This window comes from Peromyscus eremicus, chromosome 7 (genome assembly GCF_949786415.1).
Source record: "Peromyscus eremicus chromosome 7, PerEre_H2_v1, whole genome shotgun sequence".
Lineage (NCBI taxonomy): Eukaryota > Metazoa > Chordata > Mammalia > Rodentia > Cricetidae > Peromyscus > Peromyscus eremicus.
This window is the reverse complement of record NC_081422.1, coordinates 100217046-100361224: the sequence shown is the minus strand read 5'-3', so window position 1 is coordinate 100361224 and position 144179 is coordinate 100217046. Positions and strand designations below refer to the sequence as shown.

The following is a 144179-nucleotide window of genomic DNA, read 5'->3' as shown; positions in this document are numbered from 1 at the left end:
TTATAATTTCTAATTTTTCACTATACTCAATTTATGAATTAAACTTTACCACAGCTATGCATATAGGGGAACAAACATAGTATACATCAGTTGCAGGCCAGCAGTTAAGACTCCTGCAGGCAGGCCTTCCCATGAACACCCCCATCAGACCCTGTAATCTACAAGCCCCACTCCATCCCTCAACACCCCCCCCCAACCAGACCTCAGCGGCTCCCTGAGACACAGACACCATTTGCACCAATTAGAGGAAGAGATGGGTAGATGCCAGTGCAAGAATATGTTCAATAACATAAAGAACAATATGGCACCACCAGAACCTAGCAGTTCTACAACAGCAAGACCTGAACATCCCAATGTAGAAGAAGCAGAAGAAAATGACTTTATGAAGATGTTAGAGGCCTTTAAAAAGGAAATGAAAAATTCCCTTAAAGAAATGGAGGAAAAGACAAACAAAAAGTTGGAAGAAATCAATAAATTCCTTAAAGAAAGTCAAGAAAAACAAAGAAGCTCTACCCCAGTGGCTGGTCAGCAGGGAAGACTTCTGTGGGCAGGCTCCCCCACCAGACCCCCCCCCCATTGGAACCTGCAATCTACAAGACCCATACCCTCCTCCAAACCTACCCACCCCCCTGTGACCACAGTGGCTTCCTAAGACACAGAATCTGCCAGCGCTCATTGGACCAAGGGTGGCTTCCTGAGACATGGAATCTGCCAGCGCTCATTGGACCAAGAGCTCTCATTGGACCAAGAGAGGCTTCCTGAGACACAGAATCCATCAGCTCCAATTAGACCAAGAGCTGAGATTGGACCCAGAGTGGCCCCCTGAGACACAGACACAGCAAGCACAGATTGGACCAAGAGCAGCTCGCTTAGACACAAGCATCTCTTGTATCTATTAGCAGAAGAGATGTGTAGATGGCAGTGCAAAAATACAACAACATAGAGAGCAATATGGCACCACGAGAAGAAGCAGAAGAAAGTGTCATTAAAAAATAACTTTATGAAGATGATAGAGGACTTTAAAGAGGAAATGAAAAATTCCCTTAAAGAAATTGAGGAAAAGACAAACAAAAAATTGGAAGAAATGAATAAATTCCTTAAAGAAAGCCAAGAAAACCATGAAAAAGCAGTTAAGCATGTGAAGGAAACAGTTCAAGACCTGAAAACTGAAATAGAAACAATGAAGAAGACACAAACCGAGGGAATGTTGGAAACAGAAAATCCAAGTAAATGAACAGGAACTATAGATGCAAGCATAACCAATAGAATACAAGAGATGGAAGAGAAAATCTCTGGAGTAGAGGATATAATAGAGGAAACAGATTCGTCAGACAAAGAAAATACCAAAGCCAAAAAAAAGTCATAGTATAAAATGTCCAGGAAATCTAGGACACCATGAAAAGGCCAAACCTAAGAATAATAAGAATAGAAGAAGGAGAAGAATACCAAGTCAAAGGCACAGAAAATATATTCAACAAAAACATGGAAGAAAACTTTCCCAACTTAAAGAAGGAAATACTTATGAAGATACAAGAAGTCTATAAAACACCAAATAGACTAGACCCCCCTCAAAGCCCCCTTGCCACATAATAATTAAACCACTAAACACACAGAATAAAGAAAGAATATTAAGAACAGCAAAGGAAAAAGGCCAAGTGACCTATAAAGGCAGACCCATCAGAATAACACCTGACTTCTCAATGGAGACTTGGAAAGCCAGAAGGTCCTGGACAGATGTAATGCAGACACTAAGAGACCACAGATGCCAGCCTAGACTAATATACCCAGCAAAACTTTCAATCACCATAGACAGAGTGAACAAGACATTCCAAGACAAAACCAGATTTAAACAATACCTATCCACAAATCCAGCCCTACAGAAAGCACTAGAAGGAAAACCTCCAACCTAAGGAAGTCAGATGCACCCATGAAAACACAGGCAAAAGATAATCCCACAGTAGTAAATCCCAAAGAAAGGAAATACATACACACTATCACCAAAAGATAACAGAATGAACAGTCCCTGGTCATTAATATCCATCAATATCAATGGACTCAATTCACCTATAAAAAGACACAGGCTAACAGAATGGATACAAAATCAGGATCCATCCTTCTGCTGCATACAAGAAACACATCTCAACTTCAAAGACAGACACTACCTCAGAGTAAAAGGCTGGGAAATAGACTTAAGCTGGTGTAGCTATCCTAATATCTAACAAAATAGACTTCAAATTAAAATCAATCAAAAGAGAAGAATCCCAAATGGCTGAAAGACATTTAAGAAATTGCTCAACATCCTTAGTTATCAGGGAGATGCAAATCAAAATGGCTCTGAAATACCATCTTAAACTTGTCAGAATGTCTAAGATCAAAAACACTGGTGACAGCTTATGTTGGAGAGAATGTGGAGTAAGGGGAACACTCCTCCACTGTTGGTGGGAATGCAAACTTGTACAGCCACTTTGGAAATCAGTTTGGTGACTTCTCAGAAAATTGGGAATCAATCTAACCTAAGACCCAATGATACCACTCTTGGGTATATACCCAAGGCATTTTCAATTATACCACAAGGACACTTGCTCGACTATGTTCATAGCAGCATTATTTGTAATAGCCAGAACTGGAAACAACCTAGATGCCCCTCAACCAAAGAATGGATAAAGAAAATGTGGTACATATACACAATGGAGTATTTCTCAGCTGTAAAAAACAATGACATCATGAAATTTGCAGGCAAATGGATGGAACTAGAAAATATCATCCTGAGTGAGATAACCCAGACTCAAAAAAATAAACATAGTATGTACTCACTCATAAGTGGGTACTAGATGTAAAGCAAAGGATAACCAGACTACAACCCACAGCTCCAGAGAAGCTAGCTCACAAGGAGGACTCTAAGAAGGATGCATGGATTGCCCTGGGAAGGGGAAATAGATGAGATCTCTGCAGTAAACTGAGGGTGAGGAGGGACAATAGAGGGGAGGGGATGGGGAATGAGAACATGAGGGAACAGAATGGTCCAGCTTGGGGAGGCACAGATTGGGAGAGCAATGAAAGAGGTGTTTTGATAAAGGGACACATTATGGGATTAGGAAGAAACCTGGTGCTAGGGAAATTCCCAGGAATCCACAAGGATGACCACAGCTTAGACTATTAGCAATAGTGGAGAGGGTGCCTGAACTGGCCTAACCCAGTAATCAGATTGGTGAATACCATAACTGTCATCATAGAGCTTTCATCCAGATGCAGAGATCTACAGCCAAGCACCAGGTGAAGTTCCAGGAGTCCAGTTGAAGAGAGGGAAGAGGGATTATATGAGCAAGGGAGGTCAAGATGATGATGGAGAAATTTCATAGATAACTGAACCAAGCTTGTGGGAACTCACGAACTTTAGATCAACAGCTGTGGAGACTGCGTAGGACCAGACTTGGCCCTCTGCATACAGGGAGACAGTTATGTAGCTTTGTCTGTTTCAGGGGCCCCTGGCAGTGGGATCAGAATCTATTCCTGGTGCATGAGCTGGCTTTTTGGAGCCCATTACCTTGGTGGGACTCCTTGCACAACCTTGCTCAGCAGGGAGGGGCTTGATTCTGCCTCAACTGAACGTACCAGGCTTTGCTGACTCCCATGGGAGGACTTACCTTTTCAGAGGAGGGGTCATGGGTGGAGGGGAAGGCTATCGGGGAGTGGGAGGAGGGATGAGAGGAGGATCTGTGGTTGGTATGTAAAATGAATAAAAAATTCTGAAAAAAATAGTATACGTAAGATTTGGTTCTATATCTGGTTTCAGTCATCTATTGGAGGAGGGACTTGGAATGCATTCTTTATGGATAAAGGGAGGCTGATAGTTCAAAAACTTAAAATAGTTCCTGGAATTTGGTGATTACTCAATAGATATTTTGGAATAAATGAAGTTGCTTCTGCACACCCCACCAGCACACAGACCTCTCCATCAGTAGGTGTTAGTGAGGAGAACAAACAGTTGGTCTCTGGCCTTTGAACAGACAGCTCTCTGGGAAGTCCCTGAGCCCCATTTCATTACAAAATATAGTGCAAACTCAAAGAAAAGTAGACATATTGTCTCACAAGAAGCAAGTTGTTGAGCAGTGGGATAGAGGAGAAACTTGGAGGGGTAAGGTGACTTACAGAGAAATAAGTACACAACCCAAGAAGAATTCATGCTCTTAGCTTCATTGAGTGCCGTGTATAGTTCTTGATTGCTGAGACAAGAGCACCAAGAACAGGAACTTGCAGGGGGAGTGTTTCCAAGTGATAGATGTAGATCCTGCCTGCCAAGCAGCCCTGCACACCCAGACTGATATCTGCCACCACATAGTATTCTTTAGCAAGTAGCTGGCCACACAAGATTGGCTTTTATGAAAAAGATGAGTACCATTGACCAAGAAACCAGCAAGAAAACAAGAGAAATATTAAGAGAGAAAAAACGGAAAAGCTTTCTGTGGCAGGAACCTGAGAAAAACAGGGCATGATGGCACACACTTTTAATCCCAGCATGTAGGAGGCAGAGGCAGGCAGATCTCTGTGAGTTTAAGGCCATCCTGGTCTACAGAGTAACTTCCAGGCCAGCAGAGCTATGTAGTGAGGTCCCTGTTTCCAAAATGAAAATGAACAAACAAATAATCAAACATCAAAACAAAACAAACAAAAAACCACGAGAAAAATAATATTACCAAGAATAAGAAAATATGGAATGAATAAAGTAAATAGTAGGAAAGAAAAAAACAAAACAAAACACATGGGTTCTTTGTGACAAGCACTCGACGAATAGATGCTAAGGTACAAAGGAGACACCTTTTAAGAGTGCTAGGAAGAAATAAAAATGAGCTGGAAGAGCTCAGAGAGGGTGTGTGTGTGAAAGGGAAGATTTAAACCATTGTATATTAGAAGTAGAAAAAGAAAAAAAATGTCATCATGAAAATATAGTCAAAGCTACAAACGGGCTTAAAAGGACCAGAGAGGAAACAGTAGGAAGTTAAAACTGGCTTAATTTCTGTCACATGCAATTGGCATCTGTGGCTAAAATTAGAGAAAGTGATGCATAAAAGGAACAATGACATGGAATTAAGAAAATCTGAAACACAAATATTAAGCTCGATCTTGACAGCAACATGCTCTTCTTTTGTGTAGATTCTCACATGTGTTTTCTGGGCATACTATCAGGAATGTTAGACGCTGTGTGTGTGTGTGTGTGTTAGTCACTTATCATTGTCAAAACTATCACAGAGAACAACTTACAGGAGGGAAGAGGCCTGAAGCTTCCAGGGGGTTTACTCTGCGGTTACTTGGCTCTGTGCATTGGGCAGCTGGTCATGGCAGCAGGGGTGTGCTGCAGCAGAGCTCTGTGTACTTGATGAATGACCAGCAGAGACAGTCAGGAGTTAGCAAGGGGCCATAGAACCCAATGATCCCCCCCCCATTGATCTTCCTCCATCTGGGCCCTGCCTCCCAAAGCTTCCAGAACCTCCTCAAAGAGCACCTTTATCTGGGGACCAGCTGTTCATAGTCTTAATAGTTCAAATGTTGATCAAAAGTCCAAATTCAAGTTCCTTCTCAAGATTCAAGGCAAACCCTTAGCTGTGAGAGCCTTTAAAAATACTCCTAACATTCAACAGCACAGTGTAAACATACCCATTCCAAAAGGAGGGTGTGGGAGAATAGCAAGAGAGGATAGGACCAAAGCAAGACTGAAATTGGGCAAGGAAAACCATCTTCAGCTCTGTACCGGATAGGAGAACACATGGTGTCCTGATGTGAATCCCAACAGCCTTGGGTAGCCCTACAACTTTGGCCTTGCCATTTGCAGGCCACATGGCCACATGGCCACATGGCGCCTCTCTTCTGGCTGGCTCCACTCACTGCCTGCAGCCTTCCTCAGAAGTTGTTACACATTCCTAGCATCTTCAACTTCCTGGGGTCTCCTGTGGAGCTTTAACTCATCTTCACAGAGTGATATATTAGCCTTTTGGGGGGGGTCCTTGCTGGGAATCTGACCTTGTTCATGAGGACAGGAGGTAGACACTGGCTAGGTAGTTTAGGGACAAGGACCTGGGAAGAGTTCCATTAGTGTTCTTGGCCAGAGGCAGGGAGTTTCCTTGATTCTCATTGTGGAATGCCAGAAGGGAGAGGTTACATCTTACTTCTTAAGTGAGCAGCCCTGCCCTGAGGCTGCATGTGAGGGTCATGATAAAACTACTGTCCAGATTCTAACCCTTTCTGCTGAATGGACAACTTTTGAATTACATCTCTAGAGGTTCACGGTGAAAATGAGTTGTATCTGCTTCCCAATTCCAGCCCATCTCATAAATTATTTTTGGGGTACCTCCTCAGAAGGGTGAACATCATAATAGTCTTGATCAGGTCTCAGTAGAGGTTCATTAAGGGGGAAACTATTTCCTCCTGGTCAAAATAATGAAAACTATTCTGGTCCTGAGTGGAGACATGAATTTCTGATTTGCATTAAAGACTATATTATATACCACTGTTTGCTCACTTATGACAATCCAGCTGGGCCTATCAGTCACCTGGTCAAGAGACTACCCTTCAGTAAGGCTGATTTACCTTAAGCCATGCTAAGAAGATGGGAGGAATAATTAGTCCTTTAATGAGATAATGCACCTTTCCTACCCAGAAGTCCTGCCCTGGTGCAGTTGCTTGTAGAACTGCCACCATGCAGCTTAGCTGAGCCTGCCCACTTTTCTGAAATACTCATAAAAGTGTAACTTTCCTCATTTCTGTCTTTTTAAAAAAAATCTTTTTTCTTTTTTGTGGATACTGGACAGAGTCTGAACGTGATTTTTCTTGATGCTTTGGGCTTCCTCATTCTTTTTCTGAAGATTGATGATTCTGTGATATAGCTGCTTATTTGCCCCGTGGCTGCTTACAAATAGCATGGTTTCCCCTGTTAATCTTCTCCATCTCCTGCTAATTCCACTGGGGGAGAATAAGACCACTACCATAGTTTTTGAGGCAAATTTGAAGCTTTATTAAATATTGGGCAGAACAATGGGTACTGGCCAGGTCCATACCCAGAATTCCCAGAGAATGGCCGTGAATTATGCTGGTCAGGTGCTTATAAAAGCAAAACCCACAAGGCTATGTACTTCCTACCTTCGTCCAATCAGGGGTGAGCATACATCCTGATATACTTTCTGCCTATGTATCTCCAACTTATGGGTGATCAAGCACATCCTGTACAGCTGTGGCAACCAGCCTTGTTTACAGAAGTGAAAACGTGGTTTGTTATCTTACATGCATTTTTATCTTTGTTAGGACTTCTCTGGCTGTGAAGAGAAACCATGACCACAGCAACTCTTATAAAGGAAAACATTTAATTGGGGTTGGCTTACAGTTCAGAGGTTTGGCCTATTGTCATCATGGCAGGAAGCAGGGTGGCATGCAGGCAGACATGGTGCTATACAATTGGATTGGCAGGCAGCAGGAAGAGAGGATACCACTCTGGGCCTGGCTTGAGCATCTGAGATCTCAAAGGCCATGGCCAGTGACACATTTCCTTCAACAATGCTGCAGCTACTCCAATGATACCACACCTCCTAATAATGTCACTCTTTATGAGCCCATGGGGCCATTTTCTTTCAAACCACCACATTCCACTCCCTGGCCCCCATAGGCTTGTAGCCATATCATAATGCAGAAATGCATTAAGTCCAACTTTAAAAGTCCCTGTAGTCTGTAACAGTCTCAACCCTGTAAAAGTCCAAAGTCCAAAGTCTTTTCTGAGATTAATGGCAATCTCTAACTGTAATGCCCATTAAATCAAACCAAAAAGCAGATCACACACTTCCAACATATAATGGCACAGGATATACATTACCATTCTAAAAGGGAGGAAAGGGAGCATAGTAATGAAATACTGGACCAAACAAAGCAAGACTGAAAACCATCTGGGCTAACTCCAAATTCTGCATCTCTGTGTTTGATGTCAAAATGCTCTTCAGATCTCCAATTCCTTTCCTTTGTTGACTGAAACACACTTCTTTCTCTTGGGCTGGTTCTACTCCCTGTTAGCACCCTCCTCAGCAGGTATCCCACGGCTCTGGGTTCAGCCCACATACTTAGAAGCTCCTACAGCCATGGTCTAAAGAGTCCAGGATGTGCTTAAGCTGGTAGCAGGCCTTGGTGTCATTCACATGATACTGTTGGGCTGGTAGGCAGAAGACAAGTGCTGAGGGTCATGGAGGCTTTGATCTATATTTTTAAGGATGATTTAGGAAGTTGGATGAAGTATAGCAGTGTTACTAGGGAAACGGGGACCCTTCTTTGGGTTCTTAGTCTCATTATAAATGCCTATACAGTTTTCCTTAATTGTTTCTTGCCTCCATTAGTTGTATGAGTTTCCTTTTAGGGAACTAAGGCTGCAACAGCCCAGAAATGTCAGGTGTATGCAGCTGGGAAAGCCACAATGAGCACTGATGTAGACCATCCTGATAACGTATGACTTGCTCACCAAGTAGAACTAGTATGGAGAACTAGAAAGGCCTCTCTTTTACTATCCTTTAAGGACATCTTTACACAATTATGCTTCTGCCTGATGGATGTTTGTTGACTCAGGAATAAATAACGGCAAATTCAAATATGTAAACATAGACAGGGTTACTCAATCAGTCACATAGAGAAAAAGTTTCCCAAGAGAACCAAGAGAAAGAAGCAGGAAAGGATTCAGAGCTGTGGTATTTCTTTTAAATGTTTTCCTTGAATGTGTATGGGCCATTCAATGTGTATTCATTTCTTTAAAATTTCAACTTATATAACGTATACGATATTGGTAAATTGTCATGTGCTGTTTGAGCTCTGGAAGTGAGGCATCCTCCTTTTCCTATTTCGGACTCAAGCACACTTGTCTCAAAAAGTCTTCCGAGGCCTCTTGTCTGGATAAGAGCTCTCCCCTTAGCAGGGGTAGGAACAGCAAAACAGTTCCCAAGTAAAAACATCATGCCCTTAAAAACAGCAGAACACCATACCCAACCAAGGTCATGTTTATTCCATAAAAAAAGGAGGTGCTGGAAGGTTGGCTGTGGGAAGCTCCTTCATGGAGAGAAAGCTCAGTCAGGAGCTCTCACTGACTGCCTCAGTTTCCTCAGTTGATTTCTAAATACTGGGTTTGATGATATCTAATATCATCTATCTATCTATCTATCTGTCTGTCTGTCTGTCTGTCTATCTATCTATCTATCTATCATCTATCTACAATCTACCTATTTACCTATCTATATGTCACTTACTGTTTATTGTGTCACTTGAACTTAGTATATATTTAATAAACGAATTCATTTAGAACCAAAGATATAACTATCTTAGATCATTCTCTAAGCAGTACAAAAGCACACACAGATATTGTTAATTTCTAGAGTGTCACAATAATAAACATTAATGGTTCTTTATTTCATTTCTTTTTTTCTCTCTTTCTTTCCTTTCTTCTTCTTCTTCTTCCTTGTGGTGCTGGAGATAAAACCCATGGCATCCCACAAGCTAGGCAAGTGCTCTACTCCTGGGCCATATGCCTCTCCCAGGAGATTTCTATATAAAATATTAAAATGAGCTTAAATGTGCTCAGATTTTAGTATTGTTTTGTACAAAAGTCCTAGAAATGATATGACACTAAACAAATCAACCAAATTAAGGAATACATATGTTTACAAACAGAAATAGGAATTAGGAATTATTTTATTTTGTGATAGAGCCTCACTATGTAGCTCTTGCTGTTCTGGAACTCACTATGTAGACTGGATTAGCCTCAAACTCACAGAGATCAGCCTGCCTTTGCCTTGAGTGCTGGGATGAAAGGCATGCACCACCATGGCAGGCTCAGAAATAGAAATTCTTAAAGGACCAGGGTCTGTGGAAAGTTCCCTAGAGTGTGAAACCATAGCCCAGTCCTTTTGTGAGGAAATGTTATTTAGAAAGAAGAAGAAGAAGAAGAAGAAGAAGAAGAAGAAGAAGAAGAAGAAGAAGAAGAAGGAGAAGAAGAAGGAGAAGAAGAAGAAGAAGAAGAAGAAGAAGAAGAAGAAGAAGAAGAAGAGTCATGCATAATTCATGCTGATGAAGATGAAGAGCAGGAGGCTCAGGAGCAAGTGACAGGGTGAGACCTGGGATGGCTTAGAGGGAAACCTGGGAGAAACATGATGTAATCTCCCTCATAGAAGGTCAGGTGGCCACACAGGGGAGTCCCTCTGCTCTAGGTGGCAGATGTCTCAGAGACTGTCTTCAGTCTGAAAGACACTTGGGGGACATTTCATGCCTCCGCAACCTTCACTAAAACCAGTGTGGTGGACCAAAAAGGTACTGGCTCTTTTCCTCACCAAGGGGGCTGACAGCAGGGACTCTCAACTGCAAATATGACCTCACAATGGAAAACCATCCAATAGTTATATAAACTCAGTATCTCGTAGAAAGGATTCATTCATAAAGAAATGGATAATGTGCATTCAAGGAAGTCAATTAAGTAGAGAAATAAGGACTCAGAGAAGTGAACTCCATCGTTACCTAGCCCTACCCAATCTCAGTATCATCATACTGATTCCTAGCAGAGTAAAATAATTAGCCCATCTAATTTACCACAAGGTGGTACATCAGCTTCCAGATATGCCTGATTCTTGTTTTACCTGGTGAATTTCCACTTAGTTATCTTGTGTAACTGAAGGTTTTCTGTGTCCTGCCTGGTCTGCAGTGGCTCAGACCCAAGTAAACACACAGATGCTTATATTAATTAAAACTGCTCAGCCATTAGCTCAGGCCTACCACTGACTAGCTCTTACATTTAACATCATCCCATTTCTGTTAATCTGTATGTTACTATGTGTTCTGTGGCTTTACCTGTGTGCCATTACATGCTGCTTCCTGGACAGCGGGCTGGCATCTCCTTACTCAGCCTTCCTCTTCCCAGAATTCTCCTTGTCTGCTTATCCTACCTATACTTCCTGCCTGGCTACTGGCCAATCAGTGTTTTATTAAAACAGTGTATAAAAGCATTACTCCACAGCAATCTTGCCTTGTGTTCTCATGTTAATCTTCTTCAATATCCATCAGTGGCTTGAACGGCACCTTTCACTGTAGTCTTGTTAGAATTTTTGCTCCATCAGGCTGGCTCACAGTGTCTCATGACTACTTAGATAACGTACTCCTCATCCCTTACTTCACTAAATCATGTGCTTCCACATCCAGCATGGATTGGTCCTGGAGCCATGACTAGGGGCAGTGAGGGAATAAAGGAAGAACATATACACAGACATGTACATGTACAGAAATGCTAGGATTGGGTGGACTGTGTGTACTCTGATGGAGTCGTACAAACTCCACAACTCCCTGGAAACTCGGTGTATTTATTATGTCCATCACAGTAGGGAGGAGTTAGTTAGTCTCAGGAGGAGGTCTCTATAGCTGAGCTGCCTCAGGCTGTAAACACTGGAAGAAGAAGCTACAGTTGCTAGTTTTTGTGTACACGGATGAATTGTTCATAAACACTTGTGCACACTGTCAACATTAGAATTTAGACCAGAGGAAGGCATTGCCATCCCTCTGAGCCTTACTCCAGGGGAAGGCTTTGCCATTCCAGTGGGTTTGAGTCACTGGGTCCTTGACATGGCTGTTCCCATGTCAACAATGCACATTCACCCAGGACTTCATTTCCTCTTTGCACATTCACACAAGGCTTTCTCCACTCCCTACAGTGTGCTCCTGTGGCATTAGGTGCACAAGGATTTGATCTTATTGTAGAGCCCACAGGATATCTTCATTTGTTCTTGCTTTATTCTGCCAGCCACCACGTTTAGTCATTTAACTCCTTAAACCTGGTTGTTATAAAGAGCAGATGGAGGCTGTGTAAATTTAGGACAATGGAAAAGGCAAAATAAGTACATGGTGCTGTGTGGATGTGGCTTTGATGGAGGCTTTGAGGTCTCATGTGCTCAAGCCACACTCAGTGTCTCAGACCACTTCCTGTTGCCTTTGGGTCAAGATGTAAGAACTCTTGGCTCCTTCTCCAGCACAATGTCTGCCTGCATGCTGCCTTGCTTCCTGTCATGACGATAATGGACTAAACCTCTGAACTGTAAGCAAGCCACCCCAATTTAAAGGTTTTCTTTTATAAGAGTTGCTTTGGTCATGGTGTCTCTTCACAGCAATAGAAACCTTAACTAAGGCAGTGGGTCAGGATTCTGTGCATTTTCAAATGACTCAATTCTTTGGCCTAGTCATGCTCATCTTTGCCAATAAGGTTTCTATCTAAAGAGTCTTCCTTGGTGTCTTATCATAGCCAAGTTCCTGGCACCATTCCCTAAGAACTGATTGGGTCAGCCTCAGGTGGTATGTCATCCACTGAAGCATGAAAACCTACCATATTCCCAAAGGAAAGTGACTCTTCCCTCCCCTAGCAGCCATCAACTGCCAACAGCTCCTCAGCTAGGGGTGGGGACATCAGGAGCCCTGTCCTCTATCTTTGCTGGAATTTTGATTGGCTTGATCTTGTACGACCATAGCTGCTTTGAATTAATGTGTGCATCAGCCATGCTGTGTCCAGAGACAGCATTTCACAGCTCTCCTATGAGTCTTCTGACTCTTAGATTCTCTCTGCTCATTCTTCTGTAATGTTCTGACTCTTAGATGGGAGGATGTAGACAGACTTTTCTTTTTGGGCCGCAAGCTCACACAAAATGACACAGAGACTGATTATTAATTATGAAAGTTCAGCTGATAGCTTAGGCTTATTCCTAACTAGTTCTTATAACTTAAATTAGCCCATATCTTCTAATGCACATTCTTTTATGTGGCTTGGTTACCTTTACTCTATACTCCCTATCCTGCTTCCTCTCAGTCTGGCTGGCGACTCCTGGTGTCTCCACCCTTCTTCTTCCAGCATCCTCTGTGCCTTGAATCCTGCCTAGCTATTGGCTGTTCAGCTTTTTCTTAAACCAGCAACAGTGACACATCTTCACAGTGTATGAAAAGATTATTCCACAACAGGAGAATGGCCCATCTGTGGCTGAGCACTCACACTCACTGATTTTCAGCATTCTGAGCAGGTTGAGTCTCTGCGTTACCCACTGCCCACTGCACATGCCTTATCTTTCAATTTATTAGAAGGAAAGCAGGAAAAGTGAAGTTCAGAACCCAAGAACCCATCAAGGACAACAGCTCTTTGAGGCTTGGCTTGTATCAGTAAATTGCCTTAATCATTTAGCACAAGTTGTTAATGCCCAGCAGTGTGGGGTTGCGGCTACATGCTTTATTTGTCAGTTTGAGCTAACTCTAAATCCCACTTTGATGACAGGACCTTCTGAGAACTTCCCTTCTGCCTGGGGAAGGATGCTGAACCTCAGATCTGAGGGTGCCTAAGTATTTGGCTTCCTATGTTGAGTGGGATCCGAGATGAAGTTGTCTACACTTGATGAAGTTTTCTATACTTGGCTCTATATTTCAAACGCAGACAGAGAATGCCACTGTATATTCTTTTACTGTGGTCCTATGTGTAAGTTAATTTCGGACAGTTCTAAACTGCCAAAATGACTAAGACATGACTTCAGTAATCAAATATAACCAAGATTAAGAGGGAGAAATAGTCACTCTTTTAGCCAGACTTCTTTTATTGAGTGAAACACAGCTTAAGTAGGCCAAGACAGGCTATTTTCTGTCCAGTGTAGTTATGGGGAGGGTAAAGTCTCAAAGCTTACTGGAACACAGGGTTCTAATGCTCCCCAAAGTCTCCTTCTCTTCTTTGCATGTCAACACTAATATCTGAAAGACCCTTTCAGGGTGACTGGAATGTGGCTTCTATCACTTTAGACTCACACCAAAAAACAGCCTCCAGCCTCCTTGGACTCAGGATCCGAGGGTGAATGGAGCAAATTTGGGCAAGGGCTGTCCTTAAATCAAGAACTGTGGCTAACAATGTGGGTCCCCCACTACCCACCATCTCTTTTCGCAGTAAGACAGTTAGAAAAATGTTTCCTAAGATAGAGAAAGGAAGATCCAGGAATTCAAAACAAAATAGAGATTCAGTATAGACATGAGAGAAACCTGCTAAAATTCTACTTTATATACTTACAGGAAAATGTCTTTTTAAACAGTGTCATGTACAGTTAATATATACAATAAGATAAAATACAAATTATATTATGATGTAACTTGTTATGGTGTGGCATGCGTATGAGAGAAAGAGAAAGGAGAAGAGAGAAGGGAGAGGGAGAGGAAGAAGGAATGATGGACAGCAGGAGAGAGGGCACACAAACTACAGAGTTGGGAAGGATTGTTGCAGAATGGGCATGATGCTGTGGGATATTAGTTAAAGGTGTGTTACATTCTTTTTCGCTGTGGAATATTTGTTTAATGATGCAAAACTGTGTTACTTTTTTTTTTTTTCAAGACAAGGTTTCTCTGCATAGCTCTGGATGTCCTGGAACTCACTCTGTAGACCAGGCTTGACCTTGAACTCTAGGACCTTGAACTCTATGACCTTGAACTCACAGAGTTCTGCCTGCCTCTGCCTCCTGAGTGCTGGGATTAAAGGCGTGTGCCACTACGTCCTGGATTGTGTTTACATTGCATTTGTTTAACTCTGTGAAGCTGTGTTACTTTGACGGCCTAAAACACTTGATTGGTCTAATAAAGAGCTGAACTGCCAATAGCAAGGCAGTAGAAGGGATAGGCGGGGCTGGCAGACAGAGAGAATAAATAGAAGGGGAAAAAGAAAGAAGAGGAGAAACAAGAAAAGGAGGAGAGGGGGAGGCTAGGGGCCAACCATCGAGCAACACAGCCAACCATAGAATAAGAAGGAATGAAAGAGATATAGAATAGAGAAAGGAGTCCTCGCTGGGAGGTGGTGGCACACACTTTTAATCCCAGCACTCAGGAGGCAGAGCCAGGCGGATCTCTGTGAGTTCGAGGCCAGCCTGGTCTCCAAAGTGAGTTCCAGGAAAGGCACAAAGCTACACAGAGAAACCCTATCTCGAAAAACAAAACAAAACAAAAAAAATAGAGAAAGGTAAAAGCCCAGAGGAAAAAGGTAGATGGGATAAAACATGAAAAGGGGGCTAGAAATAAGCCAAGCTAAGTTTGGGCATTCATAAGTAAGACTAAGTCTCCGTGTATTAAGACAATTTAAAGATTTAAAATACTGGTTACAGAACATCAAAGAAAAATGGATGCTACATTAGGGAACAGTGTGAGTTCCCTAACCATTACCCGGAGTCCTTCAAGCTGTCTTTTCTTTCCTGGATTGTTTCCCTTTGAGGATGGCTTCTTTCATTCACATGCCAGCAAGTAGTATTCAGAGACAATGCAATATTTATGGCCCATGAGCTCTTCCTGTGGAAACGCAGACTTGCTGGGGTTTGTCCAGGCTGGCTAAGGAGGCCACTGTGGCAGTGGGGACCTGGCTTCCTTACCTCGGCAGGTCCGATTGTCAAATCAGATTGTCCATCTCTGTGGAGATGGGGTATACCTTATTAGCCTCTGAGTCTAATTAGTAAGGTGAGCAATACTGTTTTTTAATTGAGAACATGCCAATATTACAATTTAAAAAATGACTAGAATTTTGGCTGAATACGAAATTGGTTCTGTTTAATTTGAGGTCCAGTTTAGAGATAAAGGGAAAGACAGCCCTGGATGAAGATATGTAGAAGTCCAAATGTTCAGGGAGAACCACCTCTGGGCTAATTCAGAGGGTGAAGTTCATCCTGTAGCCCAGCGGCTTCCAGGAACCCGGGGATTCTGGAGAACACAGGGCTGTGAGTCTGATATTCCCAGAGGCAGGCATTCCTGTAAGGTGGGTGGATGGATATGGGGAAACCAGCCCAACTTGGCTGCATGGTGACATATTACATACTGCCAGCGACTCCTGCCACAAAAGACAGAGGGAAGCAAGGGTCAGCCCAAACCAGTGTCACTAAATCATGGTCCTGAGAGCATCCATCTGGCTACCATCATGTGTTGGAAACCTAATGATAACTGGTGTCATGACTCCACACTGTCCTCCTTCCCCACCCTAGTGTCCTGCAGCTCAAGTAAACTTCAAATTATCACCCACCAGGCTGTGCTCCCCGTTTCAATGCTTTCAACAAATTCTTTAATAGCTCCTCCACCGCAATTCTTATTAAACCCACCTTTTTATTATAATTGACAAAGCCCAGTCGGATGCGGCCTCATTACTTTTTTTTTTTTTTTTGCATGCCAATTTCTCGCCCACACTCTGTGTCAGCGATACTGGGCCCTATCAGTTCCTGGGAAATGCTGAGGTCTGTCCTGTTCGACAGCCTTTGTACCAGGAGTTCTAGAGCCTGGCCCTCGAAAAGCTGTGGCCAGTTTAGTCAAATTTCAAGTTCACTGCTTCAGAGAGACATTCTCATCCCCAAACCTCTCCTCACCCCTGACACCTGTGCCAGAGAATCCAATGCTTTTATCACTTCCTCGGGAAGCACAGGAATCCTTTTGTCTATCTTCTTGACTCTCTAAGAGCAGGGATCTTGTTTATCAGTCAGCCCTGTGTCTCCAGCACCTAAAACAGACTGGCACATAGCAGGTTTTAGTAAACGTTCGTTGAATGAATGAACCAACAGACAGAGGGCAAAGGGTTGGGGAGTTTATATAAAAGTACAAGGGTGTAGAGATATATCGGGCTGCTGATAGGTTTATTGAAAATCACATAAGTGTTAGGTGTGGTGGCACACAGCTTTAGTCCCCAGCAAACAGGAGGCAGAGGCAGGTGGATCTCTGTGAGTTCCAGGCCAGCCAGGGCTATACAGTGAGACCCTGACTCAAACAAAAACTAAATACCCCAAATCATATAAGAGACATTTGTAAAGTCCTTGAAAACTCACTGGAAGGTATTTGGCTGGATTGGTAATTAATATCAAGCCTGAGCTGCGTATGTTTAGCAGTGTCCGAGCTGCTCATTCCACTCATTTGCTTCTAGACGATCTCTGCCTTTTTTTTATGTCCTCGGCAATTTTCTTCTGAGGTGCTGGGTATCGAACCCAGAGCCTTGTGTATGCTATGGAAGCACCCTACCACTGAGCCACGTGCTCAGCCCCTGTCCACTGCATATTAAAATTACATGAATGTATTTTCTGGGGTCTGCCTTAGACCTTCCTTGATGAAACTAATTCCCTTCCTTAGAATATAGGGTCCGAGTTTCATCATCAAATCTGATAGACTGTGAAACTCATGGGACAAAACTCTTGTTGCTCAGATTGAGTCAGGAGCAGAAATCCCAAACTGTAAGTTGTCCTTATACTATCTGCATGTTAATTTTCCCTTTGCTTTTCATGTTCTTCATCTATTGTGATGCTGAGTAAGGTATATATATATATATATATATAAATGAAACCAACAGTCTGCTGCTGGGGGATGAAGATATGTGATCAGTGGTTCTAGGGAGTAACAGAGATTGGCTCCCAGCCCCTGTGCACAGTACAGGTGATGGGCCAGCTGCTACACTGGTGTGCCTTTCCTGTGTGGGGTCACCTGCAGACTTCTGGATCAGGAAGTGTGGGATGGTCTGTATGTCAAGTGTGTTGCTGATTGGTCAATAAATAAATCACTGATTGGCCAGTGGCCAGGCAGGAAGTATAGGCAGGACAAGGAGGAGAATAAAGCTGGGAAGTGGAAGGCTGAGTTAGAGACACTGCCAGCCGCCACCATGACAAGCAGCATGTGAAGATGCTGGTAAGCCACGAGCCACATGGCAAGGTATAGATTAATGGAAATGGATTAATTTAAGCTGTAAGAACAGTTAGCAAGAAGCCTGCCACGGCCATACAGTTTGTAACCAATATAAGTCTTTGTGTTTACTTGGTTGGGTCTGAGCGGCTGTGGGACTGGCAGGTGAGAGAGATTTGTCCTGACTGTGGGCCAGGTAGGAAAACTCTAGCTACAGTACTAGTATGTCCTTCCACTTCCTGCAGAGCCACCTTCTCAAGTCCTTGTAGTTTGTTTTAGAATAACCCCGTGTCCTGTAGGCTTTTGGCAAATATAAACACAAATTCATCCCAGGATTGTGCTGTCTAAAACATCCCCACATAAGGAATGCTTTTGCTGAAATAACAGAGTCTGGCTTTTGGTATGAAACAGTTAATTATTGCATCCTGTGCCTCATATGAAATGTACCATTCTACCAGACAGGGGGATGTATTGTGTAGCACGGCTTTTAGGACAAGGCGTCAGGAGAACAAATGAGAAGAAAGTAATATTTATCGAACATTAACTCCACGATGCACGCTGGGCTGTCAGAGGTGACAGATGTGTATAACAACAACATAAATATGTTGCATATGAAAAATATATTGCATACTTAACACTTAGTGGAACTGAAATTTTGAGGAAAAGTAAAATCAAATAACTTGTTCCAAATCAGACAACCAGAAAAGTAAAAAGCACAACACAAGTCACACTTTACAAGCACAGCATTTTGCCTTGTTCTGAGATATTGTTGTGTGGCAAACATAATTATGCCCAATCTTGCCTGCAAAACAGATTGATTTGCTCCAAATCATCACCTTAAATTGTCATCTTGCTACTTGTGACCTGAGAACTGCTGTGGAGATCGATCTGTATAAATAAAATGCTGATTGGCTAGTAGCCAGGCAGGAAGTATAGGCGGGACAAGCAGAGAAGAGAATTCTGGGAGCAGAAAGGCTGAGTCAGGAGAAGCTGCCAGGTGCCGCCATGAGTACCAACATGTAAGATACTGGTAAGCCACGAGCCATGTGGCAAGGTATAGATTTATAGAAATGGGTTAATTTAAGATGTAAGAACTAGATAGCTAGAAGCCTGAGCCATTAGGCCAAACAGTTTAAATAATATAAGCATCTGTGTGTTTATTTTATAAGTGGGCTGTCGGACTGCCTGGGCTTGGTGGACCCGGAGTGAAAAACTCAAGCAACACCCGGCAGATCAGGCTTGTTGTAGTAAAGGTGAGCTCCTCAGAGACAGAGCCTTCAGGTCCCTCAGAGAGGGAGTCGGGGGTGTGTGCAGGGTTAAGGTCCTGGCCTAACCCCCGGGTGTTGGGGTTTGCATTCAGATAAAGGGCTGCATTTGGGAAGAGTTCATGACATGTTGATTTTGGGTTGTTGGGAACGGAGGAGTTGAAGCAAGTCTTTTGGGTTAGCTGGTTAATACTGATAAGCTAGCTGTTTTGGCTAGCTATAGCCTTGACTTTTGGAAGCAGGGACTTCCTGGAGTAAGTCGCTAAGTCACTTTTACTTGCTCTCAGTGTGGCTTAAACATAGAGAGAGGAAAGCAAATTATATTCTAATATTATTTAACAATGAGAGGAAAGTGGGTTGACTTCAGTTATCAGTAAACATTTGTTATTAATTTTAAGAAGTGTGTGTGTGTGTGTGTGTGTGTATGTGTTGGGCAGAGAAAATCTCAAAGCTAATCAGTGGAACATACAGCTTGGACAATGCTAAACCTGTGTAGTTTATACTCAAATAAATACCTTCCAGTCCAAGTTTTTCAACTACTTTACAAATGCCTTTTATATGACTTTGGGATTTCTTGGTTTGGGGTGTTTCATTTTTGTTTGAGACAGGGTCTTACTGTATAGCCCTGGTTGGCTGGAACTCACAGAGATCCACCTGCCTCTGCCTCCCCATTGCCGGGGATTAAAGGTGTGAGCCACCACATTTAGCGCTTATATGATTTTTAATGTCAAAGGATAATCCTGGGATTGGTCTTTGCCTACTACCATGTTCGAGGCCGACTTCTCTTCTCATTCACTGGAGCCTTTGCCAGCCTAGCTGGCCTGCAAGCTTGTGGAGATTCTCCTGCCTCCACCTCCCATCCCCCAATAGGGTTGTTGAGATTAAAGACACATGCAGCCTGCTTTTGAGTGGGTTCTGGGGATCTGAACTCAGGTGGTCAGTGTTATATGGCAAGTGCTTTATGAGCAGAGTCATGCTCCCAGCCCGTTATTAATGTATCTAATTTATCACAGGTGTGACTAAGCGCCACGAGAAAACTGTTTTCTTTTAAGATCTCTGATTGCATCATAGAGAAAGTCATATTCCAGTCAAGCTATCTGCAACCAAAATCATCTTGCATATTTCTGATAAGATGGATTTCAAATTTCACTGGTGTTTCCCAGTGGGGACCAAGGAGGACAGAGCAGAGTTTGGTATCTTACTGTGATGCGGCTCTTAATTTAAAACATTCACAGAAGACCATGCCAGCTGTGTTAATGAGCAGCAAATCTAAGTAATGATAAAGTCTGGCGACTTTTCTACACTTGAAGATACAGGGTTTCTTTCCTTCTCCTCCATGCCTTTTCCAGAGAAAATACAAAGTGTAACCCGAGTTAGAAAAAGTAACTGAGGTTCATCAGAAGCAATACAATGTCGGGGAGCCTGGCGCTCTGGAGGTGCTGGCTCAGTGAGGGGGAGTCCCAGGTCTCTACACGGGCAGCCTGACGTTTGTGTGTGTTAAGGTGAAATCTCAACCAGAGTTCATGTCCATGAAAGACCGAAGCCGGATGTTAACAATATGTAAGGATACTCCATGCTCTCAGACCTGCTAACACCTAAGTACACAGATGTACAAATCACACCTTCACTCCCCCCTCACACCGCCCTCCTCCCTCCGTTCCAGAAATCCCAGGATAAAACCTGCCGGCTTCTGAGGTTAGCTTTTTGTTTTTATGCCTCCCTTAGGGTCTGCCCTCCTAGGAGATTTTCTCTGGTTCCCTGCTGGCTAGCTCTGAGGAACTGCAAACTGAGGAGTCACAAGGCCCCAGTAGCTGCAGTGACCTCAGCCAGCTGAAACGGTTGTGGATTTCTGAGAAACTCTGCCTTGCCAAGTTCATGCGGCTGCCCCAAGACCCACGCAGTGGACCACGCCAATGAACAGCTGGAGGCCTCTGCCCGCTGGAGTTGTGCAAAGCGTTAGTCCCTGGGGGAGCGGGCCAAGGGCGAGTCAGCAAAGACATAAAAGAGGCCCTGGTGCTCGTCAGCACCTGCTGCGGCTCAGCCTGAACCCGGAGGCTAGGCGCGCGCTCCCAGGGCACACACCGCTGCAGTGCGGGGCGCCCCAGGACCCTCGGGGACCCCAGGAAGCCTCGGTGAGTGTGGGGTGCAGGGCTCCCGGCCTGAGACCCAGGGTGTGAGGAGACTCTCCCTCTGCAGATTTTGCTTGGGTTCCAGGATCGAGGCTCAGAGGAAACTGAGGTCCCTAGAGGCTAGACTCTGAGAATGGAAGAGGATCTCAGCTTAGTGTGGTTCCCATGTTTTAGAAGCCTCTTAGAAATGCCTGCTGGCGGTGTGTGTGTGTGTGTGTGTGTGTGTGTGTGTGTGTGTGTGTGTGTGTGTGTGTGTGGTCTCAGACCTTCTGAATCTGAGGGTTTTTAACTGGTTTTCCAAGCTCTCAGCCATCTAGTCTAACTGTTGGGGTCTAATGCCCATGCAGAGAGCCCTCGGATACAGCAGTGGGTGCGCAGATCCTGAGACAGAAGGCGGCAGAGACTGTGGGTGGATTCCAGAATGTTCACACACACACACACACCACACACACACCACACACACACACACACACACACACACACACACACACACACACACACACACGGTGAGAACTGGCGTCTGGCCTCAGACTCTAAACTGCCCTGTGAGGTTTCCCCAGAGCAGCACCCAGAGCTTCCACAAACACCGCTGAGTTTCTCGTGTGTGTGGAACTCCGGGGCGATGGTCCTTCCCAGTGCTGCGGGAGTTACCTGCGCTCAGAGTCTCCACGTGGAGGCCTGAAACGCCTTCGCTTCAGTGTTTCATAGCCCACGTGGAGTTTGGTTTTCAGCACTCAGCAGCCCCTTCTGAAGTTAGTTTTCATTGTTGCTGCTGCTGTCAATCTACAGTGACTGGTTAGGAAGTTTGGAAGAGATTAGTTTATTTTATGAATTCCAATCAAAATCTGTAAGAAAAATCCACACTGGCAAGATACACTTCTTGGTCTGTGTACATTATTGTGCTACAGTTTATAAGTAGAATAAATAGGGATACTAATATTTCTCTCTCTCTGTGTGTGTGTGTGTGTGTGTGTGTGTGTGTGTGTGTGTGTTCACATGTGCCACTGGAGTACTTTCAGAGGTCAGAAGACAAGTTGGGGGAGTTAGTTCTCCTCTTTCACTTAGTGGACTCTGGGGATTGAACTCATAACTCCAGTCTTGGCCGCAAGCACTTTTACTGGCTGAGCCATCTTGTTGGCCCCTAGGGCATCCCAAGGCTTCTAAGGAATTGATGTGAAAAACACAATTCCCCAAGGTTCTGAATCATCCCTTCAGATGAGCTGGCCCTTCATTTTTTGCAGAGCGCTCAACTCCTTAAATATTTGATAATGAAGGCACAAATACAGTTTGTGGTCAGTTGTAGATTTTTGTACTTTTTCTTTTGGTGGTTAACTTAATTCAAATTAAGCCTAAATCTTTTTGGTACCAGTTTCTTTGTGGATCTTCCCCAGATTCCCCTCTCTTGGGTAGATGCAATAAGTGTGTGGTGTTCTGGATCAGCTGTGACACTGAATGACCATTCCCGTATCAGATAAAACAGAGAAGTACTCATCGCAATATACTGGTCACAATACTGATTAAAGTTGCTTGAAAACCATTTTAATGATGTCAGTAAAATCAGGAGGCTTTGCTAGGGGTTCTGTAAACCTGCAAAGACGGTTTGCAACTGTGGATTTTCGGAATCAAGGCTGCACAATCACAAGATTTCAATGAGCATGTGCTCAGCACCATTCTGTAATGCACGGTGAAGTTTGCTCTGTGTGTGTGTGTGTGTGTGTGTGTGTGTGTGTGTGTTGCACACACGTGTGGGGGCCAGAGGACAACCTCTGGTGGAGTTCTTTCCATCTGCCTTGTTTATGGAGATGAGGCTCTCTTACTAAATCTAGAATTCACTGATGAGGCTGAGCTGACTGGCCAGCAAACCTCGGCCTGCTCGCCAACTTGGTTTCCCAGACCCAGGAAGGGCCACACCTCGAAGAGATGCAGTCACAGCTGCCATCAGGGAAAGGAAAACCCATCCTTCAGCCACAATCATGTGGCTAGCGCTTTCGTTTTTATTTTAAAAACTAGGTCTATCTGTGTAGCCCATGGTGGTTTTGAACTCACTGAGATCCTCCTGCCTCAGCCTCCCCAGTGTTGGGGAATGACAGTTGTGGACCACTGTGCCTGTCTTGCCAGCTCATTTTGACAGAGGTAGTTTGGGTGGTTTGGGCTGTGGGCAGGCTGCCACCTGCCCTTGGCTCTGAGGTTCAGGAATTTTACTAGGACATCTACCCAGAGTCTCTCTTCAAAGAGAGTTCATTCCAGAGAAAGAAAATGTTTAGGGATTTTTTCCCCTTAGTCCAGGCTGTCCTTGAACTATGATGATGAAGATGACCTTAGGTATCCAATTCTCCTGTCTACTTCCTAAATTCTTAGGATGGCAGCTATGCACCACCATGCCTCGTTTATGTGGTGTTGGGAGCTGCAGTGTGAACCAGCAAGCTTGACTTTTTATGTAGGTTCTGGGGGTTGAACTCAGGTCCTCATGTTTAAGTGGCAAGCACTTTACAGATTGCGATGTCTCCCAGCCCTCAGCATATGCTTTGTTTTCATGGTATTTCTGATATTGGGTTTTCTCCCCTTCAACTTCAAATCACGTTCTAAAGGGAACGAGTTCTCAGGTTGGACCGTGTCCCCAGACCCTCTGCATCTCCCGTAGTGCAAGGCATATGCTCGCTAGGGAGGTATACTTTCTGGGTAGTGCTGTTGGCTATGACGAATCCCCTGTCACTCAGGATTTCAGATTCAGGTCTGTTCTGGGCAGGTACAAAGGCTGAGGAAGGTGCACTGGATAAAACTGGTCTCAAGCTACAAGAGCTGTGCCTGTCTGCTTCCTGAGGATGGGCTATGTGTCTGCTTCCTGAGGATGGGCTACGTGTCTACCACTTGCCAGTACTTTGTTACCTCTCTAAATCCCAGGTGCTCTGTGGTACCTACTTCCTCTGACCTGTATGAATTTTCAGCCTTCGAGCTACTCTTTGGGGGCCAAAATTGATCCAAGGTCTGGTCTCCGAAAGGCTACCTTTAAGTTTTCATTATTTGATGGTCCCAGGTGACACCTCAAGCCTGTTCTCTTAGCATGGGATAACTAATTTTTATCTCAGAAGGTACCAGGGACTTGAAGAGACCAGAATGGTAGAGTAAGAACATTAGGAAGATGAAGTACTGCATTTGAAAGATATCTTTGTAGTCAAGAGACTGCAGGCCTTTGGGAAAGCTATGATAACTGCTTGAGCCTCTGTCTTTTTGTAGGATGGGTATAATTGTAGTTACTTTACACAACCAAAGAGAGAACTGAATTGAAATAGACAGTATATAAAATGTTTTCCACATGGTGGGTATATTGAATGTATGCTAGCGTTTATTAACATTATAATTGTATGGGTAATTTTAAGCTAACTGTTTTTAACAACCAGGAAACTAAAACATCAATTTGGGTAAGTTGCTAATGTAATAATTTAATGAAATTTAAAAGTATTGTCAAAGATCTGGCCAGACTTCTTGATTAATAATAGGTAAGCATAATTTATAATTTGTGTGCCAATTATTTATATGAGTATTGCTAAAAGCTTAACTATGTATTCATGTGCACACTAACAATATTTTCTCACAGTGACCAGAGAGCTAACAGCTGAGGTAAGTTCCACTTTCTTACCGAGTTACAGACCTTCCTCATCTTTTTCTAAGATAACTTCAGCTACAAGGGAGGTTTGCCATGCGTTTTGATAGCCTAGCACATTGCCCTGTCTATCAAATATAAGGCTTTTTTTTCTTTTTCCTTTTGTGTTTTTCTAAAGATTTATTTATATTTTACGTGTGAGTGTTTTGCCTACATGCGTGTAAGCACACTGTGTGTGTGTGTGTAAGCACACTGTGTATGTGTGTGTGTGTGTATGTGTGTGTGTGTGTGTGTGTGTGTGTGTGTGCAGTGCCTATATGCCTATGTAGTGTGCAGGCTAGAAGAGAGTGTTGGATCCCTTGGGGCTGGAGTTACAGATGGTTGTGAGTAGCCACGTGGGTGTCTCTGAAAGAGGGACACACTCTTAACCACTCAATCATCACTCTGGCCTCTATAGATTTTCCTTAATAAAGAAGAAAACAGAGGATGTTGGAATATTGGACAGGAAACTACAAGTCTGCAATACTGATACAGAATAGAATAGTTCTTAATTCTTTGGAGAATATAGTGGTATCTGTGTGTGTGTGTGTGTGTGTGTGTGTGTGTGTGTGCACACCCACATGCACATGAGTATGCATATTAGTGAATAGGGGGTGTTGGAGAGAATGCATTCATGCCAGCCTTCTAGGGAACTGGGTGGCTTGAGGTAAAACAGATGGTCCTCCCCAAGTAGATGTACTTCAGGCATGAAATTGGAGTAATAGTGATTTTTTTTTAATCTAGGCCTTGAAGGAGGTTGTATAAATTGCTAGCTTTTAATCCCATAGTAATTCTGGGAGGTAAAAAGGACAGATGTGTATACTATCACGTCAGCAATCGAAAGTGAGGAAAAGAATTAGAGACACTTGCCTCAGATGATGTGCCCAGTCAGCTGACAGCGGCCCCAGCCTTCCGGTCCCTAGTCCATTTCTTAATGAGCAGGGTTGGTGGCGGAAGAAATGAGAGGACAAAGATGGCTTCACGTGTTCAGTTTTACAGTGTGATGAGATTTTAAAAAAAAGATATTTTCAGAGAGTGAGAGATCATCAGATTCAGCAGCTGTCAGTGCAGAGACTCATTGTCCGTTGTCTGCTTGGGTTCAGGTTAATATCACAGAGTGTGCTAGCTGTGGGCCACATGAGTAAGATACCCAACAGTGGTTCATCTTCTGTGATATTGGTAAACAGAAGCACATGCCCAGGGAGGTGAAGGGACAAAGGACGAAGAGCATTGATGACCACATGATAAGAGACACACAAGGGCTACTCTTCTCATCTTCCCCAACTAAGAGAATCAGAGGGAGAGAGGAAGCCCCAAACTAAGCCAATCAAGACAGCTGACTAGGAAAGAAACCTAGAAAAAAGGTATAGCCATCTAAGTAAAGTAGCAGCAAGCAGATAAAGGCACAGTGAGAGGAAAACTTCGATTCTTCGTAGTAGTAATGTAGCTAACAACTATGAACGTTGAGTATGCAGAACCAGCTTTTGTTGGACACTCCATTCTTGGAGGTACTCCCTACCACAAATGTATCCAAAAGCTTCACAGAAAACCCACGGCACCAGAATGAGCCTCATCCATAAACATTTCCAATTAAAACAAATTCTCAAAAAAAAAAATCCATAGGGTTCTGACTTTCTTCTGACATTACAACGCAGGCGCCTTAGTTTGTGGCCTAGCATTTGGGACTAGATTCTGTCTTTTATCTTTGCAAAATGGTTCTGGCTCCCTAAGTGGCTCATATGGTGTTGGAAGGAGCCTTTTTTGTACATTACTCTGTGTCTGAGAGCCTGTAATAGGTCCACGAGTTATCTATACATGGTGGGGCTGGCTGGCTAGCAGGAGGCAGTTGGCAGATTTATTAATTTACCTATAGCTCAGTTTTTCTTAAGCCTTATTCGTCTTGGTCTTAGACAGTAGCAGTACACACAGAGCTAATCCACTCTGTTCTGGTGAGTATGTCCTTAGCATGAAGAAGACGTGTCTCCTTCCCCTGCAAAGAGGGAATCTTGTGAGGCAGTTTCCTGTGCTAATGGAAAGTGTTGTCTAGTTCTAGGCTCCTCTCTATCTTCAATCCTTGAGCTCTTCCTCTTTGTGCATAAGATACCACAGTCTTGGAAAGTGAACTCAAAGACCCAGTCAGAGTCTATGTGATGCAGAAAACCATCCTTTTCACGCGTCCAAAGCATCTCAGTACCCCTCTTCTTCCAGCCAAAGCCAATCACTGGCTCACAGTTGCCAACAGGGTAAAGTCAAATTCCTGCAAAGCTCCCTAGACATCTAAAACTTCCACCACCATGTCCTTTCAACCGTGTCTTTCCTACATTGTCTTCCAAGCCCTCTCCATATCCTGGACACAGCCTACCCAGAAGTCTCCAGTCTCCAATACATATACATACACAGACACACACAGATATACAGACACACACAGACAGACACAGACACAGACAAACACACAGACAGATAGACACAGACACATAGACAGACAGATACACAGACAGACAGACATAGACACAAAAAGATACACAGACATATAGATAGATACACAGACACACAGACATACAGACAGACAGACACACCCCTTTACTGCTTATTTCTACCCATGGCATTTGCTGTTACTCATTCACCAGCCATCAGGACAGTTTGATCCTCATTGCTTTTGCCTTTTATGCTCCGGGAGTCTTTTAAATCCACTCCAGATGGCACCTCTTCCTTGAGGCCTTTCCCAAATTCGGTGCTGTTTTCCAAGTGTTTGCTGATGCTTCCATTTATCATGTTGCCTCATTCTTCCTCCCTCTTACATGAGTGCTTCCTGTCTACCTTTCTCATTTACTTCCTTCCTTTGTTACTTAGCACTTTGCATCAAGTACTTGAGAGAGAAAGAGATGAGAGAGAGAGAGAGAGAGAGAGAGAGAGAGAGAGAGAGAGAGAGAGAGAGAAGATAGTTTTGATCTCTGATCTGGAGAAATTTACCACTCAGAGGGGCAAACAGAGAGAACAGAAATCTTGTGCAAGCTGTTTGTTTATTTCCCCCTGCTAAATCTAAACCACCTTTGCTGGGAGGTGGTGGCACACACCTTTAATCCCAGCACTCGGGAGGCAGAGGTAGGTCGATCTCTGTGAGTTTGAGGCCAGCCTGGTCTATCGAGTGAGTTCCAGAACAGCCAGGGATTCGAAGAGAAACCCTGTCCTGAAAAACAAAACAAAACAAAAATTCTAAAACCACTTTTTACAAACAGTGCCAAAGAGTTTAGTTGGCACTCAAGTTGTTTGCTGAGTCGGTAATCTGTCAGAAGTGTGCGCGCGTGAGTGTGTGTGTGTGTGTGTGTGTGTGTGTGTGTGTGTGTGTGTGTAGGCTGGAGGAGAACCTCTGGTGTTATCTTCAGCAACCCTGCCCACTTCCTTTGAGACGGGATCTCTCATTGGCCTGGAGCTCACCGAAGAGTCTAGGCTGGCTGGCCAGTGAATCCCAGGGATCTTCCTGTCTCTGCCTCTCCACTGCTGGGATTCCAGGTGCATGCTTGGCTTTTTACATGGATGCTGGGACTTGAACCGGGGTCCTCATGCTTGCCAAGCCAGCACTTTAGCCACTGAGCTGTCCTCCAGCTCCTTAGTTTTTCCCTCTTATGTGACCTGGGGCCCCAGCCCACCATCTACATCCGGGTGGTCTTCCCACCTTATTTAAACCTCTCAGAAACACCCTCAAAGACAGGCTCAGAGATGTGCTCTTTAGTGATTCTAGTCCAGTCAAGTGGACAATTAAATACCACATTTGGGCTTGGTACAGGATGCTTGAACTGGAAAGTTTGCTTCTCATGCATAGAGCATCACATTGTCAATCTTACAACACTCAGAACAAGGCCTTTTGTTCTAGAAGTGCCTGGCATTGCTGCAGTGGGAGCTTTGATAGCCACTGAGTATCAACGGCTGGGTGGATGAAACCTCTTACTATTTTCTGAATAATTAGCCCAATTCAACACATTTTTCTTTTCTTTCTTTCTTTCTTTCTTTCTTTCTTTCTTTCTTTCTTTCTTTCTTTCTTTCTTTCTTTCTTTCTTTCTTTCTTTCTTTCTCAGGCACCGAACTAGAAATTGAGACTTTCAGTGGTGAGAGGGGAGGTACCCAGTCCTGCAGTCAGTGGTGAAAAGTGAGGTACCCAGTCCTGCTGTCAGTGGTGAGAGGGGAGGTACCCAGTCCTGCAGTCAGTGGTGAAAAGTGAGGTACCCAGTCGTGCCATCAGCAGCTGTTCAGGGTGGGCAGAAATGATGGGTTGAGAAAAGCCCGTCAAGAGTCACAGAATGTGGCAAAATGTGCTTGGTGTCTGGTAGGAGGATGGACTTGGCTATTCAAGAAGCTTGGATGAGCACTGAGTGTGTTGATGGAGTTGGGGGTTGGAGAAGATCACACATTCCCTGAGGAATGGAGCCAGGGAAGAAACAAGAAAACCATGAAAACCAAAGACAGCAGAGCCCTGTAGCACCCACAGGATGACAGGAAAACGAGTCTGGCCTGCTCACTATTTCTACTGATGGGAAAACAAAATATGTGTTCCAGATGCTCCCAGAGATACGCCAAAGGACCAGAGACAGTGTGACCTTGGATTTGCCATTCAACTTCAGTAGACCTCAGATCCCCAGCTGATAAGGCAACCATGTGTGGTCTGGGGCCGTCACCAGCTGGACTGTGGTTCCTAAAGCTGTGACCTTCCCCCTTATTCTGGTCCAGCCCTGGCCCTGGTCTGCATGTTGGGCCACGTGTCCTGAGTGAGGGATGTTGAACCAGGAGAGTAGGTACTGGAAGAAAGGAGACTCAGTGGCGGACAGAAGGGATGGCCTGACTTTCAGTCTCTACTCCTATTCATTTCTTCTTGTTTCTTTAGCTGCAGAAGAAGAGGAAGAAAAAAAAATTAAGTGTGGTGGTTCCAGAACATTATCTAATAAGCTGTTTTAGAGTTAGGATTTAGCTGTGTAAACTTCTAATAGACTGTTTACATAAGCAGTTGCAACTCAGAGGATTCAAGACACCAACGCCTTTGTTGTGTTATAACTTATTAACTAATTTCTGGTTTCCTTTAGTGTCTGACTCTGCCAGAATATTGTAAGCCTTACCATGAGCTTTTAAAAACTTTAAGATTCTCTTTTCCTGATTCAACAGGTCACCTCAAAGTACCAACTGCGTCTTATAAAACAGACCATTCCATAGTGACAAGAGAGTAGGGCTAGAGAAGGAACCGTCAGGATTAACGTGTGAGGGAAGCCAGCTGGCAGGGAGCTGGCTGGAGACCCTTCCCCACCTGGGCTCCATGCATTACACAGGGCATGCTCAGTGCCTATGAAGAGGAAGTCTGGACTCCTGTCCTCACCAGGGCTTCATCTAATGAACGGAGCATGCTTGAGCAAGCCTCGGTACAAAGCAGAGAGACAGGTACCGTGTAAAGGTCCTGTAAAGTCCTGCCCGCCTTGTGACCCCGGCCTTCTGGGCTCCGTCCTCAGCCCACTAGCCCACTCCTATTCTTGGGAGTGTTTTTCCTTTCTGAATAAGCCATCTCTGTTTTCAGTCTAGTTCCTAGACTCGGTGCCCTCTGAACTCAGACCTTCGGCCCGGCTCTAAGCATGTTTTTCTTTCTTCTTTCTTGAAATCTTTTTCAGATACTGGCTGAAATCCTAAGTGTGCTTTTCCCGGCACTCTGGCTTTTCTTGTTCTTTCTCTGGAGACTCGCCACTCCTGTGGCTGTCTGTTTTCTCTCTCCCTCCTTCATCTCTCTCCTCCAGGAAGCTTGTCAAAATTTGCAGTTTGTCCTGTTGTTTTCTTTTTTCCTGAACCCCAATAAAACTGTTCTCAAGCCTCCTTCTGAGTGGGTTTCTAAATTCCTTTATTAATGAGATGGGGAACCCCAAAAGGAAACACTGGTTTCCCTGGTAACTATAGGAAGCATAGCCACCAGTCAGAAAGAGTGATGCTGCCCAGTATCAAATGTGTGGACTCTTCTCTCTGGACGTGTGGTTTAACTATTCCTTCTCAAGTGACTTGGGGTTCCCCCCTCTCAGAGGTGCTGGCAGCTGAAATTCCCACCAGCCTCTCTGAGTTGGAAAGTGTGAGAATGATTGAGTCGGTTCTCTTGGAAGCTTTTTGAACTTGGCATGTCTTTGAGTTCCCAGTCTGGTTTGGGTTCTATCTACTCTAGGGCCTGAAATCTCTAAAAGATAATTTGTTTACACCACTGAATTCTTTCCAACATATCGTTAAAGAGTCACAGAATTGTAGAGTTGGGGAGTCTTAGAAGTGTAATTAACCCACCCCTAATTCCCGAGACCCTCTGCTGTGATGGTTTGTTGCCAATCAGCTGGCTCTATACAGACAGAAGGGCACCCTCTTACATTGCTGGCAAGGTTGGTTTGAGCGCTGAGGCTGGATTGGTGAATCAGAGGCTTCAATCTCCGAACTCTGAAAGCCAAGGGCCTATTGTTCCAGGCTTTAGACACCAGAGAGAAATGTGCCTAGACACTCAAGTGCTAGGCGTGTTGCTCTGGGGAGAGTGTGACGGGCAGCAGCTCTGGCTGGCCGCCATTGTCATTCTTGCTTACAGCAGCTGCAGATAGCAGCAAGCAGCCCCAAGGGGCGCCTTCTTAGAGCTCTGAAACAGGCACGGGTGTTGGGACCCTTAGCTCAACAATGACAAGCGTTCTTAGGCCCAAAGTATTGGGGTCCTTAACTCTAGATAGTGGCTAGTGACAGTGGCTAGGCCTTACAGCTCTCAGCCTCAGTATCTGACAACCCTTCCTCTGTAACATTTGGCAGCTCTCTGGGACTTTTCCAGCCACACCCCCACCTTATTCTTTTCAAGGTCTGTCTTCAGCCTAAGCCCCCCTCATCCACATTGCCTCTGGCATCTCTGCCCCTCCACTCCTGCCCCCTGCTCTGAGCACTCTCTGGAGCTCCACAGCTGCTCTTGCTGTTGCTAACTGCAGCTGCCGCCACCTCCCCTTCTGCTGCTGCCTTTGCTGCCCCTAAGGCTTGGCTGCCAATTCCACTGCCATCTCCCCTCTGTGTTTCCAGTTCAGCCTGCTTTACTACCAGCAAAGCCCCTTAGCTGCGTACACCTCCAGAAAACAGGGCAAGCTCAAGACCCCCAGAAAGAAGCCTTTTATGGGGCCTGATGTTGCAGCACCAAGAAGCAAAACTTCAATCTACTTAGAAGAAAGCATTCAGAATAATTCTTTGTCATGATGGAGTGGACAGTGATGTGTTAGATACTCTGCTAAATGCATATGCAATAGGGCTGGAGAAACGGCTTGGCAACTCTTCCAGAGGACCAGGGTTCAATTCCTTGTCCCCACATGACAAATCACAGCCATTTATAAACTCCAGTTTCACATCCCCTCAGCCCCTCTTCTAATCTCTAAGGGTATTGTCCACATGTGGTGCATATATAAGCAAAGCACCTTAACAAAGACTATTGGGGTCCAGCCCCTCTATAGTCTTTTCCAAGAGTTCCAGAAGAGATGCTACCAGTGGCTAATTAATTAATCTGAGAAATTCTCAAATCTATGTACACGAAACTCTTTAGTCCATTCACTTTATTCTTCTGAATCGGTTCTATATTCTGCTTTTTTTCTGCTCTCGTACTTAGTTCCTTGCCTGATTCTCTCTGCATTCTTCTGCTCTTAGTTCTTTTCCATCTAGTTCTTCCCCATCTAGTTCTTTCCATTATAGTTCCCCAATCTAGCCCTCCTTTACCTAATCCTCCCCAAGTCTCTAGGTTTACAGTTATATACCCATGCAATAGCAATGCTCTGGCTAAGGCAGGGTCACCAGGCTTGAATTCCCTCAGGGTCAAAAGGAGGGGCAATAAGATTCCCACAAAGAGCAGTAAATGTCAGCCATCATCTGCAACCCCAAAGGGAAGTGACTAATGGGGACTGAATCAACTGAGGGCTAAATTTGGTCAACAGATCTGAGAAAGGGATTTATGTGCTCAAACTACATTCTTAGAAGTGGTTAGTTAAGATGGTAGGAGTTTTATGTCACTAAGTCATGGGTGAACTAAAACTGCCTATTTTTTTCTATGGAGTCGTAACTGTCTCAACCTAACCTCGACTGTGCCATTTTCTGGCAGGGCCGGGGTGGTGGTGGTGGTGGTGTGTGAACTCAGTAGCTAGGTAGCCTGTGTCACAGCTTGATGCACCTGGTATGTAAAAGCCCTTTTGTTCTGAGTTAATTGTTAAAGGGGAAGTCTAGAGATACCACTTGGGCTATGGAAGAAAGGAGGGTCTAAGCTTAATTTGGACAAGAAACAAAGCTATGCATGTACCGTCAGTTGGTGATTATCTCCGTATGGATATTTACCTGAATTCAGGAGTCTAGCAGGTGGTCTGGATGCTTATCTTATCTGCAGTCTGTCCTTGGGTGTTTGAGAAGTATCTCAGATAAAATACTTTTGTCTGGAGATGGCCCAGGCTGGATACTTACTAATGATGAAAATTACAGAAAGGCAGACTTCTGAGTCTAATGCTAAAAATCTAAAGGAACAAAAGCCTGAAAAGAAGAGTCTTGATTGTGTGACTTGTTGTCAAGCACGATTGGAGGAAGTTATCCAAATACCTTAATTGTATAGGGAAAAACTGTGCCCAATGAATGATCAATCACACTGTTAGAAGTTCTTAAGTAAAAATAATTAATTGGGAAAGCTACCAATGCACACAATAAAATTATTGCAGGAACCAGCTAATACATTTAAAAGCTAATATCATCAAGATCCTTAAGTCTTGGCTTTATCCTCTGGAAAGGCCTTTGGCTTCTTCCAGGTATAGCTTGTCATAGTCAGCTGAATTCCCACTATGTATTTCTGTGGCCCACAGCACCAACCATATACATAAAATAAAAAATAAATCTTTTTTTTTTAAAAAATTATTTATTTTACATCTTGGCTACAGTTTCCCCTCCCTCTTCTTCTCCTAGCCTCTCCCCTTACCCCACTCTGTTCCCACCCCCCAATCCACTCCTCCTCCATCTCTGTTCAGGAAGGGCCAGGTCTCCCATGGATATCAATAAAACATGGCACATCAAGTTGCAGTAAGACTAAGCACCTCCCCATGTTGAGCAAGGTGATCCAGTATGAGGAGTATGGTCCCAAAGGCTTGTAAAAGTCAGAGACTGCACCTGCTCCCACTGTTGGGAGTCCCACAAGAGGACCAAACTACACAACTGCCACATATATGCAGAGTGCCTAGGTCAGTCCCATGCAGGCTCCCTGGTTGTTGGTTCAGTCTCTGTGAGCCCAGGTTAGTTGATTCTGTGGGTTTTCTTGTAGTGTCCTTGGCCACTCTGGCTTATAATCCTTTCCCCCCCTCTTCTGCAGGATTCCCTGAGCTCTTCCTAATGTTTGGCTGTGGATCTTCATCTGTTTCCATCAGTTGCTAGATAAAGTCTCTCTTGTGACAATTGGGCTAGGCACCAATCTATAAGTATAGCAGAATATTGTTAGGCATCATTACATTGACATTTTTTTTTCTCCAGTTGTGTTTGGTTCTATCCTAGGTCTCTGGGTCATTCAGCCTGTTGGTCTTGGTGCAGTGCCAGGGGTGGGCTTACTCTCCTGGCATGGGTTTTAGGCTAGATTGGTCATTGGTTGGCCACTCCCTCAATCTCTAGACCACCCTTACCTTACCCTAGCACATCCCATAGGCAGGGCAAACTGTAGGTCACAGGTTATATGGCTGAGTTGATGTCCCAGTTCCTCCACTTGAAGTCTTGCCTGGTCACAGGAGATGGCTAGTTCAGACTACGTATCTGCTATTGCTAGGACTTAGCTGGGGTCATCCTTGTACATTCCCTTGCACCAGGTTTTTACCTGATTCTGAAATGCCCCCTGTGGTAGTTTGAAACAAAATAGCCCCTAAAGGGACTGGCACTATTAGGAGGTGTGGCTTTGTTGGAGTAGGTGTGGCCTTGTTGGAGGAAGTGTGCTGTAGTCAGAAAGTTTCTCCAGTCCCGCCAAACCCCTGCAGTCCTGCAGCCTGCTTATAAAATAATCACTCAGAAGCTTATTTATAACTGCTCAGCAATTAGCTCAGGCTTATTACTGACTAGCTCTTACACTAAATTAACCCATAATTCTTATTTATGCTTAGCCACGTGGCTTGGTACCTTTTCTCAGTTCTGCCTTGTCATCTTGCTTTCTCTGTGTCTGGCTGGTGACTCCTGACCCAGCCTTTCTGTTCCCAGAATTCTCCTCATCTGCTCGCCCCACCTATACTTCCTGCCTGGCTATTGGCCAATCAGCGTTTTATTTATCAACCAATCAGAGCAACACATATTCACGGCATATAGAACAACATCCCACAGCAGTGTGTCACTGTAGGGATGGGTTTTGAGGTCTCCTATTTTCAAGATACTGCCCCTTGTATCAGTCTGCTTCCTGTTATCTGCATATCAATGTATAGCAGCTCTTTCTCCAGCACTGTGTCTGCTGCCATGCTCCCTGCCATGATGATAATGGACTAAACCTCTGAAACTGTAAGCTGCGGTCTCAATGAAATGCTTTCCTTTATAAGAGTTGCCGTGGTCATGGTGCTCTTCACAGCAATAGAACACTAACTAAGACACGTCCCCCTTTCCAGTAGTCTCTTTCAGTACTCCTCCCCCTCTACCCTCTAACCAGATCACTTATGTTCCTATCCCCACCCACATGCAGTCCACTCACACAGTCTCTTCTATTTCCCCTTCCTAGGGAGATCTGGGTGTTCCCCCCTACCCTTGAGGCCTCCTTGTGACCTAGTCTCACTGGGTCTATGGATTGTAGCATAGTTATCCTTTATTTTACAGCTAATGTCCACTTATGAGTAAGTATATACTATGTTTGTCTTTCTGGGTCTGGGTTACCTCACCTTAGATGATTTTTTTTTTTAGTTCCATCCAAAAAATAAATCTTTAAAGCCTAAGTAACAAAATAAAACCCAGACAAATTGGGCTTTATAATATTTGAAATCACTTCATCCTAAATTATTTCTTAAGAAGGTGAAAATATAATCCACAGAATGGGAGGAGTCTCTTTGCATGTCATTTATCATCTGCTACATGTCTAGTATCAGGATAGATATATAATCAATTATTTCTACACAGCAGTAAAAGCCTACTTAAAAGTGGGCACCATACAAAAGTTTCTGCAAGGAAGATATATAACTGCCCAATATGTATGTGAAAAGATATAATCAGGTTTCATAAGGAAATGCAAATCAACACCACAATGAAATACCATTTGTACTTACTAGAATGGAAATATGCATGGTCTCATGCAGCTGAGGCTGGCTTTGACATCATTATATAGTTGAGAATGAACTTGAACATTAGATTCCCATGCCCTCCCCTCCTAAATTATGGGATTACAGGCATGTGCCACCATACTCAGCAAGTTTTTGTTGTTTTATACTTTATGCATGTGGGTGTTTGTTTGCATGTATGTGTGTGCACCAGTTGCATTCAGTGGTTACAGAGGCCAGAAGAGGGCATCAGATCCCCTGGAACTGGAGTTACAGACTGTTGGGAGATGTCATGTGGGCACTAGGAATTAAACCCAGGTCCTGCAGGGCGGTGGTGGTGCACGCCTTTAATCCCAGCCCTCAGGAGGCAGAGCCAGGTGGATCTCTGTGAGTTCGAGGCCAACCTGGTCTACAGAGCAGAAATCCAGGACAGGCACCAAAACAACTCAGGGAAACCTTGTCTCAGAAAACAAAACAAAACAAACAAACAAACAAGCAAACAAAAAAGAGCAACCAGTGCTCTTAAATGCTAAGTCATCTCTTAAGTCCCCCAGCAAGTTTTTAAAAAAAGAATATGGAAAAATTGGAGTATTTACACCCATATAAAAATTTGTACATAAATGTTCATGACAGTCTTACTCATAATAGCCCAAGCCTAAAACCAATCCAAATGTACAGAACTGCCTGTAGATTTAAAAGCATACAGCTACATAACAGAATGTAAGTCAGCTAGTAAAAGAACGAAGTATTGAGACATGATACAGCATGGGTAAGCTTTGGAAACAAATGAAAGTAATTCAACCCAGAAGGTCACCCAGGGGCGGGAGAGGGGGTTGCCAGGATATGTTGGAATGGGGGAATGAGGAGTAATTGCTGATGGGTTGTATTTTTGTTCTGGAGTCTCAAAAATGTTCTGACATTAGGGTTGAGGGTTGCATGCCTGGTGTATACTCTAACATGCACTGAATTGTACACCTTTTCATTTTAAAACATTCTTGACAGTTTCATAATGCATATGAGGAATTTTAATTGTTTTTCACCCCATCCCCTCTCTCACTGAATCCCTTCTTTTTAACAATCCCCTCCTGCTTTCCTGTCTTTGTGTGTGACACTGAGTTTAATGAGACTTGCTTGCATTGGTGTGGTATTTTCTGGAGCATGAGCCACTAACATGTATCACACCACTGAAGAAAACGAAGCCTCGTCCTCCAGCAACCATGAACTGCCAAGAGCCTGTCGAGGATGGGTGGGACCTAACAGCTGTACATCCATGATGAGAGAGATGCTGACAGGCTCAGCCCTGTGCAGGTCCTGTGCAGATAACCACGACTGAAGTGAATTCACGAGTACACAGCTGTCATGTCCAGAAGGCACTGTTTTTTTTTCTGTACATCTCCCCATCCTTTTGGCATGTACACTTTAAAGGGGTAAAGAGTTCAGCACTTTACAGTGTGTGAACTGTATATCAATATATACACATATACAATGTGTGAACTGTATACCAAATAACAAAAAAGCTAATAAGTAAAATGTGTGGTGAATGTGTGGTGTGTTAGAGTACAATGAGTATCTTTTTTCTTTCTTTTTTTTTTTTGTTTTTTTGTTTTTCGAGACAGGGTTTCTCTGTGTAGCTTTGCGCCTTTCCTGGAACTCGCTTTGGAGACCAGGCTTCCCTCGAACTCATAGAGATTCACCTGCTTCTGCCTCCCGAGCGCTGGGATTAAAGGCATGCACCGCCACCACTGCCTGGCTACAATGAGTATCGTTTTCAAAATCACTGTTCACACAGGCGTCCAGTTACTACCTGGGGTTTCACTTTCCTTTTGGCTAAAGAGACAGGGTCTCTTCCTAAAGCAGATTCCAACTGTTCTATTCATCTTCCTACATGAGTCACCGATTCAAAAGAGTGCTGAGAAAGCGCTAGAATAAAAGCCATCTCTTCCACCTTTACCGTCTTCTTGAAGGCATGCCTGTTTGAAAGCATTGGCTGTTTCCATTTCTTCTTTTGTCTTTTTTTTTTAAATAAGGAACAACTCTTATTTGATGGGATTTCTGTGAGATTTTAATTCCCTATGAGGATTTCAGATTGAATGGGAACCATGTGGAGAGAAATGACGAACTTAATGTCGTGTTAACACTTGCGATGTTATGGTTTGGATGTGAAATGCCCACTGTTGTACAGCACTAGCCTTTGAGCTGAACTTCTGCCATCTTCCAGTTTTTTGTTTTTTGTTTTGTTTTCTTGCCGAAGATCATTACCACTGGGCTTGTTGACTGTTAATTTTCCTTCTTGGAAGGAGGAGTAGGAAGGGTCATTGGACCCTCACCTGAGTATCTAGCCACTCCCGCCAACCAGCTGCATACAATTCTGTCTTAATTGCAGGGAGCCCTGGGGTCTCTGGGAAGGGGCAAGAGAATATAGGTGTGGAAGGATGAAGAGAGGGAGCTCCTTTACATAGCCGTGGGGATCATCTCCGCCCATGCCGGGTGCAGCTGTTCCCATCTGTAAGCCCTCACCCACTGATCTGTAAGTAATCAATTCATTGGTTCCCCAGAGAGAACTTTGGTGGGACCCCACCTTGGTTTGTTGTTGGAACCATAGGAGGAGGAGTTAGTCACTGTTCATGTCTCCCCCAGTGAAGGAATTCCAATATTATCCCCCAAGGCTCACATTTGCACACTTGGTCCGCAGCCGGTAATGCTGTTCTAGAAGGTTGTGGAACCTTTGAGAAGTGGGGCTTAGCTAGAGGAAGTGTAATCTCTGTGGTCTGCCCTACTTCCTGTTCCCTCTCTTCCTCCGGGTTCACTGAGATGTGAGCACACAGTTTTATACGTGCCTGCCCTGCCGTGATACTTTCTATCACCACAGACCGTGAGTCCAAATACACTCTCCTTCTGCTAAGTTCTTATTTGGTCGCAGTGATAAAACATTTACCTAGAGAGGACAGCAGCAACAGCTCTGTGCCATGCCGTGTGGCTGGGCCAGCAAGACTTAATCGTGCGCTGCCTCGGGCTGCCAGAGAACTGCATCAACAGCCTCTGGTGTTGGGCACCATTATGTTGAGCGAGTACAAGGTGGAGAGGTGGAAGAGAGAGGAGTAGTTAGTTCACAGGCTGGGGAGAGGCAGATCTGAAGAGGTGAGTGTGCTAAGGAACAGGCCGACATGAATGGCCTGCTTGCCATGAGTCCAAGTTGATGTCCGAGCCTGGGTTATAGCCAAGAGCCATTTGGTTCAAGGTCCTAAAACAGCTGAGGGGGACTGTGTTGATGTCTGTGGCTCCTGTCGCCACTGAGGGCCATACAGAGGCTTGTAGTCTGGGCTGTTACCTGGGGCCGTGTTGGTGTCTGAGGGCCACACTGCCACGGGGGTGGGGGTGGGGGGTGAGGTGGCATGCTGATCTGAGTGGCCTGCACTCCTACATGGGGCCACGGTGACATCTGAGCCATGGCTGCTTCCTAGGACCATGTGTATTGATGTCTGTGGTCCATGTTGCCACCAAAGGTCACATGAATGCCAGGGGCCTAGGCTGCAACCTGTGGCCATGTGTGTGTCCGACGGTTGTGCCACCACAAAGGCCAAGCTGATTTGAATAGTCTGCACTGTCACCCGGGGCCATGGTGTCATCCTGGCCAGGGCTGCTGCTGAGAGCCATGTCTGGGTCTGTGGCCCTGCAGAGGTCAAGGTCTGAGGTGATATCATGGCTCCTATTACCACTGAGAGCTCTGTGGATGTCCAGAGTCTGGTCAGCCACCTGAGACCATGTCGGTGCCTGAGGGCCATGCTGCTGCCAGGCCATACTGATCTGGGTGGCTTGGGTTGCCACTGGGGCCATGGTGATGTCAGGCCTGAGCTGCTGCTGAGGGCTATGTCTGGGTGGGTGGTCCTGATGTAGCTTGGGTCTGTGTTGATGTCCATAGCCGATGTTACCACAAGGGGTCATAGGAACCATGTGTGTTGAAATCTGAGGCTGTCTACACCCCTCACTGGCCCTGGGATAGCTGGTCCTGCCTCTCACTGGATACCGCTGCAGGAGAGCTGGCCCCTGCACTCAGGGAAAGATGGCCCCACCTCTCACCATGGGCTTGTACCTCACTTGGGCAGCACACTAGAGCTGACCTTGTTGTCAAGGACCCAGGTGAGCTGGCCCTGAGGGCATGAGAGCAGCAGAGCTGACCCCGCCAGACCTCATCGGCGGTGTGGCGGCGGGAAAGATGTCCTCCTTACCCTGCCCCTTGGGAGAGCTGGCCCCGGCCAGGGTCATGAGAGTAAGAGGACTAGTCCTGCCCCTCACCACCTGCAGCACACAGGAGAGCGGACCCTGCACCCTGCCTGGGTATCACACTAGAGCTGATCCTGGTGTGTGTGTGTGTGTGTGTGTGTGTGTGTGTGTGTGTGTGTGTGTGCACGTGTGTGTACAGGTGAGCCAGTCCTGAGAGCGTGAGAGCAGGAGAGCTGACCTTGTTCCCCCTCGAATGCCCCCTACAGTAATTGGGGCAGAGGGCCCTGTACCTTGCCTGGGCAAGATGATGGAGTTCCGGTAGTGTGAATGTGAGTGGAGAACTGGCCCACTCCTTGCTGCAGGCTGCATTGGGTGGACTGGCCTAGGCAGTGTCACTCTGGTGGTGACAATGGGGGAAGCTGTCAGGCTGACCAGTCCAGCTGTCACCCAGGCCCAGGACCGGAGCTGTGAGTTGGCTCACCCCAATGTCTACCTCATCTATGAACTGTTAGAGCATGAAAGGGTAGGAGCCTACAGATCCAAAGCTGCAGGATCTCCACAACACAGGACAAAGGTGGGGTGTCGGGGGAGCCCAGGGAACCTGGGCCCTGGTGAGAGCCCTTTGTTGATGGTGTGACAGAGGTCAGGGGCCTCAGATCAGACCGATGACTCATGACAATGAACATTTGTAAGTGTTGCAAGTGAGGATGAAAGGATTAAAGGGTGAAAAGCACAGCTTCCAGGAGGAGATTCTTCTTTCTTCTTGTTCTTGTTCTTCTTGTTCTTTTTTTTTTTTTTTTTTTGGTTTTTTTTGAGACAGGGTTTCTCTGTATAGCTTTGTGCCTTTCCTGGAACTCGCTTTGGAGACCAGGCTGGCCTTGAACTCACAGAGATCTGCCTGCCTCTGCCTCCCGAGTGCTGGGATTAAAGGCGTGTACCCCCACCGCCGGCTTGTTCTTCTTGTTCTTGTTCTTTTTCTTCTTCTCCTCCTCCTCCTCCTCCTCCTCCTCCTCCTCCTCCTCCTTCTTTTGTTTTTGGGGGAGTTGCAAGGGCAGAGGGTGGATGTGAGGGGATGGAGAAATGAATGGGGTCTGGATGCATGACATGAAATCTTCAAAGAATTAATAGAAGTTAATTTTTCAGGTGATTCTCAGACCCATGAGAACAGTGTTTACAATCGTTTGATGGAGAAAACATGAGGAGTCATCATTAGCTTCTTGAAAAAAGTGATGAGCATAGACAGTTGTCATTGTCAGAATAAGAACAGAGGATGAAGCATAGTGAGTGCATAATTTGTGAAGAACAGGCTTTGTGTAAGAATGGTGGTACTGGTGTGAAGAGCCTGGGCATGGTGATCCCCAAGTCTGGGGAAACATTCTCGATCTGCCATGTATCAAGTCACTTTGTGCCTCAGTTTCCCTATCTGTCACATAGCTACAGTAATTCTGAGATGATACTTGAGAAGTGCTGAGGGAGGTTCTTGAGCCACATGCAGGGCTTAACACACATCAGCATCTGTTTTCAGCAAATATTCCACATGCTGGATGGATGCTGCATAAATAAACTTGCTTTTCATTGAAAATATTTCTTTTCAGCACACCATCTTGTGAGTAGTTCCTGGTATCCAATATTGCATATTGTGGTAGTTTGAATGTAATTGGCCCTCCTAATCTCATAGGGAGTGGTACTATTAAAAGTGTGGCTTTGTTGGAGTGGGCATAGCATTGTTGGGGGACAGCTTTTGCTTAAGCTTCGCTCAGTGTCACAGTCATTCAACTTCCTGTGGCCTGCAAGATGTAGGACTCTCAGCTACTCCAGCACTACATCTGCCTGGATTCTCCATGCTCCCTGTCATGCTAATGGATTGAACCGCTGATATTGTAAACAAGCCACCCAAATTAAATATTTTCTTTATAAGAGTTGCCATGGTCATGGTGTCTCTTCACAGACGTATATGCATATGCATATAATTCATACTGTAATTTTTCTTTCAGAATATAAGTTAAGCAACCCCCATTAACAGGATGAAGCTCCAGCTAATTGCATTTGTCCTAATCCTCCAGACTGAAACACTGGCAGATGAGAGCCCAGGTACTAGTATATTTTTTGTTCATTATCATTTGGGGAATATAAATATTTTTATGTTTTACTAAACTTTAATAAAAAGGAATACTTTATTTACTAACAAATCAAAGTACACACCACTTGGTATTAGCCACAGAACATAATATTCAACAGACTTCATCCCTTAAAGGTGGGGAAAGCTATGGGTTAAAAAAAAATCATGTTATGTAGCCCTGGCTAAAAAATCTTTATTCATTGATTTGCATAACTCTCAACATCTCATATATCTGTGAATACAGTGTGTATTGAGTAGTTTGAGCCTTATCTTTAGAAATGTTGCAGAAATGCTCACCAGTGGATAGGTAAGCAGGCTCTTGGAATAAAGCAGGAGAATGCAGCTTTGTTTGCATGGGCTTGGACCCAGGCTAATGCTTTCTGAAGTTGAGCCCCAACCCACAGTTTCTTACAGGCTTTATAGGCTGGATAACAGTGTTGAAATCCCTGATGATGTGAGCATCTGAGGGTGGTCTTTGAGGCCTAGCTCCACCAAGGACAATCTCCGTCATAGTTAGACATGATCACAGGAACAAACACTGTAGGTAGAAGTTCAAACATTCCTTCCTCTGCGAGCTGGATCTGTGGAGGGAGCAGATAGCTGTGGCAATCATTTCTTCCTGCTAATGTTTGCCTTCCTGAGAGGAAGCGGCTCCAACAAGCTTGCAGAACTCAGTATACTAAACTATTTCAGAAGTAAACTTCAATCCACTCTATTCCTTCTTTATTCTATAGTTTCTGGGTGTCTTCATTAGGGTTCTATTCCTGTGATAAAGCCCCATTGGCCGACATCACCTTGGGGAAGAAAGGTTTATTTAAGCTTATAGTTCCACAGCACCATGTGTCAACTGAGGGAAGTCAGGGGAGGGACACAGGGCTGGAACCTGGACACAGGAGCTCATGTAGAGGTCATGGAAGAGAGCTTCTTAAGGCTTTCTCATAGCCTGCCCAGCCTGCTTTCTTATAGCATCCAGGCCCACCAGCCTGAGAGTGACACTGTCCACAGTGAGCTGGGCCTTCCCACATCAATCGTTAATCAAGAGAATGTTCCACAGGCTTGCCCACGGGCCAATCTGGTGAGGCAGTTTTTGTTTCAATTGAGATTCCCTGTTCTCAGTTCACTCTGGGTTGTTCGGTGTGATGCTGACGCAAAACTAGCCAGCACACTAGGCAAGGATTATTATTAGGCTATCATAATAAAGAGTAGTAGTTTGATTTTGCTAGATACATATATATAGGTATAATCTATCCATCTATCTCTCTCATACACACACACACACACACACATACACACACACACACACACACACACACACACACACATTTTCATTCTTCCCCTTTAGTAGGTAGAAGACAAAGAATCCCATATAGAAAACATAATCTAAGTGTTTCTGTGACTAAGCCATTGCCTCTTTCCCCCTTTACAATATGAAATACTCACGCTGAGTATCTCCAATCTGAACATCCCCAGTCTGTGATGTTCAAGATCTCAAATTGAGCCACAGCCTACCAAAAGATGCAGCTGCATTACAGCCTCTGGCTTTCCCAGAGCTTCTTTGTCAAGAAGCCATACCTATAATTTTTTCCTCTATCCAGTTCTTGGGGATGGTCTATGGCCAATGGTGGACCCACAGGGGAGTTAAAAACTGTCCCCTTTGCCTGTACATGGAGTAGCTCAGCTGCCTTCAGACTAAGCCTGGTGATGCATTGGTGAACTCTCTTTGCTTCATGCCCATGTCTGATCCCAATTCTCTTGTTCTGTGATCCTCAGAAGATTCCATGCACCTAAAATCTTCCTTTACTCTGCTCTTAAATTCTCCAGCCCAAGGCAACTGCTTATTCTGTGCTGTTTCCAAAAATAGTTCTTAGTCCTCAAACCACACTGGGACCTTCTGGGGGTGCTACTATGTCATTAATTTTGTAGTACAATATCACAGTTTGGGGCTCCAGAAATAAAAAGAAAATCAATTGCCTTCAGAAATAGATTTGAGAAAGAAGAATCTGTTGGCTAACTTAACTAATGTCAGGCAAAACAAGTGTTTTCTTCTGTTTGACTTCCAGGGAAAAACCATCTTTGGAATTATGATAAAACCATAGGGACACAAGGATGTAGTCTCAAGTGAATAGTGAGGTCTAAAATGTGATGGTGGAAATAAAACTTTACTTGCTGTCTTTATTACGCAGGGCCAGGCCCCGAGTATGCAGATGTGGTGTTTCTGGTGGACAGCTCTGATGACCTGGGGATTAAGTCCTTCCCATTTGTGAGAACTTTCCTTAACAAGCTGATCAGCAGCCTCCCCATAGAGGCCGACAAGTACCGTGTGGCCCTGGCCCAGTACAGCGATGCTCTCCACAACGAGTTCCAGCTGGGCACCTTCAAGAACAGGAACCCCATGCTGAACCACCTGAAGAAGAACTTCGGGTTCATCGGTGGGTCCCTGAAGATAGGGAACGCCCTGCGAGAGGCCCACAGGACCTATTTCTCTGCATCCACAAATGGAAGAGACAGGAAACAGTTCCCCCCAATCCTGGTGGTGCTGGCTTCAGCCGAGTCTGAGGATGATGTGGAAGAGGCTTCGAAGGCCCTGCGGGAAGATGGGGTGAAAGTCATCTCGGTGGGGGTGAAGAAGGCTTCTGAGGAAAACCTGAAGGCCATGGCCACATCCCAGTTCCATTTCAACCTCAGGACTGTCAGAGACCTCAGTTTGTTTGCCCCAAACATGACGCAGATCATCAAGGACGTGACTAAGTACAGGGAAGGAACGGCTGTGGCCCTTATCACACCTGCAGCCCCAGCCACAGCTGCAGCCCCAGCCACAGCCACAGCTGCAGCCCCAGCCACAGCTGCAGCCCCAGCCACAGCTGCAGCCCCAGCCACAGCTGCAGCCCCAGCCACACCTGAAGCCCCAGCCACAGCTGAAGCCCCAGCCACACCTGAAGCCCCAGCCACAGCTGCAACCAATGCTGATAAGACAGGTAGGGAACCCTTGAAGAGGAGCCCGATCCCCACGGGCACAGTACATGGCCGCCCTTCCCCACGGCGGCAGCTCTCACCTGGTGCTCGTGACCGGCTGGACTGAGCTGTTGGGGATTTCCACACATCGGCCTTTTCTTTGCCTCTGTCTGTGCTGTTTCTCCGGCACCAACCCTTTTGCCTTCCTTTGCCTCCTTTTGGCAGAACAGCTGTCATTTCAATCTCAACTCTGCGTCCGTCCTCTCTTGGGAGGCTTTCATTTTAGGTCCCAGCACTCCTTGGGTACATCTTATGACAGCAACATTTCGCATCATTTTCCATCTCTGTTTGTCCCTGTCCTACAGCCATGAGTGTCACAAGGGCAGAATTGGCAGCTTGTGTTAATCTCTGTACTCTGTGAGCCTAAGACAGCGAGCTGGTGTTTGTTTGTTTTTTAATTTTTAATTCATTTCACATACCAACCACATATCCCTCTCTCATCCTTCCTCTCACTCCCCCCACCTCCCTCCCCCCATCCCTCATCTCCTCCTCCAACAGGGTAAGTTCTCCCATGGTAGGACAGCTAAACCTAGTACATTCAGTTGAGGCAGGACCAAGCACCTCTCCGCTTTATCAGGGGTGAGTAAGGTGTCCAACCATAGGGATAATGGGATCCAGAAAGCTGGCTCATGCACCAGGAATAGATCCTGATCCCACTGCCAGGGGCCCCTCAAACACCCAGCTACACAACTGTCTCCTGTATGCAGAGGGTCTAGTCTGGTCCTATGCAGATTCCACAGCAGTCGGTCTAAAGTTCATGAGTTCTTTTGAGCTTGGTTCAGTTGTCTCTGTATATCTCCCCATCATGATCTTGACCCTCCTTGCTCATCTAATTCCTCTTCCCTCTCTTCAACTGGACTCATGGAGCTCGGCCTGGGGCATGGTTGTGGATCTCTGCATCTGCTTCCTTCAGTTACTGGATGAAGGCTCTATGATGACAGTTAGAACACTCACCAATTTGATTACCAGGGTAGGCCAGTTCAGGCACCTTTACCACTGTTGCTAGTAGTCTAATCTGGGGCCTTTTTTTTTTTGTGGATTCCTGGGAATTTCCCTAGCACCAGGTTTCTTCCTTACCCCATAATGTCTCCCTCTATCAAGATATCTTGTTCATTGCTCTCCCACTCTGTCCTTCCCCCAAATTGACCATCCCGTTCCCTCATGTTCTTAACCCTCATTCCCTACCCTCTATTGCCCCCCCCCCCAGTTTACTCCTCTGTTTCCCCTTCCCAAGGTGATCCATGTGTCCCTCTTAGGGTCCTCCTTGTTTTCTAGCTTCTCTGGAGCTGTGGGTTGTAGTTTGGTTATCCTTTGCTTTACATCTAGTATCCTCTTATGAGTTAGTATATATCATGTTTGTCTTTCTGAGTCTGGGTTACCTCACTCAGGATGATGTTTTCTAGTTTCATCCATTTGCCTGCAAATTTCATGATGTCATTGTTTTTTTACAGCTGAGAAATACTCCATTGTGTATATGTACCACATTTTCTTTATCCATTCTTTGGTTGAGGGGCATCTAGGTTGTTTCCAGTTCTGGCTATTACAAATAATGCTGCTATGAACATAGTTGAGAAAGTGTCCTTGTGGTATGATTGAAAATGCCTTGGGTATATGCCCAAGAGTGGTATCATTGGGTCTTGAGGTAGATTGAGTCCCAATTTTCTGAGAAACCACCATACTGATTTCCAAAGTGGCTGTACAAGTTTGCATTCCCACCAACAGTGGAGGAGTATTCCCCTTGCTCCACATCCTCTCCAACAAAACCTGTCACCAGTGTTTTTGATCTTAGCCATTCTGACAGGTGTAAGATGATATCTCAGAGTCATTTTGGTTTGCATTTCCCTGATGAGTAAGGATGTTGAGCAATTCCTTAAATGTCTTTCAGCCATTTAGGAATCTTTTGTTGAGAATTCTCTGTTTAGATTTGTAGCCCATTTTTAAATTGGATTGTTTGGTATTTTGCGGTCTAGTTTCTCGAGTTCTTTATATATTTTGGAGATCAGCTCTCTGTCAGATGTGGGGTTGGTGAATATCTTTTCCCATTCTGTAGGCTGTTGGTTTCTTATTATGAATAAGTGAAAATCTGACTGTCATAGGCACCAGGAACCCATCTAGATAGTTCCTTTTCCTTCGTATTCCTGGGGATGTGAGGCTGATGAGCAGTAATTCAGTGAGTGCCAGTCAGCCAGCATATTGCAGCTACCATATCCCACCCAATAGGAGTGAGGACTGTGGAATGAGAGGCTTGTCAGCACATGCTCACACACACAGGCAGCACAGGGGTGACTCGGCTGGTCAGAGGTGTGGTGGGCTGTGATCTTGGGCTTGTGTATGCCTAGTGGCATAGCCTTTCCTGCACTATTTCTTTTGAGTATGTCTCTAATGAGCACCAGCGCCTGCTCCAGACAAAAGGCACTTGTTACCTCTCCAGCCATGTAGTCAGTCATTCTATGGTGATAGCTTTCACATTTATAATTAAGTATTTCACATTTTCATATATCTAACATTAGGATGTATTTCTGTGATGCATCAGTTGTGCTTTTAGGAGACTCTGAAATGCTGCTATTAAGTAATGATGTCTCTCCCAGAAGAATATATCTTTAAACTGGGGAAATACTGGAAATATTTACTGAAGGCTTATGGGTATGAATGAGAGTGAACTAAAAGTAGCTCAAATTGAATTGGCTCGGTATCTCCCTCACTTATGTAATTCAAGGCCTCAGCCCTTACCTTTCCTATGTGAAATTCTCCCATTTACTTTTCTGAGGACCCCAAACACATCTCATGGGATTGCTCCTTTCTGTAAGACCCCACCATCCATGCTGACCCCCAAGCACATCTCATGGGACTGCTCCTTTCTGTAAGACCCCACCATCCATGCTGACCCCCAAGCACATCTCATGGGACTGCTCCTTTCTGTAAGACCCCACCATCCATGCTGATGTCTACTGCATTGAGAGCTACTGGGGATCAGCATTTACCCCAGCTGTCACAGTGTGTCCTTAGGGAGGGGTGATGACCCCAGCCATTGCAGCATGTCCTTAGGTGAGTTCTGATTTCTATCCCAGAAGCCACCTCTGTTAGCTTCCAGCTTCCACCTGGCAGGTACCTGCTCTGCCTTTCCTTCAGCTCCCAGGAAGCCTGGGTATTTCATATAGAAACACACAGGGCCTTCTCTTCATTGACTTTGATTCTTGATTTCCTTGGCCGGAAGAGGAAATGCTAATGCCCCATTAGCTGACATCTTCTTATTGAAGGATGCTTTACTTGTGTCTTAGGTGAGTTTTCTATGATGATTTCAAAGCAGAATACCCTGAGTCCAGTAGTCACTGGGGAGGTGGTCCTAGAGAGCATCAGTTAAGAAACATAGGAGGCTGCATGTGCAGGTACAGAGCTGGTGATGAAGCAAACGGGCCAGTCAGCTCTAGGCAGGTGTGTAGCAAGAATGCTGCGCTGGCGAGAAGCCTGACGACATCTTTGGAGTACCATAGGAGAATCCTCAGCTGAGTGGACTTCCCTGGCTGCTCTCCGACTCTTAGTCTGGTCTCTCAGGGACAATGGAGCTCTGTCACCTTTTAGGGGTCCCATGCACTGATCACACTTCTCTTAATCCTTCTTATAGTACAAGACAGGGTATTGCTTAGAAGGACCCCATCCTTGGCTTCTGAAAGTTTAAGCAAGGGCTGTCATCAGTATGGTCTGAGTTTAAAGTATGGCTGGACTGCTTAGGACCTTGGGTAGTTTTCTTAACCTAGAAGTGTCTGTTCCCTTCCTTGTAAAGTCAGGAAAATGATGTCTGTCTTCTAACAATGGCGAAGTGACTTGTGTGACTTTTGTTTATTGCTATTGAAAATAACAGCTGTTGGCAAATAAATGCTGGCTTGAGTAGGTCATGCTTGAGTAGGTCTTGAGTTTGGCTTAGCCAGTGGTGTGGGATTCTGTGTGATGTTTATGAGACTAAGTTTTAATTAATTCTCTACAGATATTCTTGTTCTCACACCAGGTACCCAACACTAGAGGGCCAGAGATAAGTAAGACATGTTTTCTGTCTTCTGGGGTCAGAGAAGGTAATGGGTAGCTCTTGGCAAGATTAAGCTTGTCTCGTGACTCTGCTTTGCACAGGCATGATTCATCCACTCATGTTTGGAGTAGGTGTTTGTTGTGAATATGGTGACTTTGCCTTAGATCAGATTCTTCCAAACAACTGCTCGTGTGACATCTCCTCTTGGATGCTCAATGCTATGTGAAATCTAGCATGTCTGAGATGGAACTCTTGGATCTTACTTGTAACTCATTCCCACTGTCTCAGAAGGACACACTGCCACCATCCATTCAGATGTGCAAACCCTAAGCCCAGGAGTTTCCCCTTCTTCTCCTGCTGCTCTACCTTCCTGCTGTTATCCTGTTTAGAGTCAACATTTCCTTCCTGGACCAGGGCAGTTGTTTGTTGTAACCTGGAATTCATTATTTCCCTTCAGCACCTGGAGTGATGCTGAGAAATTTAAAACAGGTCATGTGACTTCCGGGTGCTCTGGACCTGCTTCCCTCTGACCTCATCATCATTGTTTCTCCTGCTGGCTCTAGCCACTGTGTAGTTCCCACCTTTTGTCCCCACCTTTTGCTATCCTTTCTACTAGAGTTTCTCTTTCTTCCGAATTTCCTATGATTGGATCCTACACTCACATTTCATCCAAATGTGATCCTTTCAGAGAGGCCTACCCTGACTTCACATCTCACGTAGGTTAAAGTCTCTCCCCCAACCACACCACCAGGAGAGTCAACCAGGCCACCTGCTTTGTTTTCTTTGTAGCAATTATCAGCACTTGGAAGAATAGAATTTGGCCACCATGGAGTGTGAGCTTGTTGAGGTCAGCAATATGTCTGCCAATTCATCCCCATATGTCACAGTGTGAGGATGGTAGTGATGAAGGTAGCAGCAGCCATGATGGTCACATTGCTGGTAAACGGTGGGTGTGGGGACCATGGCGGAGGTGGTCATAGTGGCGGTGGTAATGAGTTGAGCTTCATGTCCTGGTAGTGATGATAGTTGCGCCGGTGACTGTGGTCACACTACCGGTGGGAAGTATACTGTCCATGAAGACGGTTACTGTAGGCATGGTCACAGAGATGACAGTGGCAGTGGTGGCCGTAGCATGTGGCAGGAAAATTGCTAAGTAGAGAAGAAAGAGTTCACATGAAGCCTCTGAATTCAATGACCTTGCCAGACTTATTCAGGATTTTGATCTTTTGTTTACTAAGAGGAAGCAATTCTAACTGGGTCTGGTAACTCCATCCATTTTCATTAGTGCCTTAGCAATCCTTGAAGCACCCTCCACTCTAGGCCAGTGGTTTCTCCTAACCTCACAACTTTTCTCTCTCCACAGTTCCCTTTCCCATATCCTGTCAGAAAGACTCCCTGGCTGACATTATATTCTTGGTGGACGAGTCAGTGGGGACCACAGAAAATCTGAGGGACCTGCAGAACTTCCTGGAGAATGTCACAAGCTCTGTGGATGTGAAGGACAATTGCATGCGACTTGGACTGATGAGCTACAGTGACAAGGTTCAGACTATTTCCTCCCTGAAGTCGAGTACCAACCAGTCTGAATTCCAGCAGCAAATCCGAAAACTCTCCCTTCGGACTGGGGGGTCTAAAGTTGGGGCTGCCATTGAGCAGATGAGAAGAGAAGGCTTCTCAGAGTCTAGTGGCAGCAGAAAGGCACAGGGGGTCCCTCAGATTGCTGTGCTGGTCACCAACAGACCATCAGATGATGCCGTGAGGGATGCTGCACTAGACCTTCGCTTGGAGGGTGTAACTATGTTTGCTCTGGGCGTCCAAGGGGCCAACAGCACACAGTTAGAAGACATAGTATCCTACCCTTCTGAGCAGAGCATTTCCACACACAGCTCCTACAGACAGCTGGAATCGTACAGTAGGAACTTCCTGAAGAAGATCCACAATGAAGTCTGGACCCAAGTTTCTACCCATGCTGAACAAATGGAACTTGATAAAACTGGTATGTCTATAAGACTCCGGTATTACATGACTAACGATTGTCCAGGGTTGGGACTGGAGTGGGCAGCGGGCATTGATCAAAATTCAGTCAGGGGACATTTAAGGGTTGAGAGAATACTAAAACAAACAAAGAAACAAACAAACAAAACCCCAAGAAACAAAAAACCTGAATTTGCATAATGGCTGCATAGCTATAAATATGCCAGAATCTATTGAACAATATACTTACAATGGATTGATTTTATAATGTGCAAATTGTGCCTCAGTAAGATGTAATAAAGCCGGCTGGGCGGTGGTGGCGCACGCCTTTAATCCCAGCACTTGGGAGGCAGAGCCAGGCGGATCTCTGTGAGTTCGAGGCCAGCCTGGGCTACCAAGTGAGTTCCAGGAAAGGCGCAAAGCTACACAGAGAAACCCTGTCTCGAAAAACCAAAAAAAAAAAAGATGTAATAAAGCCATACACATGATGCATAAAACATTTTTTATAGTGTAGATGGACAAGAAGAAGAAAAAATAAGCTGTAATCCTACCTTCAGATAACACTTGACTTTGCCTGTTTTTCCGCACTTTAATGTAGGTGCAGAGGATCAAAGGCAGGTCTTCACACTTATGCAGCAAGCACTTTACTGTCTGGGCTCTAAGTTTGTGTGGTAAGAGCAGCAGTGACCAAGGACTAGTGTGTGAGAGGGCAGAGATGCAGGAGGACCAAGCCATCACTGTGGTCTGCTCTGATCCACATCCTCTCTTCACCATCCCTGGCCACTGCCTCCTTCCTTCTGGTGAATGCTTACATCTTTATTAGATCATAGATCAGTTCACTGTGCTCACATTCAAGGTGTACAGATCCACCTGTGCTTTGCAGATGATTGTGATCTCAGCCTCAGAGCTCTACGCATTGATTTCATAGTTTTAATTCTCTGGATTTGATGTATTTCCAGTATCATTTATTTGTTAAGGAATGGTTGCTCAAAGCCTACAACAGTGTCAGGGATCATTCATTGCCCCAACACTTCCAACGAAGGAAGAATTCTTAAACGGCTAAATTGCCCTGTATTTAAAAGATTGGCTTATTTACTTAACTAAATAACAGCATATGAAGCTTACAGTGTGAAGCTGGGCTACCCATTTCCTGTGAATGACTACAAAGAGAAAGGATCACCTGATGAAAAAGTTAAAATTAGCTGGGCATAGTGGGAAGAACCTGTAATCCCAGCAGTTGGGAAGTGGAGCAGGGGGATCAGGAGTTCAGGGCCATCCTCAGCTACATAGATAGTTCCTAGCTAGCCTGAACTACATGAGACAAAAAGAAAGAGAGACAGAAAACAACACCCTCTCCTTAGATTTTGTATAATACAGGAAGTGGCATTGTAGCAGACTTTCTCAGACCGCCAGCCCCAAATCATGACATGGAGACTTATTATTAGTTATGAATGCTTAGCCTTAGCTTAGCCTTGCCCCACTGGCTCTTTTAACTTGATTTAACCTGTTTCTATTCGTTTACCTTTTTCCTTGGGGCTTTTTACTTTTAATTCTGTATGTCCTACTTCCCTGCTTCCTCTATGGCTGGCTGACTGGCCCTCAGCTGACTGGCTGGCTCACCCTTTTTCTCTGTCCACCAGCCCCGCCTATCCCTCCTCTGCCTAGCTATTGGCCATTCAGCTTTTTATTAGACCAATCAGGTGCCTTAGACAGGCAAGGTGAAACAGCAACACATCTTTACATAGTTAAACAAATGCAGCATAAACAAAAACAATATACCTTTACATAGTTAAACAAATATTCTATTCCACAACAGGGCATTGAGAGGTATTTTGTTTAAAATAATTGTCGGATTTCTGTGATGTGCCAGGTCTACAAAGCAGAAGCATGGCTTAGGCAGATCTGTCGGAAAGTGATTTTCTGTGGTAAGAAACAGGTTATGCTTATGAAGAAATCAATTCTGAAAAATGCCACAATGAAAATAGGGTGATAGAGCCACATGTGGTGACACGCCTTTAATCCCAGCACTCAGAAAGCAGAAGCAGATGGATCTCTGAGTTTGAGGCTAGCCTGGCCTACATAGTGAGTTCCAGGATAGCCAGGGCTATGCAGATAAATCCTGTCTCAAAAAATCAAGATAGAGATAGAGATAGAGATGGAGGGAGATAGATAGATGATAGATAGATAGATAGATAGATAGATAGATAGATAGATAGATAGATAGAAGATAGATAGAAGGAAGATAGATAGATAGATAGATGGATAGATAGATGATAGATAGATAGATAGATAGGTAGATAGATAGAAGATAGATAGAAGATAGATAGAAGGAAGATAGATGATAGATAGAAGATAGATAGAAGGAAGATAGATAGATGGTAGAAGAAAATAGAGTGATAGGATAGAGAATGGCTAACATGTCTCAGCTAGAGGGGAAGTGAAGGCCTTTTTCTAAATTGACATGTGACCTGATGAGATAAGAAATATTTCAAGGGAGCAGGACTAGTGCAAAGGTCCTGGGACGCAGTTAAAGAATAGAAAGTCTGGGCCTTGAGAGATGGCTCAGCCATTACAATCACTAGAGGACCCAAGTTTGATTCCCAGAACCCACATGGGAGCTTGAACCACCTCTATTTCCAGCTCCAGGGAGTCTGAGGCCTTCCTCTGGTCTCCACAGGCATCACACACATGTAGTGCACAGACAAAACACCCATATACACATTAAAAAAATAGAAAGTCCAATGTGATCAAAACACAGTGAGTAGATGAAGAATTGCTAGAACTAGAGTTGGAGAGAAAAGCAGGAGTAAGGCCGATTTTTAATTTAAATTCTAAATGAATGGTAAAATCATTGATGTGATTTGGGCTTTCCTGTAGAAGCTGCTTAGGGAAGAAGAGGTCACAGGCAAGCATGGGGTGCACGCCTGTAATCTTGCACCTGGGAGGCAGAGGCAGGAGGATCATGAGCTTAAGGCCAGCCTGGGTTGCATAGAGATTCTGTGTAAAAACAAACCAAAAGAAAAGCACCCAGGACAGATGGTTTCTGATCCCACGCTGTTTTCCGGGAAGCCATTAGACCTGGACTCTAAAGAGGCAATTGTCAGAGCTGGTCAGATGGTTTTACCTACAGCCTGGGGGCCTGGGAAATCTGGTCCTCGGTTTTCATGTACTGGCTGTGTGATCCTAGATAAAGCACTCTGCTTTGCTGTATTTCAGTGTTTTCCCAAGATGGTGATACGTTTCAAAGGTTAAAAATGGACAGAAAGGTCCCAAGGAAGTGTCCATGCTCCACACAAACACAGAGGCCCTGTTCTTTAGATCCTGCACAGCCTCCTGCTCCCCACAAAGCCTGGGACAAAGTTCTCTCAGTATGTCTGTATGTATGAAGGACTGAGTGGACAGAGAACACACTTCCCACTCCTCTGTGCTTGTTTCCTTCTTAGGCTGTGTGGATACAAAGGAGGCTGACATCTATTTCCTCATTGATGGCTCGACAAGCATCCGCAAGAGAGAATTTGAGCAAATCCAGATATTTATGTCGTCTGTGGTAGACATGTTTCCCATCGGTCCCAACAAAGTCCGAGTTGGCGTCGTGCAGTACTCACATAAGAATGAAGTGGAATTTCCCATCTCTCTCTACATGGATGCCGCTGCCTTGAAGAAGGCTATTTTCAACATCAGGCAACTCAAAGGTCGTACACTCACCGGGAAAGCTTTGGATTTCATACTGCCGATAATCAAGACGGGGAAGTCGGAGAGGACCAATGAAATTCCCTGTTACCTCATTGTGCTGACTGATGGGAAGTCAGAAGACAGCGTTCTAGAACCTGCCAACAGACTCAGGGCTGAACACGTCACCATTCATGCAGTGGGGATTGGCGAGGCAAACAAAACCCAGCTGCAACAAATCGCCGGCAATGACGAAAGGGTTAATTTTGGGCAGAATTTTGATTCTCTAAAAAACATAAAAAATGAAATTGTTCACAGAATCTGCTCTGAAAAAGGTAAGAAGCTTGGGCCTGAGGGGCCAGAGAACAGTTACATGCTCAGAGCAGGCACTGATGGAATGAGGCAGTGTGTCTGTGTGGTGGACTAAAGCATTCTGATACAGACACTTCAAGCTCAGGGTTACAGAATGTTATTGCTCACTTCTCTCTTATGTACCTGTCAGGCTGAGGAGTTCAGGTCTAGTGGACAGGCAGGTGCTTCCACCTTTAGGTCAGAACTGTGCTCATCACCCTCCCATCTGTGGAAAGACTCCTGAAGGGAGCTTGCTGCACTCAATTGATGTGATGGTAGGACCGGGAGGAGGCTGGGCCACTGCGTCCAACTGCAGGTTCAAACTTAGTCAAGGGGTCTTGTCTGATTGCAAGGAAGGCTGAGACAAGCATTCTTCTGCCGGGAAACCATCTGCCTGGAAGAAACTTGATTGACAGGCAAGAACGGGAAGACATATTAGCATACTAGAAGCAGTCCCTATCACCTGTAGAAATAGAGGGACAGCTCTTGTGAATGTTAAATTTATATCTGTTCCTTTATATGGGTCACACAAAGAAGTGTCATCAACACTTCAGTTTACCTTGGGGCTTTGTTAAGGCTATATTCATATTTTTTATTTTAAAGGTTTTTATCTATTTTGATTTTACATGTATGAGTGTTTTATCTGCAAGTATGTGTGTACTATGTGGGTGCAGTGCCTGCCAAGGTCAGCAGAGGGCATCAGGACCACTGGGCCTGGAGTGTGAATGGTTTTGAGCTACTGTGTGGGTGCTGGGAATTGAACCTGGGTCCACTGCAAGAGCAACAAGTGCTCTAAACCACGGATCCATCTCTCCAACCCCAATAACACCTATTTTCAGTAGTTTCTTGAAGTTGGGTCTTACATGTATGTGTATATGCATCTATGTATATATATGTATACCCAATTTCAATAAGGGCTAGCTACAAGTTTTATGTATAAATGAAGGAATAGTCCATGGTGAATTATATGTGCTTACTAATGCATGTAATATCACTACTAAAAAAACTTTTCATTACAATTTCTATGTATTAAATGACTTATTTATCAAGCCATTTAAAATTATCCCAGAAAATAATGCTGCTTTAAGATTACTTAGAATTATGTTTTTCAAGATTGTGTTTAAATCCTGAAATATTAGTCCCATAAATGTTGAGAATTGGTTACTTTGGCTCAGATTAATTTTTTAAAATCATCATTACATCTTTAATGCTTAACTTGAGGCTTGGTATTTATATACACTTAAAAGTTATGAATGAAAGAGTGATGAATGGATGAATGATGAATGGAAAAATGATATATGAATGATAAATGAATGATGAATGAGTGATTGCATGTATGAGGGACTGAATGTAAATCTTGGAAGTGGCATTTCCTTTTTTAAATGTCTTGGATCATCCTCAGTGAATTTCTGATATTGGGTTCTTATCAGAAGGCTTCTTCTACCAAAGTTGCAAATAAAAATTTCACACATAACAGCAATTCCCTGAGTGGATTTTGAACATTTTCTCATAAATGCATTCCTGAATACTTACTGTTTCCATGTACTCTGAGAATCACACCAATTCCCGATCTGTTTCTACCACACAGGATGTGAAGACATGAAGGCTGACATTATGTTTTTAGTGGACAGTTCTGGAAGCATAGGGCCTACAAATTTTGAGACAATGAAAACCTTCATGAAAAACCTGGTGGAGAAGATTCAAATTGGTGCCAATAAAACCCAAGTGGGTGTTGTTCAGTTCAGTGATTATAACAGGGAAGAATTCCAGCTTAATACATTCTTCACACACAAAGAAATTTATGCTGCGATAGACAGAATGTCGCCCATCAACAGAAACACTTTGACTGGAAGTGCGCTTACCTTTGTAAAGGACTACTTTGACCTTTCCAAGGGGGGCCGTCCCCAGGTCAGAAAGTTTCTCATCCTCCTCACAGATGGAGAAGCCCAAGATAAAGTAGGGGGTCCCGCCATGGCTCTCAGGAGCAAAAGCGTGACCATCTTTTCTGTGGGTGTATACGGTGCCAATAGGGCTGAGCTGGAGGAAATCAGTGGGGATGGCAGCCTGGTTTTCCATGTGGAGAACTTTGATCATCTGGAGGCGATAGAGAGTAAACTCGTGTTCCGTGTGTGTGCTCTACATGGTAAGTGTCCCCATCTCCCTCAAGACCCCAGTGGTCCCCTAGTTTCTTATCTATGTTAGTTACATTAAAACCCTCATGACTTGATGAACAATTCTGTAGCAAGTTTGGTACAAACTAGTCTTGCTTTTGGTGAATTCAAATCTCTTTTGAAAAGGTCTCCAAATATAACACTAAACTTGCAGCTTTAATTCTTACAAACATGGATTTTTGCTTTTTTTAATACTAAATTATTATTATTTTTATCATTTAAAGCAGAAGTTTATGGAGGGAAGGTGAGGGGAGGAGGAAAAGAGAGAGGTAGGGAGATAGAGAGAGGGTGGTGGTGGGGATTGGTTTAGTCAAGTGGGCTGACCCAAAGTGGGAAGAGTAGCAGTCCTTCAAACGATTTATTAAAGGATTGTTTCATGGCTATGCATAGCCATTGTTGGGCAGAAAGTAATTAGAAGCATTTTAACAATATTAAATGGCTCCCTACACAGCCCTGATCTACCCAAATATTGCTCATATTTTAAATACATAGTGCATTTTTTATTGATTTGTATTCTTCTTAACTTCTGGCAACTAGGCATTTGTCTGCCCACATACTAACTTACGAAATTTTATGTGACATTACCCCTGATTCCTTGGGGTTACCACTTTTATCTCATAAATCATATTACTTTTTTAAAAAGTATTGAGCAATCTTCAGTTGGAGCCAGTATTTTTTTTTGCAGTGCTGGGAACTGAGCCTAGCGCCTCACAGATGCTGGGTGGGAGCTCTACCATTGAGCTGCCTGCATCCTGAGCCCTGATTCTGTCAAGTTCAACCTCTCTTGAGCTAGAACTTGCTAGCAATCTGCACAAGGACCGGAGACACACATTCTGAAATCTGTCATGTGCTGTTATCCATTTTAGAAAAAGCTAAAAGAGTAAATGAAAACATCAGTAAGTGGATTGTGTGTTCTCCTGGCAGAATAGAAACGGTTATTGGTTTCATTCTTCAAAATCACGTGTTTAGAATTTTTAGCAACTTGACAAATAACACCTCGCTGCAAATGGATTTTTGGTGCTATCTCAGGACTTTCCGATAGCAACCTGACTGGAGTCCGTCCTTCCTCTACGATGGCAGTGCTTCCCAGACTCACTAGTGCTGAGGTGTATGCTAAAGGGCTAGACCTTCAGCTGTAGAATCTCTCTTTGGATAGATACTAATGTTGGCAGAGCCCGTGTGGAGCATAAGGTGAAACTTCACCTGCCTCATATAGTAACCAACTCATAAATGTTTTTCAAATCATGCCCAGTCACCAAGTCTCAATGAAGCCTTGTCCCAGGCTTTCACCGGGATAGCCTGAGCTCATCCACGGTGTCTGGGACTTGAAAACTTGAGAATCTCATTGGCAGAAATAAAGACTGGAGGTGAAACAGGCTAGTGGGACATGAAGGAGAAAGGGAACTTTGGAAGGCAAATGCCTAGGTTAGCAAGGAAAAGAAAACGTAGATTTTGGATAGCACCTGAGAATGGTCTGTTGACTTTGAAAATGGAAGAGGACTTGGGGCCAGGAAGGTGAGATAAGAGCTTTCATTCCTCCCTACTCGTCTCCACTCTTTCACTGAGTTTGAATTCTGGAGGCCAGGTTGGAGTGCACCTAAGTGGGGAGTTCTATGATGCACGTGGGGAGGTTTGGGTCCTGGGGGCACAGAGGAGAGCTGAAGCCAGAGGGAGTGGGATGCAGCTCCCAAGTACACAATGAGCTCCTGAACTCTTCCAGACAGCAGTCCACTTTGGCAAGCACTAGCACGTCTTGCCATCACATTGTCCTTGAATTAGCTTCTGATGTTTCTTTTCTGCTGGAAGCTGATTAGCAAAGGGGCCTGATTAGCACCATGGGGCCTGAGACACGGCAGAACAGAGTGGTGTGGTGCAGGACCACCAGTCAGAAGGCCCCTTAGGTAAGGGTACATGTGCCCTTAGAATCCTGCTCTGGCAACTTGCCCTTGAATGTGCTTTGGTTTCTTTCTCTGTAAAATGACAACCATCTTGAAGAAACAAGTGAGACAGGGGCTGGCGAGAATGCTTAATTGGCAAAGTGCTCGCCACAAACATACGGAGATCAGAGTTTGATCCCCAGCACCATTTGAAAAAGCCGGATTTTGACATGTGCCTGTGGTCCCAGTGCAGAGGAGGTAGAGACAGGCAGAGCCTGGGGGCTTGCTGGCCTGACTGCCTAGCCTATTTGGTAGGTTCTAGGCCAGTGAGAGACCTTGTTTCAAAAACCAAGGTATATGGTGTTCTGAGAAATGAAACCATGATTGAATGTTGGCCTCCACATACACATACCTGTGCACATATATATGCACACATATGTACACACACATACACACACACACACACACACAAAATGAGAGGATATCTAATTGAGGCACAGGGATTGGGATGGGGGTGTCATTTACCTAGAACACTCATGGGAAAGGTTGACAACTTTCCCTCTTGTGTGTAAGATGCATAGTGTAGTTTTTGAGTGCCTGTTGTTTATTTTTTTCAGATTGCAAGAGGATCGAACTCTTAGACATTGTGTTCGTGCTGGACCATTCAGGCAGCATAGGATCACAAGAACAAGAAAGCATGATTAACCTCACCATCCACTTGGTGAAGAAGGCAGATGTTGGCAGGGACCGAGTCCAGTTTGGAGCTCTCAAATATTCCAACAATCCAGAGATCCTTTTCTATCTTAACACATACTCAAGCAAATCGGCCATCATTGAGCACCTGAGGAGGACCAGGGACACGGGAGGGGAGACCTACACGGCCAAGGCTCTTGAGCACTCCAACATCCTGTTCACAGAAGAGCATGGCAGCCGCCTGAAGCAAAACGTGAGACAGCTGATGATTGTCATCACGGATGGTGTGTCCCACGATCGACATAAACTCAATGACACAGCATGGGGACTAAGGGACAAAGGCATCACCATCTTCGCAGTAGGTGTAGGAAATGCCAACCAAGATGAACTGGAGACCATGGCAGGGAAGAAAGAAAATACTATCCATGTAGACAACTTTGACAAGCTGAGAGATATTTACCTGCCTCTGCAAGAAACTCTGTGCAATAATTCACAAGAGAGTAAGCTGCTATAACTAGTACTTAATATAATATTCTGCTCTTTGAGAATTGTATTATTATGTGTTTTGGTCATATTCACACCCACTAACTCTGCCCAGACACCCCTCTTCACATCTCCACCCCCCAGCTTCATGTCTCCTTTTCCAGTTTGGGTTGCCCATATACTTACAGATGTGGAGCCAACTACTGCAGCTACACCCTTAAAGGAAGCAGACTCCACCTCCCCCAGAAGCTATCTGCTGCTAATAGCTCCTCAGCTAGGGGTGGAGACTTGTGGTTCCCTCCCACCTCCACAATAGAATGCTGACTGATTGATCTTATGCAAGACTCGTGTCATCATAGCTCCTGAGTTCATGGGTGCAGCGGTCCTATCACGCCCTGAAGACACCGTTTTATACGGTCCTCTTTGACCTCCGGCTCTTACTGTCTTTCTACCCTCTGTTCCATGATGGTGTCTGAGCTTTCCGGTGTGCGATATATTCATGTGTACCTATTCATGTGTGTGTGCTCCGGGGTGTGTATCAACCCTCCACCCATCTGTCCTGTTGCCATGCAGGTCACTCTCAACATTCTTACACATACTGGACTATGTCACACCACTGTCTACAGTGTTTGGGAGCCTTTCTAGCTCAATCCAACCATATGCGCTTCTCCTGTCTCGTCTGCTTCCCCTGCCCTTTTCAGGTCTTTCTTATTATTCTGAAATTTTCTGCATCTTTGTGCACACCGTTCTACCCACTACAAATACTCAGCCTGTCACTCATTTGCCTGCATCTGATATACCTGACAAGTTCAAACTTTTGTTTGCTCCATGTTCTCTAACTCTGGCACCTTCTGTTTCTCTTGGTGTTAACTCATCTTATCAATCGAAAGACTGAGTTCCTTGGGCTCTTGTTTATAACTGGATTCCCGCCAAATCTAGTATATCACTAAGACTGGTCTTGTCTTAGGAGTCAGGATGCTACTTTGTTCTTGTCTTCCTTGTTACCTCTTGGCAGTGGATGCTGAGATGAAGTTTGTGATGCATGACGTTTATTAAGAAGCCACAGGTGTGAAATAGAAAGGAAGGCAGGGTAGGCAGAAGTCAGAGAGTGATGCACAGCCAATGAAGCTGTAAACCTAGAGGCTCCAGAGCAAGCACTTCCCAGGGCAGTGGCCCAGCATCAAGATGGCAAGGGTGGGGTGAGAAGCGAGTGTGGACTGCCCTGGGAAAGGTGTGTCACTTGCAAAGCATCTCTGTAAGGAGGCAGACCTTGATGAAGTTGCTGGCTGGAGGCTCCCCTAACCGCAGGGAGCTCTATGCTCCTTGAAGGCCTGTCTGGGCAGCTCGGCTCTGTGTCTGCCCTCTGCTTTTCAAGGAATTGTGTGACACTGGACCATCAGTGGTTACCTTTTGTGATTACCCTTCTGCTGTTCCTACCTGAGCCAGGGAGTCTGGCTGGAACTTGGAGAAAGTTATCCCTTGGTTTTAGAATATTTCACATTGAACTTCAGGGAGATGGCCCTGTGCTCTATTTATGGACAATGCACACTTGTCCCATACACTTCTAATATTGAGGTCATGACATAAAAAACACTGCAGTAGAAAAAAAGAGTGTATTTAAATTTCTGGAAGTCCAGATACACTCCTTCCTCCACAGTAATTATGTGTTCTTATGAATTTACCTGACTCTGAATTCCATTTCTACACATAGAAAATTAGAATAATGTGTCATAAGCTGGTTGGGGCTATTTACTTGTTATTGCATGCCCAAAGTGTTTTGGAAATGATAGTGTTCAATACATGTGTAATCTGGCAACACCAGTTAACAATAGGAGTTTCAGCAATATTCAGTGTGATTGCTACCTAGACTCTTCCAGTCTGCAGACATTGACGAGACTTCCAGGCTTGTAAAATATCTCTTCATGAGAATATTCAATCTATCCAAATTACCTACTTCCTTCCTGAATAGCCTGCAATATCTTTCTCAATAACTCATGCAAATATAATTACACTTAGAAAAAAATGTCTATTATCCTACTCTTTCCTGTGATTTTTTTCTTTCTCTTTGAGGTTCAATCAGTGAGTCTCTCTTCAGCTAATTTATCTCAATTTGCTGCTAATGGAAAACAATTTAAGTATTTAGCAAAGCAATTTAAGTATCTCAGTAAAAGAACAGTTTAAAATGATGCACGAGGAAAATAATTTATTCTTTTTTTTTCCTTCTTGTTCCAGCCTGTAACCTTCAGGAAGCAGATGTGATTTTCCTTTGTGATGGCTCTGACATGGTGTCTGATTCGGAGTTTGTTACCATGACAACTTTCTTGTCAGACTTAATTGATAATTTTGACATTCAGTCTCAGAGAATGAAAATTGGGATGGCTCAATATGGGAGCCGGTACCAGGAAATCATTGAGTTGGAAAGCTCTCTGAACAAGACTCAGTGGAAGTCTCGCATCCAAACTGTGGCCAAGAGCAAGGGGTTTCCACGAATTGACTTTGCTCTTAAGCATGTGAGCCACATGTTTCATCCCTCCGTCGGCGGGAGGAGGAATGCTGGTGTCCCTCAAATGTTAGTTGTTATCACCTCTGGTTCACCTCGCTATGATGTGGCAGATGCAGTCAAAGTCCTGAAAGACCTTGGCATCTGTGTCCTGGCTTTGGGCATAGGAGATGTTTATAAGGAACAACTTCTGCCCATCACAGGCAATCCAGAAAAAATCATTACTTTTCAAGACTTTAATAGATTGAAGAGTGTGGATGTGAAGAAAAGAATGGTCCGTGAAATCTGCCAGAGCTGCGGGAAAGCCAGTGAGTGTCTTGCTGTTGTTTGGTGTTATTTGATGGTGGTTTCCTGTGCCTCCATTTCCCGAAGATGTCTTATGAGCTAGCCCCCGTGGAGCCCACTTAGGACAGTGTATAGTGAGATGAGACACTGGTTGTTGCTTCTCCCTGGAAGCTTGTGATTAGTCAGCCTTTCTCAGTGACAGGATTGGGTATAGAGCATGAGAGGGCAGGGTAGGGCTGTGTCCTAGAGGCATCCCTGTTCCCTCACTGCTATCCAAGTTTCTGCTCTTCTCAGTACTGGAGCTCAGTCTCTTGTATTTGTAAGTCCTCTGGACAATGTCCTTCATCCAGTAGGATGTAAGGAAAATGAACATTCACTATTGAAACTTGCTTTCAACGTTGTTAAACTAGTAAAGGACTGAGTGTGTATGTGTATACATTTATGTGTATTTATACAGTGGATGTTTTCTTTAAAATTTTATTTTCATCTTTAAAAAAAAACATTTGTATATGGGTGTTTTCTTGCATGTATGTCGGTGGACATGCCTGCAGTGACTTTAGAGGCTAGAAAAGGGCACCAGCTCCTCTGGAACATGTCTGCATGTATGTGTGTGCACCACATGGGTGCAGTGCCCACAGATACCAGAAGAGGGTGTCAGATCCCCTGAAACTAGAATTAAAATGGTTGTGAGCCAGCATGTGGGTACTGGAAACTCTGCAAGAGCAACAAGTTCTCTAAATTACTGAGTCATCTATCCAGATCTATTTTGTTTTGAAGAGTAACATCTACATGATTGTAACATAGTAAAAATTTCAGTTGTCTTTACAGATTATTCAGTCCACAAGTATAATTGGCTACAAAAGCCTCTTGGATACTGTAGAGAAATCAGCTTGGCAGGGTGTTAGGTCAGCAAATTGGGAAACAGTGATCCACCCAACAGGGATGCCACTAATCAGCTGCAGCTGGCAGTAGCCACAGGGGACTCAGGTGCTGTGCATTTGGGGCTGGGAGCTGGGAAAGCGGCATGGCAGCAGGCATCCCTCGCTGTGTGGAATTTGCGCATGGGCACTAACTCCCTGCTACTTCTGTCTTCAGAGCTGTGATGCTGGAGGCTGCATGTGTCAGTCCCTCCAAGGGCTCCAGATCTCTTCTGTCCTTGTGTGGAGGCAAGTGACAGAGGAAGGAGGGGCCCTGGGTCTGCAATTAAAAAGCCAATTCTAACCCTGGAATAGTGCCACAGCATTCGTGAATCACTGTCCCTTAGTCTGCAAAAGAACAACCAGCGAGGCTCAGAGGGGATCCTGCCTGCAACTTGCTCATTCTGTCTAGCAGGGGTAACCTGTTAAATTAGTTGACAGGCTTACAAACTGGAGACTTTGTACTAAAAATACAGATTCCAGGCTTTACTTCAGAAAATGGAGTCAACACCGTTGGCCCTGTTTACTACTTGGCCGCTCTCAGCTGTTGCTGGCTGTGAACAGGCATGGGGTTCAGTCTGGTCTCCAGGCAACTGTCTTCGCCCCCTGGCCATTTGACTTCTGTGCATTATCCACCTGGCCTTTGCAAAACTTTGCATTTATGACTGTTAGAACTAGAATAATCTCCAGGACAGTTCAAATGTTTAGCATGTTATGATCGCATGAATCAGAATATGTCATCATTAAAAGCAGGGAAATTCACCCACTCATATAAAGTTGCTAGCAATGAGCCTAAACCATGATTTGAACCTCAAGTAACTACTGGAACTTGTTGCATATGAAAGGGGACAGAGGTAGGACCTGTGTTCTTTATTGGTAGAGTAGCCAGTCCCTTTGTTTTTTGAACACACTCTGGGTACTAGATGCCCCCTGGACTCCAGCTCTGGAGCACGACAGAACCTTTTCTCTGATCACCCCTTCCATCCTCATGCCTGTTTGCTGATTAACGTGGCCTTGTTTCTTTGTCACCAGATTGCTTGGTGGATGTAGTGATCGGGTTCGACATTTCCACCCACCATCAGGGCCAGCCTTTGTTCCAGGGCCATCCCCGCTTAGAATCATACCTCCCAAACATCTTAGAGGACGTCACCTCTATCAGAGGGGTGAGCTGTGGAGCAGGGGCAGAGACGCAGGTGAGCCTGGCCTTTAAGGTGAACAGTGACCAGGAGTTCCCAGCCAAGTTCCAAATCTACCAGAAAGCCGTGTTTGACAGCTTGCTGCAAGTCACAGTCCGTGGGCCAACTTATCTGAATGCACAGTTCCTGCAGTCACTGTGGGACATGTTTGAGGAGAAATCTGCATCCAGGGGCCAGGTATTCTCCCCTCAGTCTGCTTCCCATTCCACACCCCGCGTCGGTTCCTCCTTTCCCAGGTCTATCTCTGGTGTTGCCATCATCCTATTTTCTTCTCTCTTTCTGTAGGTGATGCTTATCTTCTCGGATGGTCTCCAGGGCGGGAGCGTCACCATGCTGGAGCAGCAGTCAGACAGGCTCAGAGAAGCAGGTATTGAGTTGAAAATGCAAACAGTGGAGACGGGGCGTGTGAACAGGTTTCTGCCACATGTGTTCTAGGTCTTGCGATCTGTGTAGCCATTTGCAGAAGATGTTGTTGGTGACTTGTGTGAAGTCCTTTGATTAGTCCCTGTTTTTCTTCCCTTAATGATTCAATGCTATAGCCAAGCACTTATACCTGCGACCTTCTACAGATACACCCTTGGCTAACACCTGAGGCGTGGACTGAGGGTAGTTTGCTGATATGAAGTAGTTAAGAAAGGAGAAATTTATTTTGGCTCGTGTTTGGGGGGTATACAGTCCATCATGATGGGGAAGGCATGGTGGAGGCAGCAGCATGGTGGCAGATGCTTGCTCATAGATCAATAGAATAGGAAGCAAAGAAAGGATTCTGGAGATCAACTGGCTTTCTATTTTTCTCCAGGACTCCAATCTATGGGGTAGAATGGCTTGTATTCAGGGTAGGTCTTCTCCCCAACTAGAACCATTCTCGTGGACATACTGGTATTTACTAATCTAGTCAGGCTGACACTGAGAGTAGCCATTGCAGGTGGGGTTAGGCCAAGTCCCTTCCCAGTGAATGTGGCTCTCAGTGATAAAGGCATGCACAAGTCCAGTGCTCTTGCCTCAAGTAGGTCAACTCTGGCACAATTAACACTTCAGAGTCTCTCCTGACTGAGGTCAAGCTGAGTCTTTGCTGAGATAAAACCCTGCTCACAGCTTCCCTTTCTCTTAGCTGATTTTCTTTCTCAGTAACACACACACACACACACACACACACACACACACACACACACACACATTTCCCCCTCTCTGATTCTGCTTCCAGGGTGTCTAACTGAAGACGTCTTGCACTGTTTCTGGCTATCCATGTGAAAGGTAGCAGTGTGGGTTAGCCCAGGCACTCCTCACCCTACATCTGTATCCGGTAGTTTTGGACTGAGCCTGAGGTGAGATGGAGAAGATGAGAGGAATCTTCAGAAAGAAAAAAGTCCATTAACTGTCAAATAGGACACATCTTCTAAGACTGCCATGAAGGAGCCCCAGACTGGCTTTTAAGATTCGATTTTCACAGACGACCTTCGTGGAGTCACAGAGTTTCCTGCTTCCTTGCTGGACGGTGCCATCCTCCTTGCTTCGACTCCTTCAGCTCCTTCTATGGTCCTTGGGTTGTGTATCAACTTCCCTGCTATGACAGCTGAGACTGTAGAATCCTGCCTCTGCCCTGGCTCCAGCCTGAGCTCACTCCTCATGCTTGGTGTTCTGACACACAGAACTTCCTTCTTCAATGTGTTGACACTCTTGTTCCTTCTGGTCTTCATTAGACCTCTGAACACCTCCCCCCCCCCCATTCTCAGTCCTCTGTTCTTCCACCTCTGGTTCTTTCCTATAATCAACTTCTATTCCTCTTCAGAGTCAGCTAAGCCACTACTTTCTCTAAGAATCTTCTGTATTCCCCCGAGACTGTCCTCCCCACAGTCCCTTGAGACTATCAGGAGCATTACCTCAAGCAAGGCTTTCATTGCTGCCAATGGTCTCTCCCATGAGACTCTGTCAATCTTCTTCATCAGACCATGAAGTATGACACAGGAAGGAATGTGCCTGACCCACTCATCTTGTCATCCTGGTACAACAATTGGTACACAACAAAGCTCCTAAGAAATAAACGCTTGCTTAATGACAAGATGGATGAGTCAACCAGCTAGTGGATGAATTAATGAATCAGTGAATGAGTGAATGAAATAATACATTCATCTGAGATAGGACTCACCCAGACTCTGGGTTCCTGCAGGATAACTGTTGTTAATATGTATTCCAAAGCCGAGTGGTGGTGGTGCATACCTTTAATCCCAGCACTCGGGAGGCAGAGCCAGGCGGATCTCTGTGAGTTTGAAGCTAGCCTGGTCTATAGAGTGAGATCCAGGACAGGCACCAAAACTACACAGAGAAACCCTGTCTCAAAAACAAAACAAAACAAAAACAAAAAAATATATTCCAGAAAATTCAAAACCCCACTCCAAAGATAAACAATGCATTTCTTAGAAATCACATTTGAATGCCCAAGAGTTGCATCAGAATGGGTGTGAGCTGTTGAGCACTTCTTTCTGTTGGTGTTTCCTATAGCTGGATTCTTTACTGTACAGGGAGACTTATTCTTACTTATGAATGCCTGGCCTTAGCTTGGCTTGTTTCTACCCAGTTTTTCTTAACTTAAATTATCCTGTTTCTCTTTAATTACATTTTGCCTCTGGGCTTTTTACCTTTCTTTATTCTATATATCTTTCTTTCCTTCTTACTCTGTGGCTGGCTGTGTGGTTGTGTGGTTGTGTGGTTGTGTGGTTGTGTGGCTGTATGGCTGTGTGGCTGGCCCCTGGCATCCTCCTCTCCTTCTCCTTTTCTTGCTCCTTTCTCTCACTTCAGATTTATCCTCCTATTTATTCTCTGCCCACCAGCCCCACCTACTCCTCTCTCCTGCCTCGCTATTGACTGTTCAGCTCTTTATTAGACTAATCAGGCCTTTAACCAGGAAAAGTAACACAGCTTTACAGAGTTAAACAAATGCAACATAAAAGAATGCAATACAAACTTTGCATCATTAAACACATATTCCACAGCATAAATGAACATAACACATCTTAAACTAATATTCCACAACATTTTCAGCTGATGTGTCAATAGTTTCTCTGAGATGTTTTTCTTTGGGGGAATTTCATGCTAAAGCCAGAGACCAGTGTCTAATGTGTTTTCAGAAATGCAGCTGAGTCTGCTGTTGTGTGTTTGTATGTTGAGGATCCTGCTTCCTCTGATGTTTACCTTTTCTGTTTTCTGGTTCTTTGAATGACGTTTACAGAGTGGAATTTCTTTTGTTGGATGAACCCTTTGGTTTCACCTGTGCTATTTTTATTAAATAGGACTTGATGCTCTGTTGGTGGTGTCCCTTAATGCATTAGCTCAGGATGAGTTTTCCAGCTTTGAATTTGGAAAAGGATTTGACTACAGGACTCACCTGACCATTGGAATGACAGACCTGGGCAAGAAGCTTTCACAGTATCTGGTGAGTTGTCAATTATCTCAAGTGCCACAAGAACCAAAGTGGAATGCTAGTGTTTCCAAAGACTGCTGCTGTTTATGTCATTAAGTTAAAGACATGGCATTTAGGATGTTAAAACATGCAGAAGACCATAACATCAATCATAGTTTCCCCAGTGTCGTCCAGCATTGTAACTGACATGTCTTTGGTTATTAGTAAAACTAAATTGTTGTTTTTTTTTAAAAACATTTGAGTTTTGTTATTGTGGTTAAAATGTAATATTTATCATTGCAACAATCTGAAGTATGTAGTATATGGTTGTATTAGTTACTTGTCTGACAAAAGTACCTTAAGGCCGGAAGGGTTTGCTTGGGCTTGCAGTTGGAAGATACAGCCCATCGTGGTGGAGAAATCAGGCAGCAGGAGCTTGAGGCAACTGGTCACACCACATCTATAGCCCGGAAGCAGAGGGTGGATGCTGCTCTAATTCAATTCCTCCTTTTTATCCAGCCTGTGGAATGGTGTGCAGAAGCCTATGTTCAGTGTGGGTCTTCCCACTGTAGCCAGACTTTTCTTTCCCATCCACCAGTTCCCAAATAACCAACATGGAGACTCAATATTAATTACAAATGCTTGGCAGATAGCTCAGGCTTATTACTAACTAACTCTTTTTTTTTTTTTTTTTTTTTTTGGTTTTTCGAGACAGGGTTTCTCCGTGTAGCTTTGCGCCTTTCCTGGAACTCACTTGGTAGCCCAGGCCGGCCTCGAACTCACAGAGATCCGCCTGGCTCTGCCTCCCGAGTGCTGGGATTAAAGGCGTGCGCCACCACCGCCCGGCTTACTAACTAACTCTTACAACTTATATTAACCCATTTATATTAATCTACATTCTGTCATGTGGCATTACCTCTCTTTCATCTTGCATTTCCTGGCCACTCCTCTAACTCTGCCCTTCTTCCCAATGTCCTTAGTCTGGTTTTCCCACCTAACCTTATCTTGTTCAGCTATTGGCCAGTCAGCTTCTTTATTAAACCAATCACAGCATAATTTGCACAGTGTACAGAAGGATTATTCCACAGCGTCCCACCTCAATTAACCTAATCTAGAAAATCCCTCAGACATGCCAGAGGTTTGTTTCCATGGTGATGATAAATCTTATCAAGTTGACAATCAAGGTTGACCACCACACTAGCTAATGTGCACATTGCTGTCCAGTAGACCTCTAGAAAGTTTTCATTTTATGAGAGTGAAACTCTGTAAACCTTTAGCTGGCAACATGACATCTATGTTCCTACCCTTGAAGAGCCTGACACCCCTAATTTGACTTCCTGTACCTAAAAGTTTTTGTACTTAAGATTCATTACATTGGCATCATGCAGTGTCTGTCTGTTTGTGACTGGCTTAGTGTAATGTCCTCAAGGCTCATCCACACTGTAGCATGTGACAGTATTCCTTTCTTTGCTGTACTACCTTTATCCAGTCATCTCTGAACTATTTAAGGTCACTTCTACCTCTTAGCATGAATAATACTGTGATTAACATGTAATACTTATCATGAATAACACTGCAATAAACACACATGAGCAAACATCTCTTCAAGATCCTATATCCAGTTCTTTTGTGTATGCACCCACAAATGGGATTATGGAATATGATAATTCTGTTTTTAGTGCTTTGAGAAACACATCTACTGTTTTCCATGCCATTCAAGTTCTGTTTTCTCCACATCTTCCTGGACACTTGATGTGTTTAGTTTCCTCTTATATTAGTCAGGGTTTTTTATTGCTATGAAGAGACACCATGACCATGGCAACTCTTATAAGGAAAACATTTAATTGAAGGATCTCACCTACCGTTTCAGAGGTTCAGTCCATTATCAGCATGGAGTGGAGCATGATGGGGAGCATAGCTGAGCTGAGTCCTTCCATCTTCATAGACAGGCAACAGAAAGTCGACTGACTCACTGGGTAGTACCCTGAGCATAAAGAAACCTCAAAGCTCACTGCCACAGTGACACACTTCCTCTAACAAGGCCACACCTGTTCCAACAAAGCCACATCTCCTAATAGTGTCACTCCCTATGAGCTTATGGGGGCCAATTACATTCAAACTACCACACCTCCCTTCCTTCCTTCATTCTTCCCCTTTTCCTTTCTGTTCCCTTGCCCCATTTCCTCACTCCTTTCTTGGGTAGTAGCCATCCTACCATGTATGAGGTAATATAACATTAAAGACTTTTATCTATCATCTATCTATCTATCTATCTATCTATCTATCTATCTATCTACCTATCTATCTATCATCTATCTGAGACTGAATCTCACTGTGTGCATCCTTGACTGACCTGGAATGTTCTATGAAAATCAGGCTGGCCTCAACTAGGAGTGATCTGCCTACCTTTGACACCTGAGCTTCCTGCAGCACTAAGGTTTCAATTTGCATTCAAAACATATTTTTTTCTGTCCTTCCATTTATTGTCATATTGCTGAATGAATGTAAAGGGAATCGAAAGATCAACCAGCCCCTAACGTTATTAAAAAGCTCCCGAAAAATTTATACAATAGACATTCCAAGAGATTGTCAACTAGGAATCAATATGTCTCAAGTCAGCTTGGCTTGTGGCCATGTATGCGCTTGGTGCCCTTTCTATTAATTGAGGTTGTTTCCTTTGAGAGGGGAGACTGCCCACACAATTTGTTGGCCTGGTGCCCTCTCTGCAGTTCAAGTCATAAAGCTCTCTTATTGCTTGCCTTCCCACCAAAGGCAGATGGTTTATGATGTGTCTGAATAGGGTTCTTATGTAAGAAAATCCCTAATGGTTTTCGCTCACTTCCCCTTGCTATTTTTTCCCTCTCTCTCTAGGGAAACATCGCAGAGAGGGCTTGTTGCTGCACATTTTGTAAATGTCCGGGGATTCCAGGACCTCATGGAACCCGGGGACTCCAAGCCTCAAAGGTGCCATTTGATTGTGATCCTGTTTTCTCTTACATGCCTTGCTTTGTCATGAGTGAGGCTGAAATTGAATAGTTGAATTTGCAACCTTTGCTCCATATAATGTAATTGCCTTGGGCATCTTGTGTAACTTCCACAGCATAGGAGCAGGTTCAGAAGGGCTCACTTCTGACACTGTCACCGAGAACAGCTCCCCTTCTCTTCTGTATCCCTAGTGAGGTTGCTTTCGGGTTTTCAATTTACACTTTCTAAATCCGCTTTAAATGGTCTGAAAGGTGTTAAAATAATGGAGAGAGTTGTTGTTTTTCAACATTAAATGAGATCGAGCTGCAAAATAAAAGAACAAATTACAGAAGATCAATTATACAACAATAGAATGGGAAATACATCATGGCATTTTCAATGACAGACTGCATCAATGCAAACAAATGAACTACATTCATTAAAAAACATGAATGAATTTTTACCCACATAGTAATGACCAGAGAAAGCAGACAAGACAAAGCAGGAGACTATATAGGTAGGATTCTGTTTATTAAAATGAAGCTGTACTGTCTGTGGATGCAAGCAGTGAGGTATCTTTAAAGTCTAGGAAGTATTATCCTAAGTGTTAACAGTACACTCCTGAGGTGGGCTGGGTAGTGGGTTCTGGGTGCATGTGATGGGGTGGCCCAATATCTGGGACTGGCAATGTTCCGGTTCTTGGCCCTAGGTGATAACCGCACAGATGTCATATAATTATTGCACAAAGCTCATTTTGTAACAATTAAACTGTGCATTTATATTGTATTAATTTTATATGCATTTTCAGATGACTTTAGGTATCATAGTAAAAGGACTTTTTGTGATAAATGTATTTGTTTTCATCTTAACCGTTTTACACTGTATTTTCTTTCCTGAGTATTTCAAAAGGACTTAAGTTAATTATTTGGGGGTGGGCATGTCTGTGCCATGGTGCATGTGTGGAGGTCAGAGGACAACTTACAGAAGTCAGCTTTCTCCTTGCATTCTGTGAGTTCTGGGGATCAAACAGAGGGCATCAGGCTGGGCAGCAAATATGTTCACCCACTGAGTCTCCTCTTCAGTCGCCAACAGATCAATTATAATACTTGCTGATGGTTTCTGCTTTGTCTCTCACTGTTGAAGGATAACTTACACAGAACGTTTTTGCTGAACTGTGATATCCCATTTATTGAACTCTCTCCTTGCATGTCAATAGCATTGTGCTCCAGGGGCCCAGCAAGGATCTATGTTAGATGGTGGAGAAAGCAACCCTCAGTGAGATCTTAGTTACAAGTTAAGTCACGAAGCAGAAGCAGCTAAACTATGGCTCAGAGAAAAGTGACTTTGTTTAAATATTGCTCTTGGAAAAGCAGAAGAAAGTTGAATAGGCCCCTTGTAAGTGTTTTTGATTTGTCAATGATGGAGCTGGAGAGATGGCTCAGGGCTTGCTGGAGTATCTGAGTTCAATTCCCATCACCCATATCAAGATGCTAACAACTATCTGTAACTCCAGCTCCAAGGGATCGTGCGCCATCCTCTGGACTTCACATGCACCTGCACTCATGTACACACAGACACAGACACAGACACACATACACACACACACACACACACACACACACACACACACACACACACACACACACAGAGTCTTACAGTTACTATTGCTGTGATGAAACAGCATGATAAAAAGCAACTTGGCAAGGAAAGAGCTTGTTTGGCTTATGTTTCCACATCACTATTCATCACTGAAGGAAGTCAGGGCAGGAACTCAAACAGGGCAGGAACCTGGAGGCAGGAGCTGATGCAGAGGCCGTGGAAGAATGCTGCTTACTGGCTTGCTTCTCATGGCTTGCTCAGCCTGCTTTCTTATAAAACCCAGGACCACCAGCCCAGGGTGGCACCAGCCCAGTGGGCTATCAGTTCCCTTCCTTATCAATCGTTAGTTAAGAAAATGCCCTCTAGGCTTGCCTACAACCCAGTCTTATGGAGGCATTTTCTCAATTGAGACTCTCTCCTCTCTGAAGACTCTAGCTTGTGTCAACTTGACATAAATCCAGCCAGCACATACACATAGTTAAGATAATAAAAATACATATTAAAAATGGTAGTCACAGCTTCCTCAGATATGAGAGTGTCCCCTCATCCACGAGAGGGTTTCCAGGATCAGTCTCCTGCATCACTAGGAGGATATCCTTCTGCAAAGGGGCTTCGGAGATAAGTCCAAGGCAAAAGTCAGCTGCAAGTGTTGGATTCTCCCCAACTCATGGCTTTATTGGCACAAGGTCCACCCAACAGTCAAGGCAGGGCCTGGGTAGGAATGCCTAATGACTTCATGAGTTGAACTGATGGGGGATGGTTACATGTGCCTCTCTCTTTGCCTCCTAGGGTTCTTCAGGCCTGAAAGGCAGCAGAGGATACAGAGGAGAAGATGGAGACCCTGTAAGTTAGGACTTCCTCCCTCATATATCCATTTGCTGATTTTCTTCATCGTGAAAACATTTATGGGGTAGAGGACGCTTGTGTGTGTTACTTTCTTTTAAAAATAGTGCTGTGGAGGAAAGGGCTGCTTTTCTTTTTCCTTCACTAACTCCAAGCTGTGGACATCAGCAGCTTCTGTGCCAGGGATTGCTTCAGTGTTGTTGTTTTGTTTTTAAATCAGTGTTGGGGGTCTGGAATTCTCAGTGTCTCTAAGCAGGTTGTAGCAGCTTATGTGCTAGGGAGCTCCTTTTAGGCACAGTGCTCCATTTGTGACTCTAGGCCAGAGCTGGAGCATGGTTCTTTCATGTAGAGGGAGTGGGCAAGACTACCCCAGAGCATGACATCATGATTAAATGCTGCCCAGAGGTTTGGAAGCCTCGATATTTGACTCTGAAACCAGCACCCTCGCTTGGCCCATCACCCTTATAGTAGAAGTTGGAGGGACTGGCGCCCCTTGGGTGGCTTCTGTAGGCATGGGGAGTGTTCAGTTCATAATGTTTATAATGCTTAAAGACTTCAACTCTGGAATGAGACTTCCAAGGAGTGACCTATGAGTGAGACCTTGACCAGGATATTTTAACTTCTTAATAATTCTTCTAGGACCCAAGGCTGACTTTGCTTATTTTAAAAGGACCACTAAGGGAGTGTACTAAGTGGCTCACTTTGTACCCTTAGTGGGGTCCCAAACACTACCAAGCCTGTGTAAGCATGCTCTTGTGTGTGGTGAGTCACCCCTCTGCCTTGCTGAGGGCCTGTAGCTGGCTGAAAGCTCAGGCCATGGGAAATTGTGAGGTCTAAGGTTCTCTTAGCCACCAGTGAGCATGGGCAGCACCTTGGGCCTGTAGGGCCTGATCTTCAGAGTAAGGGAAGCAAGACAGGGAAAGGAGGCTTGCAAGTCCCCTCCCTCACAGGGAAGCTGTGCTAGCAGTTTTTCTTGTTCTTCTGAAAAGACACCAGACAAAAGCATCTTAAGAGATGAAGGGTTTGTGTTGGCTGATGATGCAAGGGAGTGGTTTGGAGTGGTTCATCACAGTGTGTAAACCGCAGGGCGGGAGCCCAAGACATCTGGTTGCATTGTGTCCAGGGTCAGCAAGTAGAGAGGGCTGAGTGCCCTGCTCAGACCCTTCCTCTCCAAATGCCTCTTCTCCAGACGGCCCCCTCTCCAGACGGCCCCCTCTCCAGACGGCCCCCTCTCCAGACGGCCCCCTCTCCAGATAGCCCCCTCTCTAGATAGCCCCTTCTCCAGATAGCCCCCTCTCTAGATAGCCCCCTCTCCAGACGGCCCCCTCTCCAGATAGCCCCTTCCCCAGATAGCCCCCTCTCCAGACTGCCTCCTCTCCAGATAGCCCCCTCTCCAGATGGCCCCCTCTCCAGATAACCCCCTCTCCAGATGGCCCCCTCTCCAGATAGCTTTTTCCTCTTTAGATGATCGCTTTTTCCTTTTTATGTAGTCCAGGACCCAAGCCCATGGAATGGTACAACCCACATTTATTTATTTATTTTCTTCAATTACCCTAATCAAGACTGTCCCTTACAGGCATACCTAGAAGATGACTTAATCTACATAATTCCTCACACGATGGTCCCAGAAACAGTAGGGCCCCACACTCAAGAAGGGCATGATGATTTTCTCCTCATGCATTTAACTCTGGCTGTTGGCTGTTACTAAATATTTCTTGGGAGAGTCAGGTTTGACAAGATGTGTTGACCTGGAATGCTTTTCCTCTGTGGACAGTCTGACTTTGGACAGACCTTTATTGTGAAGAACAGCTTTTAGTGTGTGTGTGTGTGTGTGTGTGTGTGTGTGTGTGTGTGTATGTGGGTGTCCATATGGAAATCATAGGTCAACCTCAGCTGTTGTTTCTCAGGAGCGATCCACTTGTTTTTTTTTTTTTAAGACAGGGTCTCTCATTGACCTGGAGTTCGCTGATTTGGATAAGGCTGGCCAGCTCTCAAGAGCTGCAGGGTTCCACCCGTCTCCCAACCCCAACCCCAGAGCTGGAATTAAACACATACCACCATTCTTGGATTTTTAAAATGTGGATTCTGGGATCAAACTCAGATTCTACTCTCACTCAGAAAGCATATTCCCAACTGATCTCTCCCCAGCCCCAAGGACAAGTGTTTCTGCCTTTGTGCTCTGTTCTGGCAGTAATGCGTCTTCCCACTTGTTTCTGCTCAGCTCTAGCCCTGGGCACTGAATGGCATTTCTGTGTCAGCAGAGCTGACTTCCCCAGGGTGGCATCAGGGCCCTGGGCATGATATCGTGGGATCATTGAGCAATTAGTACTGTGGCTAGGAGGCAAAATGGCCTTACTCTCTGATGGGGGAGTAAAGTGACTGAGCTCACAGTCAACCCATTTGTGACTTGTGAGGGAACCCTAAGGCTGACAGGGAAACTGTGTGAGCGAGCATAGGGGGTGTGTAAAGGAGAGGGGGACTCTGGTGGGGGAGGGAGTCTCGAGATTGCCGAAGGCTGACAGGGAAAGGGTGTGAACACAGGGGGCAGGGAAGTGGGGATGGGGGAGAGGGAGTCCAGGGACTGCAAAGGAGGAATTGCTTTGCCTAAAGTTGGGATACCACAAGCTATAGGTCAGTGCTCCAAAAGCAAACTGCTGACAGCTTCCTGCAAAAGTATCACTTTGGAGACATGTCTGGATTCATTTTAGGGAAGACGAGGAGAAATTGGACCTCAAGGAGACAGAGGGATCATCGGGTGTCCGGGGACTCGAGGCCAGAAGGTAAGTTTCCTAGCTCATTGTGCTCGCTCCCCTGTGACACCTTCCTGCCCCTGTGACATCTTCTGGTGTCCTCTGTCTCATCACCTCTTTTCCCCATTACACATACTAGTTCCTCTGTCTGCAGATGAGCCTTGAACATTCACTTAGTTCTACCCATAACCTTTATATGGGTGTGCGGCTAGAAGCAATTCAAGAAATAAAGAAAGACAATGCTCTCAAGGGAGGCCCCTCCCTGCTGCAGAATTAGAATCCCCGTTCTGCCTTTGACCCCACAGTGATGGACGTTTAATCTTTTGCAGGGAGTCAAAGGATTTGCTGGAGCTCAGGTACTGTATTTGCTTCCCAGTCAAGTTTGACCTCCGAACAAACAGGTCAGAGGCTCCCTGATTGCTTCAGTTACCAGCCGTACCTGACTGCTGTCTCTTGTCCCTCAGGGAGAACGCGGAGAACATGGGTTTGATGGACTGGATGGAGAAGACGTAAGCCATCTGTCTCCTCTTTTTGAGTTATCGTGAAGCGATTATGAGGTTGATTTTTCTAAATGAGGTTCTGTTTTATGTTTGTTTAGGGATTTTATGGACTTCATGGGGTGAAGGGAGAAAAAGGTGACCTTGGCTCTCAGGTAACTCTTTCTGGTAATCAAGTAGTCCCCGGTGACAGATCCAGCCCTGTTTGCTGTGCTTGCAGTTGGGGATAAGATTGACAGCTGACTTCACCACAGTTTAGTTACCTTTATTCTGGTCAAATGCCTGATGCCTCCCGGATACCCAGAAAGCAACTTAAGGGAGAGAGCGTTTATTTCTGCTTACAGTTCAGAGGAATACAGTCCGTTTTGATGGGGAATGCATGGTGGTTGAGGAGTCTTGGTCCATGGTACTGGCCAGGAAACAGAGAAGGGGGATGGCTAGCACTCAGCCCTTTCTTCCTGTCTCCTTTTGATTCAATCAAGGACCTCAGCCCATGGGATGGTGCAGCTTTGGGATTGGGGACAACCCTCGTAGACATACCCAAAGGGTGTGTCTCATTAGTGTCCTGAGTATTTCTTAAACTCAAATTGATAAAATTAACCATCCCAATCATGCAAGGAAAGCCTATGGCCAACAAACAGACACCACTCTTTGATTTGGGACACGCGGACTACTGTATTAGTTCCTTCTCTGTTGCTGTGACAAAATTCCTTGACCAAAAGCAACTTAAGAAAGGCTTTGTTTTAGCTTACGGTTCCAAAGGGATAGAGTCCTCATGGTGGGGAAGACGTGGCCTGGCAGCCAGAGCAGGAAACTGGCTGATCAAATTTTATCCACATACAGGAACGAAAGAGTGAGTAGGAAATAGGGCAAGACTATAAACTCTCAAGGCCAGGCTCCAGTGATGCATCCTCCAGCAAGGCTCCACTTCCTAAAGGTTCCATAACCTCCCCAACAGCCCCACCAACAGGGATAGGGGCAAGAGCTCACATATATGAGTCTCTGAGGCACTGAGTTTCTCATTCAAACCACCATAACTACTATGGAATATTCAAGAATTTCCAGCTAGAAAAACTCACTGTGTGAGATCTTTCTGTGGTTACATTTTCCAGAAGTCTGTAAATGAAAATGTTTGGCCATTATTAACCTTTGTTCTTTTTCCTGACATCAAAAACAAAAGGAATGAAAAAGTTGATTTGGGGGCCTTGGAGTTATAAATCATAGTGAAATATTTTGCTTATTATAAATTCATCCCAACAGATCTACTTATTTATTTATCAAATATTTTTGAACATCTGTAACATACCAGACACTGAATTACTTTTCAAGGAGCCAGAGATTGGAGTGGAGCACTGTAGTCCTCATCTTCAAGGATTCCATGGTACCCAGAAATGTCTGGGGCCACTTGGGGTTCTGACTCCCAGTCAGCTTGGAGGTGGGGGTGTCCAGGGAGTCTTCTTGAAACCAGAAATGAATTGCAGTTAGCAAGGTGCAGATGTGGAAGAAGAACATTCTAGACAGAGGGTAAGCAAGCACCTGAAACAGGGATCCGCTGGTGTTGCTCTTCCTGGAAGGAGCAGAGCTCAGGCGAGGAGAGCTGCAATGAGCCATTAGGCCGTGTGTGTGTGTGTGTATGTGTGTGTGTGTGTGTGTGTGTGTGTGTGTGTGTGTGTGTGTGTGCGTGTGCATGCACATGCATGTGTGCGTGTGGCTTGGGAAGGGTTTAAGGGGAAAGCAACCAAATTTGTCTTTTAGAAATATTATTTGGAAGTAGTGCAGGGACTGTTGGAGTTGACATGGATATAAGGAAGGGTGAGGGGTGGGTCCATAGTAATCGAAGTGAGATGGGATGAAGCCTTCAAGTAAAGCAATCACAAAGAGCAGACACATGACATATTAAGGGTATGCAGGGGCCAGCCTGGGGTGGGCATGTGGGTACAAGAAAGTCACCCTCAGGTTATGCAGAGTGAGGCCTTTCTTGTGTTGCTCCCTAGAAAGCTCTATTGTTCCACTGTAACCCTGGCTCATGGAAGTATGCTCTTCCAAACTGCAGGAAAACAGGAAATGGGGGAAACAGTCAAAATGCCTCCAGGGACCATAGCCTGGGAAAATTTCACTGGGAAGTTGTTTGAGGTGACAGCTGAAAACCCCTGGGGAGGTCAGAAGTGCTAAACTGTCTAGAGCATCCAATTAGGACAGCCAGTGTCCATGTGTGATTGCTTAAATTCACTGAAGTGAAAAATTCCACCCTTCCCGTTTCACTAAACACATTCCAAGTGTTGCATAGCCAAAGATGGTTAGTGGCCACCATGGAACTTTCCCCACTGCCATGAAGCTTTCCCCAAGGCCATAGAGCTTTCCTCCACTGCCACGGAACTTTCCCCACTGCCACGGAGCTTTCTCCAAGGCCATAGAGCTTTCCTCCACTGCCACGGAGCTTTCTCCACTGCCACGGAGCTTTCCCCACTGCCACAGAGCTTTCCTCCACTGCCACGGAACTTTCCCCACTGCCACGGAGCTTTCCCCACTGCCACAGAGCTTTCCTCCACTGCCACGGAACTTTCCCCACTGCCACGGAGCTTTCCTTCACTGCCACGGAGCTTTCCCCACTGCCACGGAACTTTCCCCACTGCCACAGAGCTTTCCTCCACTGCCACGGAGCTTTCCTCCACTGCCACGGAGATTTCCCCACTGCCACGGAGCTTTCCTCCACTGCCACGGAACTTTCCCCACTGCCACGGAGCTTTCCCCACTGCCACAGAGCTTTCCTCCACTGCCACGGAACTTTCCCCACTGCCACGGAGCTTTCCTTCACTGCCACGGAGCTTTCCCCACTGCCACGGAACTTTCCCCACTGCCACAGAGCTTTCCTCCACTGCCACGGAGCTTTCCTCCACTGCCATGGAGATTTCCCCACTGCCACGGAGATTTCCCCACTGCCACGGAGCTTTCCCCAACTGCCGAAAGTCCCATTGGACAGCTCTGTGCTAGACCATGAGAAAGTTCCCTGTTTCTTAGCCTGACCGTGGCTTAAACTCGAACTTGGGGAGTCTAAGGGAACTTGAGCGGGGCAGGGAAACATGAAATACTTTATCTGATTGGCTACCCACTGCTTGGCATTAAAGCCATTATAAAAGCCACCTACAGGATAACATGGAGGCTCATTTTATTTATTTATTTGTCTGTCTATCTGTCTGTCTGTCTACCTATTTTCAGGGCAGCCCAGGTTCCAGAGGTGCCCCTGGAGAAGATGGAGAGAAGGGCTTCCCAGGGGATCCGGTAAGTTATAGACCCTAAAGAACTCTGAATTTCATCCCAGCACAATTCTGCTCTCATTCTCCTTAGTGACTCCCACTGAAGTAGAGGCAAGTGTTGGCCTAGGGAGCTGGGACAGTAGGAGTTTGTTACTCAGAGCTTTCTTATTTGGGAGAAATCTGTCCAAATCTGATATAGACTTTTTGAAAGGCCCAGAAAGGGGATCTAAAGTTCCATCATGTGAGTTCTCACAGTGTACTATGGAGAAAACTTCGTTCGTCAGATTTCTAATCTTGTGGCCCAGAGCTTGATTTCTTTATTTCATGCTTGTTTGTTGGTTTAACAGCATTGGGACTCAAACCCAGGTCCCTGCGCCTGCTAGGCAAGCACTCACCACTGAGCTGCATCCCTGTGAGATTTTCTCTCTCAGACTCAATTACAGGAGGCTTTCATTCATGTCTGAGGGGATGGGCAGTGCCTCAGCAAAGCCACACTGTAGGGAAGTCACTGCCCAGCAGGAACTCTTAGAATACTGTGTGAGTCACCAAGTTGCCTTCAAACTGGGGCAAAGGTTACTTTTAAGAGTTTCAAGTTGGAGACTTTTCTTACACTTCATCTCTTAGCTTGCATTAGCCCAGTAGTTCTCAACCAAAGGGTCCAAATGCTGTGGCCCTTTAATACACTTCCTCATGTGGTGGTGACCCCTCCAAACACAAACTTATTTTCATTGCTACTTCATAACTGTGACTTTGCTACTGTTATGAATTGTAATATAAATATTTTTAGAGATAAAGGTTTGTCAAAGGGGTCGAGACTCACAGGTTGAGAACTTCTGAAGCCTAACACTTAAATATTATACCATTACAAAAAAAGGAGGTGGTACAGGCCTGTAATTCTGATTATTCAGGTTGCTGAAATAGGAGGGTCTCAGGTACCCTGAGAAGCTCTGTGAGACCTCCATCTCAAAAATCTCTGTCAGTGATAGCCCTAGGTTTAATCCTATGCACCACACAAGTAAGAAAGAGAAAACGCTGAGTGGGGCACACACCTGCAATCCTAGAACTCAGAAGGTGAGGCAAGAAGATCACCTTGAGTTCGAGACCAGCCTGGGCTCTATAGCAAAGCTCTGTGTCCAAACCAATGAATGAACTTCCTCACTCTGATGTTTCTGGATTCTAAAACATTTCTGAAATCATCTCCTAGGGTAACCCAGGACGAGACAGCACCATCAAAGGCCAGAAGGGCGACAAAGGAGATCGAGGAACACAAGTAATTCGGTCTATGTTACATAGATAAGTTAACTAATTCCATTTTTTTAGCTAAATAAGTTTAACATGGTGTATGAACAAACACCCTCCAAGTCATCTATACTTAAAAGAAAATAAGGCATGTCTGAAGTAGGCAATACTTTTGAGGGAATTATTAATTTTCAAGGAAGTGGCATTATATTTCATTTGTTACCAGTTACTTATGGCATGTTGCTACCCCATCCTGGTTGTTAGCCCTGTCCTCGTGTGGCCATCTCACCAACAGTGTCACTGTACAGAATGACCCCAGCATGACTCCCTTGTTCTGCTGTCTTGAGAGCAGTTGATGTTTTGTGTTGATGGCTTTATAACATACCCAGGACTTATAACCTACTTCTGACTTCTGATTTTGGGGAATTGTTGTATTTCTAGGGGAGAACTGGGTGGAAGGGGACACAAGGCAGTCCTAGCTCCAGAGGAAGCAGGGTAAGTGTCTCCCAGACACCTGTTTCCCTCCTTATCCCTTGCGATGGATGCAGAGGCCTGGAGATCATCTGTGGCCACTGAGACAGCACACCCGTGGCTGGTACGTTTGCAGGCGTTCTGAGTCTTAACACTGCTGACCTCTTGGACCTGAGAAGTCTTTCTTATGAAGGACTGTCCTGCACCTCATAAGATGCTTAACCACACCCCTAAACTCTGCTCTTCTGCTTACCCATTTGTGACATCTAAAAATGTCTTTTCAGATACTGCCAATGTCTATAGCAGGTGGGTGTAGGAGGCAAAAATCACTCCTGGCTCAGAAACACTGTGCTCCAATCTGCCTTTGCCTTTCTGCCTTCAATGTGTTTTCAAATGCCTTTGAAGAGAGCCAATGACTTGAACATACACAGTCTCCTCTCCTAGCTTAGCATCTGGGAGCTGGGTCAGAATATTATGGACTGGGTAGATGTAATCTCATGTTCTTTACACATTGACCAGCGAAGGAGAACACAAATGGCTTCTTCCTGAATAAACTCCCCAAACACTGGCTATTAGAGCCGATTCATTGGCAGTCTGGAGGCTCTAGGGTAGCTTATAACATCATATGATATCAAGCCTACTTCTCCCCCTACCCAAAGAACATTTGATTTCCTTCAATTTTTAAGGACCAACCAAGAAACCACATTACCCTTTGTGAATTGCTGTAGAGATGATATTTATTTATTTTTTCTGGGGGGCGGGAGAAGACTCCCGCTATGTACCCCTGGTTGGCCTGGAAGTCACTATGTATATAGACCAGGCTGGCCTAGCACTCACTATGTAGACCAGACTGGCCTCAAACTGGCAGAAACATCCTTCTGCCCCTGCCTCCTGTGTGCTGGGCTTGTAGGCGTGCCCCACCACACCTGGCTGGAGATGACATTTGTATTAAAAGCTCCTCTAGCACACTCGGCATGAATGTGATAACAGAGAAGAATGTGGAGAGCCCTGGGTTTGGCCTTAATTCGTTCAGAGGGAATGAAAATATTTGGCTTTCTTTTCGGAATGGATTGTTCTCATCCCTCGAAGGCAGCAGTCTCCTGCTCTCTTCCCTGGGAGGCTGCAGTCTAGCCCATCTTACCCTTGTTTATCCTGAGTGACAAAGATCCCAAGCCAGAGGGGCTAGGCTTCCCATGCTTCTGGGACCCTGCCCTGGGCCTGTGCTTTCCCAACTCAGAAGGATTAAGATGTGATTGGGGGAAGCAACAGAGCAGCAAGATGAGCTAAGCATTACACATTTAGAGAGAAATATATCTGTTGGCTCAAGAGAAAAGGGGTTTTAGTTTGAAATAGGTTTATAACTGACACATAAATCATGTGCTTTAAAAACCGAGATGTTGGGGAGCAGGGTTGGGATTACTCCTTGGACACACTAGTCAATGCCTTTTACATCACTACAAGGACAGAAGGACCTCAACCCCCACCCCCATCTTTTACCCATTTCCCTGCTGTGTAACTTCCTATCTTTGGAATTAAAGAAGGCAACATTCATATTTATGTTCATAGTCAAGCAATCTGGGGCTTTTCTAGCCTCTCCCCCACATTTCCAACGTAGGCCAGAATTCTGTCGAGAGCCTCAGAGCATCTTAAGTGGATAATGGATTGTAAACAGCACAGCTCAAATCCAGACGTGGGCTCCCTGTGTGACTGAACTTCAGCCTCCAGAAATTAATCATCACACCAGCTGTTACTAAAACAATGGCTCAACACACTGGCAACCACACAGGAGGCCACATTCCAGGCCCGTGGCCTTTTGGTGGCCACTTGCAAAGAGTCCTTATAACATTTGTATTTCTAATATATCGTCCATTTTGTACCAGGTCCTGATCTAATCACTTTAGATACTCATTTAGAGAAGCCCCATAAGATGACTGCCAGGTGGATTATTATCTTTATATCCACATTATACACGAGCAAATCAAGGAGGCTTGGGTAGCTTCCCTAGGTCACAAAAGCTAGTAAGCGACTGAGCTGGGATTTGAGCTCAGATCATCTCACTTCAGAGTCTATGCTCCTAACCACTGTGTGAAGTGTAATGTGCGATTGCTTTGTGCCACCTAGACACAAAGCTGTGGAACTAAAAGCAAGAGAGTGTGCTGTTCCTACGGTCCTGCCTGTAAGGATGATATTGTACAAAGCTATTACACAGAATAAGCATTATTCTTTCTTCCAGCCTTTCTTCTCTGCTGACCTCTTTTTCTCAGGCTGGCATTGAACTTACTGTGTAGACCAGCCTGGTCTTGAACACAAGGTCTTTGTGCATTGGCCTCTCAAATGATGTGATTATAGGCATGCACCACTGTAACCAGCTTATTGTTCCTTTCCTTTTTATTTTATTTTCATTTGTGTGTGCATGTGTATGTCTGTGCTTTGGCATCCAGATGTCCATGGAGGCTAGAAGAGGATGCTGGAGTCACAGGTAGTTGTGAACCACCTGGTAGGGGTCCTCGGCGAGAATAGCATACACTCAACTGAGAAGACACCTCTCTAGCCCCTGTCCTGGCTTTTCCATGGAGACAGACCATGAAGTCACGGCAACAGGAGCCTCCACCTTCGCTGACTTTTTATCTTCTGTATTTTCCTATGTCAAGAGCATCAACTAGTCATAGCCAGAGACCAACAGCTGACGAGTTACTATGAGTAACTTCTCCCAGAGGGTGTTATAAAAGTCTAACACCTGGTAGGGCTGCTAGTTGGTTGGATAATTTATCCCAAGGAACTTTAGGAGGTAGGCAACTGAGAGAAAACAGCAGTTCTGAAGTAATTACATAATAAACAAATAAATGCAATTGTTTAAAACAATTGTTATCACAATACAATATGAATTGGTGGTTGAGAGTGTTCCATGGCTTTCTCAGTGAGAACAATGTCAGCAGACTTTATTGCCATAGATTGGGGAAAGTATGTTAGGATCTGGGGCCTGAGGCATCACCCCTCTTGGCTGTTTTCTGTCCCTGTAGCTTGCACTGGTGACATGAACTCCATCCTGGAGAGGTACAGACAGAGTTGAGGAACCATCCTTGCCTTTTGTAATAAACCTAATCAGTAGCATCTACATTACACAAAGGAACAGCCACCACCAGCCATTTCCTCCCTGAGGAATCCTCCAGGGCCAAACTTCATGGGGCCCGCATGATGCATCACCGTGTCTAGAAATTTCACTCTGCCCTGCACTCAGCACACAGTGTACACAGCGCTTCGTGGGTCTGCAGGGAGGGAAAACGGTTTCTTCAGGGTGACCTGGTCCTCCAAATAGCCCACTCGATAATCGCCAGAGACTCCTAGGCTGCAGCAAGGCTGCAGAGCGTTTTCCATGGGGTTGCCATCAGTCCTCCAAATGTTAGTGTGGGATTAAAACACCCAGTGTGAAAACCTGCCCTGCCAGGGCCCCCAGGAAACCCTCTATGAGCACGGAATGGGAGAGACTGGCTTGCCTCAGGGACTCCCTGTCTGTCTGGACACACTGACTGATGCCTTGCCTTTGGCATTTTAGGGAATGGAAGGCCGGAGGGGACTCCGGGGTCCCTCGGTAAGTTTTCTTTTTGACTTTCTGTCCTCTGTGGTAGGGTATTGAGGACATTTCCTCTATGTAGATGGTGCTGGGTGAGTAGCATTTGACAGGATGTTGTAAGGATGTCCAGCCCTGGCCATGAACCCCACTGAGGAGTGGGAAGCACAAGCACTCTCCAGTCAATTTCCTGAAATGGGACAGGCTTGACTAAGGCAAAGCCTTCCTCAAAAAACACCTCCTGACAAACCAGCAGAACTCACGCAATCCCAAACATCACACCTTGACTGGCTGTCGCATGTATAGGGAAGCAGCATGCAAGAAAGTGAAATTCTTGCTGCTTCTTATCTTTTATCCAAATTATCGTTATTAGCTATATATTCCAGGTATTCCTCCCATGTTTTTCTTCTTTTAAACTTGTTTTTAATTAGCATGCGAAGTATTTGATATCATCATGGCATTTTCAAACAAAACTTGTGTCTAAGTTACTGTTCTATTGCTATGAAGAGACGCCATAACCAAGACAGCTTATAAAAGAAATCATTTAATTGTAGACTTGCTTGCAGTTTCTGGAGATCAGTCCATGACATCGTGGCAGGGAGCATGGTGCTTGAGCAGTAGCTAAGAGCTTCATCCTGATCCTAAGGCAGCAGGCAGAGAGAGGATGGGACTGAGCCTGGTGTAAGCCCTAGAAACCTCAAAGCCCACTCCTCCCCCAGTGACACACTTCTTCTAACAAGGCCACACCTCCTAATCCTTCCCAAACAATTCCATCATGTGGGAACCATTCAAATATGTGAGCATATGTGGACCATTCTCATTCAAACTGTCACAGTTTGTTTGAGTCAATTGTTCTTCCTACCCTCATCTTTATGAAAATTAGAAACATGCTTGAGTTCATTCCTGACAGTTGGAAAAATAAGATCCTAGGCAGTATAAGGACAGATGAAACAAACGATCTACTTGGGAACCATGCAGAGAAAAATCTTAACACTGGAAACTCTTTGTCATTAGGGGGAAGCAGGAAATCCGGGGCCTCAAGGTGCACAGGGACCAGAAGGACTGCAAGGCCCACAGGTATGCTAGGTATTTCATAAATGTGGGCAAGTGGTATGGAGCCATTCTGGTGGGAAGAAAGCAGGTAGCTCAGTATAAAAACACACAACAGAGGGGCTGGAAAGATGGCTTAAGAGCACGTAATACCTTGCTGAAGACTAGAGTTTAATGTCCAGCACCTAGGTGGAGTGGCTCACAACAGCTTTTAACTGTAGCTCCAGGGGATCTGATGCCCTCTTCTGGCCTCCTTGAGCACCTGCACTCATGTGTGCACACACTTAAAAATAAATATATTCAACTGGTAACATTCAATTTGCAACCATCACCTTGTGCATCTCCCATGGTGGGAGATGATCTTGATTTTTTATTTTGTTCCATCAAACTTGCTCCAATATTTGCAGTTCACTAATGAGCATTGAGGGGGGAAAGTGTGCTCTGTGCTTACCTTGCATTGTGCCTAGGGAGTGAGTAATTAACAGTTTGTAGTCAGAAGTTTTCCTGTGTCCTGCCCTGTCTGAGTCCCACAGTCGCTCAGACCCAAGTAAACACACAGAGGCTTATATTACTTGCAAACTGGATGGCCGATTGGTTCAGACTTCTCTCTAGCTTGCTCTTACAATTTAACTTAACCCATTTTTATTAATCCATATGTTGTCACATGGCCCTGGTGTCACTGGTCTGTGGGCATCTTGTTGCTCCGTGGGTGGTGGGCTAGCATCTCCTCTCACTCTCCATTCTTCTCTCATCTCTTCAGTTCAAATGTCCCCCCTAACCTTTATCTGCCTTGCCACTGGCCAAACAGCCTTATTTATCAGCCAATCAGAGCAACACATATTCACAGTGTGCAGAAAGATATCCCACAGCTTATTATTATTATTACACACTGGGTTGCCATCACTCTCCCAAATGCCATTAGTGACACTGGTGTCAGAAGTTTGGTGATCTGTCTTGTCTTATTCCTTGCCTAGAAAAAAACACTTCATCCCTCGAGGATGGCTTCACCACACCTGTGTATTGAGTCGCCATTGATCCCACTCCATATTGAGCTCACTTTAAACCTGGACTTGTCTGAGAGAGTCTGTGTAGAAATGCCTGTTTTTGTTTTGTTTTGTTTGGTTTGGTTTGGATTTTTTTTGTTTTTTTGTTTTTTGTTTTTTTTTTCAAGACAGGGTTTCTCTGTGTAGCTTTGCACCTTTCCTGGGACTCACTTGGTAGTCCAGGCTGGCCTCAAACTCACAGAGATCCACCTGGCTCTGCCTCCCAAGTGCTGGGATTAAAGGCATGCGCCACCACTGCCCGGCAGAAATGCCTGTTTTTAAGGCCTTTCAAGAACCTCATTTTTCTTCTAGAAAGTTCCAGGTTAAAACTAAAGTAATTTAGATTCTCCTGAGTATTTCTGAGGTCTAGTTCAGGTTGAGTAAATCATGAGATCAATCTAGATTTTGTGGGTTGGCAGTCATTTCAGATGCTCTGGGATCCTTTGATGCTAGTGACTTGAGGCTCACTCAGTGGTTTCCTGGTAGGCAGGGTCCATTTCACTTCTACTCTCCCTAGCTATGTGAGAGGACTATGAGGGACCTGCACATGAAACATGCCAGAGAGAGGAACTTTTGTTCAGGGGGCAGAAGACTGCTGCCATGTGATCTTTAGCGCCAACTTGAAACAACTGGTTCCTGTATTTACACATTGAGAAAACACTTCGGACCAGCCAACCATCACATAGATACCTTTGATGGTTGTTTGTGTCTCCATGGGTTTATTTATTCCCCTTTTGATCTATTTTTATTTCTCCCTGTAGAAGAAGGATGAGACTCTTATGCCGAGGCAGGGAATCCCTTAATAAGATCTGTGCCACTGGGTCTGGGCTTGTCCCCAGTTATTCTTCTAAAAAAGACTTAACTCATCAGTAAGGCTTCTTGGAGAGGCAGACCATTGCTCTGCCTCCACAGGGGTGTTGCAAAAACATCTACTAAGTGAGTGAGCTTCACTGACGTCACATTGTTGTCATTATTACAAAAAGGGGTCCAGTGGAAATCGTGGCGGGAAAGGAGAAAAAGGAGGTCAAGGGCACCAGGGACCTCAGGTGAGTGACTTGGGGACTCCTGACCTTTTGTCTGCTTACCGCAAAAGGCTTTAGTGCATCATGCGTTTACGTCATCCATGGAAGGTTTATTTCATTTTTTGAGTTACTGAAGATACATTTTTAGCCTGGCTCAGATCCTTTATACCTTGCTGGCTCATTCCTCTTTCTCCTTCGGTGATTTTTTACTCTGAAAGCACAGGCTCACTCCCTCTGCTCAAGGACGCATTTGGAAGACTTAAAAATGCTGTCAAATGGTGAGCATGCCCACTCTGAATGGATCATTCTGCTTGCACTTTTAGATTTCCTCTGTGCCCTTGTCTCTCCACTGACCACAGGCATTTGACTGTACAAAGATCTGTGCCGAGTTTTTGAATTCAACATTTGAATGAGGTTCCCCAGTGAGGAATGAGAGTTTGGATGGTCATGGCGGGGCAGGGTTGTAGGAAGCACTTGATTCTATTGAGTTCTTCACTCCTGCCAGCGAGAGCTCAGAAGGCAAGGGATGCCTGAATGTGCTCATTTATATCTTCCTAGCAGATTGGTAAAGAATGTTCATGCCCAGTTTTAGACTGAGAAATTGGAAATATGCCCTGTACTCCATGAGGGATGTATCTGTAGTTTTGTGGAATGTGCATGTGCAGAGATGTGTTGCAGGGAATTCCCCCTCACTTGGAAAGAATGCTGATAGAGTCAAGGAAGCCTTTAGGTCCTCCCCTCCCCTCAAGATCCCACACAGACCAGTGAATTCCCGGTGGTTGCAGAGCCATGGTCCACTGCTTAGGTTACCCTCTCTCCCCTGGCTCGCTGCCTTTTCTGTTAAGGAGGCCTTCAGGGACTGTTGGGATGATGTGAATACATGCCATGTTCCTACTGGGCTTCCAGAAATTGCTACAGTGGTGTCTTCTGCATCTCTCTTTCTCTTTATTTTCAGGGTGCTCCTGGGCCAGCAGGATCTAGGGGGAGCATTGGAAGACCTGGGCTTTGGGGGAGAAAGGTAAACATTATTTCTCATTGGTTTCAAATACTGGGAACAAAAGTTGTTACATTTTCTCCTGAGCTGTGTGAAAATTCCTCACTCGACTCAACCCAAGCACCATGCTCAATCACCTGGGAGCTGCTAGTATGTTCTCTCACACCCACGGAGCAGAGAATTCCTTACTGTTTACCTCTCTCTAGGGAGCTGTCCTGATTACAAGGAGAGAGTTAGCTGCCCATCACAAAACACTGCTGAGACTCTCTTCAGCTCCTATATTCCCTGAGCAGGAATGCATTCATTAGCTGAGATGAGTGGATGGATCTGAACTCTTTTTTGTGTGCTTCTTTTGGTCTCACCCAGGCCTGCCATGGCTAAGGTGGCTGTGGTGGAGATCGCCAGAGTCAACTACTGGCCTCACGTCCACCCAACTCCTCTGTTTTCATCCTTCAGGCTCTGGGGTTTGTGTGGCTACAGAGGAGTCCTGCTGAGTTTCCTACCCTCTTGTCAAGGCCTCAAAACTCTTTCATACTTGAGCCAAGGACCTATGGTTTCTTTTTCTATGGGGTTCAGGAAACTATGTTGTCATTTTTCCATTGGGGAGATCTTCAGTCTTTGCTACTGAGACAGGACTGGAACGGTAGCTCAGTTGGTAAAGGGCTTGCTGTACAACATGGGGACCCGAGTTTGATCCTCTAGAACCATGTGAAAAGCTGGGTACAGAGGTGCTGTCCAGCCAATCCAGCTGAATTGGTGATTTCCAGGTTCCCTGAGAGAGCCTGTTTCACAAAATAAAGAGTGACTGGGAGAGGCACCTGATGTTGACCTCTGCCCTCACACACATGTGCACACGTGTGCATACACAGTTCTGAACACACACGTACACATCACCAAGAAAAAAATCCAAACCCAAATGGAAGAGTTCTAAGCGGTAGTGTGAGATGTGTTAGTTGACATGATTGTGGCAGTCATTTCAATATATGCATATGTACACATGCTATCATGTTGTCCACCTTCAGCTTACTTACAGTGTTATTTGGTTGTAATTGAAAGTTCTCTTGTGTCCTGCCTGGGCCCTGCAGTTGGGACAAATCTCTCCCACCCACAACTCGCAGCTGCTTGGTCCCAAATACACACACAGAGGCTTAATATTAATTTTAACTGCTCGGCCATTAGCTCAGGCTTACTATTGACTAGCCCTTACACTTAAACTCAGCCCATTTCTGTTAATCTGTATGTTGCCACATGTTCCATGTCTTTACCTTGTGCCATTACATGCTGCTCCCTGGACATCAGGCTGGTGTCTCCTGACTCAGCCTTCCACTTCCCAGCATTCTCCTCCTCTCTCTTTGTCCCACCTATACTTCCTGCCTGGCTATTAGCCAATCAGCAATTTTTTTATTAACCAATCAGAGCAACACATTCACAGCGTACAGATATCCACAGCATTTGGCCATCAACCCTGGGCCAGCAGGGAGAAACGCTCAAAGCCTTTTGCATTTTCCCCTATTTAATTCCAAGGTTTCTCAGCTCAGCTCCTTCTTGGCCCCCTTTTGCATTTTCCCCTATTTAATTCCAAGGTTTCTCAGCTCATCTCCTTCTTGGCCCCGCCTCCCTATCCCCTTCTCCAGAACCAACCACTCTTCTCTCCTGGGGTCACTCGTGGGCTCCCTTGCTCCTTCCACAGCCCCCACAAGGTGCTTTGGGCCCAGCTTCTCAGTGTCTCCTTGGGAAGTCTCCCTAGACCCTCAAGTCTCTTCACTGCTCTCAAAGTAGCCCCAGCTTCAATGCAGAGGTTATAATTGTCCACCTCATTCTTTCTCTTTCTAACCACACTATGCTTAGTAAGGGCAGGACTACATTTATCATATTGGGTCATTCATTTTCCAGAGCAATAAGCAACTATTGTGTGAGTGAATACATTAGCAAATGAGTCAGTTTCCCTAGAGTGAACTTTCTACCCTTACTTTTCCCAGTCTGTTGACACTAGGAGAGCAGGAAACATTGTGGTATGTATACACAGTGGAATACTATACAGCCTTAAAAAGTCCTCAGTTGACACTAGGAGAGCAGGAAACATTGTGGTATATACACACGGTGGAATACTATATAGCCTTAAAAAGTCCTCAGATCTCAGCTCTGAGCTATGTTCTGCTACTCTCTGGGTAGACGTGTTATGTCTTTCACCCTAGCCCTACTGAGTGCTGGCTGCCCACTGAGGTCCTTGTGTCCCCTCATTTAGTGGACAGAATTGCCGGGGGCAGGTTTGACTTTGCTGACCTAAGTGTTTTCTCTCCTCTTTTACTAGGGGGAACCTGGAGTTCCTGGAGCCCCAGGACCAGTAGGACCCCCTGGGCAGCGAGGAGAACGGGTATGAGGCTTGAGTACTTGGTTCTAAGGCAAGGGGAAATGGGGGCAGTGTGGACTCCAGCACCCGGGGTGGGAGGATGTGAGGCAGTTCTCCATCTGTTGCTGCCTTGCTGTGCACCCGGCCTTTTTGTCGTGTGTGTGTGTGTGTGTGTGTGTGTGTGTGTGTGTATGTGTGTATGTATGTGTATGTGTGAATGTGTGTGTATATGTGTGTGTTTATGTGTGTGTGTATGTATGTGTGTGTGTATGTGTTTGTGTGAATGTGTGTGTGTATGTGTGTTTATGTGTGTGTGTATGTATGTGTGTGTATGTGTGTGTGTATGTGTTTGTGTGAATGTGTGTGTGTGTATGTGTGTTTATGTGTGTGTGTATGTATGTGTGTGTATGTGTGTGTGTATGTGTTTGTGTGAATGTGTGTGTGTGTATGTGTGTTTATGTGTGTGTTTATGTGTGTGTGTATGTGTGTGTGTGTATATATGTGTGGGGGGGAGGTTGGAGGAGATGAGGTGAAGGCAGAGAGGAGCAGATGAGTGAGAACAAGGCGTTTCAGTATTTTAACAACCAGCGAGACCGTGTAGTTACATTTTGGTTGAAAAACAAAACAGCCCATCTCTCTCCCCTTGTAAAACCAGCAGAGGAATAGGGTCAAGAAACAGGCCATTGCTTTTTAAGGCTCATACTCAGGCCTAGTTGCCCTACTGAACCAAAATCTCAGTATAGGAATAGCCAATAGAAAGAGAGTTACTTTATGTTAGCTATAAAATTATATGTAGATATTAAGTAGTAGAAAATTTACCAAGTATAGCCAAGCTATGGAGTCAACCTCGAGTGCCCATCTGTGGATGAGTGGATAAAAACACTGTGGTATATCTATGTGATGGAATACTATTCAGGCTTAAACATAATAAGGGAATCCTGTTATATATACAACATGGTTGAACCTATAGGATGTTACATAAACTAAAAGAAGGCTAGGAGAGACTCCCATTTCAAAACAAACGAAGAAGTGCCCATCTGTTTGTGATTCAGCTTCAAAACATGAATACTCAAAAGTAGAAAGTGTGAGAGCCAAAGTTACATTTTAAGTTTTAATTACTATGCCATAGAGATCCATGAAAGAAAAAAAAAGCCTCTGATCTGCAAGTCCCTTGCCCAAGAACAGATAGTTCCTGAAATGCTGGAGGCTATTGTTTATGGGAGATAACAAGCCACAAGCTTTCAATCCCCTAAATAAGTTTGTTTGACTCATCTGCACCATGAGCTTGATCACATGTGGGCAGGATGTTCGCAGGCAGGAAATACTTTAGGATGTCTGCTTGTCCCTGATTGGACCATGGTTTTCTTTCTTAAGCCTTGCAAAACTTGATTCAGGGCCATTTTTTTGCGGGGGGGGGGGGACACTAGAAATGGACCTGGCCAGAGCCCATCCACCAGTATTAAATACTGGCCAGTATTGAAGCTTGCTTCAAATGTGGCTTTAAACTGTGGTAGTGGTCTTATTCTTGATTGGTGGGATTAACAAAAGAAAAGAGGAAAATGTAAGTTTCATAGGCATGAAAATGGGAAGCGATGGAAAAGAAACATTACCATATTTGGCCATTTTGAGATACTCACACTTAACATCCTAGACAGAGTGAAGAGAAAAGCAGCATGACTCAGTTTCCCCTCCTGCCAGCAACTCTTTCCCAGGCCATTGTGTTTTCTCAATGTCACTTCAGTAGTTTCAAAATATTCCTCTGAAGGGCACCACCAAGTCTCTTTGCCCCTCTTTCCAGTATGGCCTCAACAAATAAGTCTCCTTCTATGCTTCTCACTACTAATTTGTCTCTTTGTGGAACTTGGCTTGGGCACATTCTTTGGTTTTGACTGATCTCTTATTATTAGATATTTAATTTATATAAATATTTCCGTTTTATGCTGTCATAAACAACATACCAATGATTTCTTTTGGAAGGGCCTGGGGCCTGGGGATAGACTCCTGGGCTTCATGTGTGCTCAAGGCTCTACAACTGAGCTACATCCCTAGTACCATAATTAATTTCTGTATAGAAAGTTCTAGAATTTTCATAGCTAGGTCAGATATGCATACATTTAATTAGGGCTTTGAAATATGTTTTCAAACACTCTTAGAAATGTTCAAACATTACATGGACCCATGGATTATATGCAGGAGTTTGGCTGTTTTAGGGTCTCCACACCAACAATGGCTATTGTAACCTTTTCTTTTTCCTTTTAACCACTGCCAAAAATGGCAACTCATTAACTGTTTCAAATTCAGTGAGAATGAACCTATTTCCCCACTAATGTCTTGCCGGAGTCCAGCTCCAGCAGGGGTTTGGGTCCCAAAGAGGAGGTGTAGGGCAAAGGAAGGGGACTGACCCAATCGGAGGGTGAATCAGGATGGCTGCTGCTTTGCTGAAAAAAGGCTACACCTTTTACACTCGTGACTGCACAGTAGTTTAGACACAGCAAGATTGGAAGCAGACCTAAGGATTCCCGGATGAAAGCTGTCATCAGCTCTACCACAGCAGTCTTCTGCAAGAATCTAACTGCCCTCTAGTGTCCTCTGAGGGTCAGTAACCCTGCCTGGTGCCCTCTTACATTTCCTCCTGCGTGATCTCAGTCTCTCTGGTCAGGAGGTGTCACACACTGAGTCCTGGGAAACAAACCTGTAAGAGTGATTTTCATTTGTCAAGGGGCACGATACACCGTTTGCCCCATGCAGCATAAGCATTGAGCTGTTTCCTAATTGTGTTCCTTTGTGTTTTAGTCTTACTGTATGGGCCTGATCCACTCATGTGCTCCCCCAAAGGAAGGTCCTGATGTCTTACTCTTTTCCCACTATGCCATACCATTCCGATTCCTCTATACTTACTAACTGAACTCTTGCACTTAATGGCCTTAGGCTCTGGATTTGGACCTTTGTTTCCCTTGCTTGTGTGTTCATCCGTGGGACCAGGTGTGTCAGTCAGTAAATCTTTAACTTCTCTATTCTTGGTGTAATGGGTGTGTGTGAGGACAGGGGGGTACTGAAGGTGGGGAGGGGTGGCATGAGGTGTGTGTGTGTGTGTGTGCGCGTGCGCGCGCACACACACACAATGGATATTCTTGTGTGCAGAGTTATGCTATGTGGTTTCATGGTAATGGGGAATTTTTCAAAATAATTATTTTGTCTAAAGGGCCTACTATTGTATACATCCTCATCCTCCACAGCAGCCCACACACATTTCTGAAAGGAAAAGGCATAACTCCTATAACACATAGTGAGAATCATTAAAAATGAAAGTAAAAGGATACTGGAGAATTGTGATCTACAATGTAAAAATGCTGGAATTCTGACAAACAGCAGTGGTCACCACGTGGTCCACACTAATATCTATTGGCCATTTATAATTCTTTTAAAAAAGATGTATTTATTTTAATTTTATATATTAGTGTGAGTGCCTGAATGTATGTCTGTGCAGCACATGCATGCCTAGTGCCTGTGGATGTCAGAAAGCATCAGATCCCCTGGAGCTGGAGTTAAAGAGGGTTGTGAGCCACCTATGAGTGCTGGGAATTGAACCCAGGTCCTCTGCAAGAGCAGCCATTGGTCTTAACCACTGAGGCGTTTCTCCAGCCCCCATTTATAGGTCTTTGGTTGGATTCCTCAGTCATATTTTTTTGGATCAACTTCTAATTTTCCAAATAAGAAGCTGGTGAATGTACAAATTCAGAGTGACTATCCTCTGACTCCTGCAGTGTTTGTAGAGTGGAGCTGGCCAAAGAAGTAGGAGGGTACACAGTAGGAAGTGAGGGGCCTGGGATTCTAGCTCAGTGGTAGGACCTTTGCCTAGCATACATGAGGCTCTGGGTTCAATCTCCAGTACAGGGGAAAAAAGACATCAGGAAGTGAGGCCCCTCCCACCCTCCCATCCACAGCTCTTATTTCCAAACACCATAGTCTCCCCATTGAGACAGCTTTGGAGAAACTGAAATTAACCAATGTGCTTACAGGGAGATCATGGTATCCCAGGCTATGGCCAGACGGGAAGAAAAGGAGTTAAGGTAAATATGCAAAACAATTATTTTCTCAATCAATAAATCAAACCTAAATATACCAAGAAGATATGATAGTGTGGAGGAAGTGATCTGTTGACTTACATATGTTCTCTGCTGAAAATTACAGGGCCCAACAGGATTCCCTGGGGATCCAGGGCAGAAGGTGAGGTGCATAAGAATTTCTTCTTTTGCCATTACCATGGATGGCCTTCTTGAGAAATGAGATGAGCCATTGGTCTGAGTACAGTGGGAGGTGGGGAGGGATGGGGAAGCTGGTCAGTGGATTCCTCTGGGCTTCACTGGGAATGGACGTCTTAACCCTGTGAGTCTTTATATTGGAAAAGATCACATCCTGCCCTTTGTTGCCTGATACCCCACCTACCTCCACTCCAGTGATCTATATCTCTACCTTGACCCTCTAACCTCCTGGCAGCCTCTCTGGATTAGTTCTCTGGCTTGTTGATCTCATTCATCACCTTAGTTATTGTTATTAATCCAGCATTATTTTGACTTTGGGTTCCTCTCACCTGAAAATCCCACCATCCTCCTCAGTCATCTCCCATTTTTTTCTGTCCAGTGACAACAAATATCACGTTTACTAGATTTTTACCCTCAAAGTATAGTCTAATTATACTGCCTTCTTGACTTAACATCTTTCTTTTTTATGAATTAAATTTTTTTTATAGGTATATAAGTTTAGAATAGAAAAGAGTCTACCCTTGGCTTCAGCCACCCACTAAAGGTCTTGGGACATAGTCCCTACTGATGGGGGAAAAAACTATGGATACTGGTTTACAATCAAAGACAGCCAGGCTATTATTACTATAATAACTGTTGATAGCTGTTTTAGTTAGGGTTCCTATTGATTTGGTGAAATGCTGTGGCCTAAAGCAACTTGGAGAAGAAAGGATTTAGTTCATCTTACAGATTGTAGTCCATCATTCCAGGAAGCCAGAGCAGGAACTCAAGCAGGGCAGGAACATGGTGGCAGGAACTGAAGCAGAAGCCATGGAGGAACACTGATCATTGGCTTGCTCCTCAAAGTTGGCTTAACCTGCTTTCTTATACAATCCAGGACCACTTGCCCAGAGGTGGCACCAACCTCCATGGGCTGGGGCCTCCCATATTAATCACAAACCAAGAAAATGCATCACAGGTTTGCCCATGGGCCAATCTGGAGGGAACATTTTCTTAATTAATTTTTTCTCCCACCACAAACTCGCCATAGAGTAGCTCAAGCCCACATATTGTAGCATCTCGCCACCCGCATGAGACACAAAACAGGAACTTAGGTGGAAACTCGAGCCGTTGGGCACCATTGTAGCTATAAGTTTTCCTGGTCCCACCCAGCTTGCAGCTGCTCAGACCCAAATAGACACACAGAGACTTATATTACTTATAAACTGTATAGCCATGGCAGGCTTTTTGCTGTCTAGTTCCAATATCTTAAATTAACCCATTTCTATTAATCTATAAGTTGCCACGTGGCTTGTGGTTTACCAGTACTTTACATCTTACTTCTCATGGCAGCGGTGGCTGTCAGCATCTCCTCACTCAGCCTTTCACTTACCAGCATTCTCCTCTCTGCTTATCCTGCCTATATTATACTTCCTGCCTGGCTACTGGACAATCAGCATTTTATTTATCAATCAATCAGAGCAACACATTCACAGAATACAGAAAGCCATCCCCAGCACTTCTCAGATGACTCTAGCCTGTGTCAATTTGGCATAAAAGCTGGCTATCACAGTAATCGACCAAATATTAATTCTAGAAAATCTAAAAACACTTCAGAAACTCTAAGACTCCCCTACTGTCATTTCTTAAGGCTTAGTGACTTGTCATTATTGTGCATTACCCAAGCTTCTCTGAGATCAATGGACAACTGTATCTCTTTAGGTACCCCTTCTTCTCAAGATGGGAACAAAGTGCCAGAACCAGGGTCCCCAGCTCTACCTCTCCCAACTAACCCCAAGGGTAGACTTCCCAGCAAGTTGCCATCTCCTTTGGTGCCATTGTCTTCCCATCGGGGTGCTCTCTAGAGGGTGGGTGGGTGGATCTCTTCTTCCTTTTCCAGGGGGGACAATATTGTCCTGAAGTACTTGCTTCCATGGGTTCTGCTCAGCATCTTCACTATTGTCACCACCCGAATGAGTCAAAGCTCTTAGTCCAATTGGCGCTCAACTTAACATCTTTCAAATCCCTCATTGTCTATTAGATAATCTGTCTGCATGCTGTAGAGCCAGACACGCCTGTAATTTCAGCAGAGGCCACCCTCATTCCCTCTGTTCACACTAGGGTTTGGTACTAATGGTTTCCCAAACTCCAGAACAGCTTTGTCCCTGTAAGGCCCCAGTCAAGATGAGCAGTCTGGGTCTAAAGTAGCCTATCTATCTAATGAACCATCTCCAGGAGAACATCTGAGAAGTGCTTCTTGCTGATGGACTACCTGAGACAGACAAGAGTTTAGGAAGAGATTAGAAAATGACTCTCAGAAAGAGAGTTCTCATTACAGAGGATCTGTTTTCTGATTTATTGACAAAGGGAGACATGTAACAACTTATTGATCAATGTGAAATGAACATATTAATAAGTAACTACTACCAAAGTCAGATTGAATTTCTTTAAATGAACCTTTATGCTTTCAATTTATTTTTACATCTTCAGTTATTTTTCTTTTTTTCATTAGTTCTTTGAGATTTTTTTTTTTTACAGTGTATCTTGATAATATTTACCCCTACCCCAATTTCTCATAGATCCATTCCCCTTTCATACCCACCAAACTTTGCCCCATCCCCCATTAAAAAACCCCATCAAGTACAGTCTGCACTGTTCTTACACTCTGAGATGCGTGGCCTTCCATGGGAGCAGGGTCAATCTACCTCCAGTGACACCCTTAGAGAAGATTGACTCTCCATCTCTCAAAAGCTATCAATTGCCAATAGTTCCTTAGCTAGGGGTGGGACTTCCTGTCTACTCTCCCTTCCACCCCATGCTGGGGTTCTGTCCTGGCTTGAGTTTGAGGAGGTCTTGTGCATGCTGTCACAACTTTTAAATAAATTCTTAAACTTAAAAAATGTAGTGTGTTTGCAGAGGGAGGGATGTTACCACAGGAGTGCTAGCATTACAGATATGCGCCACTACATCTGGCTGTTTTTACATGGATCCCAGGGGATTGAGCTGAGGTCCTCAGTCTTGTGTCACTAGCACTTTTTCCAGCTGGAACGTCTCCTTACTCCAAGATTAATATTTTATTTTTACCTTCAACTTTTCGAGAAGTAACTCATAGAACTAGGAAGTCATTCTTTAATACTTTAGGTAATCAATATTTCATGTTTTTCTAGTATATTCTCTGATTGTTTTTTAGCATCTGGAAGGTTATTGAATTGATATTTATATATAAATATTTGGATTATTAGAGTATTGAAAATAGTTTTAATATCTAATGCTACCATGTCAAGATGCATTAATTGCTATATTAGCCTTCCTTAGATAATGTTTACAAGATCAGTTTAAGTATTGATTGGAGAGAATTTTTCCATTCTTTCATAGCAAAGATTTTAATGTCTTGATCTGTCTGAATCAGGGTGATGCTGGAGATCCTGGAATTCCTGGGGGGCCTGGACCCAAAGGATTCAAGGGACTGACTGTAAGTGGCCCATATTCTGGAAAGAATAAACCTTTTTTTGTAGACCTCATCTTTCTTACTGTGATAGTAAGTATGGGTTGTTGATTCATTTCAAGGGCATCTTGAAAGCCACTCACTAGTCATGTGACCTTTGGCACACTTTCTTAGGGCTTTTATTTCCAGAATATCAGAACTGAAGCTAGTGATGCACACGGTCGCTTTCTGCTCTGCAAGTCTATGGTTCCGTTATTTTTAAGATTTACAAACTGGTGATTGGTTGTTGGAGAAATACCAGTGCCTTCAGTCTTTTGGAATGGAAGCTGATATCTTCCTTTTGTCCCAGGGGGCTGTCTGATGATTCCATTATCCATTATCCACAAGGTGGCTGGATGGATATTGTTTTACTGAGGTGTTCTAATTAGCCACGTAGAGTAGAAGACTATGCTTTCTTAAGTACAAATGGCTGAGACTAGCATCCTTTTATTTTAAAGTCTGAGTGCAATGTCACAGTCACTCTGGTCATGGGAGAGATGTAGTTCAAGAAGCCTTTGGCATTAAGCTGCCTATAGTTTGTTAGTATCTCTCTTTTGAGTTTGGGGAATAAACATAGTCCTCTCATGTACCATCTTGTATGTGGGAAGCCATTTTTATTATTTGATTTTAAAATATTTATTTATTTTATATTTTATTGAAAATAGATTTTTTGTTCATATAATATATCCTGATTAGAATTTCCATTCCCTCTACTCCTCTCAATTTCTTCCCACATCCTCTCCATCTAGATCCACCTTCTTTCTGTCTTTCATTAGAAAACAAACAGGCTTCTAAGGGAAAATATAATATAATATAATATAATATAATATAATATAATATAATATAATATAATATAATATAATATAATATAATATAAAGCAAAACCACATTGGAATAGGACAAAACAAGCACATGTGTTTTTATTTTTTATTTTACATGTATGAGTGCTTGCTTGCATGTGTGCATGTATACCATGTATGTGCCTGGTGCCCTTGGAGGTCCAAAGAGGGCACTGGATCCTTTGGAACTGGAGTTGCAGATAGTTGTGAGACGACATGTTGGTACCGGGAAGGGAGCCTGGCTCCTCTGTAAGAATAGCAAGTGCTCTTAGCCTGGGAGGCATCTCTCCAGCCCTTATTGTTTGATCTTTATAGACAAAGGTTTTTACACAATCTTTGTGTGCCTTGTTTTGTTAGCACTAATCCCAGCTCTGACTAATTTAGATGTAAGTTTACAGCTAGTGTCAGAACACTCTGTGGCACTAAATAAAGGGACAAGAGGGAAATGGATGTTCACCAAGGATTAAGAGTTGGTGGCTTGTATTATGAGCAAGGAATTTACTTGATTTGAATAAGCTGCTACCTTTCATTTTTAATTAAATTATTATTCATTATCACCATTATTATTTATGATGCTAAGGATGGAACCCATACATTCTAGGTAAGCACTGTGACAAACAGAGATACATGCTTCAGTCCAGCTGTTCTTTTAAAAACAATTTTTGGGAGGTATAACATCTCATTTAAACTAAGATAATCCTGGTGCTGGAGAGATGGCTCGGTGGTTAAGAACACTGGCTGCTCTTGCAGAGGATCTGGGTTCAGTTCTCAGTACCCACATGATGGCTCACAACCATCTGTAACTCCAGTTCTAGGGGATTCAATGCCATCTTGCCTCCATGGGTGCTGCATGCACATGGTCTCTGTCTACAGATACAGGCAAAACACCGACATATATAAAATTAAAAATTAAGCCTGAGATAGTCTCCATGGACAGAAAATGTAGAAACTACACTTGTGTCTTCTTTTTTTCAGCTCTCTCAAGGCTTAAAAGGCGAGAGTGGGCTTCAGGGGTCTCAAGGCCCTCCCGGACGGAGAGTGAGTACACGTGGGAACTGACTGATGTATGGTGGTTTCTGGTATTCCCAATGGGAAGGATGTGGAATTTCAAGACAGAAGCACTGGGTTCGAGCAGCTAGGCACTGTGTCTCTCAGTTTATTATTAAAATGAAGATGACATGTCCCTGCCCTAGCTGAAAAAGTAGTTCTAGGGATCAAACACCGTAAACTGTAAGTGCAATGCAGATATTCACTGTTATCATTATTTATTGCTGAAGCCTTTGTAATAGGGATGGGCTTGCCTATGTTTCATTGAGGAATCTTGACAGAGTTCCAGCATGCAAAGCAGGTTGGTAGATAAGAGTTTGCCAGAACCACTCTTGTTGCCTTTTTAGCCTTTATTTGGACTCTAGAGAGATTTGGAAATGTAACCACAACTTCCACTCTGGTTCCATTATGAGAAAAATGTTGTCTCTGGAAGCATCCCCAGGCAGAGCCAGGCATGCCTCCCCAGGCAGACCTGCATCTGCTTCACTGCTTCTCATGTGGTTGATAATTCAGTGTCCCCCTTAAGCAGAGTTAGGGCAGAACTAAATACCACCAGCACCTGTGACATGGAGGAGACCCAGACAACAATGTAAATGTTCCAAGACTGCACGAAATGCTTTTTAGGCACTGAAGAATTCTTGAACTTGGGATCTAGCAAAGCAAAACTTGCAGATGGTTTCTTGGACAAATGACTCCATAGTAGAATATAATAATTATTTGTAAAGGATATTCCACTATATACGTTATGGAATGGGTGAGTATGGTCATGTGGGGGAACAGCTAATCTTTGGGCCAGTCTTCTCTACTCCAAGTTCATCTTTTTTCCAGGTCCTATGGCTATAATTGGGGTGTGGTCTTTGTGTCAGGTTCTTGGTTCTTAGCTTTTATTAAGGACTTGCTTGGAGTTTCTCTCTCTCTCTCTCTCTCTCTCTCTCTCTCTCTCTCTCTCTCTCTCTCTCTCTGTGTGTGTGTGTGTCTGTGTCTGTGTCTGTGTCTGTGCACCACATGCATGCATGAGCCCATGGAGGTCAGACCTTGGGTACTCCAGAACTGGAGTTACAGATGGCTGCACATGGATGCCTAGAACTGAACCTGGGACCTCTGCAAGAGCATCAGGTGCTCCTAATCTCTGAGCCATCTCTCTAGCACCTGGAGTTACTCTTAAGATCTCTTTCAGGATAAACTCTTCCTACTCCCGACCTTCTGCAAAATGTAGCTCCTACTCTCTGTATTACCCTGAAACTGTTTCTCTGTGTGAGTAACTGCGTTCTTTCCCATTTTCTGTCCTAATTTGAAAGGAGACTATGACTTAAAGACTCTTAGTGATTTCTTCACTGGGTAGAATCATGGACAGCACATAGTTCTGGTTAAATCAGAAGCATACAACAGGCCACCTCAGCATTTGGCAGACAGTTAACTATTATTGGATGGCTAAATGGATGGACTGATGGGTGGATGGATGATGGATGGGTGATAGATGGATGATAGATGTGTGATAGATGATGGATGGATGGATGGATGATGGATAATGGATGGATAGATGATAGATGATGGATAGATGATGAATGGATGATGAATGGGTGATGGATGGATGATGGACAGATGATGGATGGATGATGGGTGGGTGATGGATGGATGATGGATGGATGATGGATGAATAGGTGATGAATGGATGATGGATGATGAATGGGTGATGGATGGATGGATGATGGATGGATAATGGATGGGTGATGGATGGATGATGGATGGATGATGGACAGTCAGACAGATAAATCAATTGTCATTTAGAACTGAGGTTGGCTATCCTGACATTTCTGGTTAAGCACCTGGCGGGGGGTGGGGGAAGTGCCCAAGGGAATGATTGAGTTTGAGTATATAATGCATTATTTTTTCTGAAATGAATGCACTAGCAAATACATTAAAAGCCATGACCAATGAGAAGCCTGATCCTGGGAAGAAGAAGCAAGAGAAGCAAAGGGAAAAAACTCAAATGGAAGAGGGCCAGGGCTGATGTCTTTCCAGCAGCCATCCCTGCTTGATCTCATCTAACTATTTGTTTCTATATTTTTATTTCTAAGATTCTAATATAATTACACTTCTTCTTCCTTTTCCTTCCTTTATACCCTCCCACATGCTCCTCCTCACTCTCCTTTAAATATATGGCCTCTATGTTCCTTAATTTTTTTTTTGTTTTTTTGAGACAGGGTTTCTCAGTATAGTTTTGGTGCCTGTCTTGGATCTTGTTCTGTAGACCAGGCTGGCCTCGAACTCACAGAGCTCTGCCTGGCTCTGCCTCTTGAGTGCTGGGATTAAAAGTATGCGCCACCGCTGCCTGGCTGCTCCTTAATTATTATTGCACATATAAATGTATATATATTCCTAATATATTTTATTACACACATTACATACATATATTCATAATATATATCATATACATACAATACACACACACATACATATACTTAAATATAACTTCTTCAGTCTGTATAATGTTACTTGTATGCATGCTTTGGGGGCTGACTATTTAGCACTGGACAGCCAATTGGTGTTCTTTTTCCTGGGGAAGACTACCTTTCCCACTCCCAGCTTTCCTCAGTTGCTTTTAATTCTTTATGTCATATTGAGGCCTCGTGGACTTTACCCCATTCTCCTTGGCATTCTATTGGTTTCATCCTTGTTCAGTCATACTTGGGCAGTCATGTTAGTGAGACTTTATGGGAGTAGCTTCTGACATTACAAAGAGATTCAATCTCACAGTAAACACCCTCCCCAGCTATTTATATTCCTTTGTTCCTCAGTCTTCTGTCATTTATGAGCTTAGCATGTATGCTCCTCTTTTGTGTAAATCTCATTTGCGATGCAATTGCCTTTGGTTCTTTTAGATATACTGAGGCTTATTGCCTTTTGCATTTTAAGCATCTTGATTTGTAAGATAATCTACCTCTGCATGCTCAATACATCTATCTCCTTTGTTCTACCCTGTGGAGAAAGTCTGCTGCTTATAATTAGGAAAAAATTAATTAGAAAAAGCCTCCTTTAGAAAACTTCTTCTAAGGATAGCATCTTTAATAGAAACAAAAAATAATATACACTCTTGATAGGAATGGGAAAAGCTGTCTGTAATTGACCCACCAGGCTCCATAGTACTTAGCCACATTCTGCCATTTCTACTTCCAATAAAGGAGGAGATGTTTAATTTTTTAAAATTTTCTTACTAAAAACTATAGTTCACAAATCAATAACTTGCTCTTTCCCCCCTTAGGGTCCTAAAGGCACAGCAGGGCAGCCCATGTACTCCGTATGTATCTCTTTATTGATGAAAACAAACAAAACCAATACCAGTTCATTGGGAACTAAACACGTGCCCCAGAAGGTCACTGCACTCATGTTTGTCCTCTCGTAACCTTTCTAGGCCTGTGATCTGATCCAGTTCCTGCGGAACCATAGTTGTGAGTATGTGGTCAAGAACATTTGTGGTTGGTGAGAACACTTGGGACTGAGTGTAGAGTGGGTGTGTGGAATCAGGAGGCTGAACTCTCTGGTGAGGAGCCTCTGTAATAGGATTGCCTTGGAACTGGAGGGACATCTCACATCCGAAGTGGAAGAAAAAGCATAAGAGCATGTGCTCATAAGGTGTTATGCATATAGGAAGAGGCAATATGCATATGGGAGATAAGACACTCCCAAAGGCTCATGAACTAGCTCCATTATTAATATGGCAATTATAAGCAAAATGATGGGAGGGAGCAGAGTACTCAAGGGATGGACCCTGGGGTATAAATGTAGTTGGTTAATTACTTAATGATTTAGATATTGGAGTCACTCATGTGTGGGTGAAATAATGATGCTTCCCAAGACTGTGAAACTAGAGAGATAGAAGGTAAGGGATGAACTCGTGAAGGTGAGAATGAAGAAGGGTCAAGTTGCACAGAATGGAACCCTAAATCTTTAAAAAGGGATTTGACAGAGAGGAAGAGCTGAGGTGTTGGGGAGGTGGTTCAATGGGGACAAGCACTTGTGTAAAAGCATGAGTTTGGGTCCCCAGCATCCACATACAATGTAACTAGGGGGCTGGAGAAATGGTTCAGAGGTTAAGAGCACTGGCTACTCTTCCAGAGGTCCTGAGTTCAATTCCCGGCAACCACATGGTGGCTCACAACCATCTGTAATGAGATCTGGTGCCCTCTTCTGGCTTACAGGGATACATGCTGATAGAACACTGTTTACATAATAAAAAATCTTAAAAAAAAAAAAAAAAACAAAAAAACCTGTAGCTAGGCACTTTGTTGTGCACACAGTGGGCACACCACAGCTGTGCACATCTGTAACTCCAGCACTGGGGGAGGATCAAAGAGGATCAAAGAGCTTGTTGCTGGTCACCAGCCTGTAAAAAAATGGTGAGCTCCAGGTTCAATAAGAGCCTTATTCCCCAAGAATAAGGTAGAGAGCAACCAAGGAAGACACTGGGTGTCTCCCCTGCCCACCCCTGGCTTCTGCATGTACCTGGGTAAGTGTACCTGCACATATGCATCCACAAGGAGATCAAGTGGAAAGGTTAGTGTGAAAGACCTTAAGAGCTAGAAGTCTCTTCAGCACAGGAGAGGAGGCGAAGAGGAGCTGTAATGGGGGAAGTGATTGATCAGTCTTTCTAGGCATTGCCAGCCTCCTCAGGGAGACCAAATGTCTTCCCCAGGGAGACCCAAGGTAAGGAGGAAGGGTAGTTCCTGGAGAGTTTGAGATTTGGAGGGAGAAGATTCCCCAGCATTGACTGAAAGGAGTCAGCCCTGTAATTAGCTGGAGAAAGGGTAGGTGGGTTGCATAATCTGGCAGACAGAGTGGGTTAGCACCCAGCTCCCACTTGTAGACTGGAGAGAGAAGTTGGGTGGCAGGCCTTCATGGCTTGGTATAAGGCATCACCAAGGCTCTGTTGAGGTCGGATCCTGGTCTCACATCTGTAGATCTTCCGTCCTGCACCAGCTCTCTCTTACCCAGGGACTAGAGCCAAGGTCTTTATTTGTTTGTTTGTTTTTGTTTTTTCGAGACAGGGTTTCTCTGTGTAGCTTTGGAGCCTGTTCTGGAACTCGCTTTGTAGACCAGGCTGGCTCAAACTCACAGAGATCCTTCTGCCTCTGCCTCCTGAGTGCTGGGACTAAAGGCGTGTGCCACCACTGCCCATCCAGACTAGGGCCAAAATTCTAAACTGGTAGCTGGGACTCTCCCCTGAGAATAAAATTAATCTAGGAATATGGGGCAAGGGGATGATTGAGACTAGAATGGGAGGCTGCAAACGTTCACTGCTGTGAGGGGAGCTATATAAGGAGAATTCTAGGAAAATAAACACACCAAGCAAGGTGAGGTGATTTCTCCCCATGTCACCCCACTTTGTAGACTCAAACCTAGCCTGTCTCACAGGTCTAAAGTCAACACATGGAGAGATGTTTTCAGCCCTGGGCTAAGGAGGAGGTTGTAGGTTACATGCGCTGTCTGATGGCTGTGCGCATCTCATTGACCACAGGACTAAGATAGACACTGGGTTTTGGTAGGATTGCCATGAGGGCTCGTGTGCCATGGAAGCTGGTTTGTCACCAGTGTTGATGAACTTTAAAAAAAAGGGAAGATTGGAATGATTCATTTGCTTCCCGGGAATGGAGTCAACTAAACATGCAAACTGTCAGGCCCGGGGTTTCTTCAAGATTTCCCAGCACTTCCCTTGGTGTGCCATAGATTTACAGTGAGACCAGATGCTGCCCTGCCCACAGAAGTCCTTGGGGAAACCTCTGGAAGTGAAAAATAGCCGCATTTTTAATCAGAGACAAAGTTTATTTGAAAACACCCGCCCCCATGGTTCTCCAAATAGAGGTTCCCAAGGCATTCATCAGGAAAGAAAATCAGATCCCATATTTTAGCCTTGTGCTGCTGAATGAGTCTCCAAAGGCTCTAAGATGAGAGACAAAGCAAATTGGATTTCAGCTATCTGGCCATTTAATCAGGGCCTCATCTAGTCGGCTTCTACAACAAGTCATGGGCCTTTCAACTTCAGCAAGAATTCTGCTGAAGTCGGCCAGCTCTGGCTCACAGGGGAAATGGCCAGAAATGCTCCCAAATCAACACAGTTCTGTGGACTGCTCTCTGGTCTTTTAATCATGGCTCCCCACAACTTAGAAATTAGCCCCATTTTAAGTGAGGACCCAAATCTTCAGTTTGGTTGGGATTCTACTGTTTAATTTTTTTTTGGTCCATGTTCCCAAAACATAATGGATTCATCTCTTTGTCTTTTTTCCCCCTTTTTTCAAAACAGCCTGTTGGAAAGGTGAGTGTTCTGACCATACTATTCTTGCTGAAATGGTTTCTGTATTTTGTTATGGACAATTTGAAGAAAGCCCTCCTCCCCCCGGGAGAAAAGGACTTTCGCCTTCTATGCAGACATTTCCCTGCTGATGGTGACTCTTTCTACCTGTCAGTGTCATGTTTTTGACCTGAGTGTCAACAGTGACCATGGCGGTCCTCACACTATTGTTCTGTCTAGGGCCCATCACAATTTTCTACTCATTATTTTAAAGAGTAGTTCCTGTCTTTCTGGGAGGCAGGACGTACTGAAGATTCAGGGAATAAGGCTCTGACTCATCTATACTGTCTCCATCAACTTTGGTTTCTTGGATGCATTCAGTGTCCTGCCTCCCTCTGACCCACATCCACACCTGTCATTTCACAAGTGCTACCATGTATAAACCTTCATGTATAAACCTTACCCTGCCTCGGGGGTGGTCTTGTTAGGACCTAAACTGCAGTAAGGATGCCTGAGTCCTTAGATGCCTGGATGACTGCAGCCTGGGCTTTACCAACTGAACCAACATCACTATGAAAAGGGTGTGGGAATAGCTGTGACTCAGTGAAATCTCTTAATAGTTTTGCTTTTCTTCTTCATAGAAAAGTGCCCCGTGTATCCAACAGAGCTGGTATTTGCTCTGGACCAGTCCTCTGGTATCACAGAAAGGAGATTCAATGAAACGAGAGACATCATCACTTCCATTATCAGGGACCTCAACATCAGGGAAAATAACTGTCCTGTAGGAGCCCGGGTTGCTGTGGTTTCCTATGACTCAGATACCAGTTATCTCATCCGTGGTTCTGACTACCGGAACAAGAAACATCTCCTTCAGCTTCTTTCCCAGATAAAATACCAAGTCCCCCAGAAGGCCAGGGACATTGGCAACGCAATGAGGTTTGTGGCCCACAATGTTTTCAAGCGGACATCTTCAGGAACCAATGTAAGGAGAGTTGCAGTGTTCTTCAGCAATGGCCAGTCAGCCAGTAGAGGGGCCATCCTCACGGCCACCATGGAGTTCAGTGCCCTGGACATCAGCCTTGCAGTCTTTGCTTATAACGAAAGAGTTTTCCTTGATGACGCTTTTGGGGTAAGAATCTCCCTTGTTCATTTTAAAGATAGTGACATTGGTAAGGTGGCGTGAGAGTGAGTGGCACAGAGTCAGGGTCGGGTCGGGGTCTCTTGAGTCCCCCTGCAGTCTTAATGAGTCAGTGGCAGGAACAGCCAGGTTGTTAGACCCTGCTAAGTGCCCGGCCCTGGAACTAGAGCTTCATGTCCATGCTTACGTATTCCCAAAGCACTGAAGTGAACACATGTGCAATCTCCATGTTAAAAGCCAGAGAACAGAGGCCTGGAACATTCTTAGTGACAAATTCACTTCTACATGGCTACCAAGTGCCTATCAACTCAGGTCCATCTGAAATAAACGTGCGTGAGTGGGTGTTCTGCTGGCCCTCTGCTGGCTGGTTCTGCTAGGAATAGCCATCTCCTCACTGCTGTCTCATCAGACAGCGAGTTCTCCCCTGTAATGGAAGAAGCTCAGGGGAGCTCTGAGCTCCTGAAATGGTACAGGATATTTAATATATGTGAGTATTTTCCTCTAAAGATGTTCTTTCATTTTTGGACCTACTCATGCTCAAGGAATCAATGTTCCTCCATCTTCCTTTCTTATCCCAAACAAAACAACTTACACAAACCCCAAACTGCAGATCCTCTCCATTTCCTGTCCAGTGACTTGCAGTGTATTGATCACTCAGGAAACAAGTGTGTGTTAGCGTCCTCAGAACTGACAAAGCACTGGACAGGAAGTGACTTGAGGGACCAAAGGTCGGTTTTTGGCTTACAGGTCCATAAGGATGCAGTTTGTGTGGTGGGGAAGGCCTGGTGGGGAAGCACGGGGCAGTGGGTCACCATGGCATCTGCAGTGAGGGGGAGGAAAGATGACAGGAAATGGGGTACAGCCAGCAAACACTAAGGTCCGCCCCCAGGGACTCATTTCCTCCAGCAAGGCTCCACCTCCTAAAGGTTCAACAGCCTTGCAAAACAGCGCCACCATCTGGGGGCCATGTGTTCAAACATGGAGCCGGTGGAGAACATCCCACATTCAAACCACAAGAGGCTCTTGGAGCTGGGTGAAGCCATCTCATTGCTCAGGAGGCTATGAAGATCTCTTCATATGCATGCATTTCTATAATAAAAGGTGAGAGGGAGTCAGCTTGCACACACACACACACACACACACACACACACACACACACTTTCAGGACCCAGGATCTTGTATAATATTAAAAGGACCAGCCTTAATATTGTACTTCCCAGGGGCCCAGAAGAGAAAACTACGAACGGCAAGAATTATTTTTGGAAAATGAACCTAAGTACACCAAGCTCTTTGTCCATCTATTTTATTCCTCTGAGACAAAATCCTATCTACACAGCCTCAGTTCTGTTCTCATGCCTAGCTCCTTTCTTGCCTGTTTTCTCTTTACCTTTATCTACTGTTCCCTCTAAGTTCTATCTTAATCCTCTCGTCTTAATTCTGCCTCATCTAGGTCCTTCTCATCTCGTTCTTACCCAGCTAGTACTTCCCCATCTGGCCCTTCCTCATCTTCCATCTCGTCCACACTTTCTCTCTTGTCAAAATCCTCCTTATCCCTTTCAGTTCTCCATCCTCAAGTTCTCCACTCCTCTCTTCCTCTCCATCTCCTTATGTCTCTAAATCCTCTCAAGTCTCTGAGGTGTTCAGTTATAAACCCAAACCAGAGTGATCCTCTGGCAGAGGTCATAAAGGCAGGTAAGAATTTTCCTCAGGCAGTGGCCGATAGGCTTTCTTTTACAACCCAAATGAGTGCTAATGATCAGCTAGTCAAGAATGGAATTTATGTGCTCAATCTACATTCCTGGAAGTGGTTAGGTAAGAAATTAGGAGTCTATTAGTAAGGCTGTAAGGAACGGGGGTCTCACCCTAAGTTGCACAAGAAATAAAGCTATCCTCCTGACCTGGGAGACAGGTGTTGTTTCGTTCGGCCTTGGATGCTTGATAGGTATTTTAGATAAATACACTGTTAGGAGTTCTTGGAAGCACCCATAGCATTACAAGAAAATCACTATAGGAACCAGCTAATATATATGTGTATATATATATATAAGCTAAAATATCACCAAGACTTCTTAAGCCATGGCTGGACCTTTGGAGAAGTCCTTGACTTTTCCAAGTAGTAGCTTTTGTGGTAGCAGCTGAATTCCATTGCATTTTCCTGTAGCTTGCAGCAGCAGGAGCCACAAGAGTTGCTGATAAAACAGATCTTAGAAGACAAGATCTCTTGGCTCCTGGTTTCTCTTTTCAGGTTTTCCTGCCTCCCTAATTTTGTTCTCTGCAAGAAACAAGTGACATCTCTGCTCTGAGAGCTACATCAAATTCTAGAAGAGAAGAAATCTGAAGGATGGCAAATTCAATTTATAGTCTGATGGGTCCATGCCCAAACCCCATGGAGGCCTCAGCATGGGAGCACTCTCAGCTGCTCTCCAGAGCACTAACCTAGTCATATTTCTTAGCACTCTGCTGTTACCAGATGACACTCTGACTTGCTAATTCTAGCCACGTATCATCTTGAGCCATGCTTCCTCCAGTCATTTCATGTATGCCCCTGCCTCTGTGCTCCTCTCCCAGGATACCTTCTTCCTCTTCCTTCAGCCCTCTCCGTGTACTTTGCAACTTTGGAGTTTTATGTGCGTTTAAAATTTTTACCATTATGAGGGGGCTGGAGAGATGGCTCAGCAGTTAAGAGCATGTAATGCTCTTGCAGAGGACCTGAGTTCAACCCACAGCACCTGTGTTAGGCAGCTTCCAACCACCTGTTCCTCCAGCCCCAGGGTATCAGGTGCCTCTGGGTCCCACAGGCATCTGCACTCAGGTCCCCATACCCACACAGATACACACCCACACATATAATGAATGTAATAAAAATATTTTTTACTGATATGATAAAGAATAGCTTGTTATTGTAACTAGTATTTCTGTGTGAAGATAAACATTTTTACGTGGTTTTGGGCATTTTCACTTTTCTGAGCCACATCACCCTCCTCATTCCATTTTAAAATAGCTTCTTTTGACAAATCTGTTTGAAAATGGTGCCTCATCTTTCTTATCTCGGTGTTCTGCCTCAATTGGAAACCAAATTTGCAGCATCCCCCTGATGTTCCAGAAATTTATAAAAATGTTGCAAGTTTTAGATTGGATCTCTAGAAATCTGTTCTTCTCTATGGAGTTTCCTCCCATGCGTTGAACAGAATGAAGTTATTAAGCACTGAGGCATTCCCCTAAAGCGTTACAGTCTTATTCTTGTCGGAGACTCTCTGTCTACTATAGATCATTTGTGCCCTTCTGTCAAATCCTTCTAATCAAGAGAGGAAAAATGTAATTTTCCTGGCCCAACTTCTCACTTTAGTTATGACCCTATTCCTTAACTCCCCATACAATGATTTCTCAGGGAAATTGCCTGTTTGCTGTCCACAGCACCTCTTCTTTCTTTCTTTCTTTCTTTCTTTCTTTCTTTCTTTCTTTCTTTCTTTCTTTCTTTCTTTCTTTCTTTCCTCTCTCTCTCTCTCTCTCCCTCTCTCCCTCTCTCTCTTCCCCTCCCCGCTCCCTTCTTCTGTTCCTCCTCCTCTCTCTCTTTCTCCCCGTCCCCATCTTGATATTTTGCTTAAGTTGAATTCATCGAGTCAAGAAATTATCTTGCTTCACCATCCTGGGGCCTGAGACCATGCACAGACTACCACCTGGCTCTTACATTCTTTACTGAACAAATCTATTCACATTTTCATTCCTACTACTGCCCCCAAAGTGCTCTTTTCAGTCAACAATGTTCTCAATATTTCTATCCTCAGGGGCTGGTTCCCACACTCAGCCCACATAATTTATTAGCAATGTTAAGAAAACTGTTGACCCTAGATTTTCTTGGAGACATTTGTCTCCACTGACACCTTACTTGAACAAATGACTACTTACCTCAGATAGGACACGAGGGACAAACCAAAGTAACAACTCACCCAGTCTAGCTCAGTGAACCAATGAGTTTATTGGGCTTCCATGTAGGTACATAGATGCGTGAGGGCTGCGGTGGTCTGAATTAAAAAAAAAAAATCTACCCTAGGCTCAGAATTGGGATCCTTGGTCCCCAATTGGTGGCACTGTGTGGGGAGGCTATGGAACCTTTAGGAAGTGCGGTCTTGCTGGAAGGAAGGAAACCTGTCAACCAGTTGGCTTTGAGAGGGTGTACCCTCAGCCCTTGGGTGGTTTGTTCTGTCTCCTGTTGTGTTTAGGGTTGGGATGTGGTCTCTCAGCTTCTTGCTCCTGCTTGCAGCCATGTCTCCTCACCATTTTGGACTCTAAGCCTCTGGAACCACCAGCCAAAGAATCGTCCTCCTTCTCTAAGTTGCTTTTTGTTATGGTATTTTATCACAGCAACAACACGTAGCTAACACAAGGGATTGGGCCCAGGAACACGGACAAGGGTTTACTTACAGGTGAATGGGTGGAAGAATTACTTAAGAGAGTGTGGGTGACACCTAAGCCACTGCATCACTAAGCAGTTTTATCCAGGTGTGGATGAACCCTCCTCCATGACTGCGTAGGTGAGGCCCCTATTCAGTCAACGGTTACTTCCTACATGGCTAGCGCCTCCCACAACCATATGCAGCTGGGGCAGAATTACACACAACTGGAATAGGTAATGAGGGCAGAAGTGTCTGCAATCTCTGGTGAGGGTCTAATGACCTTCCCTCCCTCCCTCCCTCCCTCCTCCTCCTCCTCCTCCTCCTCCTCCTCCTCCTTCTCCTCCTCCTCCTCCTATGAGAAAGGTCAACAGAGCCAACCTTGTAGAGAGTCGCTTGTGAATAATCACAGCTGTTCTGACAAAGAGGGTAATGAGTTACACCAAAGGTCAGCCTTCACAGCATCTCAATCTTCCTGGGTGTTCTCTTACCTCGTTGGCAACCCCTTCTCAGTTTCTCTTTCTCTCTCACTTTCTAGGTGAATTTCATTAAAGGGTACCTAGCATTTTCCATCCTCATGATCCTACTCCATTTTAAAGGGAGATGATTACCTGTCAACATATTAGATAATATACTTATTTTGATGTTTGTGACAGGTGTACCCCACTAGAGCATAATGCAAAGGTGTTTTTATCTGTTCTGTTTATTTCACTACCCCTAACATCAAATCTGTACCTATAACATTGTTGGCATCTAATACATATTTGCTGAATCAAATCCATATTTGTTGGATGCATGAATAAATGAAGGCAGAGCATATCTTTACTCCTGTGAATTTTCTTGGTTTACTGAGTGAGCATGTAGTCTTTAGAAATGGGAACAAAAATGATCAACTGTTAAGTAAGGCCCAAATGTCCAAGTTTATAGGAGAGGAATAACATACAACTTTCAAGCTAAGGCTGAAATGATTACAAGTATGTTCAGACACTCAGTACTTTACAGAAAGGCAGAGGGTGTGGCTTTTCTGGTCCTTCTGTGATCTGAGGGTGGGGGAACAACCCTGAGCATTGCTGTGGGTTGAGGGGTAGCCTCATCATCATCTGGAAATGATACATTCCTCTCACTGTGATAACAGCATCTGCTTTGCATAGGACCATAAAAATAAATGTTCCCAAATTAGGTATTGAGTCAGTGGATTAATGAATGAGTGTTGCGTATTGCGCATTTCAATGAAAGCAAAACAGTAATCAAGAAACAGATGGGACAAGAATGAGAGCAGTCATCAGAGAGACAATGGAGATGGAGGAGTTACAAGCAAGAAGTTTGAATAAACACACTGTCTTCAGTCTACTGCCATTTGAGCTAAAGGTCCATGTGGCATCAGGAGGGTGAACCCTTTTGATGGAGTGCAGTAGAAATGGTTCTGGTATCACCACCCAAAGTGACCGGTGAAACCTACAAATGAAAATTTTCTGAAGGGCCCAACTTTAGAAGCTGGTAGTATGCGTATCCCATCATGTAGCACACAGAAACATGTTAAAATTAGCCCAGCATTGCAGCCATGGAAACAAGAGATGCTAAGACTGAGGCTAGAGAGAGAGTTTGGCAGTTAAGAGAACGCTCCTCTCGTTCAGAGGGCCTGTGTTTGATTTCCAGCATCCACATGATGACTCACAATCATTTGTTATTCTAATCTCGGGGGCCCCAATGCCCTCTTCTGGCCCCCAAGGGCATCAGACATGTGGGCATAACATCCAAACACATTAAAAAATATATCCTTATCATGAAATAAGGATGTTGATGCGCTCTCTGTGTGTGTGTGTGTGTGTGTGTGATACTGAATAAACCAAAGGATTACAATTCAAAGTGATAGTGATATCAGTCATTTTTCAAGCTTTTACTCATGATGAGCATATAGTAATTTCCCAGTAAAGGCTTCAAGTGTACAAACAGCATTTGCTTCTTTTTTCAATGCAGTTTGATGATACTGGGACCTTTCAAGTGATTCCGGTTCCTCCGGTTGGGAATTATGAGCCCCTGGAAAGGCTTCGGCGCTGCACACTTTGCTATGGTAAGACCTCTGCGAAGGTTGACTGTGCAGGAGGCTTAATACCTTCCCAGGGAATTACTGGACTGGGCTTTTGTGGGAGATTTCTATTTAGAATAGTAGGCTCTATTTTCAATTTTTAGAAAATGCACTATGTCAGAATTCCAATCTCTAATTAGTTTCTAGAGTTTCTGTAGAATGTGAAAACTGGTTTTGAAAATTACCTGGTTGGGGCAATCTTTCCTAGGACAGTGTTGTAGTTTGTATTAAGAACCTCTAAACTACTAAAATACTTTCTTCGTGAGTTTGGACATAATTGTGGACTTCAGAGGCACATGCCACCTAAATCTTTCACCATAGACACCCTGATGTTAATTGCTAGTTGCCACAATATTACTGAGACATTGACCACTTTCTGTTAATTTAAATGATGTGAAATAGAAGAAGTATTGATATGATCATTAATTCTTAGAAGCTCTCAGTGTCTTATGCTAACACTGATCCCATGATATATTTCTCTGTGTGTTCTCAGACAAGTGTTTTCCAAATACTTGTGCAGAAGAGACTTTATTTCCTGAAAATTCATACATGGATGTAGCATTCCTCTTAGACAATTCCCATAATATAGCCAACGATGACTTCCAAGCCATGAAAGCATTGGTGAGCTCAGCGATTGATGGCTTCCACATCACTTCAAACCCTTCAGCCTCGGACTCTGGTGACAGAATTGCTTTGCTGAGCTATTCTCCCTCAGAGAGTTCCAGAAAGAAGAGCAGGGTGAAGACAGAGTTTGAGTTTACAACCTACGACCACCAATCCATCATGAAGGACTACATCCACACTTCCCTCCAACAACTAAATGGAGATGCCGCCATTGGTCTTGGCCTACAGTGGGCCATGGAGGGTCTCTTCCCAGGAACCCCCAATCCAAGAAAACACAAGGTCATCATTGTGATTTCAGCTGGAGAGAATCATGAGGAGAAGGAATTTGTGAAGACTGTGGCTTTGAGGGCCAAATGTCAAGGCTATGTCATATTTGTGGTTTCTCTGGGCTCCACACAAACAGATGAGATGGAACAATTAGCCAGCTACCCACGTGATCACCATCTGATACAGCTTGGTAGAATGCACAAGCCAGATCTGAATTATATTGTAAAGTTTCTGAAGCCATTTGTATACTCTATCAGACGTAAGTCATTATTTGGTTACTTTCTTTTTGGAATAGTATTTGGTAGTAGTATTGATAACCTAAGATCAATATCATGAAATCTATAATGAATCCAAATATATAAATTAGGTAGTGATTGGGGGCAAAGGTGGGACATATCCTGAATGTATCCTGCTTATGCCTTGGGTGTAAGATGGTGAGAGCTTGTCATGGTAGCTTGCCAAAATCTGTGTAGTAGAAATCACAGAGTGACTGGTGGTCTTCCAAGCTGTATTTGTTTAGCCTGAAAAAAATCCTAACAGTTCTTAGAAAGTATGGATTGAGCATTTAAATGAGTTTATTTTCTAATCTTGGCACATTGTGGAGAGCTGTGTGAGAATGTGATGACCCAATCATGTCCCATAGGAATCCTACAGACCTGGAGGCAGCTTCCTGTTCAGCAGGGTTAGGGTGGAGCCTGAGACTGTCCCTCACAGGCACCCGAGTGATGCCAGTGTCCTGGGTCACAGATCACAATTTAAGCAGCATGGCTGCCGTCCTGTGTGCTGCAATATGTTACCCTTTGGATATGGGCCAGCCCACAAACTGACCTGTGAGTGCTAAGTTCAAAAATTGGGAGTAAAAACTATAAAGCTTTTAAAGGAACTTGACGATTGTTGGAGTATACAAGTGCATGATCAGTGGACTCTGTGTCATCAGAAATGACAGAGCAACAGTGTCAGCCTGCCAAGGTTTAGAAATCACACCTCTTCCCTATCACAAATGGTGTAAGCAAACACTTCCCTGGAGAAATTCTCTCTCTCTCTCTCTCTCTCTCTCTCTCTCTCTCTCTCTCTCTCTCTCTCTGTGTGTGTGTGTGTGTGTGTGTCTGTCTCTCTCTCTCTGTCTCTCTCTCTGTCTTTCTCTCTGTCTCTGTCTCTGTCTCTCTCTCTCTTTGTGAGATATTTTGCCTCCAGGAGACAGTTGGAAATATCCTGAACAGTTTTCTTATCTGAGTCTTACAATTTTCAAGTGCTATTAACGTCAAGTAGGTAAAAGCTAGAGATTCTCTTACTATTCTACAATTCACAGGATGGACATCCAGCCCTCCCCCCACAAAAAACAAAACAAAACAAAACCCAGCCCCCAAATACCAAGAAGTTATGTTGACGAAACCTTTGTGTTAGTCTGCCTCATACTGAATTAGCTTATAAAGAGGATAAGTTTGTTTTTTATTTATCATGTTTGTGATTTACTGTCCAGAGTCAGGTAGCCTGGTTCTTTGTGCCTTTGGCACATTGTGGCTGGGGTGTGGGAAAGAACAGATTTACTTCTGTAAAAAACTAGGAAGCAAGACAGAGAAGAAGGGAAGAGTCCTGAGGCACTTTCATGGGTACACCCCAATGACCTAGGGATCTCCCATTAGGCCTACCTCCTAAAGTATAGGATATCTCCCAATAACTCTGCCCTAGACACCAAGTCTTAACCTCATGGACTTCTGAGGAACATTTATCCAAACCATAGCAAACTGTCTTCTGGATGATTCCACAAATGGAACTGAGGCTATTCTTTCTGGGACTCTGTCAGGTTTAGATTGAGTTTGCAAACTCTGTTTCCCTAGTGTTAAGGGAATGTCCCACAGCAGGAATAGTATCCTCAGGGTATATTCTTCACTGTAAGAAGGCCTCTGCCTGTTTCCTATGACTCATATTCAACTGTTGAACACATTACCCATCTGTAGTCAGAAGTTTCTCTGGTCTTGCTCAGCCCTGCAGTTGGGATGAATCTCTCCCACCCTGGTGTCCTATAGCCACTTGGTCCCAAATAAACACACAGAGGCTTATAGTCCATAGACCAAATGAACTATATGGTCTATGGAAAGCCTCTTGCTAGCTAGCTCTTATATCTTAAATTAACCCATTTCTATTAATCTATGTTTTGCTACATGTTCTGTGGCTTACTGGTCTGTTGGCATGTTGCTTCTCATTAGGTGGTGGCTGGTGTCTCTCCTGCCTCTGCCTTTCTCTTCCTATCTCTCTCCTTTCCCACCTGCCTCTAAGCTGCCTTGCCATAGGCCAAAACAACTTTATTCATTAGCCAATGGGAGCAACACATATTCACAGCATACAGAAAGACATCCCCTGGCATTTCCCCTTTTCTATATAATCAAAAAGGAAGGTTTTAACTTTAACATAGTAAAATTACATATAATAGAACAGTTATCAAGCAAGAATTACAGTTACAATATCTAGTCTATTTGTATTTTGCAAAATTAAAGAAAATATTCTGTCATCTATCCTATATTTGTGAGTCTAAAGTTTCATATCTAAATTTATCTTTTATCATAACCAAGGAAAATTATAACTATCTAGTCTTCAACTACATCAAAGACCCCAGAAGGATATAATATTACCTAAGTAAATAAGAAGGTCATTGTAAGAAACTTCCAAAAATCTAGAATGACAGAGACAGCTGGCTGCCTGGACAGTCACCCAAAGTTCCTCTGCAACGTTGGGGCATCCATCTTCAGCCAATAGGTCTAGAGTTTTTTTAGTTGCTTCTCCCTGTGTCCTGTAGAATATTTGACAGTCTCCTCTGCAAAGCAGGAACCTGAAGAAGCATTTTGCCCCATTTTGGCAAATTCAGTGGTTATTTTCCTATGGGTCCTGCATGTCCAGTTTATACAACATACTACCAGCAGTCCAGGCAAGAGCAGCCTCTTGGGAATGCTAGATTATTGCTTTTAAACCTAACATGGTCTCTCATTTGCCATAAAGATGAATCAAAAAAATGCTTCCAAATAAATTTTGATACCAACCCTTCCATTGGATTAGAATTTTTTACTTTATAGTCATGTTTTTCAGATGTTTACCTCCATATGTCACTCCAGTGCACACATGTGAGGAACATCTGGGCAGTAGATGGCTAGGTCATCCCCAAACAACTTCTCATCTGAAAGAGACTCTTACAAACAGTAAACATTTAGACATTTAACTTCTTGTCCAGAGGCATGGCTGTCCATCGTTCCCCACAGAGTCTTGTCCTTTGTGCCATCCAGATGGCTGACAATGCATCTCAAAACATCTTGGGTCTGGTCCTGCTGGGCTGGGCCATAGCTTTGCAACTGAGCAAAGCTGATTTAAGTTGACTCCCGCCTTCCCTGTCTTCAGGAACCCACTTCATCTGTCAGAGTTAGATGGCTGCTCTTGCATCTTCTGGTCCCGTGAGAATTTTCCCCCAAAGTTCCAGTTCTGTGCATTTTTGCTTTTCTGTATACAGAGGTAACAGCGGTGTCAGGATTCCTCCTTCCACAGAAGCCACTGGCAAATGGAATTGATCAGAGACATTCTTATTTTAGACAAATAGAAAAAAATAAAGCATATCCCAGAATCAGCAAAATAAAACTATAAGATGCTTTTCTTAGAGCCTTGGATCTTCAATAACCAAGGGCCTTCTTTCATTAAAATTTGTTTTCCTGAATGAGAGGGAAAATTATAGACCACAGTACTATGCAACTTACAGGCTGTACGGAAAGAGATTAAAGAGATGTATTGTGTTGTCAGTAAGTTAAAATCCTTTCTGCGACTTCTTTTCTCATAGGAAATCAGTGCTTATTGGTGCAGAAGCAAAGAAATGATATCATGTAATAAGACACCGTCTTTTCTATGTTTGAGCTAGTAGTTTAAGTCTGGGAGAAAAAGCCGTAGAGAATCAGGATAGATTGTCTCTCAGATTATGTTAGCACAGGCATGCAGCACTTGTGTGAACCTGCATCATGGTTAGCCCTTCCCCAAACACCTTGAGCACTTTCCCATGATCCTAATCATTCTCTGGCCGCTGACACCCTTAGAGGCTCAAGTTATGAGTGCCATTTCTAAAGTTGCCAGTGTTTTCCATTTTCACTGCAGCCAAATTCTCTTGACATGTGTTACTAACATTTATTGCTTTGAGAGGATTCCTGTTGGGGTTCTCATCGCCCAGAAAACCCAATTTCTAGTTTTGAAATCAAACTCTAACTTTGTTCTCTCCGTAGGTGGATTCAATCAGTACCCACCACCGATGCTGGAGGGTGCCTGCAGGCATCTCAGTTTAGAGAGGGGAGACGTGCTGCACAGCAGCCTCCGGTGGGTAGCAGAGCACTTCTGTTTACAAGGGCTTGGTAATTGACTGGTGGGTGTGTAACCGGCCATGGCAGGCTGTTAGGCAAAGGAAGCTAACAAGGTCTCTGAGGTAAAGGCTCTTCATGGATTCCACTTTCCACAGCATCAACCGTGCGTCAAGCATGCTTTCCAGTCTGAGGTTTTGTTTTGTTTTGTTTACACTCCTGTAACTCCAGTTCTCTAGAAGCAGAGGCAGGAGAATTGTGAGTTCAAGGCCAGTCTGGGCTACATAGAAAGACCATGTCATCTCAAAACCATCAACAGACAGTGTTCTTTTTGCGTCTTTTGTACCTCTGCTAAGGCACTGTGGCAGCTAAGCCCAGGGTCTCACCTCACTAAGTCTGGATCTGCATCTGAGTCGTTGTTCCAACCTCAAAGCATCCCACAGAAGACTTCAATACAACAGCACGTGCCAACAATTTTCACTAGTATTTATCTACAGTAAAAATACAACAATTAATTGGCTGAATCTAGTCCATGGAATACTGTGAAAATAGCCTTTAGCAGTTGATTTTAGCTGGCGCTTCACTGAGCTTGGATCCCTCGCTATAGCTGGTCTTGGCCCATAGTTACTTACTCCCTTATCTCAGATTGCCTTAAACAAGGCAGCTTCTCAGAGAAGACATGGCTTCCTCTAGGTATCAGAAGCAGCCAGTATTCATGCAAGTGCACACTCCTCTAATGTCAGGTTCCATTTCTTTGGTAGTTTAGCAAGGACGTGTCCAACAGCCGACCCCTAGGGAAGATAACATTAATGTCAGGTAGAGTGGTTCCCACTGAATAAGCCACAGAGTCTTTTAAAAAGGACTGCAGATAATTATGTTGTTACTTGAGCATGTACAAACACAAGCCCCACTGTACATACCATGACCCTTGTGATTTTTACCCAATTATTAAACCCAAACAACTTTACACACCAAATCTAAACAATCAGACAAAAACAGGCCCATGCTAATTTCATGTGATGAATGTTTTGTTTTTCTAAAGCTGAAGTTGCGAAGACCAAAATTTGGCACATGCCGCAGATGCACCTGGGCCCAGTTGGCCTCTGTCGTTACATGACAGCCTGCGCTCACACCACGGGTCCTCACACACAAGTACATGACCATCGTCTGGGCAGTGTGTCATGATGTCGTTCGGCCTTCATGGGCTGTGGCAATCTCATTTCATATGTTACGTCTATTTGTTCTGCCCCACAGCTAAATAATACTTCTTTTTTAAAATTTTATTTATTTTTATTTAAGGTGCATTGGTGTTTTGCCATGGGTGTCAGATCTCCTAGAACTGTTGTGAGCTGCCATGTGGGTGCTGGGAATTGAACCCAGGTACTCTGGAAGAGCAGTCAGTGCTCTTAACCACTAAGCCATCTCTCCAGCCCCCTAAATAATATCTCTGGATACCAAACACCAGTATTAAACACAACTACAAATACTGAATTAAAATGACATTACCAAGAATATGTTAATATATGTTTTCTGTTATCATCTGAATAAAAATGTAATTCTAAAATATCATGAAGAACTCCTAAACTGTCAGTATAAGTGCTGGCCCCATTTCAAGAGTCTCCTTGTAACCTTATTCCTCTCAGAACAGGACTTTGTCCATTAAACATCCATTTTCTGTGATAATTGGTATCAGTCTGGGGTATAATAAGGTTGTTCCTGTGGCTGATTGATGAATGACTTCCTCATCATTTGTTGACAACTCTATGCAAATCAGACTTGGCTCATTCCAAAAGAATGATTGAAATTTAGAATTTTTTACCACCCAATTTTTTCTATTCTGTGTGTATATATATATATATATATATATATGTACAGATATATGTTCACATGTGTGGGTGCACATGTATATTCATGTGTGTGTGTACACGTGTGTGTGTGTGTGTGTGTGTGTATGTGTGTGTGTGTGTGTGTGTGTGTGTGTGTGTGTGTGTAGGGCCAGACAACAATCTTGGCTGTTGTTCCTCAGGCATCATCTACCTTGGTTTTTGGTTTTGGTTTTGAGGCAGGGTCTCTCACTGCCCCGGAGCTCACTGAGTTGGCTGTGCTGCCTGGCCAGAGAGCCCCAGGGATCCACACATCTTTCCCTCCTACTGCTTGGATTCCAAGCAGACACTACTACCATCAGCTTTTTCATGCGGGTTCTTGGGGATCAAACTCAGGTCTTAATGCTTGTAAACCAAGCACTTTCCCAACTGAGATACCACCCCCATCTCCTTTAATAAGTAATTAAAGAACCATATTAAAATGTTTAGATATTTTATGTGTGTCTTTCCAACTCATTTGGACTCAGCCTAAAACTTTCTTTGTCTTCATCTAGATTGACTACTGAGTTGCATGAGGTTTCTGCAAGTGAGAACAGCCTTCTTGGCCAAGAGCTGAGAGCTGGGAAAGACTCACCTTTTATGTTGGAGGATGATGGAGGTGACCATTTGGTTTATATTCCAAACCAAATGCTAGAGCCACATACACTAGTTAGTCACTATGGAGATGACCATGGATCTGAAGCAATGGCGAGTCTCACTTCCGGTAAGACCACGAACCAATGATGGAATATTTTAAGTCATCTGGAGGCTTGTCTAGTAGAGAGTTAAATAATTCAGGCTGGTATCTGAAGCAAGTTTTGGTCCTAATTCAGGGTGGTGGGTCCAGTGACTAGTATTCCAACAGAAGTTGTAGTGGATGACAGGCACGACTAAGGGAATCATTGACATAAGCTCTCAGAAATGTCCATGATGCACTTAAAGAAATTTAAGAAGTCTTTAGAGTATACATTTTAGAAGGTTGGTATGATACAGAACAAGAAAGTATAGAGAATATCAAAGCAAAGAATAGATCAAAACACCTGTAAACTTGCCCCGGAATCTGTGCTTACATGAGAAGGTTTAGGTTTTATTTTTGAGACACCCAGAAATGATGGAGTATGAGACTCCCCCACAGCTTACTTTCAATATTGTAATGTCCAGATTTAATAGTTTAAAACAAACTGATGTGTAAGATAATAAAACACAAGATACACAGAGATGTCTGTATTTTCATTTGAAAGTCTGAGGGGCTGGAGAGGTGACTCAGTGTCAGGGAACATGTGTTGCTCTTGCAGAGGACCTGAGCTTGATTCTCAGAACCCACACGGCAGGTCACAACCACCTGTAATTCCAGTTTCAGGGAATTGGATACCCTCTTCTGGCATCTGCATACACTGTACACACGTGATGCACAGACATACATGCAAGCAAAATACCCATACACATAAAAGAAAAATAAATACATATTTAAAAATAAAAAAATGTGAACACTACTCAGCCATTCAAACTATGCATCTAGAATCTTCCAAAATCATCATTTGGCCAGAATGTTGGCATTTTAAGTATTGTATCCAATGTATCATATGCACGGCTAGAATATGCAAAGAAAAAAGAAAAAAAGGGTGAATTTCACACTACAGTATTGATTCTTAGCAGCTTCTTGGATTGCTCTTCCTTCCCTTGGATTTAACACTCATGTCCTCATAAGTATTTCATAAATATAAGCATTTGAACTTTATTTTTAAAACAGCCAAACTAGCTTTTGTAAAATCTACAGTGAGGAATTTAAAAGTCAATCAATTATTAGTTGAAAAATAAGATGTGTTAGCTTTAAAAGGAAGAGACACAGTAAACATGGACGTTTGTCACTGTGACGTCTATGCATTAAGCCTGTCTGTGATTTCATTAAAACAATTTTAAACTCTCATGTAGGCATAGCCTGAACAATAGAATTAGATTCCTGCTCTTTTTAATGGATGTTGTTGATTTTGTTTGTTCATTTAATGGTGTGGGGATTACAATTGTCCTCAAGGCATAGGAACCCATTCTCGTCTGGCTTATAAACAAGAATAAAATGCATTTTGGCAGTGTGTTAGAGTGGGAAATTGTCACTCGTGATGGCTTTGTTAGAGGTGAACATTTCCAAGTCTTGGAAATGGATCAGGGAAAGCAAATGAGGGAGCGGGAGAGGGGGACTTCATTGCAGCCATCATTACTGACATAATGACAGTGATCCAGAAGGAAAGAAAGGCTTTCCATTTGCCTTTCCAGATGTCTGAATAATCCAGACACTTGCAGCCATGGTGAGGTTCAGTTTGGTTGAAGAAATACTTGTTCACATCTCCATCAGGAGATAAAAAGTAAATGTACTCCACCAAAGTTCTGAAGCATGCAGGGGATTCTCATGGAGGACTGGGTAGGTCGTGATGGCCTTGGGATAGTGTCTCAGACCTGGGGATGACATGTTTGTATCTTTATCCCATAAATAAGTCTGACTCTCAAATCATAGTCTGTCTCTATGTCTCTCTGTCTCTGTGTCCCCTCCCTTCCCCTCCACTCTCCTCTCCTCTTTTTCCCTTCCCTTCTCTTCCTTCCCTTCCCTCTCAAATCTTGTGTAGCTAGTCACCAAAAACTGCTAAGAACTTTCCGTATGATGTGCTGACCTTCGGAGGCAGTTGTGATTCCAAACCTTTAGTCACTGAGAGATGAACCTTGATAAGTTCCAGATGCATGGTGCAAATTAGTTAATAACTTTGATGAGTATCTCCATATGCCATGTTTATTACTCAATTATAATACAATTTCCTGCAGCTGATGGCTGACTTTTCTGTCCTTGAATGGAGAGGCTTGAGGTAGAGTCAGAAATCTTATCCGTTAAAGAATCGTGTGGTTCCCTGTGGGCTGGCAGCTCATTGTACAGCACCCTCTTCCACAGGATACCCAACCACTGCCTGTCTTGCAACCCTGCCTCTCCCTCTGCTTCTTCTAGCTGCCCTGGCTTGCACCAGGCTCCTCCCCAGTCCCACTGTATGGGGCCATATGGATTTCTGTATGGGTTCTAGTTTGAGACCAACTGTCCAAAGGACTCTCACAGTGAGGGTTCTTCCCCATGGCAGCAGCACCTGGGAACTCACTAGAAGTTCATCCTAGACCTACTCAGTCATTAGTTTGAGGAGCCAAACTAATTAGATTGCTCCCAAAATAATGGATTTAAAATTTTTGTACATTTATTTATTTAGTGTGCATGCATACGTGTGTGTGTGTGTGTGTGTGTGTGTGTGTGTGTGTTGCAATAACCATCATGCATGTGGAAGGCAGAGGACAACTCTCAGGAGCTGGTGTTCCTTACACCATGTGGGTTCTGAGGATTTAGCTGCAATGTCTGGAGACCTTTTTTAATGTCACAACTGAAGGGTGATTCTGGCGTCTGGTATGGGTAGAGGCCTACAGCCTCTACATTCTGTCTGTTGCTGTCCCCATCGTCACTCCAGGATATTATTTCTTTAAAAATCCTCAAAGGCACCATAGAGTGGTAATAAAATTTGAGCATAAAGCTTCAAACAATTTATCAAACTGAGTTCTTTTCAGTGTTGGATACATTCTTTGTCTTTCCCATAGGCATATTGGTTTTCATAGCTGTATTCAATTGTGTATCCTATTTTCACATTTTATTATGTCTAATATTGTCCATATTGCTATAAACTACATCCTGATTTTTCTAAACACTCTCATAATGTCCCCTTCATTGAACAATTATATTAGCTACTGACCTCTTCTTGAATGTGTAGTTTGATTTTGATTCTTTGCTGTCTCATATTCAACTTGAATGTACATGTGCTCATACTTAAATCTGTATTTGATGGCAGAATTGGCTTCGGAGCCGTCCCTGGAATGTTAATTAGCTGATACTCTGTTGTCACATCAGCCTCTGATTATCTGCACCAAAGAGCTGACTTTTATCACTGTGTCTCCATGGTTGGTGATGGCATTTCTTCATTTACAAATGAGGAAATATATTCATTCACCAAACTTGAAAACAAGTTAAATTTCATCATTATTTTGGAGAGTTATTTTCAAATAATTTTGGTGGTACAATTCTGGTATTTAAAATTTTAATTAAATTTAATTTAATTATAATTGGCTTATAATAAACCTACTTAGGGACACAAAGCACAGAATAATATCACTAAAACTAAAGGGCAAGATTGCAGGTGGTTTGGCTGTAGTAATTCTCAAAGGATGCAGGGATTTTCTTCAGTATGCCGGTCCTTTCTGCATACTTCTGTTTCAGAGCACAAAATGGCTCATACACAACGTTCTAACCATCGAAGAGTCACCTAGAAAAATTAAGTCTAGAAGAAATATTTGTCCTGTCTTTGGGTAAAAGGGTGAAATCTGTTTTAAACAGTTATTTCTACTTATTTAGGCAAAAAAGACAAGAGGTTCTCACAGGAAAAAGCAGGAGGAATTTTAAGGTTTTCTGTTTCTCCTTGGCATGTGGCGATGCACACAAACTGTGCTGCTCACACATTGTGCTGCTCCTCTGCCTTTCCAGCCCTGGAACCCTAACCAGTGACCTCACCAGGCAGAAGGGAGGACAGGCCTGGCTTGCTAGTGTGGAATGAAGCGGTTCATAAAGAGCGGCCAAGCCCTCTGCAGATAAGCATGCACAAACACAGCAGAATTGTTTTTTCTGAGGGCCCGTGGGAGTGCATCTGTGTGTAAGTTAGGCCACCAGGCTGCATTTTTTTTCCTTATCGAAATTCTGCAGAATTTACCATTACAAGAAAGATTTTTATAGCCCTAGGATTTTTCTTCTTGTTTACCTAATAAAGATTAAAATTTGCGTAGTGCCTTGGATATATTGTGAACTCTGGAAACAACTCCATCTCCCCCACAAAACCTTGTGAGATTGTAGTGTATTAGCATGGCATTTTATAGAGAAACTGAGGCATGCAGAATTGGGGTTACTGAATTAACAACAAGTAGAAATAAGACTCAAACTTTTTTTTTTTCAAGACAGGGTTTCTCTGTGTAGCATGGCTATTCTGGAACTCACTCTGTAGACCAGGCTGGCCTTGAACTCACAGAGATCCACCTGCCTCTGCCTCCAAAGTGCTGAGATTAAAGGTGTGTGCCACCACTGCCCAGCTGAGACTCAAACTCTTAGCTCTTTATACCCACTGCTCTACAATGCCCATTGGCGTGGGGGGGGGAGGAAGAGAAATTTAATTTATATCATGACTTACTTTTGGAAGAAAATGTTCCCTCGTGGAATACTAACGGATTGGAGACGCTTTCCTCAGCTCGGGCCTTGGGCCTTTCTTGACCTGGTTAGTGCATGCTTTACTCTCTCTGCCCCGCCTCCTATGGGATGGCTCCTTCTTTGGAAGGATCAGACATTGAGGCAGATCTGGGATTCGATCCTGCCTCTACTTCCTATAGGCTTTTATTTCTTAGCTAAATCATTGGCCATCTCCAAGCTTCAATTAGCTCACGTGTGAAATGAGAGTATGGGAGTAATGAAAATCCCATTCTTGTGCCAAAAGGAAGATTTGATGAGAGAAGACACCTGTGTAAACTGAACAGACCTGAAGTGGCTGGAATACTCGAGTTAGTACCAGAAAGTAGAAACAGAAAAAAACAAACAAACAAAAAAAACAACCATTGTCAGTCTGATGGACTGAATGTCGAGAAAATGTTGAACTTGAAAAATAGCAGCTATCCAGGGCTCGAGAGCTGGCGAGGTGGTTAAAAGTACTTGCTGCTCTTCCAGAGGACCTGGGTTTGGTTCTCAACACTCACGTGATAGTTCACAATCATCCAGTTCCAGGGGATCCTCCACCCTCTTCTGGCCTCTGTGGGCACTAGGCATGCACGAGTACATGGACACGCATACACACACAGGTAAACGTTTTTAAAAAGAAAAATATCAGATATTGTTCACATGAATAGAACTCTATACATAAATTAGCCTCAGCTGTACATGTAGCTTATGAAAAACCCATGGCTAAGCTGAGAGATGGTGGTAGACACCTTTAATCCTAGCACTCGGAAGGCAGAGGTAGGCAGATACCTGAGTTTGAGGCCAACCTGGTCTACACAGAGCAAATGCCAGGACAGTCAAGGCTACACAGAGGAACCCTATCTCAAACAACAAAAACAAAAACAAAAACAAAAACAAAAGAAAAGAAAAGGAAAACCCATGGCTAATTTTGGAACTGGTTAAATTCCAAGACAGCCCACTAGATAACTCACGAATGTCTTGAGATTTCCCACAAGTGTCATGATCTAGTCCAAAGGACTCATGCATGCAGCTACTCCTTTCTCCCTAAATTTCCCTTCCACACCTACTCCCCTGACACTTGGCTCTGTGGTGGACATCTTTGGCTGAAGTGAGGCTAGTCTCTCTGGGGTGGGGGGACTTCCTTGGAAATCTGACTGTATCTCATTCATTCCATCCAAGTCTTGTGCGTGATAGTGAGCCAGCTCTCCCTCCTCTGCCCTTTCAACTAACTGAACCACAGAACTAACGAACCACAGAACCGAAGGCGAGAATTCAGTTCCGCCGACGTTTTGAGAGAACGCAGAGCATTGCTGTGAGCTGTTATCTAGGCTTTATTTAAGCTTCTGCCAGGGTTTCTGAAAGGAGAAATAATTTTGAAGCCCGAGTCTCCCCAAATAACGTGAATTTAGACTCAAAATAGAACAATCATACCTTGTGTTGGACTAAATTTTAGTTTCCAAGGTACAGTCATCTATACTTAGTTTCTTTGATTTCCACGAAAATCTTCTAAGTACAGAAGGAACCTATTTTTAGAGATTTTTGGTAGGCGGTTTGTGCCTCTTTAGAAAAGGATTTTTTGCTAGGTACTTGGGAGAAAATGAGATTTTAGTTCATTTATAAAAAGAAAATTAAAACCAAAATAGCAATATTTCTAGGCATCCTCCTCCACCACAGCGTGTATGAAATCACATCCTCTGTTTATAAAAGCGTGCTGTTTGGTCCTTTCACCAAACTGAAAAACTGTGGTTGGAAAACAGAGCCTCTGCTGATAACACATGATGTGCACTATGGTGATGTGCCCTGTGGTGATGTGCACTGTGGTGATGTGCACTGTGGTGGTGTGCCCTGTGGTGGTGTGCCCTGTGATGATGTGCCCTGTGGTGATGTGCACTGTGGTGATGTGCCCTGTGGTGGTGTGCCCTGTGGTGATGTGCACTGTGGTGATGTGCACTGTGGTGATGTGCCCTGTGGTGCTGTGCACTGTGGTGATGTTCACTGTGGTGATGTGCACTGTGGTGGTGTGCACTGTGGTGGTGTGCCCTGTGGTGCTGTGCACTGTGGTGATGTGCACTGTGGTGATGTGCACTGTGGTGCTGTGCACTGTGGAGCACTGCCAGTGAAGGGTATCATAAGACACATACGTTGTCTGCCGATTAGCAGTTTAACCAGGACTTCCGTCTGGACCAGAAGTCCAGCGAGAACGTCACACTGGGATCCTGGTGCGGATGGAAGGCCTGTACATTTCCGACAATCCCTCAAAGTGAAAAATCCTGTTGGTTAGTATAAATGTGCTAAGAACCTGGTACACGTGTGACCAGCTCTTCATGCTCTGGGAGAAGGAAGTGATTCCCCCCCCTACACACACACACACACACACACACACACACACACACACACACACACACGATGATCAGTTTTTCATATCAGGACCTCCTCAGGACAATAGAGGGACCAGATTCAACATAAACAACAGGAAAAAAACAAAACCCACCCACACAGATGAAGCGGTGGTTAAACAGTGAACTTCAGGACGTGAACGTCGACGACACAGGGAGAATAAAACAAAGGAGTGAACAGCACAGTTACTCCGGTTTCCTGGCTTGAGAGCTTCCAGGCCGTGGTGAGGTGGGAGGAATTTCAGCTGAGCCCAGTGAGCTCAGAGACAAGGAGACAGAGCTGAGAGTCCAGGGAGACCAAGATAAGGTTCACAGGACAGAGGAAGAGCTGTTCAGAGAGAACTCCAGAGATCTCTAGATGCTCTTCCCACGCTACTCACCAGAGTATGGAGTGTGTGGTGTGGTGTGTGTGTATGTGGTGTGTGTATATGGTTTGTGGTGTATGTGTGGTGTGGTGTGGTGTGTGGGGTTGTGTAGTGTGTGCTGTATGTGTGTAGTGTGTGATGTATGTGTGGTGTGTGTGGTGTGTGTGTAGTGTGTGTGTGTGGTGTGTGTGTAGTGTGTGTGTGTGGTGTGTATATATGGTTTGTGGTGTATGTGTGGTGTGTGCTGTATGTGTGTTGTGTGTGTGTGTTGTGTGTGGTGTGTATTGTGTATGTGGTGTGTGTGTGTTGTCACACGCTTACAGAGGAGGACATTTGATGTCCTGCTCAAGCACTCTTCACCTTACTCCTTTCAGGGTCTCTCACTGATGGAGCTAGGCTGTCAGCCAGTGAGCCCCAGAGATCTTCCTGTCTCTGCACCCCACAGTGCTGGGGTTACAGGTGCCGCCACGCCCAACTTTTTCCCTGGGTGCTGAGGTGCAAACTCAGATCCTCATGCCAGCACCCCAGGAGCTTTTACCCACTGAGCTGTTCCTCCGGCACTCAACAGTATTTGTAGAGATGCAAACCATGGGGATGGCAAGAACAGTGTGCCAGAGAGGAGGGCAAGGATTTGACAGAAGGAAAAATAGCAGTGCACTTGAAATATAGCGATGGAAATGACTCAAAATGAAGAAGAGCTCAGATAATTGTGATGAAAAATCAGTGAGTGTCTATATTCTCTCCCAATATCTGGTGGAAAAAATAGAAGAGAGGCACATTTTTTAGCAAAATTATCAGCCAATGTAACCTACTTGGCACTTTCACCCAAGAGCAGAGTGCACAGTTCTTTTTAAGTGCTCCTGAAATACTTGCCAAAACAGACAATACTGTGGGCTATAAAACAATGCTCAAGCATTTGAAGGATTCCAGTCATAGCAAGTATATTTTCTGACCCAAATAGAGCCAGAGTAAAAAATAATCAGCAGAAAGATCTTTGGGAAAATCCCCAAACCTTTGTAAAATAAATAAAACACTTAAAAATAATCCATAGCCAAAGAGGAAATAGATAAAGAAATTAGAAAGCATTTTGGAAGGAGTGAAAATGAAATCCAAGTTCCAGAATGGTTGAGACTCCACTAGAGCATGATTATGAAGGGATTCTGACATTAAACGCTTACACTGGTTAAAAAGAAAAAAGAAAAAAAAAGGCTTCAAATCAGTGACCTCAGTTTCCATCTTCAGAAGCCAGAAACTGACAGACAAGCAGTCCCAGAGTGAGCAGAAGAAAGCGCTAACATTTAAGGACTTAATGAACAAGAAATAAGAAAAATCAATAAAGCCAAGAGTCAGATCTCTGAGATCAATAAAATTGATAAAGCTGTAATCAGACTCACCAGGGAAAGTGGACACAAATAGCCAGTGGTAGCAAAGAGAGAGGAGGCATCTTCCATGTCCTACAGCTATCAAAATGGTAACGAGGGAATGTAATAAGGCACTTTTGCATTTAAATTGGACACAAATTTCTTACAATGTGAAAATCACCACAGTTCATTCAAGAAGAAATAACCTAACTAGCTTGTCAAAATGATTGAATTTCTACTTGAAATGTTCCCATGATTTCACCAAAAATTCAACAAAACTTCTGAGAATGATGAATATCAATTTTTTATTGCTGTTTTTTTGTTTGTTTTGTTTTGTTTTAAGACAGGGTTTCTCTGTGTAGTTTTGGTGCCTGTCCTGGATCTCACTTTGTAGACCAGGCTGGCCTCAAATTCATAGAGATCCACCTGGTTCTGCCTCCCGAGTGCTGGATTAAAGGCGTGGGACCACCACCCAGCCATGAATTAACCAATTCTATACAAACATTTCTAGGGAATTAAAGAGGAAATACTATTTACCAACTCATTCTTTCAAATCAGGTCACTTTGATACCAAAACCCATGAGTTGTAACTTGACATCTGTACTTTCTTTTGTGGTCACTTCTTGTAATTAAATATTCAGTAGATGTGAATGTGTGCTATAGGATCAGTAACCGTGTGGGAACATTAAAATAGGCATGTATTTCTCTCTTGCATTAAGATATTTGGGGTCAAATCAGTCATTTTACAAAAACCCGAGACAACTGTTTCAAATGGAAATAACTCTCTGCACTAAGTGAAGACAGATTTGAAGAATGCATCTGGGAACAAGTACTGAGATTGATTAGTGATATCTACTATGGCATTGACTAGTGATGTCTGCCATGATATGGGAATGAAAAATAGTGACACCCCATGCCATATATTTATGTCTTAGAGTTTCAAGTTAACCCTTTCACTATGAGTGACTCAACTATTCTGTTGCAGAACATGAAAATCATGACAGAAAAGAACTGGGTCTTGCTGATGAGCCTGAGGATGCTTCTCTTCAAGAATATTACATGGATGTGGCTTTCCTCATAGATGCTTCTCAGAGAGTAGGAAATGATTTGTTTAAGGAAGTGAGAGCTCTTATAACTTCAGTACTGGATTACTTTTACATTGCCCCAGATCCACTGACCGCTGTCTTAGGAGACAGGGTGGCTGTCCTGACCTACTCTCCTCCAGGCTATCTGCCAAACTCTGAAGAATGCCCAGTCTACCTGGAATTTGATTTGGTCACTTATAACAGTGTACACCAAATGAAGCATCATCTCCAAGAGTCTCTTAAGCAGCTCAATGGAGATGTTTTTATTGGCCATGCCCTTCAGTGGACGATTGACAATGTCTTTGTAGGAACCCCCAATCTGAGGAAAAACAAAGTTATCTTTATAATATCTGCGGGTGAAACCAGTTCTTTAGACAAAGAAGTCTTAAGGAATGCATCTCTGAGAGCCAAGTGCCAAGGCTACTCCATATTTGTATTTTCCTTTGGTCCTGTACACAATGACGTGGAGTTAGAAGAATTAGCGAGCCAGCCCCTGGATCATCACTTAGTGCAGCTTGGCCGGATACACAAGCCAGATTTGGACTATATCATTAAGTTTGTCAAGCCCTTTGTTCATTCAATCAGACGTAAGTCTCTCAAGCTTCTCCCCCTTATTGCCATGTTGATGTCTCTGCATGCAGTTAATCAGCCTGTGTAGTCAAATGCATCTCATTTGAGTAGAGTACTGGGTGTGAACAGGAGGCAATGGGAGACTCTCAGATAAAAGTCTTGTTGACTTTGGGCCTTGCTGCTGTCAAAGTCCCAGACAGGAGGCCCCCAAATAGGTGAAAGGTTTCCCTTCAACCTGACTTCTGAGCATTGACTGTGTTTGGTTCTCTGAATGGCTACATCAGTTCATCTTCAGCATAGCCTTTGAAGGGAAGAATTCAGATTCCTTTTCTATAAAGGAAAAAGTAAGGTTTAGATACATTAAATAAATTGCTCAAAAGCTCATAATTAATGCCTGGTAAATTCTAGAATCAACCCCATACATTCTGGCCTTAGGACTATGGTCTTTTCTATTAAACTACACTTTAGTTACTAAAGCTTTAACAAAGTGTGTTATTGTAATAAATAAAACCCCCACTGCCAATACCCCTCCACCTTCTCCAAGGACATTTGGTCTATCTTGTCATTATTAACCATCCTTGATTCTGACTTGAATTCTTATGATTCATGGGTACAGATATTTTCTGGAGCCTCTGTTCAAGAATTCTAACTTAAGTACGACTACATAGAGAATTGAAAGATGTCTTTCCACTGTGGCACTCTGAGAGTAGCTGCCTCAGTTTCTACCCTCAGTATTGTAATTTTAGGCAGAGGTATGGAATAGCCCAAGTTCTTAGACCATTGAACATGTCCTGGCCTGTACTGGGAATCGAGAGAGGGCAAAAGCCACACTGTGTGGTTGTCTGCAGTGGCTGGGAGCTTGCTAGGTTTTCCCAGGATATTATGGGTTCTGGGACACATGCAATCCCAGGACTCACCTTAGAGTTAGGAATCCTGGAATTTAGGCAATATATTTACAGTGAATCAAAAACAATGTCTTCTCTCAACCCAAGGTAGAAATAGGGTAGACAACATCAATAGTCAACAGAGCCTATTAGGAAGAGCCCCCATTTCTGGGGTGTAGGGTGAGGGAGGAATAGATAGATGGGAATTCAGAGATGTCCTTGAAATTGTATCACAGAGTGTGGGAACTTTTAATTCAATTATTGCTGTATCTCATTGGTTTGGCAAGAACAAGGTCTTTCAATGCCAGCATTCGGACTTTGCTAAGTTCCTGAGAAGATTAATTTGTTTTTGAAAAGATTCACATCTCCAGTAAAAGATGACCTGGCTTTGGATGGTAGTCATTATGTGGGAAGGTAAAAACTGGACTAAGAATTCCACTCTGTCTCCAGGTGCTATCAACAAATATCCTACCAGAGATCTGCAAGCCACATGTGCTAACATCACCTTCTCCAGCACAGAGAAGGCTGGCACAGAAGACAGTTTACTGTGAGTTAAGAAATCTCAGATGTGGGGAGTACGGCCCAGGAAACAGCCCTTAGGAATGTGAAGTGAATGACATTTTCATTTTCAGGATGCGAAGTTTGGGCTGTGCAAGGGGGTTTTGATTGTTGTGTTGGTGATGATATCACCAGTTAGCAGAAGATAGAGCATGATCTATATTATAAAGAACTATATTTTATATTATAAGCAACCATATCTGTTGCTTTTATCAAAACTATCTCATATTAATAAATAATGCAACTCATATTGGCTAGTGCCAAAGTAAAGCTTACGATATGAAAGGCTGGATGGAAAACATGACGAAGAAAGCATCTGCCTTTCAGAAAAACATGTCAGGGTTGTAGGAAGGATTCTGACTTCGCAAAGTGAAACTGTGAGTCCCCAATAAAGTTTTAGTAATGAAAACAGCATTGGTTTGGAATCCTAAACCTCTGAGACAAATATGTGTTTAATTTTCCTTCAGAATATTAGAAAATTGTCCCTGTATCAAAAATTCCATGCACAAACCACATTAGGACTATTCTTATCACGTGCATAAGATGGATTTCCGTTCTGGTATATGGCTGTATTTGCATTCAGTCTTACAATGGACGTGGCTAACTACCTTAATCCCTTTCGTCCTTCACTCCAGCCTCATCCCAGAGGTATACAAAATTGAGGCAGGAGACAGTGAGCTGTTTGGAGACTCCAATCCCCAGGAGCAGCATTTCTTTGTACTAGGGGACAATCATAGTAACGATTCTGGGATCACTGCTGATTTGATCCAGAAGTTGTACATGCTCTTCTCCTCTGGAGAACTAATGGTGAATGACAAGGAAGAGCCACATTTGGAAGAAGCTGCAGCTCCAGCGAATGACAAACAAGGTAACCTCCACGTCGTTGTTGAAGACCTTGAAGTACTTTTGCCTGGCTGGTCTTTTCCCCTGGGGGTTGAAAAGCATGGGGGCAAGGAGAAATGATAGAGAGGGACAAAGTGCTGTTTGTCCAGGAATACAGGGAGCCCCCAGGATAAAAGGGCAAGGGAGAGACGATCTCCTAAAGCAGAAAGGGAGCTGATTGTGTTCAGAACAACCAGAGAAGAGAGTACTTCTGAAGACTTGGTGTGGAGTCAGGGAGCCGGGGTGGGGGCGGGGGATAATCAAGAAGCATAGCCTTCCAAGAAGGCAGGAGCTGCACCCCTGGGCAGGTGAGGAGCCTCCTGACTCTGAACGCTCCAGGTCTGCCTTTGTAGCCCAGGCTTTCCTGCTTTGAGATGTTGCCTACTTGCTGAGCCATGATTTCAGCGGTGTCCGGAGAGGATGAGGCTGTTGTGATTCTGAGATCTATGCGAAGGCCAAGGGCAGCTTCTTTACAAGGTGGGGGTGAGGCAGTTATGGATCTGCGGCTGAAGAGAAAGTGAGGAGTGGAGAACAAGGATCTATAGAGGACTCCAGGGCAGCAACCCAGAGTCCTGCTGTGCTCCAGCACCTTGTGGGAAATTATCTTATACTAACTATTTATGGATCACACTGGAGTTGGAAATAAGACTCTGTATTTTTCTACATTGTTTTACTGGATAGTTCTTCATTTCAACTTGACATAGGCCAGATTCACTTGGAAAGAGAGAACTTCAGTTAAGAGAATGTCCCCATCAGATTGGCATGTAGGTAGGCCTGTGGGGGCATTTTCTTAATTAATGATTGACATGGGGGAGCCCAGCCCCTTGTAGGCAGTGCCAACCCTGGGCAGGCGGTCTTGGCTGCTATGAGAAAAGCAGGCTGAGGAAGCCATGAGGAACAAGCCAGTAAGCAGTACTTCTCCATGGCCTCAGATTTAGTTCCTGTCTCCAGATTCCTGCTCTGTTTTCCCTTAGTGATGGACTATTACCCGGAAGTGCAAGATGAAAAATCCTTTTCTCTCCAAGTTGTTTTTGCTAATGGTGTATTATTATAGTAATAGAAACCCTAACTAAGATAACTATATAGACCCAATAGAACTCATATGCATACATATGTATATATGCAAACTGTATCAGGATATAGTTACATATATAAAAGATATGTTATATATAAAAACAACACACATAATCTATATGTTATATGTAACATATATAAAACACACATAACATACACACATATATGTATATATCAAACAGAATGTATTCACCAAAAATCACCTACTAGACTTTATATAACAGCACTATTTGTAGTAGGTTCTAATTGAGAACAAAAACACACTCCACACCAGTGAAATCATTATCTGAAGGTGAAACACAGAGTTGGTATTATTTACCAAGTTCCCTGGGTGATTCAGGTCAAGTTTGCAAAACACTGCTTGAATCATTCTTGCTGGATGTTTCAAGGCAGTTTGCTACTGAAAGTGATCAGATCAGTAGACTCTAACCCTGGCAACATCAGCACCATCTAGAACTCACTGGAAATGCAGCTCCCCAGATCTCACCTCACACTTACTGAACTGAAACTCTGGTGATGAGAACCTGCAAGAGATTCTCATGCCAGCTGCTCTTTGAGAACCCACCGACCTAGTGTTGCAGATTCTGAGCCCGAATCAGCCTTCTTTAATGGGAGTCCTTCCACTAGATATTTACAGTGTATGAAATCTCAGTCTTCTGGGAAATCACCGGCAAGTGCTCCACGTTTGCAGGAGATTCCATTGTCTTTTACTGGGTTGGTAGTCACTGAGTCTGAGGACAGCTCTGGTCAAATCAGTGCCGCCACAGAATACTGTGTGAGGAACCACCTTGCAGAGCTAGTGTTTTGTGCCCCAAGTTCCACAATTGCTGAACATCTGAGGTTGGATGTGTCTCTTTGCCTCTCTGAGCCTCCATTTCCTCAGTTGCAAATGAAGACAGTAATAGAGCTTATGTCAGAGGCTAATGCAAGCACTGGATGAATGTGGTGTGCTTCAAGCACGTGTGGCCAAGAGAGAAAAATCAGTGGGTGTCAGCTCTCTGCAGTTTGATGAGTGACTTGGAGCTGGTGGCTGTGGTGGAAAGCACACCAGACTGGGAATGAGGGGCCCCAGGTGCCAGATTGGATTCGGTAGCTGACCTAGTTCTTGGTCTCTACAGTTCACCTGACTGCTGGGGCCCTCCACCAGTGCTAATGAGGAGCTTGGGCAAGGCTGGTGTTTCCCTTCTGGGGTACATACACCAGCATCTCTGCTGGGGACACACAGAGACTTGCCAGAGTATGGCTCTCTAGAAAGCTAGCCTTAAAGAGGATCTATTTGTGTGTGTGAGAAATCTTGGAGGCCTTCTCTCTTTCATGTCTTATAGATTCTCTGGCCCCACCCTCCACACACACACACACACACACACACACACACACACACGCACACGCACACGCACACGCACACGCACACCAAGTATGGCATATTTTTCAATCATCCTGCATCTGATTATGGTGCTTTGGTCCAGATATAAGATCTTCCTAGGAGGCTTTGGAGATTGGGTGGAAATGGTCAAGCCAGAAGTAAAAATAATATAAAATTATCCATATAATTAATAAATAAATTTCCAATAAAATGTTTACTTTTTCCCTGTTAAAATGATCAAAGTTTATATATATAGGATGTGGTGACAAATTCTAATAATATCCCATCTAGACAAAATTTAAATACCTAGTTGTATAGACATAGGAAATAAACACACACACACACACACACACACACACACACACACACACACACACACACATTTTCCCCAAACAGAAAAGTATGATCAGGGAAATAATTAAAGAGTTTTGAGCACGTAAATCTTTTTACAGTTGGCATGAAATTATATGCTGGAACTGGAATGGAAGTAGAACTTTAAGGAGAGAAATGAACACTACAAATTATCTGACTTAAACATATTTTATATAATGGATAACTAATATCAATCTACTATGATATTTTGATTTTGTTGGAAAACTGAAAGAGAAACACAGCCAGGAGTGATGGCATGTGTTTGGGGTCCAAGCACTCAGGAGGTCTAGGCAGGATTAGGAGCTCATGGCCAGCCTGGGCTACGTGCAACCCTGTCTGAAAAAAATAAAAAGAAATAAAATGTGGAAGTGTCCTTTTAGACTGTGTTATTGTTGTATGCCTGAGTCTGTATGATGTGTATGTCTATGAATGTGTAGGGGGATTGTGTAGAGGTCAGAGAACCCAGCCTCTTCTCTCTCTTCACCTTGTTTTGAGGAGGAGTACATACTCCAGGTTGGCTTTGCCTGCAAGCATCTGGGCTTAGGCAATGCTGGGATTCCAAATGCATGCTACCAAATCAGGCTTCTAAATGTGGATTCCAGGGATTGACCTCAAGTCTTGTCTTTCCCCTTATGAGTCATCTCTCTAGCCCCCACAGAGGCTTTATTTTTAAATGTCAGCTTTTACAGCATGTTGCAATTGCATACCTTCAAATTTTTTAAGAAAAACAAATTAGATGTTAACTTTCCAAGGTGCAGGGCAAGAAGGACATGATTTTTCCCTGGAGACAGGTACTTAGTGGAAAGTCTCAAGCCATCTTCAGGTGAAGCTCTCCCTGAGTTGAGAACTCATGTTTGTAAGATCTGTTCACGAAATAGTCAGGGGTAAATCCATCAAGCAATAGAGGAAGTATCCTAGGAAAGGCATAGAAACCAAATGAGATGCCATGTCAGCATAGTCCCATAGAGGGCAGCCAAGGCCTAGGCCTGGCCGGGAGTCAGGCATCTGAGTTAGGAGGCGGGCTGGAAGTTGGGTCTACCTCCCAAATCCCTGATGGATGAATCAAGAGCTGTTGTAGAGGAAGGATGCATACCCCAGGTCCTCATGGAGTACGTGGTTAAAGTAGCTCCAATGTTCAACAGCAGCCCCTGAAGGGTAGGTGGTGATGGTGTTAGCGATCAGAAGCTCACTTGGGCGAAGTCAGGAGCTGAGTGGGTGGGGGTGAGGAGGAGGAATGTCCTGTAAATGAATGTTGTGAAGAGGCCACAGGAATTCTGAGCAGAGCTTGATATCATAGACAATTGTCACCTTCTTCAAATGCCTATATAAGAATCCTAGCTACTAAAACCACTAAGCAAAGAATTTCAAATCATGGGTAGACCAGAGAGAATTGTGTCCACAGTCCTTATGAGTTACTCATTTTTACCAAAGGTCACATTGTTCTCCATGGACACATCACTCTAGGTCAGACTTTTAGTTTGCCTGTTGAAAATAGCAAAGACTCATTTGCGTTTGCTTTATACCTGGCACCTGTGGGAGCAGGCGCAGAAGGAAACACTGTTAGCCAATACTGGGACACTAAGAGCAGTGTGTGTTTCATGCTTTGCAGATGGCGAGGATGCAAGATGAGCACCCAGGAGAGAAGAGTGCCCGCTGGCATACGGGGCTCCCTGCAGTGGCCCCAGCCAGAAAGTGTCAATCATTTATTAGAAGGGTAAGGTGTGGGAACTAGAACTAAACTTAGTTCTCAGTCCGAAGTCTGAGAGAGAGGCTCTTCAGAATAAACATCGAGGAGCAGACCTTCGGAAGTAGAAATGGGCTTCATCTCTCAGCAGGACTGGGGACAATGAGCAAGGAGAAGTGGCAGTCTTTCCTGTGACAGCCCTGTTCATTCATTTGATCAGCTTGGAAGATTATCTGCCAAAAGAAGATTGTTGTCATAGCTGTCGTTACATCTACGTCTCAAATTAGACCCTCGAGTAAAATCATTTGTAATTGAATGTCCTAGGGTTGCCTTTTCCCCATTTATACGACGGTAAATCAGCAGTTTGGGTTCTAGTAGGACCCAGAGAATACATCCAGCGTTGATAACCTCCTCTGTGGGTTTTCTTTACCAGGGCATTTACAAAGCAACAAATTCATAACAAAGAAGAGGGAGGGAAGGGCTGCTTTATGAACCGCTGGCTCACGCTGGGAACACTTGTTTTCTATTTTAGTGTGCTTTGCTTTGTGTGTACTTGGGTTTTGCTGCAAAAGACATCCTGTCAGCATGTGAACATGGCAACAGATCTGTTCTTATGAATTACAACGCAGTTTCTAAAAGCAGTTTCTAAAAGAAACTGGGTCTGACCTAGAAACCTGTTCTGTGTGTTCTTATTAACTGTAGTCTAGCTCAGACCCTTTGGAATAAAGGTCCAAGAAAGTATACATAAATTTATTTGGGAACTACACAGACAGAATAAGATAGAGCGGTCGTGAGTTAGTTACAAAATTACTCAGTTTAACATGGCATACACAGGCAGTGGGGTGCTATTTAGACATAAGGAAGAGCAAAGGCATGTGACTTGCAGGAAAATGGATGGAACTAATGGCCTTTGCCTTAAGTGACACAAAGATGAGTATCATCTGTTTTCTCTCACATGTGGAGTTTGGGGGCTGGGAGGTTGGGAAGGAGATAAATATAAAGTGGATTTGTGAGGCGAAAGAGGAATAAAATGAGTAACAGAGGAGGTGAATGTTATCAAAGTGTTTTGCATGCCTGTATGGAAATGTCATAATGAAACCCATTATTTTGTACAATTAATATATACTAATAAAATCACTCAATATGGTTAAGGCATCAAGTAATTACCAAATTAATGAGCATGCATTGCATGAAAAACGGAATGAATGTGCTGATCAGATAACACCGTGGACAATTTTGCATTTGTTCCACATAATTTTCCTTACTCTGACTGTTGTTGTTGTTTACATAATTTAAAAATAATACAGTCAATTAATTTTAAGCAGGCATTTATTGCTCTGGAAAGTTGCAAAACAAACTCTGTTTGTTGAATAGTTTTGTTTTTCTCTGAGAACTCTGTGTGTCTCAATACGAGCATGAAGGATCCATCAGATGCCAAAATCTGAAATGGACAATGGCTTCATGAACATGAACCCAGAGACACTCACTGCTGGTGGAAGCATCGTCCCAACTCTGGACACCACTGAAGCAGTAACTGCTATGTTTCTAACCATACCCTTCAGCTCAGCAACAGTCCCATTAATAGGTGGATGTATGAAGCTCTCACACGCATGCACAGGAACCAGACACAGCACCATGCATTGAGCAGCGTTAAATACCACCTATATATCCTAATGTGTCATATGCCTATAACAGACTATTACAGGGCAGTCAAACCGAGAAACTAGAGCTGCATTCATAAACATATATAAGTATCAAAGATAACATTGAGCCAGAAAAAGTTGCAGAAGGATATACTGGAGCATCACTTACACATTTTAAAACCAAAGAAACAATACCATCTATTCTTTATGACGACTCCTGAGGAGTCTAGTCAAAGGATGGACAATAGCTGGAGGACCCTGGAGTTCAGTGCTAGGAAAATGGAATCCTTGTGATGTCCAAAGAATGGCCGTAAAAGGACACAATAAACAGAATATCCCATCATTCCTCTCCTGGCTCCTCAGCCTAGGGCGTAGTCTCCCCTCTGCAGGGGTAAAAGTGGGAATCCAGGAAAGTGGATCAGCACAGGTACTGTAAGGAGTTTTCTAGCCCCTGCAGCCTATGGCTTGAACAGATGAGAGACATGAAACCTGTACAGGAGCTGGGTATTGGAGAGGAATCTGTTCCGTCTCCCCCAAGCCAAATGGTGGACTTGAAAGCAGTGATTGTTCAGTGGGAAAAGGTGAAGTGGGACATCTAGAACTGGCACTGTGATGTCGTAAGGGGTCAGTAGAGAAATAATCTTTATACATGTTTAGATGCCTGACAGTACATAATTTAGAATAAAATAAATGAAGTCATGAAAAGCATACAAAACTCAAGTAAATCCTTGTCTACATCTAAGATCACATCAGGAATTGGGAAGGGATTAAAAAATTGCTATCAAATCTTCATTCTCCTTGAGTTTACAGTAAGCCAAGGTCATGGAGTTTGTAACATCCAAGTGACAGTTTTCCTGAATACTGAACACATGCAACTTGAATCAATACATAAAATTAGCTGATGTGACCTTCATGTAAGTTTTAGGAGTGAGTAGTCATTTGAGGTTGGCTAGAGCACAACTTGATGCATCTGAGGGTCAAGAGGGAAGGGTGGGAGAGAGCTCAGCAGGGAAGTGATCACCCTGCAAGCATGAGGACCTGAGGTCCAGCCCCATGTAAAACACAGCCAGGCACCATGGCAGATGCTGTGATCCCAGCACTGGGGAGACAGACAGGCAGATTCGCGGGCTACCTGACCACCCAGCCTAGCCTATTTGGTGAGCTCCAGGCCAGTACAAAAACAACAAACACAAAGCAACAACAACAACAAAAAAATAAACAAAAAGAAAAAGGGAAACAAAAATTGAGTGGATAGCATCCAAGGAATAATGCCTGAGGTATCCTCTGGCCTTCACATACACGGCACACATGTGCATACACACCTGCACACACACATTCACAGCACACACCTGCATACACACCTGCACACACATGCCCACAAGAGCATGATAATGTGCACATTGTTTCATCGGACAAGCATTCCACTGTAATTGTGAGGAGCTTCCTGAAAAAGTAATTATATATTTTGGTTATTTAAGCCAAAAATAAAATCTGTTTTAAAATTATTTATGTGTGTGTGTGTGAGTGTACACTCCCATGAATATGTGGAAGGGATTAT

General features: G+C 44.1%; 1 protein-coding gene across 1 annotated transcript; it reads left to right on the top strand.

The window, feature by feature from the left end:
* The first annotated feature begins 40136 nt into the window (after positions 1 to 40136).
* On the top strand, positions 40137 to 142129 carry Col6a5 (collagen type VI alpha 5 chain). The gene is made up of 42 exons (XM_059269084.1): positions 40137 to 40247; positions 42265 to 42292; positions 44504 to 45087; positions 47560 to 47575; positions 50717 to 51349; positions 54771 to 55331; positions 56936 to 57490; positions 60013 to 60588; positions 62804 to 63379; positions 65306 to 65646; positions 65755 to 65836; positions 68757 to 68899; positions 71738 to 71830; positions 74219 to 74272; positions 76981 to 77052; positions 77352 to 77378; positions 77487 to 77531; positions 77621 to 77674; positions 80736 to 80798; positions 81978 to 82043; positions 82454 to 82507; positions 86037 to 86072; positions 87066 to 87128; positions 89128 to 89190; positions 90122 to 90184; positions 92472 to 92534; positions 96530 to 96580; positions 96702 to 96737; positions 100161 to 100223; positions 102050 to 102112; positions 105384 to 105419; positions 105534 to 105570; positions 108420 to 108431; positions 109049 to 109536; positions 115914 to 116007; positions 116516 to 117172; positions 121164 to 121254; positions 123613 to 123821; positions 133492 to 134178; positions 135496 to 135592; positions 136239 to 136471; positions 140904 to 142129. Exons 1-42 carry the CDS (start codon positions 40137 to 40139, stop codon positions 140921 to 140923), a joined length of 7896 nt encoding a protein of 2631 aa, XP_059125067.1. The 3' UTR covers positions 140924 to 142129.
* The last annotated feature ends 2050 nt before the right edge of the window (positions 142130 to 144179 follow it).

Excerpts from the sequence above, each read along its gene's own strand:
- Col6a5 (XM_059269084.1), top strand. The coding sequence starts at position 40,137 with ATGAGAGCAGCAGAGCTGACCCCGCCAGACCTCATCGGCGGTGTGGCG. Across the intron at positions 86,073-87,065 it reads GGGGACTCCGGGGTCCCTCG|GGGGAAGCAGGAAATCCGGG; the intron begins GTAAGTTTTCTT and ends CTTTGTCATTAG. Across the intron at positions 102,113-105,383 it reads AAGGCCCTCCCGGACGGAGA|GGTCCTAAAGGCACAGCAGG; the intron begins GTGAGTACACGT and ends TTCCCCCCTTAG.